At 40.8% G+C, this 144,179-nt stretch overlaps 1 protein-coding gene across 1 annotated transcript; it reads left to right on the top strand.

Annotated features, from left to right (window-relative positions):
• Positions 1 to 18,995: 18,995 nt before the first annotated feature.
• On the top strand, positions 18,996 to 19,644 carry LOC111914684 (uncharacterized). The gene is made up of 2 exons (XM_023910387.1): positions 18,996 to 19,281; positions 19,376 to 19,644. The coding sequence occupies exons 1-2, from the start codon at positions 18,996 to 18,998 to the stop codon at positions 19,642 to 19,644; spliced, it is 555 nt and encodes a 184-aa protein (XP_023766155.1).
• The last annotated feature ends 124,535 nt before the right edge of the window (positions 19,645 to 144,179 follow it).

Below are 144,179 nucleotides of genomic sequence, written 5' to 3' on the forward strand. Positions count from 1 at the left end.
AAATGTCTTTACAAAATTCCCAATCTTAGTTACTTTAGGCAAAAGTGAATTGATGCAATTCCATGAAATTACACTTTGTGCCCTTGCGAAGACGTTAGTGGAGCGCGTGTGGTTAACCAGAACACTAAATGGTTCTAAGAAAAGGTAGCAAAGGGTGACTCATTGTTTGTCATAGTTCGGTGGAGCGTGTGTGGTTAACCGGCACATCGAATAGGTGACTGTAACATTGGGGGCACCATGTAAGTTTGCATGGTTATTCACACCCTGTTTTGTGATCCTCGGCATCCCAGTCACAAATCGAGGGGCATATCGAGATTTAAACATGCCATTGAAAATTTCAATGAATCTCAAAAGATCTAGGAATTTTAAATAGATTTAAAACTTAAATTTCTTTTTCGTTTTTCATGGTGGAAATTAGTGAATCGTCATTCACTTACCTTGAAATGTTCTGCAATTTGGGTTACGGCATCCCTCTCCCAAATTGTAGAGTATTGTGTTGGGTCCTAGCCTTAATATCTCATTTGGGTGATTTATTAAGGATTCAATCAATCAACTAACTTGAATTTTTATCCCGTTTTGTAGATGTCAAAGTATGACAACTATGGTCTTCCCAAATCTCGTGGAACAAGTTTTTCACATGAAGATGATATTCCACGATTCGATCAGGGAACCAGAGATCATGCTTCACTTCCTCCACCTCCTCCTATTATTCTCCCTAACCCACAAGTTCAAAAGATTGAAAAGTTCAAACTCACTCAAGTCCTTTTGGTAAGTAAACATGAAGAAGGAAAGTCAGTGTGTGCACACGTCCTAGAGATGAAGTCACAAATTGATAGGTTAAGAATGTTGGGATCTGTTGTCTGTGAGGAGCTGGCTGTTGACTGGGTCCTTCAGTCACTTCCTGACTCATATTGTGAGTTCGTAAGAGAGTACTATATGATGAACCACGACGTAACCCTCATCGATCTCACCTATATGCTTATTGCTGCTGAATCAGCAATGATTTGGAACACTGAAAAAGCAAAGTTGATTGGTGAATCTGCCTTCCAGACCTCTATGGATATAGGCAATGGCAACGAAAGGCATGCCATGATCGAAAAGTTTGATCATAAGAGAAAGGCAAAGTCAGAAGTAGTTCTGTGTGCTGTTCCAAAAGAGTTAATTTGCTTTTATTGCCAAGAGAAGGGGCATTGGAGACGAAGCTTCCGTATTTACCTAAGAGATCTAAGAGATGGGAGAGTCAAAACGTATGGCTCTACTTTAGGTAAAATCCATTAACAAACTCTTTTAAGTTCCTATTCTAGATTCTTAATACATAATGTGATAAAATTACATTTCGATGTTTTGTAGGATCAAAGAAAAGAGAGGAACCTTAAGGGAAGAAGTGAGTGGAATCTAATCATGAAGAAATGGATTTCGATCGCATTACTTGAAGATTAGAATCTTGAGCTACTACTTGGAGTTAGAATAAGATTGCTAAGAAATATGTATTAACATAGTTTTTCAATTAAATTGCATTGTAAGGACAAAATTTTCCGCAATAAAATAAATTTTGATTTTATATTATTTATTTATCCTTGCAATGGCGTGTATGAAAAATTGATGTTTGTAAGTTTCTATTATTAGCAATAATGGATTTGATTCTTAATTTTATTATTTGTGGAAAGGTCAAGAATTTACCAAATAGGGAAAGTTTCTCATCCCCCAAGTTTCAATTGGATAGAAACTTGGAATCATACAACTTGATTGCATGATGAATGAGAAATTTCATATTTGGAAATTTAGACAAATTCTTTGATAAAGTGTCAATTGTAGGACTAGGAGATCGAGTACACAAAGTTGTGTGTTGATCAAATCCACCACAAGAGTAACAAAGATATTCGTCATGATTTACTAAGGTTAAGTAAATATGATTATACTTATGAGATTAAGTGTAATTTTGAATTGATTGAAAAAGTTTCAATCAATAGCAGAATGCATAAAAAGAATCAAGTAGGCAGAAAGATAAAAGTTTCTCTATTCTAAGAAGAAGGGAGAGTACCTTTTATTATGTTTTATGATAGGACTTAATGATGAAGAACCATATCTCAATTAATCCTCTAAGTGAGTCTTAGTGTAATTGTATGTCTAAGAAGAGGAATCAAGAATTGAAGAAATAGTTAAATCAAGAAGCCAATCATACTTCATTCCAAAACAAGTCTTAGAGTTAAGATTGTAACATTGAGTGACAAGTCTTAAGAAGGTTTATAACATTCATCAAATGTGGAAAGTTGTGATGTCTTGGATAAGACAAAGACCAACTAGGACCAATTTTGTGAAGTGTTTTGTCTTGATAAAAGCTACACTAACTCTTGAATATTTGTTTTTCGAGAAATGTTTATTAACAAGAGAATCTTATATGTCAAGGAGTCAGTGGGAGTCTTAATAGTCTTGAAAGGTTTCAAGAACAAATCAAGAATAAACCTTATCAATCATCACTAGCACACGACTTGAGGTTTACAACCTTTCGTGTTGACACTATTTTGTTTTCTGTGCCTTTCCAATTGAGTTTTCTGTATAAGTGAGTTCTACGAGTTCTCAATGGATTGTATAGGGGCAAGACACCTTGTTCAATGGCAAGAAATTAAGAAGAACAAGTTCTATCCATAAGAGTTTGGATTTGTCACTAACATTATCTTGAGATTATGGTTATGATGAATTCACATGGATGGGAATGTATACACCACTAAGAGAGACTTTGAAGATAGCATTATGTGATTTGGGTTTCTCAAATTCAACTATGATTACGGCATACCTCTTCATAGTTCGAATTGTGGGGAATGGCAAATGGGTCTGAACATTTTAGACTTGTTGATATGAATCCTAGAATCGTTTAGACATATACATATGAACTTAAGAAATTGTTTTCTAGAAGTTCAGCTGATTTCTGAATACATGTCGAAGCTAGTGGGAGCATAAGTGTTATACTGGTAAAGAAATAATCATCATGTAAGTGGGAGCATGATTATTATCCTAAGTATTGCAAGTTAGCAATATTAATTATAGAAAAGAAGAGTTATACTTTGCAAAGTTGTAAGAGTTGAAAAGTTGTTTTTCTATAATTAAGGGAGAGAATATTGTACTTCGTTCAAAATCTAAAGCTTAGATTGAGAAATTTTAATAAATTTAGTCAAAGGATACATAGTGTCTTCTTAAATTTCGATAATGATTATGGTATCCCTCTTCATAGTTCGAATTGTAAGAACGTGACACATAAAATATTATGGCAGAAGATTGATAGAGTATCGTATCTTTATGTAAGACATTCTGCATCGTGTCCCATACGCTTCAGGTAAAGGATCGATCGCAAGTGCTATAATATTTGACCATTATAAATTTTTTCCAAATGTCTAGTGCATTAAGAGGGAAAAAGGACAAGAATCGGTTTTGACTAAGATAATTAAACAACTGTCAAAGAACGATCCAAAAGTTTGTTGAGGATTGGTCGCTTGTGAGTAGTTGGAAGTATGGTATTGAATGGACCATATCAACATTATTATGAATAGATAAGATTCTATTAAGAATTAGTTGTCATATGGTAAATATGGAAATGTTTCCATAATTGGGAGTTGGAAGTTAAGAATTTATGTCTAGATTAGAAAATTTTATGCAAAAGGATGTTCAAAGGAATGTACTTTGAGTGAGAGACATCACATCTATAGAATTGTTCTGTAACAATTTTTGATAGAGTACCTTGTGATTTCGTTGGCAGATTCTTTGTGATTTTTGTGTCGTGACTTCACAAGAGGATCATTGCATAAAATATTAGAATTTGACATATTCTAAAAGGTGGCAAGAATTTGGTATTCTTACACTAATTATAAGGATTGGGGATTGTGAAATGAGTTGCATTTGAAAAGTTTCAATTGATCTATTTCAGAAAGTATGGACCATAGGAAACCAAAGTGTGCATGCTTGGAGCATGGGACAATTGTGGTTATGATTCGAGTTATAAAGTTGAAACATTAAACAATGGATAATGAGTAATCGATATGGTGATAAATAAAAGGTGTTTTATTTATACTCAAAGGTTAGGGACCATATAGGATTAGTATTATTCTTGTGTTTCACTTTGCATGTTTTGACTTCCTGAATAATTAATTATTTCATAATAATCAAATTATTCGAATGGTCCACAATCATTCATATGTTGGAAGTAGGTATGAACGAAGACTGTCATGAATTGGTTTGTAGATTATCTAAAGTGTATTAGACATAGCAAAGGTTTGCTGCAACATTCATGAGTGCTTATGAATATGATTTTGAGCATTGGATTAAACCCACGCTCACTTGGATCACTTCATGGATTTTATCACGAGTGATTGGTGAGACGATAATATCTTGTATTGTTGAAACCGAGATGTGTGAGTTGTATCTTGCGAATCGGTTACACATTGATAATATGTAAACGCACCAGTAACTTGGTGTTATAAAACTTATTGTTGTGTCTGATTTGGTGAGTGAGTGCAAGCAAACATTGAGTAGAAGTTTATCCGTTCCTTTTACCCAAATTGGAATAAAAGCGATATCTATGGGCCCCTCGATGATTTAGTGAGGAAAAACGTAAATGGTCGACCGGGATAGGGCTAATTTGATTTGTTTAATTAATCAGTCGTTGTATATCGGAAATCGGGAAACAACACATAGACTGAGAGAATGATTTCAATCCATGTATCACATCTATACGATATCTAGAATGGAGGAATATATGATCCCTTATCTAAAGGACATGTTACGATTAAGATCAGAGTTCGACAGTGACTTTGAGAGCCACGATTGCTAATCGAGTTGTACATACATTTGTGGTTACTAGACTTATACAAGTGGGAGACTGTTGGATTAGTGTCTAAGCCCGTAACCATATTTGGTAAGTACTTGACCCGATTGTGCATGGTCCTTTTGGGTTGCCTTCACCATAGCAACTCGACTAGAGAAAGGTTATTATGATTTACTAATATGTTATAAGAATAATATATTAAAGGAGAAACCATTTTTGTTTAATTAATATTGGTCAATAATTAATTAAGAATTAATTTTGTGATCAAGTGTAATTAATTAAACTAGAGGGGTAGAATTGTAATTATGTGATAGTTACAAAATATGGTAATGGTTATCCTAAATATGGGTTGAACGAATTCAAGGAGATAAGGATCCTTGAAATCGTCCAAAGGATAAAGGATAAGGGTTTTCAAGGCTTATCTTATTGTTACTTGGTGGGCAAGCAACTAGATAAGGATAAAGACTGAAACCCTAATCCCTACACCTATATAAAAACCCCTTGGCTAATGAAATTTGTCAATGCCTTGTCTAGGTTCCTAGGGATGAATTTCACACCTCTTCCCTCTCTCTATTACCTCTCCATTTGCTCTTGGTGTTTGTGAGCCATTAGAGGTACTACACTTGTGGTACTTGCTTTCAAAGACAAGAAGATTCAAGATTTAAGTTGTTATTACAATATAACAACAAGAGGTATGTATTTCATCTTTCCTTGTGGATTTCGGAATTCCTTGAAGCCTTTTAGGGTTCTTCAAGTGTTCATAATGTTGTGTATCTAATAGTGAAAACATAGATCCAATCTAGGGTTGCATGCACACATAGGATTGCTTCTACAAAACCCATCAGGATGTTGCTATGTTATGTGATCTGCTAGATCGGTTGATTAGTTCTGAATTGCTATATGATTATATGTTTATGTGCACATGGTTGTTGGACTTGGGTTGGGTTGAGGCGGGTCCTGCTTTGTGCTGTAAGCCAACATACCCAGGGCGGACCGGTTAGACCGAAGGCCCGATGAGCGGTCCGGATAGGCTGAAGACCCCAAGAGGGTGGACCAGACGTGCCGAGGCTTGGAGAGTCGACCAAACAGACTGAAGGCCCGGTGCGGGTGGACCAGTCATACGGTAGACTCAGAGAGTGGACCAAGTGGACTGAAGGCCCGGTGCGGGCAGACCAGTCATACTATAGACTCGGAGAGAGAGAGAGAGTGGACTGGGTGGACTGAAGGCCGATGCAGGCGGACCAGTCACACTATAGACTCGATATGCATGGTTGTTCTATTTAAGATATGATATGTCTATGGTATTGTGGTTGGTATTTTGGGGGTAACTCACTAAGCTTTCGGGCTTACAGTTTCAGTGTATTGTTTCAGGTACTTCAGGAGATCGTGGCAAGGCGAAGGCGTGATCGCACCTCTCCTCAGTTTTATGTTGATGTTTCTGGGATACTCTGGTAATAAATGAAGCGAAAAACTTTTTGTAATAACTTAATGTCTATGGATTGTTTTTGAAAAGTTCAAATTGGTTGTAAATTTTCACGGTGTTACAAGTTGGTATCAGAGCCTTGGTTTGAGTGAATTGGAGGAACATTCGTGTGAATCCAGTCTCAAATCAAATAGAGATTTTCAAAAATAGTTTTCAAAAGGTTTTCAAAAATAAGTAGAGGAGGATGCGAAGGTATGATCAGCCACAACCAATAAGTAGACCCCAAAATACCATACATGTTATTTGACTATGTGATATGTTAGAACATCATGCTATTACTAGGCTAAGGATCTTCAGGAATTGCCTGATAGAATTGTTTGATTATATGATGTCTGCTAGCCTAGGGTTCCCTGATATGTGAGGTAGTTAGCAGTTCCTCTAGAGGTGAGGATTTAGTGTTGCCATGTATATGTTTGTCGCTAGGGTGTTGTGGTGATACTTGATATAAATATGGGTAGGTGTGGAAGGTAGTACGGCCCGTACTACTGAAAGCACAGGACCCATACGCATATCAGGGAAGTCACAACCCCTAGGGTCGGGTTGGGAGTTAGTTCCTGGGTTATTGGGGAAGCATCTGATTTTCTGGTGGTGTATTTCCAGTATGGTGGCTACGAGGCATGCCGGGGGTGGATCCAGGTCAGGATCGGGATCAGGAGAGGGCGGTCAGGGTGGATCAGTGCCACCCGAGGTCATTGGTCAGATGAGTACGGATGAGTTGGATGCCAGGATTCGTGAGATCCTGCATGATGAGATTGCTGCTATGTTCAGGGCGGAGATGTCGGAGATGTTTGGGTCGATCAAGACCGCCATGGTTGAGTATTTTGATGAGCGCTATGCAGCTCTTGCAGAGACGGCTGCTGTAGCTGTAGCAGCGGACGTGGAGGAGCCGGGCGAGGTTTTCAGTATCGGGACTTCGATAATACGAAGCCCCTACTTTCGATGGAGTTTAGGATCCGATCGTTGCTATGAGATGGTTATCAGACGTGGAGGGTTGTTTCTTCACGTGTTCATGCCATGCAGATCAGAGGGTGAGGTGTGCTCTGAACCTTTTGAGGCTCGGGGCGAACGATTGGTGGAGGTTGACCACGGGATCTTATTCAGATGCACAGCGGGCTGCGATTTCTTGGGATCAGTTTTGGGAAAGGTTTGGTACCCGTTATGTTTCGCGAGTTGAGAGAGAGAGAAACGTTGGCTCAGGAGTTCTTGGAGATGAAGCAGGATTCAGAGTCGGTGATAGAGATCACCAGGATGTTCACGGAGAGGGAGATGTTTTGCCCTGAGTTTGCTTCAGAGCAGGCTCAGACGTCCCGATATCTGAGTATGCTCAACATGGATATCAGGCAGTTCGTGTCTACGCAGAGGTGCGAGACCTTGTTGGAGTTGCAAGAGGCCACTCGGCAGCGTGAGTTGGAGATTGAGGTACAGTTGCATGAGTAGAGGCAGGCAAGACCGTTGATTCCAGGTTGGGAGGTCAGAGCAGTCGCACTTGTGAGAAGTGCGGGAAGGGTCATACCGGAGTTTGTAGGTCCGGTGGTGCGTGCCGCAAGTGTGGGAGAGAGGGGTATTATGCGAGGGATTGCTTTCAGTTAGCCCTGGTTCAGGATATGAGTATTTGTTATCAGTGCTATCAGGTTGGTCACATGAGGGCCAACTGTCCACAACTTATTTCCAGGCCAGTGCAGGTTCCAACACCGGCCACTTTGAGGACTACTGGCGGGGGCCAAGGTGGAGCGGAGCCTCCGAGGGCTTAGGGGAACGCTTTTCAGCTCAAAACATAGGAGGTCAGAGTAGAGCCGGATGCGGTTGCAGGTATGTTTTCGTTTTTTTGTTGTCTGGTTATCTTGTTATTTTGTGGTGTTGTATTTTATTTGCCGTTCTGTGTGTTTCATGGGTTCCTTGAAAGTGATAGTAGTTAGGAGTTGTAAATGGTTAGCATCTAAGGGATTGATGGTCAAAATTTGGTTGTATGGTCTTGTTGCCGGATATAACAATTGCGATTTGAGAAGTGTTCAGCGGAGAGTTGAACTCCCTTAGAGTTCGAGATGTACGATGCCGGAGGAGTGATTTTGTGGAGGTTGCTCATTTTAAAGGGAATCAATTCCTGGATAAGGAGAATATGTTTAGTAGGGTTGATTAAGTGATGTCGGTTGGGTCACCGGTGGTTAGAAGTCAGTGATATAAATGGGGGAGAATTGGAAAAATTCTCAGGAGGGTCGATAAGCGTTAGAGTTTGATTAGATGTCTGGGATCCAGCAGTGTTTCAGTCAGCCAAGAGTGTGGGCTGGTATAAGTAAGTGACAGACCGATGAGGCGGAGTACAGACCAAGGATTTCAGAAAGGGTGATTGGTTGTTGTGAGGCCTAGGATTAGGCTGGGATCTGAGTATATGGAATAGAGTTAGAGTTCGGAACCCCTAAAGGGCTAGAATAGTATGTATGGGAGAGATTCATAGGAGGAATAATTCGGGATGATGTATGATAGTTTGAGCGGTCCGGGAGACTGAAGGCCGGTGGGCGTACCAGTCAGGCCGAAGGCTCGGAGAACGGTCCAGACAGGCTGAAGGCCCTGGAGGGCGGTCCAGACATGCTGAAGGTTCTGAGAGTGGTCCAGATTGGCTAAAGGCCTGGCAAGGCGGTCCAGTCATGCTGAAGACTCTGTAAGTGTTGATAGATCTATATGCAGAAAGTGATTTGAGTATGCTGCTATGCAGTAGCAAGCAGTGGGTCTAGCCCCAGGTATTGATCATGTTAGTGGAAGGCAGTGCATGGACCCGAGAGTCCTTGCGAGAAGATTCAGAGCATATGCGATGCATGGAGTAGCGGTTACTCTACAAGGGATAGTGTAGAGTGGGGTGCGAGCACCGTGGCACTTGTCTGAAGTGGCAAGGTTGGCAAGTAGATTTCCTTGGATAAGGAAAGAGAAAGGTATATAAATCCGGGAGGGAGTGTTGGTTCACGGAAGTGAAAGAAGTAGTGAGAATGGATGATTAAGAGTATTTCAATTTTGGTTGTTGAGCACTGTGATTGTGCCAGTGGTATGGAAGCACATCCGGATTGGGTGTCTGTTGAGGTTGCGGAAGAATTTCCGGTGGCATAGAACCAGAGGAGTTCAAAAGTGATGCAAGGATGGAGACTTGGATTTCCAATATGGTTTGATCAGGAGGTTATGTATGTAGCGGTAATTCATCCTGGGGATGTCTGGATGTATCGCCAGTGTGCTGGGTTTTTCCAGCCCGATGAAGTTGGAGCAGGTTCAGCATGTGTATGTGATTGCAGAGGAGAGCTCATGGGAGTTTCTAAGGAGTTGAAGGATGTATCATCCTGTCAGCACGGAAAGAAAAGAGTTGGATTCGAAGAGGAAGCGGGATAAGTCCCAGCAGTGAATTCGATAAGTTATGGCAAGTGAGGAAAGGGATAGCAGTTGGTACCGGTCCAGGACCCCGGTGGTTCAGGGTGATATCTAGTTGATAAGAGACAAGTGATTGTGTCATTTGGAATGATGGAAGTATCAACGGGTGATCATTGGTTGATAAGTATGGTTATCAGAGAAAGAAGCCGGTGGTGGGCTTGAAGCAGTTTTCATGACTCTATAAGGAAAGAGTTGGTTTTTTTTAGGAATCCGATAGCAGTGTTGAAGAGACCAGAGTCAGTCTGAGATTAGTGGCTGCGTTGCGAGAGTGTTATACGGAAGGGTGTGTTGCAGCAGGCTTCAAGGACGAAGCCTAATTTAAGTGGGGGAGAATTGTAACATCCCAAGTTCCAAAGCAAGAGATCGGGGGTGTGAAGTGTAAATGGAGGTTTGGACTCGGCGAGTTGGAAAGGTAACTCGGCGAGTCGAGTCGCGTGTGGATTGCGTGAATAAGTGACCCGACTCGGCGAGTCGGAGGCTAGACTCGGCGAGTCGGTGCTGGAATAAGTAACCCTAATTTTTAGGGTTTGCACCCTATATAAGGAACCTTAAGCCCCACCCCAGCCTCTTTAGCACTCCCTTTGATGTCCAGAAGCTTTCTCCATCGATTTCAAACCCTAATTTGAGAGTGAGAAGGATTTAAGTGTGTTTTAGAGCTTGGAGAAGAAGGATACTTGAAGCAAGAGTAGGTGGGATCATAGAGGAGCGAAGTGGATCTGATTTGTTTGCTTGTTGGCATCAGATTGAAGGTAAAAAGTTGTTGCCTTGACTTTGTTGTGCTTAGATTGTTCATGGATGAAGTTTTAGGGCCAAATTGTCATATATGAGTCTCTTTTCGAGTATTGGGTTCAGATCTGAGGTTGCTACTACAGATCTAGACTGGTCTTGACTCATGAATCTGGAAAGTGATAGCTTGGGGCTTGATTGAGAGTGTCCATGCCTTAAACCTTCATTTTAGCTTGATTAGAGCTTGTTGAGCCTTGCATGCACGTAAAGTTGGAAACTTTACATGTGAATATGGCCCCTAGGAGTCCAGATCTATGTATTGGAAGAATTGGAATGGCCTGTGATCGTCTTAATGAAGATGTCACGTGTGGACTCGGCGAGTTGGAAGAACAACTCGGCGAGTCTGTTGAAGATTGCCTTGCACTTGGCGAGTCTAGTCGAGGAACCATAACCTTTTCTAGTTAATCCGGGAATCGGTGAGTTGAGGGTCGACTCGGTGAGTTGAGCAGGATGGGACTCGGAGATTGTTGAACTCGACGAGTCTTCGGGCGACTCGGCGAGTTGAGTCGTGATACGGGAGTTTTTGAGTATGGGAACTCGACGAGTCGACAGGTTGACTCGGCTAATGGGGTCAACTAGGAAGGTTGACTTTGACTAAGGACTTTCACTTGGACCAAGGGTTGACCAGTTTGACTTCCAAGGCTATTTTGGTAATTATTGGTATTTATTGGATTTGGTTAATTGGTAGTGTTCAGTGGTGGAGTTCGTGTCGGCGGTCAGAGCAGCATGATTTTATCTCTTCAGTCAGCTACAGCAGGTGAGTTATCCTCACTATATCGACAGGGTCTAAGGCACCAAGGCTGGCCCTTTATCGGATGGGAATCCCAGTAGTTGTTTGTTATGTTATTGCTTTGCTATGTCTGCATCCTGGTAATTAGGATGGTATATGTTAGGGACCTGGTTAAGGTCGGTATCTTGGTAATTAGGATGGTATATGTTAGGGACCTAGTTAAGGTCGGTATCCTGGTAGTTAGGATGGTATATGTTTGTGACCGGTTAGGTCGGTATCCTGGTTAGGATGTTGCTATGTTATGTGATCTGCTAGATCTGTTGATTAGTTGTGAATTGCTATATGATTATTTGTTTATGTGCACATGGTTGTTGGACTGGGGTTGGGTTGAGGCGGTCCTACTTTTTGCTGTAGGCCAACATACCCAGGACGGACCAGTTAGACTGAAGGCCCGACGAGCGGTCCGGATAGGCTGAATGCCCCAAGAGGGCGGATCAGACGTGCCGAGGCTTGGAGAGTCGACCAGACAGACTGAAGACCCGGTGCGGGCGGACCAGTCATACGGTAGACTTAGAGAGTGGACCAAGTGGACTGAAGGCCCGGTGCGGGCAGACCAGTCATACTATAGACTCGGAGAGAGAGAGAGAGAGTGGACAGGGTGGACTGAAGGCCATTGCAGGCGGACCAGTCCCACTATAGACTCGATATGCATGGTTGTTCTGTTTATGATATGATATGAGTATGGTATTGTGGTTGGTATTTTGGGGGTAACTCACTAAGCTTTCGGGCTTATAGTTTCAGTGTATTGTTTCAGGTACTTCAGGAGACCGTGGCAAGGCGAAGGGGTGATCGTACCACTCCTCAGATTTATGTTGATGTTTCTGTGATACTCTAATAATAAACGAACCGAAAACCTTTTTGTAATAACTTAATGTCTATGGATTGTTTTTGAAAAGTTTAAATTGGTTGTGAATTTTCACGGTGTTACAAGAAGTATGGTGATGGAGAGATATGCTTGAAGCCTTTTGGTCTAGTATTCTCTTGAAAAGTCACGAAGGAAAGGCAAAGAGGTTTTTATTTCAAGCTTCAGAGATCGAACGCTACACAACTTCTCAATATACAAATTTCATAGTTCGTATGAATAGTTGTACGAAGAATAATGAAGGAGATAAGACTGAGTTAAGGAAGGTGTTAACTTGGTACATAGAGATTCAAAGGATGATGCACTTCGCTGCTCAGATTCTCACGAATTGAGTAGTTCGACTCATTTACAAAGGGGGAGATTGTAAGGGTCGAAATATTGTAAAGAGTCGAAGTGTATGTTTCATATTTCGTATGTATTTACTAAGGCACTTGTTTGATCGAAACTTAATGTTTAGTCCTTAGTATTTTTTGTACTTTCAGTATCCTATAAATAGCGTCTGAACTTGAGTGTAGGTAAGAGTGTTGGAACCTGAAAGTGAACCTCTAGCAATCCTTGATACACATTCCGAACTGTATTTGGTTCCGAAGAGATAGGTGCTCAGGAAGCTATCCGAAGCTGAAGAAAAGCGGAAATGAAGAAAGGAGCAAGGAACACATTCTGGAGTGACTCTCACGTCCGAAATGCTTGCTGATCTGGAAGAATACAGTTTTGTCTTTAGGCATTTATTGTATTTGTATTGATCTAAGAAATAGTTCTATTGTCCGGTCCTATGTATGTTACTTGGTTAATTCGTTGTAATACTATCTCCTATATATATGATCATTCAATACAAGCAATCTACAGATCTTTCTCTTACTTTTGGCATTTACTCTTATCACATTAAAAACATTCTTCCTTTTCATTTATTTACGTTACCTTGATCATTTTCTACTTATTCTCAACTAATGTCTTGATCATTTGTTGAACTGATTATCTAAGACTTGACTGGTCTTTCCAGTCTCGACTTGAACATCTATTATCAAGCAGGCATTGATCTCAAGCATTCACTCAAGGTTTGAGTTTTCAAACCTTGTCCCTGCGCAAAGATCTTGTTCTCTCAATTGGTATCAGAGCTTGAGTGGTCGTCCTTTGAATCCATAAGATCAGATTATAGTTGGTTTAAACTTACCTTGGTATTTCAACCATTTCTGTGTTAAAGATAAAAGTTCTTGTATATACCACTTAAGCTTGAACATATCTTGACTTCAATGGCTGCTTCAAATCCTCAACAAATGATTTCAATGAAAATCGCAAATAGGGTGGGTGGCCCTACACGTGCCCTATTATTAGTTTTGGAAGAATATGATAACTGGAAAGTTAGAATGGAAATATTTCTTTTGGCCAAAGATAAAGGTGAAGCGATCTGGAGATCTATGAAAGAAGGTCCTTATGTTCCTGTTAGAACCGTTGTAAGAGATGAGGTTTCTCAGCTTATGGGTCAAGATGAAGCTTGTCCAGCCCTTTTAACTGCGGATGATGTTGAAAAGCTACATGCTGATCAAGTTGCCTTCTCATAAATGGTGTTTGGTGTTCCTCCATCACTCTTTGAGCACATCAAGCTATGCAAATTAGACAAGGAAATTTGGGACACTCTTCAGGATCTGATTGAAGGTTCTGAAAATATGAAGGACAAACGCCTCACCTCGGTTGTAAATGACTTTAACACACTCACTACCACTCTAGGTGAATCCGTAGCCTTAGCCTCCAATCGATATCAAATCGTTGTCAACAACATGACAACTCATGGGATTGTTCGAACTCCTCTCGAGTACAATCTCAAGTTCATTAACAGTTTTGGTAAAGGATGGGGAAATGTTAGTCTTGTTTTCAAAGCAATGGCTCCTTAAAAAAATTAAATCTCTATCAACTTTTTGATGAGCTTCAAGGACATGAATCAAACGTTGCTCAAACCATAAGAGAACTTTCTGGAGGACCACTTGCTCTAGTCAGTTCTTTTGAATCAAGCATTCCGAACCCACCTGCTCCGGAACCTTACAAACCCACTGTTCCTTTGACTCAGTCATCCTTAACTTCCTTATTGACACACATCTAGCCTGACGATGATTCCGAAACTTCGGATTTTGAACTTCGTTTCCAAAAAGAATTTGCCTTACTTTCAATGAAATACAAACTTCCTTTCAACCCTTCCTACAAACCATACCAAAACAGATTCAACGCTCCTCACCATAACCATCCTCAATTATATTCTTCTTCGGAACCAAAACATACCTCCGAAAACCCTCATGCATACAAGCCTAACCTTACTAAACCAAAATCAGCCCCAGAATCTTCTCAAAATTCCAACTCAGAAAAACCAAAGATCTTGTCTCATAAGTGTGGTCATGCAAACCATTTTGCCAAAGATTGTCTAACTGATGCTCCACAAAAACCAAAAGTCAAAGACTCTGCTTATTATGTCAAGAAAGCACAAGAAATGGCAGAAAGTGAGAAGGCATTTGTCGCTACAGTTTCAAGAGATATCGAAGGATACTGGCCGTCCGGAGATGATGAAGATTTGGTGTCTGAAAGAAATATATGTTTGATGGCAAGACAAACGGTTGAATGTGATCAAGGTTATTGGTCTTCTGGGTACGAAGATGAAGATGACGTTGATGAACCTCACTACTGCTACATGGCCACTAACGATCCACCTGGTCGAAGCATTGTTCAGCAGGTGAAATCCATGATCTCTGATAATAATTTTGATTTAACTTTATGTGAACCTTATCGACTCAGATCCAAACAGATATGAACACTATCTATAAAGCCTATGAATCTGCCATAGAAGTCAGTGAGAAGAAAGACTGTGAACTAAGTCGTCTTAGATTACATTTTGAGGATAAGAAATTGAAAATCGATTCTCTACAAAATGAACTTGTAATGTCAAAAGATGAATGTATCATTTTGAAAGATAAATGTGAAATCACTTATTCTGAACGAAATATTTTGATTTCTGATAACAAACGTCTCAATGCCAAAATAGATGCTTTGCATAACTCTGTAGACATGCTTGAGGCTGACATTCGGACGACTCACAACTTTCGTCATCCATGGTCTAAAGCTCCTGGTCTCGGAGGAGAGTTTCTGAAACCAATTATTAGTCCCCTGAAGGGATTGCAAAATTTTTCATTCATGGGAGAGGTTCTGAACATTAAAAATTTGGACACTCCTGTTTCTCCATTGTCACCCCTTCAGGAGGATAAAAGATCTTTTGAGTCCCTAATTCTTGAGTTCTAACCAATAGTTTTCAAATGTCCTGATTCCATGCCTCTTCCGCCTCTGATAAACCAGGACCTGAATCGGACAACGGAATATCATTATAGTCTTCCAAATTATGTAGACTATGTTCCTAAAATCAATCACATAAATAATTGTATGATTGAGGAAATTATTCCGAAAACAACTGAAGTCAATGTCTTGGAATGTGTATGGGCATCTTTAGATGATAAAGTTGAAATCTCAAGCAATGTGTCATCTGATTCATGTGAATCAGACTCTGTAGTTCTTTCACAGACTAAATTGATTCCCATCACTCTTAAGTTTGCAAATCCATCCAAAGGACAAACTTCTGGATCCTCTCCTCATCTTAAGAAAAAACCAATGTTGAAGAAAAAAGATTTTATAGATCCTAAGGTTGAAGCTAGATATGCTCTCAAAAAGGAAGTTAAGACTAGACAAGATTCCAGGTTCCTTGCTAATTCTAAATCAAATTCATTCCTGAATCCTTGTGTCTTCACTCATAATGAAAACTCTTTTGTTCCTACTAGGATCCTGAAAAGACCTTCTGAACCTATTACTCATTCGGAATCTAAGGATGTTCTTAGCTCAATCCCACCTCAAGATCATGTCAATGTCAATGTCAAAACCATCTGAAATACTTCGTTGGCATCTCAAAATATTTCATCTGTCTTTATTGCAAAATCTGATGGCACAATTTTTAAACCAAGAATTTCAAAGAACAATGTGTCATCAAACATATCCACAAGTTCACAAATCGCAGTTTCAAAATCTTCAAACAAAAATCTTGTGTGGAAAATCAAAACATCTGTTAACAAAACAACTGTCCCTTTTGATACCAAAGTTTCAAAGAAGTCTGTTCCTAACCCACAAGTAGTTGAATATGACTACTGGATAGATGAAAAGACATTAGCATTCTGTCTTTTTCCAAAGCACTCAAGAAATCTTACCAAGAAAAACATATTTGTTCCAATGTCATAATCAAAGTCCAAAGTCCATGCCTATGTCCCAAAGTCTAACTCGGAGCCTAAAAGCTCCATTGCTCACTAATTTTGCAGGCACTTTGTGCATCAGAGCAAGAAAGAATATGGTATATTAATAGTGCTTGCTCCATGCACATGACGGGGCGGAAGGATTTTCTGTGTGATTTAAAGCTTTCTCAAAATGCTGACTATGTGACGTATGTCAACAACTCCAATTCTCAAATTCGTGGTTATGGAACTCTCAACAATGGAAACTTCTCTATTTCACATTTCGCTTATGTAGCTGACTTGAAACATAATCTGATAAGTGTTGCTCAGCTCACTGACTCAAGTCTGCGTATGGAATTTTGCAAAAAATATATCTATGTGATGACTGAAGACCGAAAAGAATGTTTCATAAAATCTCTTTGCAACAAAAACATGTTTCCACTTGACGTTAATATGATTATTGGCAAACCGCAACACTGCCTTCTTTCCAAAGTTGTTCCTGACGTCAGTTGGTTATGGCATTGAAGGCTCGCTCATCTGAACTTTCGGTACATGAATGATCTTGTATCAGGTGAAATGGTAAGAGGTTTACCTCTTCCCAAGTTCGAAAATGATCATTTATGTGTTGCATGTGAGTGTGGTAAGCAATCAAAGAAGGGTCATCCTGTCGTCATCGAAAAATCCATTTCGGATCCATTGGAACTTCTGCACATTGATCTTTGTGGACCATCCACTGTAGAAAGTCTTCATCATAAGAAATACATTCTTGAGATTGTTGATGACTTTACAAGGTTCACATGGGTCTTCTTCCTAAGGCTGAAATCTGAAACAGCCACTGAACTCATCAATTTTATCAAAGGAATAGAAGTCCTTATCAAATTCCGGGTCAGAAGAATCCGAAGTGATAATGGTTCGGAATTTGTTAACTCCACCATTGAGAAGTTTCTCACAGAAAAAGGAATCAATCACAACATCATAGCTCCTTACACTCCACAACAAAATGGTGTAGTGGAAAGACACAATAGAACACTTGTTGAAGCTGCTCAATCAATGCTGAACTATGCAAACCTACCACTCTATCTTTGGGCTGAATCTGTATCCACTCTATCTATGCAATGAATGGTCAAAAGGCCAGAATCTCGTTCCTACGTGTCTTTGGATGTAGATGCTTCATCAAAAACAATCGTGATCAGCTTACAAAGTTCCAACCCAACGTTGATGAAGCTATCTTTCTTGGGTACTCTTCCAAAGCCAAGGCTTATAGAGTTCTCAATCGAAGAACTCGTGTTCTAGAAGAAAGCTTTGATGTTACCTTTGATGACAACTTTGTTTGGAATTCTGGCCCTTCTCACATCACAAATCACATGATGGAGTCTGATGCACCTCCTCCAGGATGTATGAACCCTCAAACCATTCTCGAGGTTGACTTTGAAACCCTCTTTGGTCCTTCCGAAACCGCTCTTGATTCCAAATCTCGTTCAAAAACATCTCTGATTCAAATTCCTCCTTCGGAAGCCTCAGTTTCTCACAACCTCTCCGATCCGCTTCCGAGCCTGTCTCTATTTGATTTTGAACTATTTCAACCTTCTCAGGTTGAGGGGGAGGATAATGCCAATACCTCTATTGAATCAAATATCGATGGCTTCCAAGATGCAGCTGCTGAGTTCGATGACTCCAATCCAATCAACATTGATGACAACGCAAATTTCTTTCAGTTCCCTTCTGATGATTATGTTAATCTCTCTGGTTCAGAAGTTCAGGGGGAGCATCATCCTCAAATTCAAATCATTCAGGGGGAGCAACTCAATCCTATTGTTGATATTGGATCGACCGCTGCTCAAGAACTTCCCAAATTGCATGTTTGGACCAAGGATCATCCTCCAAACCAAGTGATTGGAAATCTCAATGCTGGTGTACAAACTCGCTCTGCTTCAAGTATCCAAAACAAATGTCATTTCTCAGCCTTCATTTCTATGATCGAACCCAAATCCATTAAGGAAGTATTGGAGCATGCTGACTAGATTACAGCCATGCAAGAAGAACTGGCTGAATTTGACTGAAACGAAGTATGGACTCTTGTTGCTCCTCCCCCAAACCACCCTATATTCGGCACAACATGGGTATTTCGCAACAAGCTTGATGATGCTGGCATCATAATCCGAAATAAAGCAAGATTGGTAGCCAAAGGCTTTACCCAGATTGAAGGACTAGACTATGATGAGACCTTTGCTCCGGTTGCACAACCTGAAGCTATCAGAATTTTCCTTTCCTATGTTGCTCACAAAAGATTCAAAGTTTACCAAATGGATGTAAAAAGCATCTTCCTCAATGGTGAACTTGACACGGAAGTATATTTTTAACAGCCTCTCGGTTTTATCAGTCTCTCATTTCCTAACTATTGCTACAAGCTCCGAAAGGCTGTCTATGGCCTCAAGCAAGCTCCTTGCGCATGGTACGAGACCCTCACCAACTTTCGTAAGCGTTATGGCTTTCAAAGAGGAATTCTAGATCCGACTCTATTCAGAAGATCAAATGGAAGACATCTCATGTTGGTTCAAATTTATGTGGACGACATCATTTTTGGGTCTACGGACTCATCCATGGTTGAAGATTATGCTAACTTAATGATCAAACGATTCCAAATGAGCATGAACAAAGAATTAAGCTTCTTTCTAGGCCTTCAAGTTAAACAAACTAACAAAGGCATTTTCATTTACCAAGAGAAGTATATTTCTGAGCTTCTCAAGAAATACTCTATGGACACGTGTTCCTCAGCCAAGGTACCCATGGGCTTCGGTCACAAAATCTTTGCCGACCTTTCGGGTGTTTCTGTAGATGAAAAGAAGTATCGTGGACTAATTGGATGCTTACTTTATCTCACTGCAAGTCGACCGAACATTATGTTCTCAACATGCTTATGTGCCAGATTTCAAGTCAATCCAAAAATGTCTCATCTTTTGGCTGTGAAACAAATATTCAGATATCTCAAAGGTACAAAGAATCTCGGAATTTGGTTTCCTGCAAATGAAAGTTTCCTTCTGCAAGCCTACTCGGATTCAAACTATGGTGGTCTTCAACTCGATAGGAAAATTACATCAGGAGGATGTAGGTGGTCGTTTAGTCAGCTGGTCATCCAAGAAAGAGAACTACATTGCTCTCTCTACAGCTGAAGCCGCATACATTGTTGCTGCCAGCTGTACTTCTCAAGTTCTTTGGATGAAATCTCAACTCTTGGATTATGGTTACTGATTTCAACGCATTCCGATCTTTTTTTATTCTCAAAGTGCCATTGCAATCTCTCACAACCCAATTTAGCCCTCCATGACGAAGCACATTGACATCCGGTACCATTTTATTAAAGATCATGTTCTAAATGGCAATATCGAACTTATTTTTGTTCCATCTGACGACGAAATTGCTGATGTCTTTACTAAGGCATTAGACGAAACCAAATTTAATGGTTTTCTGAACAAAATGGGTATGATGATGCCTGATCCACAATTCTTTTAGGAAACATGTTCTCTTTGATAGAAATATTCAGAAGAAAAAATATGCTCCGAACTCAATTTTTTTTTCGAAACAATTTCCCTCTGACTACACAGGATCATTTTTTTTCGATGAAGGGAACTTGATAGTCCCTTGAGTTTTTAAGATGTACAGATCATTCCCTTCATCGCGACTATCAAGTTCGACCATCATCCAGATCATCATTTCGGAACTCACTCAATAAAGGAATTCCGGAAAATCCTCTCCGGAAATTCAAATAAGCTACGAAATTTCAAATTTGCTCCGGATATTCAAACCTTGCTCCAGATTTTCAAAACTTGATCCAGAATTTCAAATTTGCTCTGCAATTTCAAATCCTCTCCGGATTTTCAAACTTGCTCCGGAATAGTTTGCACTCTAGAATTGCCTCAAAAGAATAAATTCAGAACTTGCCCTTGTACCTATCGGATAATAGTTATCCCTGATTCATTCATCCCAAAAACCAAAAGGTTTTCTGATGAACCATCAGCAAAGTCTAATTTTCGGAATCCTTATCCTTTTCACCTTGATCCTCAATCCATAACTGTACTATTCCGAAAAGCAAACATCGTATTGTCGGTAGCTATTCCCATTTTCCACTTCGAACCACTCAACCTTTTATCTTCCTGTCACCTCAACCCCCCAAAAAGGCATAAACTCATTTAATGCGACCCGTTTACACTCGGATCCTCATCATTACCTTTTCAACCCGTCCCATCTTCCCTAACCTATAAATATCCTTTCAAATCCCCTCTTTACCTCTTTACGCTCTCTCAACTGCAAATCTCCCAAAAACCCTCACTGTTCTTCGTGTTCATCAAGCATTCATCGCTCTTCAACAATGGAGTCTTCACAAAGCCCAACCCAAACTACTTCCACTCCCAGAAAATCGATTGCAAGGAAGAAGTCATCAAAAGGATCTAAGGGTTCATCCTCTTCTGCAGATCAAGAACCCTTCCTAAGAGAAACAACCAAACTGTTCTCCCTAAAATCGTTTGACTATGATGAATCAATCAGGGTAATGGTCAAGTTCATTGCTAATCACCCCATCTCCATCCCACTTACCAAAATCCTTGATCCACCACTACCACTTCATCACCTCCATCGTGCATTCACAAGTATCAAATATGAAGATAGAGTTCTGGAAACCACCATCATTGGAGATCGCACCATTCCAATCTACTAATCGACCTTTTTCAAGGCGATTGGTGTCAAACCTAATCCCAAAGGTTTCAAAATAGTTGAACCGACGACTGAAGAGTTCCAGACATTTCTGAGATACATTGGCTACACACAAGACTACAGGGCAAAGGACTTCAAGAAAAGCGCTATTTATGGGCTCTGGACTACTATTATGTATCTCATCATCCGTGGATTATCTGGCAAGCACGGAGGAACTGACACCTTGAGAAAGGACAGGCTAAACGTTGTCTTTAGCATCTACACCGGACGTGATAACGGCGTCGATCTTCCTGAAGTGTTATGGCAAGACTTCTGCAAGTTGGCCATCAAGAGTAAACCAATCGAAATTTCGAACCCTAGATTTTGGGCCCTGACGATCGAAAAAATCTTCAAGGAACTAAATGTCGCCATTCCGGTGAGCACCATTCCTACGAAGGTATGTATTTGTTTCAAACTCATTAAGGCTTACAGAATTCCAGACCAATCTTCCTCTGGTCCGGTCAGACGACTTTCGTACCACATGTTGGCCATCATCCCTTTCAACTCTCCTAACTTGAAACAACATTTAGAGACCTCGGTTGTGTTCAACCCAACACAACCTGCCCCGGTCTCTGTTAAACCCACTTCGAAAGAGGCCAACCCTAACATGTCCGGACCAAAACTCAAAAAATCAGCCAAGAGAAAGGCATCTCCCAAAAAGCCCAAAACCAAAAAGAAAACCAAAGTCAGTGCCTCCTCTCAACAGGAAGGCACTCATGACATTCCGACTGATTTTGGCTGTCCACACACCCCTCCTGCCCACTCATCTGAGGTACCCCTCAATCTTTCAACATCACAAGCTAACTAGCAAACACAATCATCAATACAACGGTGTGAGAGAACTCACCTTGAGTGAATATTAAGGATGGCTAACAATCAAATAATACTACCAAGCTTGAGCAAACTTCAAAACCTCACCTAAGAAGGACTAAAGGTTAGAAAGGAAAAGTAATGAAGCTATGAGTTGAGAAAAGAGTAATCACAGCAAGGTCTCTGAAACAGACCTGCTGTTCAAAACGGATTTACTCCAAAATCTAAAACATAAACATAGCTTTAACTAAATTTTATAGGAAACTATGATTGCTCTGGATTCCACAACTATAAAGAACTCATTCAAACTCCAAAATATGAATTAAATATGAATTTTACAAAATGGTGTATCACTTCTGTCTCCAACAATACAGTCGAGTGATGTTGGCCAATTCTACCCAACTTGTGAGTAGAATTCGTCCAAAAGAAAATTAATAGAAGTAAAGGACATACAAGTGAAAGTCTCAGAGTTGGAATTGAATGAAAAGCATCTCTCAAGCTCCAGATATAAAATTCACATTGTGGACAATCACAGCACTAGCAAAAGCTGGTGACTGCCCACACACCTGGAGTGTGGATCCATTCTAACCAATTTATAATTGGAAATAACACCCCATATTCTCCAGATCTTAAATTAATAATATAAGGAATATATAGAAACTTGGAATCACTGTGGATCCTTTTCCAAGCCTTAGAAATGATGAAAACAAAATGACATATCAGAACAGACCCGGATCAGACCTAACAGCAAAGATGCCATTCTTTGACATAGATAAATCCCTTATCAGTGAGGTTGGCCTTCTTAAGAATGTTAGCCAACTCAATGTTTGAACTTTTGGAACTTGTTTGGGGTCCGTTTGAGTTCTATAGCTCAAGATATGATTTTTACAAAATGACTACAGATCTGATGGAAAACAGAATCGTAGCCACCCGTGATTCCTTTTTGGCTTATCCATCCTTCTCCTTTTGAAACACATTTTAAGATGTGTTCATCATCCCAATTCAGTCCCCATGATAATGGTGGTACTAAAAAGGGTTAGGGATCATTAGGATTTCATTTAGCCACAAGGATGTAATAATAATCAACATGAAAATAAACATAAGCACATAAAATCATCATTCACCCTTTTAGGGTTTCCATGATCTTTTGCCACATGTAATCCCCTAGATCCATGATCCACCATATATGGGGTGAAGATAGGATCTTGAGATGATGTATACCATACAATTACAAATAAAATAAGAAGGAGAAGAGGTGAATATGAAATCATAAAACTAGAACAAGGTTATGAATCAAGTTGTAAGAAAGGATAAGGAGGTTCATACCAATACGAATCAAGGCTGGAAATGAACAAGAATTAAGCTCCAAACAGCCCCTTGGCTGCTCTTGATCCCAAAGAGAGAGAGCGGGACGATTTTTGAGAGAGAGGGAGGGTTTAGAGTGTTTTCCATGTGTGTGTTCCAAATGATTCAATTTACACATTAAGTACTATTAACTAGATGGACTTTGCAAATAGGCCCATAGCCCATGGCCTTCAATAAAAGGAGTTTACAAGATGATCAAAAGAGTCCAATAACATAAGAAATCAGACATTGGTTAAATAAATTAACCCAAGGTTACAAGGATAATTAAATTAAAATAATCAAACGTACTGAGAAAACCCGGGGCGTTACAACTCTCCCCCACTAAGAATGGACTTCGTCCTCGAAGTCAACACCTAGAAACAGATCCGGATAATGAGCCCGCATCTCGCATTCTGGTTCCCAAGTCCATTATGAACCCTTCCTATGTTGCCACTGCACCTTAACCAGGTTTATAGTGTTCTTGCGGAGAGATTTCGTCTTTCGTTCTAAAATAGCGATTGGTTTCTCAACATAATTGAGATGCTCGTCAATTTGTATGTCCTCCAGTGGTATCACGGCGGTCTCATCAACAACGCATTTTCGTAACTGAGACACGTGGAATGTATTATGAATTAGACTAAGCTCGTCAGGAAGCTCTAAACGGTAAGCCACCTTCCCCACACGAGCTATGACCTTGTAGGGTCCAATGAATCGGGGTCCGAGCTTTCCCCGCTTCCGAAATCGAATCACACCTTTCCAGGGGGAGACTTTAAGCAACACATAATCTCCCACCTGGAACTCAAGATTGGAGCATCTTTTGTCGGCATAACTTTTCTGACGACTGCTCGCTGTGACCAAATGATCCCGAATCACTTGGATTTTCTCCGTAGTCTGTAGCACGATATCGGTACTCCCAAGTACCCTCTGCCCAACCTCACCCCAACAAACGGGCGTCCTGCACTTCCTCCCGTGCAAGGCTTCATACGGAGGCATTTTAATGCTCGAGTGATAGCTGTTGTTATAAGAAAACTCAGCTAGATGTAGATGGTCATCCCAACTACCCCAAAATCAATCGCACACGCCCTAAGCATGTCCTCCAAGGTCTGAATCGTCCGCTCACTCTGCCCGTCTGTCTGCGGATGGAAGGCGGTACTAAAATGTAATCGTGTGCCCAATTCCTCTTGAAACTTCCTCCAGAACCGAGAGGTAAATTGGGTGTCTCGATCGGAGACGATAGAAACGGGCACCCCATGTAATGAGACAATCTCCCGAACAAAGATCTCGGCTAATTTCTCCACCGATGAGCTCTCCTTTATAGCCAGAAAGTGAGCACTCTTAGTCAAACGATCAACAATCACCCATATCATATCTGATCCTCGGGCAGTTCTAGGAAGTTTTGTAATAAAGTCCATGGTTAGATGCTCCCATTTCCATTCAGGAATCTCCAATGGTTGCAACTTCCCATGCGGTTTCTGGTGTTCCACCTTGACCTTCCGACATGTCATACATTCTTCCACAAATTGAGCCACATCATTCTTCATTCCATGCCACCAGTAAGCCTCATGAAGGTCCCGATACATTTTAGTAGCACCAGGATGGATAGAAAATTTTGACTTATGAGACTCATCCATTAGGGTTTTCCGATTTCCCCCGGTATATGGAACCCAAACCCTACCGTAGCGAGTCAGCAAACCCCACCCGTCTCGTTCCATCTTAGGCAACCCTTTCCCAATCTTCTCACGCCTGATGTTTTCCTCCAATATTGCCGTCTTTTGGGCGTCCCGGATTAGATCTAACAAAGACGACACCATCGTGATCCGGAGACACTTAGCTCGAATCGGTTCGGCAGATTGTTTACGACTGAGAGCATCAACTATCACATTAGCTTTACCGGGGTGGTAGTGAATTTCACAATCATAATCTTTTACCACATCCAACCGTCGGATCTGCCTCATATTCAAATCCCACTGCTCGAACAAATATTTTAGACTATTATGGTCAGTGTATATGATAAATTTCACTCCATAGAGATAGTGTCTCCAAATCTTAAGAGCGAAAACAACAGCCCCAAGCTCCAAATCATGAGTGGGGTAGTTTCGTTCGTGGGGTTTCAGTTGTCGGGAGGCATAGGCTATCACCCTATCTCGTTGCATTAACATGGCACCAAGAACTTGAAGCGATGCATCACAGTAAACCACCATATCCTCAACCCCATCAGGTAAGGCCAAAATCGGAGCTTCACACAATCGTTTCCTTAACTCATCAAACGCCAGTTGCTGCTCTGGGCCCCAAACAAAATTCATTGATTTCTTAGTCAATCGGGTGAGTGGTAAGGCGATTTTAGAGAAATTTTCAATGAACCTCCGGTAATAACCGGCTAAACCCAAGAAACTGCAAATTTCAGAAGGTGTTTTCGGAATCTTCCATTGTTTAACCGCATCAACCTTTGCTTGATCGACCTTGATACCTTGTTTGTTTACCACATTCCCCAAGAATTGAACTTCTTCCAACCAAAATTCACATTTTGAAAATTTAGCATAAAGCCTTTCTCTTGCCAGAGTTTCCAGAATCTCCCGAAGGTGTTGCTGATGCTCCTCTTTGCTCTTAGAATAGACTAAGATATCATCTATGAACACTATGACGGAACGGTCAAGCATTAGGCTACACACCCGGTTCATGAGATCCATGAACGCTGCGGGTGCATTGGTGATCCCAAAAGGCATCACCACGAATTCAAAGTGCCCATATCGAGTACGGCATGCTGTTTTCTCAATGTCTTCTTCACGAACATGCATCTGATGGTAACCGGAACGTAAATCAATCTTGGAAAACCAAGATGCTCCCTGAAGCTGATCGAAAAGATCGTCAATACGTGGCAACGGGTACCTATTCTTTATCGTGCGCTTGTTTAGCTCCCTATAATCAACACACATTCGCTGGGATCCATCTTTCTTCTTCACAAAGAGAATAGGAGCACCCCAAGGCAAGCAGCTTGGCCGTATAAACCCTTTATCACTTAGTTCTTGAAGTTGATCTTGGAGCTCTTTCATTTCAGGTGGTGCCAAGCGGTAAGGAAATTTCGCTACCGGAGTCGCACCTGGCACCAAATCAATGCGAAACTCCACTTGCCGAACAGGTGGCAAGCCAGGGAGTTCCTCCGGAAAGACATCGCTGAAGTCGGAAACGATAGGAACGTCGTCTAGTGCTATAGCAGAAGAGCAAGAAGCCATAGCCAGGCGGGGAATGTCCCCCTGAATAATAAGTTCTCCACCTCTAGGGTTTCGAACACGAACTTGCTTCTTACGACAGTGGATTTCCGCATCGAACGCATCAAGCCAATCCATGCCTATGATAACGCAGAGCTCTCGCATCGCAATAGGAATAAGATCAATAGGGAATTCAACTCCAAAAAACTCGAGAGTCCAACCCCGATAGACATCGGTGACATAAATAGTGCGGTTGTCGGCAACTTCGACAACCATTGGGCGAGCCAAGTTTCCGATACTACACCCCAGACGATTAATAAACGTGCGAGATACAAAAGAATGGGTAGCACCGCTATCAAACATAACAACAGCAGGCTCGGAATCTAGCAAATAAGTGCATGATTTACCACATACGATCATTTAAACAATTCTAACTACCATTTATTAAATAATGGTAGGAGAGAAAAGAAAAAAAAGAAATTTACCTACCACTGTCGCGGTAATCACCGGCTCATCCGCAGTCATCTGGTGAGCACGACCTCGTGTCACCATAGTGGGTCCCTTAGAAGATGATGCAATTGCAGGATTTGTACCCCCGTTTCCTTTACCAGCCTTCAACTTCGGGCATTCGGGCTTCTTGTGTCCCGTCTCGTTGCAGTGATAGCAGACGGGAGCAGCAGAAGTAATCTGAGGAACTGCACTCGCAGGGGGAGCCCTAAAATTCTTCCAATGATGCCCTGGCTTTTACAGTTGTAGCATATCAACGGATTTTTCTCGCCCTGGCCTGAAGACGGCCTGTACTCATACCTTGACTTACCACCCTGCTTTTGCTTTTTCTGGGCATCTCCGGATGTCTTGGAGGAGGTGTCATTGGCCTTCCTCTTGGTTTGGGTCTGCAACTCGATTTCCCTCCTCCTCGCTGCATCCATGATCGTGGATAAAGTCGGGAACTCCTGCATGCTAACGAATTCCCGAATCTCGGTATGTAGAATGGTAGTGTATTGGCTGACCAACCAGGCCTCGTTCCCAGCAAATGAGGGACAAAAAGATAGCATCTCCAAGAACTTGGCGTTCAAGTCGCTAATAGACTCGGTAGTTTGCTGTAAGGCCATGAACTCTTGCTGCATCCGCTGCTGCTCCACCTTGGGCACATATTATGCCTCAAACCTCTCCACAAATTAGGCCCAAGACATGGCCCTCACTTCTTCCTCGTTTAATAGAGCGGTGATGGTGTTCCACCATGTCTTTCCCCTTTTTCGCAGCTGATTCATGGCGATCACAACTTTGTACTGGTCCGGACACCCAACAGTCATGAAGGCGCCCTCAACATCTGACACCCAATGCTTAGCAGCAACTGGGTCGGATTCACCGTTCCAAAGAGGAGGGCTACACTTGCTGAACTTCTCAAAGTAGTATGCTGAATCTCGAACGGGCGGACCCGATAACGCTCCCCCGGGAATAGCTGCGAGGCGCTCATCCAGAAGAGCTTTGACCTGGTTGATTATGTCATTGGTCACGCCCGGGATTAGTTCATTGAAAGCGTTATTGAATTCCTCAGCGACAATATTCCTAACTTGCTCCATTTGGAGCTGATTAAGGCGAGCAGGCGGAGCCATCTGTATCCGTAGAAGGAGGAAAATATTTAGAAATAATTCAGCCTAGATATTTCTAGGAAGACGAAACACTCAGCTTGCCGAAAATTTGTCAACCTTGCCCCGACCCGAAACCGGCACCGATGTTTCAAATAGTAGGGGCCCTTCTAGTATCTTCCACACAAGTTCCAATTTCGCAATCGCGTCTAGTTTCAAAATTTCCAGCTCTCTCACATGTTAACATTAAATAAGTGTCTAATCTAGCATTTTAAGATTAGTAGAATCCAATTCATAGTCAACAATTTAACATAAACATTTAACATAAGAAATAAGGCTTACTTGGCTGGCTGACTGGCACACCGCGACATCTTTCACTACTAGTCTTCAGAAAGTTTGAAAAATCTTTTAAAAAGAGAATAAAGTATTATAGAGCCTCAAATTTGAGTCTAGAACATCCACAAGAATGCCTAGTTCCCTCAAACTGTGGCTCTGATACCAACTTGTGACACCCAATTTTTTTTTGCAAAAATTTTAAACTTTTAAAACCCATCTTAAATTAAATTAAAACAACTGAAATAGTCATAACATAATCCATCAACTTAATAATCATATAAAATAAGTGCGGAAGTAATAATAATAATAAGGTCCCAACAAAATAACTAGTAGCGATGTCCCGATGCTCCATGTCAAGCATTAGCCTCTTTAATCTTAACACCTGAAAAGTTATAAGGGAAAAAGGTAAGCACGAAGCTTAGTGAATTCAAACACAGACATTGTACTAACATTCATATTTACTAGCCCTAATCCATTTTCCAGTTATAATGAGAAAGGCAAAGAACGAATCAATGTCTATATTACGAGAAGGACTTGTAGGTTTGAACCGCACCGGGAAGATCCCGTATCATTTGGCCCTAATCACCGGACCTCACGAAGAGTATTACGTTGGTGATCTTACCTACCCACCGCACCGGTAAATCCGTATCCTTTGGTGGTGTGCCCATATCCATAATTAGTTACATACAGTGCACATGTACGAATTAAAACAATACTTATATAGCATGCTTTTATAATAAATTCAAATAATCACACACGAGCTAACTAGCAAACAAATTCATCAATACAACGGTTTGAGAGAACTCACCTTGAGTGAGTATTAAGGATGGCTAACAATCAAATAATGCTACCAAGCTTGAGAAAACTTCAAAACCTCACCTAAGAAGGACTAAAGGTTAGAAAGGAAAAGTAATGAAACTATGAGTTGAGAAAAGAGTAATCACAACAAGGTCTCTGAAACAGACCTGCTGTTCAAAACGGATTTACTCCAAAATCTAAAACATAAACATAGCTTTAACTAAATTTTATAGGAAACTATGATTGATCTGGATTCCACAACTATAAAGAACTCATTCAAACTCAAAAATATGAATTAAATATTAATTTTACAAAATGGTGTATCACTTCTGTCTCCAACAATACAGTCAAGTGATGTTGGCCAATTCTACCGAACTTGTGAGTAAAATTCGTCCAAAAGAAAATTAATAGAAGTAAAGGACATACAAGTGAAAGTCTCAGAGTTGGAATTGAATTAAAATCATCTCTCAAACTCCAGATATAAAATTCACATTGTGGACAATCACAGCACTAGCAAAAGCTGGTGACTGCCCACTGACCTAGAGTGTGGATCCATTCTAACCAATTTATAATTGGAAATAACACCCCATATTCTCCAGATCTTAAATTCATAATATAAGGAACATATAGAAACTTGGAATCACTCTGGATCCTTTTCCAAGACTTAGAAATGATGAAAACAAAATGACATATCAGAACAGACCCGGATCAGACCTAACAGCAAAGCTGCCATTCTTTCACATAGTTAAAGCCCTTATCAGTGAGGTTGGCCTTCTTAAGAATGTTAGCCAACTCGATTTTTGAACTTTTGGAACTGGTTTGGGGTCCGTTTGAGTTCTAGAGATCCAGATATGATTTTTACAAAATGACTACAGATCTGATGGAAAACAGAATCGTAGCCACCCGTGATTCCTTTTTGGCTTATCCATCCTTCTCCTTTTGAAACACATTTTAAGATGTGTTCATCATCCCAATTCAGTCCCCATGATAATGGTGGTACTAAAAAGGGTTAAGGATCATTATGATTTCATTTAGCCACAAGGATGTAATAATAATCAACATGAAAATAAACATAAACACATAAAATCATCATTCTCCCTTTTAAGGTTTCCATGATCTTTTGCCACATGTAATCCCCTAGATCCATCATCCACCATATATGGGGTGAAGATAGGATCTTGAGATGATGTATAACATACAATTACAAATAAAATAAGAAGGAGAAGAGGTGAAGATGAAATCATAAAACTAGAACAAGGTTATGAATCAAGTTGTAAGAAAGGATAAGGAGGTTCATACCAATACGAATCAAGGTTGGAAATGAACAAGAATTAAGCTCCACACAGCCCCTTGGCTGCTCTTGATCCCAAAGAGAGAGAGAGGGACGATTTTTGAGAGAGAGAGAGGGTTTAGAGTGTTTTCCTTGTGTGTGTTCGAAATGATTCAATTTACACATTAAGTACTATTAACTAGATGGAGTTTGCAAATGGGCCCATAGCCCATGGACTTCAATAAAAGGAGTTTACAAGATGATCAAAAGAGTCCAATAACATAAGAAATCAGACATTGGTTAAATAAATTAACCCAAGGTTACAAGGATAATTAAATTAAAATAACCAAACGTATCGAGAAAACCCGGGGCGTTACAAATACAAAAAATATCCCTGCCCAAATAGCACACTTCCTAAAATCCAGCTAACACTTCCTGTATCCCAACAACATCAATGACTTCAAACGCTTAAAAAAAGCGTTATCACACTAAGATGTCGGAGTCCAACGAACGGATAGTCTAACCAAACCTCAGCGACAACTCTCTTCCCTCGGCAATCTCTATGGCTCTTCCAAACATAAAAACAAAGGCTACTGAAAACTAGTCATAACTCCCTTGTTCAAGTCGTTGAACCAACCCTGAAGATGACAAGAGTAGATGCACTCACTGATGCTCCTTGATCGTCAGACAGTCGACCTCCTTGTCGTCTACCCGAACACAATGAAAATATAACAGGCTTGCTCCCTATGGGCAATCTCTGAAGACCTGGCGAAACCTACTACACCTATAGCAACCCAGATCACTGAACATATTCCGAACACGACTCGAAGCAATCATGGTACACGCGGAATCCTCTCCGTGAGATACATCCGTCTAAAGATCTCTCAAAGATTCCTTGACATGTAGAATGACATCTGACAACCCTTGCTAACCCAGACAATAGCAGAAAACCGACCCGAGATCCAACTTATCAGAATTCCCAAGCGATACAAATACCCAATATCCACCGGAATGGCCGAAGATAGTATACCTTTAAACATCTGAAGGAATCCTGACCACCTCCTCCTATGATACCTCGACCACCCTGAGAATATGATGTAACACCTCATTCTAATCCCAATGACAATCCAAACCCTTGGAATGAAACTTCATCCCACAGTCCTTCCGCTAACTGTCTGACCACCGGAGCCGGGGCCAAACCCTGGTCCCATCCTAATATACTCATCCTCACTTTGCAAATTATTCCCACGATCAAGGCATAACCAAGAATTATCCTTCCCATAAGCTTCTCAGATTCTCCAAGACTCTCACTGATTCGAGTATGGATCCTATGCTTTCAGTACTATGGGCCCAATACTACCTTCCACACCTATCCATACTTTCCTCATCAATCCTCCTGAATCCTCTAAGTCACTTACTTCACCGGTATACTAAATGTTTGCTAAACAACAAGACGATCTCTACTGTGGCACCTCCTAGGCTCCCCCTGGGTTCCCAACTTCACCGAATCGCCCCACTAAACTCACTGGAACATATCCTAGGCTTTCCTAGGTTCCCAACCTCACCCTGCCCTCATCTCCTAAAAGATTCTCATTAATGTCAACTAGCTATCTCATGAATATAGCCACATGTAGTAGAGATAAGATAATCCTTCAAGTAAAAGACTCTTCCATAGAACAGTTAGACTCAAACAAGAGTTGTGCGGTAGGGTCAAGTCCATCACTCTGAGATTATCTAGTTTGTGCTAGATATGACTTATCATATTCACTTAATAGCTAACTCTCATTAATAAAATTCGTACAAAGCACAAAGCAAGTAGCATTCAAGTAATCGGTAAATCTAACCAGCATACACTAGAAAAATCAATCTATCCACACATACATCCCACAAGCAGGTAACACCTGTCACTAACCTCATCCTAGGCTTACCCTATGGTAATCTCCGACCCACAAACTATCGTAGAACATTCAGCCCATATACCATAACCCATGCTATCCACATCTACCTCATTGTCGATTGCCTTATTCATGCAAATTATGCATAGAACAGGATCTGATAGACTATCAAATAATAGACCCTACCCTAGGACCATAACCAGACAAGGAACAAGAAATAAGGACAAGTCAATCATTTTAAGGCTATAAGATCCTAACCATATGGAATTTTCAAAACATACACATTGCAGTTACAAATACCAATTATCATTCTCATTCCAGCATGACATCCAATATCCTCATGACTACAAGAACCACATATCAGGCCAACATATTGTTGAGTACTCAACACTAGCATGCAAGTTTACCAGCTCATACAACATATATAGGCATCTCCCCTAGCCCTAACAAGCATACGATTCACAGATTCATAATAAAATCATAACAAATAGCAAATGTGGGTATTCTGGGGAAACTTACTTGAGCTCGGTTGATTGCATGCACCACACCCTTTATTTTCTTAGAAATTCTTTACTTAAAACATTTTTCTTTTGAAATCTTTACTAACCCTTAGTCTGAGTTCAGACACACTCAAAAGTATGTCCGAATCCCTCAAACAAAGGCTCTGATACCAACTTGTAACATCCCATAAATCAAGGGTAAAAATTTCATTTTTAATATAACTAAAACATTGATCCATTTAATTCCAACATTTCCAATCATAGTCAAGCAAATCATTTATTAGAGTTTATCCCAAAATCATTCCATATGGAAATCATAGGTGTGTGCACTGCAATCAATAGGAGCTCTTCATTTCCAAATGAATGGTACCTGAAACAAAAACTGTAAACCATAAGCACAAAGCTTAGTGAGTCCCCCAGAGCATAACCCACACACAATCCACATAACACAAATCACATATCATATTAGCTATACAAGCTATCTCTACCACATATCATATATCAATTAGCTATAAAGCCATCTCTACCACACACCACATATCAACTAGCTAAAAAAGCTACCTCTACCACATAATACAGATCAATTAGCTATAAAAGCTATCTCTACCATTAGCCACAGAAGCTATCTTTACCCTTAACCCCCAAAGGCTATCTCTATTGTTAGCGCCAAAGGCTATCTCTAACGTTAACCCCAAAGGCTATCTCTGCCGTTAACCCCAAAGGCTATCTCTACCATTAGCCACAAAGCTATCTCTACCATTAGCTGTAAAAGCTATCTCTACCACGTATCACTGCATAAATATGCCACACACCTCTACATGACAAGTATACCAACTATCATAAAATGGGTCGGCCTTGGTGCCTTAGACCCATTGGTATGGTGAGAAGACTCACCTCGCACTATAAAAGCTTCCCGCATGAATTTCTTAGCTGCTGCCCTGTCAGTTTTTCGAGCTGCCACTACCAAACAATATACCGAATCAACAATTGGGTCCTATACTATAATCCTTAATCCATACATGGGGTAAAATGACCACCCTACCCCTGGCCCAGAATGATCCAAACTTAGGCCCAAACACAAAACGAAGGCCCAATAATAGGTAGGCTATCCAATCCCACTAGTGGCCCACTAATGGCCCAATTTGCCAAATTGGGTCCAACCTCTATAATGGGCCTTTCCTTAAGCCCAAACATATTCCTGGACCAAAACATCAGAATACTGATGGTCCACTAAGGCCCAAAGGCCCACAGTCCACTGTCTGGCCCAACCTGAGGACCAAAACACTCCAAGCCCCTAACTGATGAGTATGCGGGGCGTACTTCCTTGTACGCTAAGCATATTGGCTGAAGGTGGTGTATGTTGCGCGTACCTACGTGTACGCCCAACATACTCCTCTGTTAAGCCACTTTTCTATTAAGTGCTTAATACTCTACTCCAGAAGCTACAATTACAGATCCAAGTCTTCTTTAGTGTCTAAAACCATAAAGTTTCTTACTTGATGGCTTTGCATGACCCACATAAGATCAAACTCCAAAAATGACAATCTTCTTCCATGTAAATGGTCTTAACTCATGCATGAACCCATTAAGACCTCCAAGATGGCAACTTTCTACCTTAGGGACTCATTTAACACTGAGAGTGGCAACTCTAAGTCTTAGAAATTGGATTGACCCCCAAAGCTTCCACCTTTGTACCAAAATGGTCCAAAAACTCACTCTAAGAGATCTAAGAAGATAAATGATAAATATCAAAGCTTTATACCTTCATCAAGCTGAGAATAAGTCCCAAATGCTAGATCCACATGCTCATCCTTGATTCCCATCTTTGCAACAAGTTCCATCTTCTTGAAATACACCAAAAACAACCCAAAATGCACCCACAAAGCTCACAACACTCTCGGATGAAGCTACCACTAAAAATTAGGGTTTAAGGCTCTGAGAATGAAAGGGAGGTGCACCCCCTCGGATTTAAGGTGCTTTAAATAGTGAGTCAACCCTAAAAATTAGGGTTTATGGCCTATGAGCAAACGCTGGGTGTACGCCTCCAACACCCGCGACTCCTCATCCCCTCTACACTAGGAGTACTCCAGCTTACGCTGGGCATACTCTTGTGCTGGCCACTTTCCTTGTCACTTTTCTCCACTAAGGACCAATAATGCCAATACCCCCAAATTACTATAACTTCCTCATTCCAAGTCCTTTTCCTACGAACTTCATATCCACCCAAAGGTGGTGAGAAACCCTACGCTCCCAGCTCCACACCCGAGCTCTACAATCTTCCGCATAAGACCCAAGACCCATAAAAGACCGAATAATCAGATTACACTTATACCTCGACCCCCAAAGACACAATCAAACACTTTCAAAATTGGGTGTTACGTCCCAAGGGAAAACAATCAAGACTCTCAGGCTGGTCAAAAGCCTGAAACCACACCCTCTGGACCGCCGACCAAGTACAGTGTATGGCTAAAGGAGAAAAATCTTACCTTTGGATTTTATGATCAGAAAAGGGCATATCAAGTCCAACCTCGTAATCCTCCAAAATCTCGTAATCATCTGAAACCTTGTAACTTTCAGAAACCTCATAACTCTCAAAAGTCCTCAAAACACCAAGGTCTAGGTCTTAAAGCTGATACAAAACCAGTCCCCGCAACCCCTATTCATGCATCTAGGAAGAATTCACTTGTAACCCCAGGCTCCAAACTTATTTGGGTGCCCAAACTAACTGTGTAAATTTCAGGCTTTATGCAAGGAAGAACAAGAAGAAGTGTGGCTGATCGATAGTGCCTGCTCCTTGCACATGACCGGAAGGTTAGAATACCTTCGGGATTTCAGGTCTCTCTGTAATGGAGGACATGTCACCTTTAGTAACAACGCAAATGGTATCATCCGAGGTTACGATGTATTAACAAAAAGGAACTTCTCAATACAAAAGGTTGCTTACATAGAACGCCTCAAGCACAATCTCAGCAATGTAGGTCAACTATGCAAAGCAGGTCATCGGGTTGAGTTTAATAATGAATACTGCTACATCATGACAAGTGACAAAAGCACTTATTTGATCAAATCTATAATGCCCATGTTTCTGGGCTTGCCATTTTTAACAATGTAATAGTCTAGGTTAACCTCTATAACCCAATTTGAAATAATAAGAATGTATTATTTGTTAATTATGTGTTTATTTTCTTAATTATTATAATTTAATGAATTAAGAATAAAATAAGCGTCAAAATTAAAGTGTGAGTTATGCCCGATATTGATGCACGAAGTTGTAGTGGCCGAAATGAGGTTTCTGAAGTTTCAACTTGGTATGAGGAAGTTATTATTTTCTGAAGTTTCGACTTGGTAGTATGCAACCCAAATACACGATTTGAGATCGAGCGGTTTTTAGCCGAAACAATCTAAACGAGAATCGAAGATCTCGTTGTTAGTAGCGAAACGATGTAAAGTTAGGCGAGAACGGACGTCAGACGAAGAAGTTATGAATTTATAACGAAGTTTTTCTGTCCCAGCCTTCTAAAAATAAATAATAAAAATAAAATTCAAAATCAACCGATGGAGTCTAAATGAAAGTTGTAGAGTATGGTCTGACCTACGCGTGGATATAAAGAACGTCGAAAACGGAGCTCGTATGCGAAATTTACGCAATTTAGAAATTTGACGAGTGAAATTACGCCGAGCGTAATTTGAGTACGCCCAGCGTAGTCAGAGGGGTGCAACTTGTCTGACCAATACTCAAGTGCCAATAAATGACGCATGAAGTGACGTCGAAGTACGCCCAACGTAACCAAATTACGCCCAACGTACTTGGAGATTACGCCCAGCGTAATTAGAAATTACGCCCAACGTAATCCCAGACCCAGCAGCCTATAAATAGAAACCGATATCAACCATTTTCTCTTGTTCAAACTCTTTCATCTCTCTAGTTTTTGCCTCGTTTTGTGTGCCAATCATATCCCGAAGCCCCGGTATCATTCCCAAGCCCCGAAGCAAGTTCCGAAGTCCCGAGGATCCCGAGAAGTGAGATTTCCGAGCCGAAGCCCTGCTCGTGAGGAGCCCGGTTTTTGTGAAGATCTTCCAGATCTACGGAGAAACACTACTTCTGCAAGTCTTAGTGTTGCCTGACCATCTTCTGATCAAGTGAGTGTATAGTCCCTTTCAATACACGATATTATACAAGTAATCGTTGCATATATTTAAGAATATGGGTTGTGTGAGGGTATTATTATTACCTTCTAACACATAGACTTATATGAATCTCGTTGAAATTTCTTCTTATGTGTAGACATATTACTTGCTATTTGGATGGAGTATTGAAAGAGCATGCTATACAGTTTTTCTTTTAAAAATTATGTATAAAACATGTATATTTTTATCTACTAATATGTTGGGTAGAACATGGGTAGACAGTTGGTGTGTAATAAAATAAATTGATGAGAGGCCTCGTTGTTGGGGTTATTCTAGTCATTCAGCAGAGTATGGATGACGACCACAGACTATTCTAGACAGTCTTGTGGAACGCTAGCAGGCTCATAACCTGTAGGTGTTGTGAACGATGTGTTCACCGGTGTACTCTATCCCCCAGATGGTTGCCTTTAGGACACTTATTATAGACGAAGCCCCTCTGCAGTAATGTCCGTCCCGATGAAAAATCCTAAATTAAGTTCCTTATAATAGATGTTGTTTTAGGGACGTAAAGTGAGGATAACAGGAATGGGTAATCGGGTTATTGTTGATTGTTGAAATTAATAAAATTATTTATTGTGGGTTGAAAACCCTATATGCTCACCAGGCTCCCAAGCCTGACCCACTCAGTTTATTTATATTACAGGAAGTGGTGCAAGGGCATAAGATGGATGAATCATCAAGTTGTTTTGTTTACAAGTCTGTATATGTATATATTTGTTGAATGACTTGTAATGTTATCGTTTATGCTTTATGATCTGTATCGGAACATGACATCCCGATTTTTGATTATGAAATGAAATCATATTTCTTTATGAAATGTTTTGATAAAAATCTATTTTATCATGTTTTGTTTTTGGGAACAAATTCCGCATCTCTTTTAAAAATCAAAAGGATTTACTCTAAAAATGTTTAAAAAGCATAAATGAAACCGGTCTTTTCTGGCCGATATTTTGTGCATGTCACAGTTGGTATCAGAGCATTAGTTTAAGCGAACTAAGAATTTGTAGGATTTCTAGACTTAAACTTAGAATGCTAAGTGAAGGTTGTTAGATGTGTGTCTGTTATATTTCAGACACGAGCACTAGTTTATTTTCGGAATGTTGTCTAAAATGCTTTTTTGTGCTAAATATTATATGTTGCCATATATGATATTAATTGTTCGGATCTATGGTCTGTTGCCGACCGGATCTGGAAACCTTATGTGTGTAGGATTCTAAGTGTATGGTTACGATATTAGAACTAACATGTAAACGTTTCAGAGTGATAAGGATGATTTGAATATCTACCGTGAATGAGGATCTAATTTCGCCTTATTCGGCGTATAGATCAAAAATGGTGAGAACAAGAAGCGGAGTTGGAAACGCGGATGAAAACAGAAATCAACCACCAGTGATTGAGCAAATACCAGTCGTAGCAGTAGCACCTGGGCCAATAACAATGGCTGGTGTACAAATGATGATTCAAACGATGTTGGATCGTCAGATGGAAGAAACAAGACGTCTGCTTAGGCAGAATCGTGAAGAACCGTCAATTCAAGTGGAAGAGCACGAGGAGAATGGAGGGTAGTCTGAAGGAGGAAACTTTAGTGGGATCGTTGGTCAAGACGAGCAACCGGTGGTTAGACACAACAACTAGTATGGAGGAAATGATGGTCGTGGGTGCAAGTACAAGGATTTCATGGCATCCAAACCACCATGTCTATCCGGAAGCCCGACGCCGGTGCAAGTTATGGACTGGATCTCCGAAATGGAGACCATGTTTGAAAGTTGTGAATGCAGAAACAGGCAGAAGACCGCTCTTGCGATCCCTCTGCTAAAATCTGGCGTGTTTAGTTGGTGGAAGTTGTTAGCTGACTCTATGCCCAAGGGAGAAGCAAGCAAAATGTCTTGGGAAGACTTTGTGGAACAACTAAAACTGCAATACTTCTCCGAGCAGGACCTTCTGGAAATCAGTAATGAGTTTCAGAATTTAAAGAAGGGGAAATTGAGCATTACTGAACACGCTGCTAGTTTCACAAAAAAGATGAAGTTTATCCCATATTTGGTACCAACAGAACTCCCTAAGGTCAACAAGTTTGCCCATGGACTACCAGCGGACTATGGTCCAATGGTTAAGCAAGCAACCACATTGAAAGCCGCCATCTGGGCTGCTAGAAATGTTGAGACCCAGATCAGGTAGAAAGGTCTGGAAAGGTCAGAGGTGGGTGAAAAGAGGAAAATCGATGGATCTTCAGGGTCCAGCAAGAAAACTAAATTCTCGAAATCTGGTTCGAGAGGAAGTGGAGGAAAGGTAGAGGAAAAATGGTGCGACAAGTGCAAAAAGAAGCATCATGGGAAGTGTAGTGGGGAGGCCACATGCTTCAAATGTGGAAAGCCAGGGCATTATGCCAACGATTGCACCCTCACCAAGAATTTTTGTTATGGTTGTGGTGAGGAAGGGCACATCTCAAGAGATTGTCCGAAGAAGAAGGAGGTAGCAAAACCCAACATTCCACTAAGGCCGAAGGCGAGAGCATTCCAGATGACACTGGAAGCTGCCAAAGATGAAGCTGATGTCGCTTCAGGTACCTTTCACGTAAACAAATTGCCTGCCCAAATTTTATTTGATTATGGAGCCAACTACTCCTTTATTTCGCATTAATTTGTTAGAAAGCTAGCTTTGCCTGTTGATAGACTAGATAATGCTTTATTAGTCGAAGTTGCTAGTGGCAAGTTTGTACCTGTTAGCCATCGTATGAAAAATATCTTAATTGACTTGAATGGGAATAAGTTCCACGAGGAATTATTGCCTATAGAACTTAATGGTTTCGACATCGTGTTGGGAATGGATTGGCTTAGCGCCAATGACGCCGAGATATTGTGCAGAATGAAGATAGTCAAGGTAAACCCACCAGGGAAAGAGACATTTATGGTGTATGGGGACAAACGCAGAGTATGTTCTGGGATCATTTCCCTAATGAAATCCAGAAAGTGTTTGACCAAGGGGTGTACATCATATTTGGCATTCGTGATCGATGCTAAGAAGGAAAAGAAGGTGATGCAGAATATTCCTGTCATATGTGATTATCCGGAAGTATTTCCCGAAGATCTTCCTGGATTACCGCTCGATCGGCAAGTAGAATTTCGTATCGACTTGTTGCCCGGAACGACGCCTATAGCAAAAGCACCTTATCGACTAGCACCGACGGAGATGAAGGAGCTGATGATGCAACTTCAGGAGTTATTGGACAAAGGTTTCATTAGACCTAGTTCATCGCCCTAGGGAGCTCCGGTGTTATTCGTGAAGAAGAAAAATGGAAGTATGAGGATGTGCATCGATTACAAAGAACTGAACAAGGCAACAATAAAGAATAGATATATGTTGCCGAGGATTGATGACCTGTTCGATCAACTACAAGGTTCAAGTTATTTTTCAAACATCGACCAGAGGTCAGGATATCATCAGCTGAAAGTAAAAGAGCAGGATATAGAGAAGACTGCATGCAGAACACGATATGGACACTATGAGTTTTTGGTTATGTCGTTTGGACTAACCAATGCTCTAGCAGCATTCATGGATTTAATGAACAGGGTTTGTAATCCGTTCCTAGATAACTATGTGATAGTGTTCATAGATGACATTCTGATTTACTCAAAGAGCCAAGAGGAGCATGGCAGACACTTGTGAGAAGTGTTATAAGTCTTGAAGAAGGAGATGATGTATGCTAAGTTCTCCAAATGTGATTGTTGGATTCGAGAAGTCCAATTCTTGGGTCACGTGGTCAACCAAGAAGGGATAATGGTTGATCCAGCAAAGATTGAAGCTGTAATGAAGTGGGAACAACCAAAAGGTCCCACGGAGATCCGAAGCTTTTTAGGATCAGCCAGATATTACCGAAGGTTTATCCAAGGCTTTTCTTCGATCGCTAGTCCATTGACAACTTTGACCCACAAAGGACCTACTTATGCTTGGATTGATAAGCATAAATAAGCATTCGAGAAACTAAAGAAGAAGCTATGCGAGGCACTGATTCTTTCTCTACCCGATGGGGTTGAAGACTTCGCTGTTTATAGCGATGCGTCTGGTGTTGGATTGGGTTGTGTTTTGACCCAAAGAGATAAGGTGATCGCATATGCATCTCGACAGCTAAAAGAGCATGAAAAGAACTACCCGACTCATGATTTGGAGTTGGCAGCGGTAGTTTTCGCTCTAAAAATCTGGAGGCATTACCTCTATGGCACAAAATGCAAACTTTTTACTGATCATAAGAGTATCCAATATCTCTTTAATAAAAAAGAATTGAATATGAGGCAACGATGCTGGCTAGAGTTACTTAAGGACTACGACTGTGAGATACTTTATTACCCCGGTAAAGCTAATGTTGCTGATGCTCTCAGTCGGAAAGTCAATCTTGAAATAAAAAGGCCAGGAGCGTTGAGAATTGAAGTTGTCTCGACCATTGTGGAAAGTATAAAGAAAGCTCAAGAGGAAGCTTCTGAGAAGAATGACCGAAAGGAGGAACGTTTGGGCAAAACGTTGGTGTTCGGTATAAACAGTCATGGACTGAAGGTGTTCCAAGATCGGATTTGGATACCTAATTCAGGAGGAATAAGAGATCTTCTGATGGAAGAAGCTCACAAAACCATGTGCTATATTCATCCTGGTAGCACAAAGATGTATAGGGACCTGAAACCCTATTACTGGTGGCCGACGATGAAGCTCGACATTGCGAAGTATGTGGCGGAGTGTGTGACTTGTGCGAGAGTTAAGACACAACATCAAAGACCGTACGGGAGTTTAGAACCTTTACCTGTACCTATGGTAAGTGGGAAGACATTGCTATGGATTTTGTCACTAAACTTCCCAGAACAAAGAATGGTCACGACATGATTTGGGTGGTCGTTGATCGATTCACTAAGAGTGCGCATTTCATAGCAGCCAATGAGAAATGGTCTATGGAAAAGCTTTTGAATTCTTATGTGAAGAAAATTGTGAGGCTTCACGGTGTTCCGCTAATGATTGTGTCGGATCGTGATAGCCGTTTCACCTCAAGGTTTTGGAAAAGTCTACAAGAGGAATTGGGTACCAAGTTGTGTTTAAGTACAGCTTACCATCCGTAGACTGATGGTCAGAGCGAACGGACGATACAAACACTTGAAGATATGCTAAGAGCATGTACCTTAGAATTCTAAGGTAACTGGGATGAACATTTACCATTGGTAGAATTTTCCTACAATAATAGTTTTCACTCGAGCATTAAGATGGCACCTTATCAAGCTTTGTACAGGCAGAAGTGTCGTACGCCGTCTTGTTGGCTTGAGGCTGGGGAAAAGCAGTTTATGGGACCAGAGATAGTACATCAAACTGCTGAAAAGTTGAAAATAATTATGGAGAGAATGTTAGCCGCTCAGGACCGTCAAAAGAGCTATGCTGACAAAAAGCGAAGACCGATGACTTTTGAAGTTGGAGATTCGGTTTTGCTTAAAGTCTCGCCGTGGAAAGGACTTATAAGATTTGGTAAAAGGGGAAAGTTAAGTCCAAGGTTTATTGGACCTTTTAAAGTTCTTCAGAGAATTGGGAACCAAGCTTACAAGCTCGAAGTCCAAAAGAACTGAATGGAATTCATAACACTTTTCATGTGTGTTACTTGAGGAAGTTCACGGGAGATGTTCCTGACATGATTCCACTTTCAGAGTTAAGAATTGATGAGAACAAAAGGTTGATTGAAGAACCAGAGGCAATCGTTCACCGAAATACTAAAAAGTTGCGATGCAAGATGGTTGAGTTAGTGCTTGTCCGATGGAAACACACGAGTGAGCCAAATCTCACCTGGGAGACAGAGAGTGACATGATGAGTCGCTATCCGCATCTGTTTGCTGATGTGTGATTTCGGGGACGGAATCATCCGAAGGTGGGGAGAATTGTAACGCCCGTGTTTCTGGGCTTTCCATTTTTAACAATGTAATAGTCTAGGTTAACCTCTATAACCCAATTTGAAATAATAAGAATGTATTATTTGTGAATTATGTGAATTATGTGTTTATTTTCTTAATTATTATAATTTAATGAATTAAGAATAAAATAAGTGTCAAAAATAAAGTGTGAGTTATGCCCGATATTGATGCACGAAGTTGTAGTGGCCGAAACGAGGTTTCCGATTATATATAGAACGCCCAAATCTGACTTCGTATAAGGAAGTTATGATTTTCTGAAGTTTCGGCTTGGCAGTATGCAACCCGAATACTGGATTTGAGATCGAGCGGTTTTTCGCCAAAACAATCTAAACGAGAATCGAAGATCTCGTTGTTAGTAGCGAAACGATGAAAAGTTAGGCGAGAACGGACGTCGGACAAAGAAGTTATGAATTTATAACGAAGTTTTTCTGTCCCGGCCTTCTAAAAATAAATAATAAAAATAAAAGTCAAAATCAGCCGATGGAGTCTAAATGAAAGTTGTAGAGTATGGTCTGACCTACGCGTGGATATAAAGAACGTCGAAAACGGAGCTCGTATGCGAAAGTTAAGCAATTTAGAAGTTTGACGAGTCAAATGACACCCAGTGTAATTTGAGTACGCCCAGCATACTCAGAGGGGTGCAACTTGTCTGACCAGTACTTGAGTGCCATCAAATGACGCATGTAGTGACGTCGAAGTACGCCCAACGTAACCAAATTACGTTCAACGTACTTGGAGATTACGCCCAACGTACTTGGAGATTACGCCCAACGTACTGAGTACGCCCAGTGTAATCCCAGACCCAACAGCTTATAAATAGAAACCGAGATCAGCCATTTTCTCTTGTTCAAACTCTTTCTTCTCTCTAGTTTTAGCCTCGTTTTGCGTGCCAATCATATCCCGAAGCCCCGGTATCATTTCTGAGCCCCGAAGCAAGTTCCGAAGTCCCGAGGATCCCGAGAAGTGAGATTTCCAAGCCAAAGCCCTGCCCGCGAGGAGCCCGATTTTTGTGAAGATCTTCCAGATCTACGGAGAAACACTACTTCAGCAAGCCGTAGTGCTGGCCGACCATTTTCCGATCAAGTGAGTGTATAGTCCCTTTCAATACACGATATTATACAAGTAATCGTTGAATGTATTTAAGAATACGGGTTGTGTGAGGGTATTATTATTACCTTCTAACACATAGACTTATATGAATCTCCTTGAAATTTCTTGTTATGTGTATACATATTACTTGCTATTTGGATGGAGTATTGAAAGAGCATGCTATACAGTTTTTCTTTTAAAAATTATGTATAAAACATGTATATTTTTATCTACTAATATGTTGGGTAGATCATGAGTAGACAGTTGGTGTGTAATAAAATAAATTGATGAGAGGCCTCATTGTTGGGGTTATTCTAGTCATTCAGCAGAGTATGGATGACGACCACAGACTATTCTAGACAGTCCTGTGGAACGCTAGCAGGCTCATAACTTGTAGGTGTTGTGAACGATGTGTTCACCGGTGTACTCTATCCCCCAGATGGTTGCCTTTAGGACACTTATTATAGAGGAAGCCCCTCTGCACTAATGTCCGTCCCGATGAAAAATCCTAAATTAAGTTCCTTATAATACATGTTGTTTTAGGGACGTAAAGTGAGGATAACGGGAATGGGTAATCGGGTTATTGTTGATTGTTGAAAGTAATATAATTAATTATTGTGGGTTGAAAACCCTATATGCTCACCAGGCCCCCAAGCCTGACCCACTCAGTTTATTCGTATTACAGGAAGTGGCGCAAGGGCATAAGATGGATGAATCATCAAGTTGTTTTGTTTACAAGTTTGTATATGTATATATTTGTTGAATGGCTTGTAATGTTATCGTTTATGCTTTATGATCTGTATCGGAACATGACATCCCGATTTTTTATTATGAAATGAAATCATATTTCTTTATGAAATGTTTTGATAAAAATCTATTTTATCATGTATTGTTTTTGGGAACAAATTCCGCATCTCTTTTAAAAATCAAAAGGATTTACTCTGAAAATGTTGAAAAAGCATAAATGAAAATGGTCTTTTCTGGCCGAGATTTTGGGGATGTCACAAAATCCAAGTCCGAAGGGACCATGTACCCCTTGGATGTCTCATTGATCACTGGGAAACCGCAGTTATGTTTTCTGTCCAAAGCAATATCCGAAGTTAACTGGTGATGGCATCGCAATCTAGCTTATCTGAACTTTCGGTATATCAACAACCTTGTCACAGAAGAACTCGTCCGAGGTCTTCCTATTCTGAAGTACAGTAATGATACCCTCTGCCCTGCTTGTGAGTATGGAAAATAATCAAAGGGGAGTCACCCATTGGTTATTGATTCATCAATTTTTGATCCCCTAGAACTGCTACATATTGATCTCTTTAGTCCATCTACCGTAGCCAGTCTCCATCACAAGAAGCACATACTGGTTATAGTTGATGATTTTACTCGCTTCACATGGGTCTTCTTCCTGAGACTCAAATCAGAAACACCACAGGTTCTGATAAACTTCATAAAAGAAATTGAACTCCAAATCAAGCTACCAGTTCGTAGAATCTGAAGTGACAACGGAACCGAGTGCACTAATCATCTCTTGAATAGTTTCTTTGTTTCCAAAGGTAACAGTCACAACTTCTCTGCTCCCTACACACCGTAACAAAATGGAGTAGTAGAGTGAAGAAATCATACTCTGGTAGAAGCATCCAAGTCCATGTTAAACTTTTGCAAACCTTCCTCTATACTTCTGGGCCGAAGCAGTGGCGACGGCATGGTTTGTTCAAAACCGAAGCATCGTCTGCAAGCGTCTCAACAAAACACCCTATGAGGGACTCAACAATCGAAAACCGAATGTCCGATTCTTTCACATATCCGGGTATAGATGTTTTGTGATCAACAACAAGGATCACCTCAACAAATCCGCACTGAAGTCAGATGAAGGCATTTTCTTGGCTACTCAACAAAGAAGGTGGTCGGCATAGTTCTCATCAGACGCACGAGGATAATAGTTGAAAGTTTCGATGTCAAATTCGACGACTATTACGTCTGCAACAATGCTTCTTCAAGTGAATCGAAAGAAATCTTGGAATGTGATATCCCAGCCTCTTCAGGTCCTCTCATCATAGTTGAAGTCAACTATGACGAACTTTTCGACCCCTTAGAGACTATTCAACGGTCAGAAATTCTTGTGTCTCCGGAAGCTCAACAACAATAGGTCGAAGTATCTGGGCCCTCAATATCTGATCAGTTGTCGCATGGAGCTTCCACGTAGCTGGTTGAGGGGGAAAACACGACTCTGGTTCATACGACAACCATCAAGGTTCCAATACATGAAGACGTAGCTCTGGATTCCACCCTTAGAGTCTCAACTCCATCAAATTCTTTCTCAGACTATGATGAAGAAGAAAATATTGACACAAGAACTGATCCAAGGGTTATCACGCATTATTTATTCCAGGGGGAACCATCTTCAGTTCAAGAGGAACTCCCATCCGCAATCCAGGGGGAACCTCATTTTGTTTTTAACCCTTTAACCAAAGTCCAAGACACTTCTGCAGGCTGCTCACAATTCGAGGGTGAATTGCCTTCTCCAACCGCAGAATCCTATTCCGTTGTTCACATTCCTTCCACCGCAGCTGCTGATCATCAATTACGTCGCCTACATGTCTGGACAAAAGAACACCCTCCGGGTCAAATCATCGGAAACCTATCTGCAGGCGTACAAACTAGATCTTCTCATGATCTTACAGACCACTGCCACTATGTAGCCTTTATGTCCGCAGTCGATCCCCGATCCATCAAGGAAGCTCTTCTGGAGTCTGACTGGATCCTTGCCATGCAAGAAGAGTTAGCAGAATTTGAAAGACACAAAGTGTGGAAACTCATTCTGCAGCCAAAGGGTCATACTATTGTTGGAACAAGATGGGTGTACAAAAACAAACTCGATGAATCTGGTGCGGTTGTGCGAAACAATGCAAGATTAGTTGCCAAGGGGTATAGTCAACTAGAAGATGTTGACTGTGATGAAACTTATGCCCCTGTAGCCAGGATGGAAGCAATACGCATCTTCTTAGAGTATACGGCACACAAAAATATCAAAGTACACCAAATGGATGTGTAAAAAGTTCCTTCCTGAATGGTGAATTGAAAGAGGAGGTTTACTGAGGGCATGGTACGAGACTCTCTCTGAGTTTCTTGTCATGTCTGGATATAGAAGAGGTGTGATTGACCCCACATTATTCCGAAAGGCAAATGGTAATCACCTTATGCTTGTTCAAATGTATGTGGATGATATCATATTCGGATCAACAGATCAAGGGATGGTGGATGAATTTGCAATGCTCATGACCAACAATTTTGAAATAATCATGAATAGAGAGATTAACTTCTTTCTAGGACTCTAATTGAAACAAGTCCCTCAAGGGATATTCATTCATCAAGAAAAATATACCTCTGAAGTACTAAAGAAATACGTAATAGATAATTGTTCCTCAGCCATGGATATAAGATTTCTGCTGATCCTTCTGAAGAATCAGTGGACCACAAAACTTATATAGGAATTATTGGTTCTTTGATGTACCTAACTGAAAGCAGACCATATATTGTCTTCACAACAGGCTTATGTGCCAGGTACCAAGCCAAGCCCAAAGTATCGCACTTAGCCTCAGTTAAACATATCTTCAGATACTTGAAAGGAAGCAAAGCTCTCGGCCTATTGTATCCTGCAGGGAACGACTTCAACCTTCAAGCTTTCAAAGATGTGAATCATGTCGGATGTAGATTGGATAGAAAAAGTACCTCTATTGGATGTCAATTTCTTGAGGAACACTGGTTAGCTACTCTTCACGGAAACAAAATTGCATTTCTTTGTCTACCGCAGAAGCCAAGTATGTGGCCGCAAACAGTTGTTGTTCTCAAGTCCTATGGATGAAAACCCAATTGATGGACTACAGATACAGGATACTGCGGATATCTATTTACTGTGACTCAGAAAGTGATATAGCAATTTCTCACAATCCTATTTACCATTTAAAGACGAATTACATTGAACTTCGGTACCATTTCATCAAGGACCACATTCTCCAAGGTAACATTGAACTATTTTTGTTCCAACTCATAAAGAGATAGCTGATGTGATCACAAAGGTACTCAATGCAACTAAACTGAATAGTTTTCTAGAAATGTTAGGGATGATGAATGCAGACCTGCATTTCTTTTTGAATTGATAGCTATGGCAGTCGCAGTTTCAAGAATATGCTTTTTTTTTTCTTTTCAAACAAAATTCATGAAGCATTCTCTTCACTACGGTTATAGAAAAATATATCATTCATATGTTCTTATGGTATATCTATTATACCGCAATTACATATGATCCATATATTCTTCAGGTCATTACTTTCTTTTACATATGACCCATGTTTTCAGTTCTTACTACCATCCATGTCAACTGCAGTCTCATTTCACATTCGTTCACCGCAATGGATACTTCATCCGCAATGGCGAATTTACCCGCAATCATATTAAATGATAACTTCAATTCTCACAACCTTGTGTGCTATTTAATGATCCTCATTAAATAAAAATTCTTTCATATTAAATTCAAACATTCGTTTTGAAGGATACAACGTTTCAGTTCTCTTGTAAAGCTCTTTTTGTGTCAGACCTATTTTAGGTTAAATGAAAAATAAATATGTTTCTCATAAAAGAAATCTTTTTCCTTAAACTATCAAATCCCTTTATCCTAAGATGTCTAATCCGTTCCATATTCCACCTTTACTCAACGTATTAATGCCCATCACCACACGTTCTCCAAATGTGGGACAATGGCTTTGAATTTTCATCACGTTCTCCAAATGTGTGATAGTAAGGGCTGAGATAGAAACAAGGAGCTTGTAGAATGTGTGAGACCTCTCGAGGATATGTATGACTCTGACGATTATGGGTGACACGTAACGGAGCAGGAGGTTCAGGGTCTGGTTCAGGATCAGGTTCAGGTTCGGGTGCAGGTTCCGAGCTAGCTGATGATGGACTACGCGAGTTAATTGCGTCTAACATCACTAGAGTCATCCTTGAGGCGACCCCGATGATTTTCGGGACAATTAAGGAAGGTATCATCGAACTGATAGATGAGCGCCTCAGGGCGTTCAGGAGTGACATGGCATCTGCCCAGATAGGGATACAAACACTCTCCTTCAAGGATTTAAGGTGATGTGGTGCGCCAAACTTTCACAGGGTGAAGGAACCCATTGTGGCCAGGAGGTGGATCGTAGACATGGAGTCTTCTCAGTTGACGAGCTTCCGCCCTAAGGGGTCGAAGGTCTGGTATGTTGTAGGATGTTTGAGGGACCGAGCTCGAGAGTTGTGGGAGGTGGTCAGTGATTCTTTGGGAGCCCCAGACATTGAGGCTATGACCTGGTCAGACTTTATGAGCAGGTTTAGGGCTGAGTTTGCGCTGGCTATGGAGCTTCAGCAACTGGCTAGGGAGTTTCTGGATATGAGCCAGACGTCTGAGTCGGTGGCAGAGATTACCGCCAAGTTCAGGGAGAGGGCCTTACTAGTGCCTCAATATGCAGGGGATGAGGAGATGAGGAGGACTCGATACCACGACATGTTGAGGGCTGACATCCGAAAACATGTCAGCTACTCGGCATGCCCGACTTTGGAGGACTTGATAGCCAGGGCGAAGGAGATGGAGATTGACATAGAATAGCTCAAGAAGAGGAAAGCAGAGGTTGGGATGGTGACTGGGGTTACGGGGAAGAAACCCAAGGGATCCGACGCTAGGTCGAAGGGCCAGTAGGGCCGGAGTCGTTGTTGGAAACACGACAAGACACATGAGGGAGTTTGCAGACTAGGGTTATCGGGCTGCTATAGGTGTGGAAAGCTTGGGCATTTTGGTAGTGATTGTACTGCCCCTGAACCCCACTCTTTAGACGTCAGACGTGATTTGCTTCCATTACAATCAGAAGGGCCATAAAAAGGCCAACTGCCCGAGGTTAACATCAGGAGCTCCATTGGCGACACCCGCTCCAGCGACCTTATGGATCACGGATGGCCGAAAGGGCATGACAGATGCTCCGGTGGTGAGGACCCGAGCCTTCCAGCTGACCGTCGAGGAGGCGCTTGCCACGCCGGATGTTGTGACAAGTATGTTTTCTTCTCCCTAACTCTTATTACATGTCATTTATGATATTTATGTCCAATGCTTATGTGTTCTGTTTAGGTTCATTTCATGTGAACGACATTTAAATACAGGTGTTATTTGACTCGGGGGCTACCCGATCATTTGTCTCTCTTGCTCTTAGCAAGAGGTTTTCTGAGTCGTTAGGCATATTGTATTGTGCTTTAGAGGTTGAGATAGCTAACGACCGATCTGTCAGGGCATCAGAGGTTTTCAGAGATTGCGTTTTGAGGTTGTATGATGAGCGTTATCACGTGGATTTGGTTCCCATACCGTTGTGTGGGAACAAGTTTATGATCGGCATGGATTGGCTAAACCCTAATAGGACAGTGATCGATTATGCACAACAGTTGGTGCGTGTCAGGACCTCAAGCGGGGGAGAGCTAGTGATTCAGGGTGAGAGACCGCAACATGGACCTTCAACATGATTGAGGGTATGTCGCCTACATTATGGATACCCAAGAGGTAGGTAAGTCGACTATGAGTGATGTGCCAGTGGTGCGAGAGTACCCGAACATATTTCCAGAGGAGTTTACTGGGATACCTCCGGAGAGTCAAGTGGATTTCAGGATTGACCTAGTCCCTGGTGTGGATTCGATAGCCAAGGCACCATATCGGTTGGCTCCTCCCGAGATGCAGGAGTTGTCTACACAACTACAGTAGCTTTTAGATAAGGGATTCATTAAGCCGAGCAGTTCTCCTTTGGGAGCCCCAATCCGGTTTGTAAAGAAGCAGGACGGGTCGTACCGGATGTGTATAGATTATTGGGAGTTGAACAAGATAACGGTGAAGAATCGTTACCCACTCCCAAGGATTGACGATCTCTTCAACCAGCTACAGGGGGCATCTTGGTTTTCCAAGATAGATTTATGTTCAGGCTACCACCCGATGCGAATAAGAGATGAGGATGTACAAATGATTTTTTTCCGAACTCGCTATGGACACTACGAGTTCGTGGTGATGCCCTTTGGGCTCACCAATGCCCTTTCCGCGTTCATGGACCTCATGAACCACATATGCAGACCGATGCTAGATCGGTCTGTGATAGTCTTTATAGACGATATCTTGGTTTACACCAAGACACAGGAGCAACATGAAGAGCGCTTGAAGGAGGTGTTTGATACCCTGAGGAGGGAGAGCTTGTACACCAAGTTCTCTAAGTGTGAGTTCTGGTTATGCAAGATGCAGTTCTTCGGGCACCTTGTCAACTAGAGCGGGATTTTGGTTGACCCGACCAAAGTGGAGGTTGTGATGAGATAGGAGGTTCCGAAGTATCCATCTGAGATTCAGAGTTTCCTTAGGTTAGTAGGCTATTACCGAAGATTCATATAGAACTTCTCCAAGATAGCAATACCTTTGACCCGGCTGACGAAGAAAGTTGTGGTATTTCGCAGGGGGCCTGAGCAGCAGGCGAAATTCAAGACATTGGGGCAGAGGTTGTGCGAGGCACCGATATTAGGCATGCCGGAGGGCGTAGAGGACTTCGTAGTGTACTGCGATGCATCCATTTCGGTTTTAAGCACAATGTTGATGCAAATAGGGCACGCCATCACTTACGCCTGGAGGCAGTTGAAGCCTCACGAGGCAAACTACCCGACACACGATCTGCGTTTGGGGGCGGTTGTTTTTGCCCTCAAGATTTGACAACATTACTTCTATGGGGTCCGTTGTACCATTTACATGGACCACAAGAGTTTAAGGTACCTCTTGGATCAGCCAGACCTGAACATGAGGCAACATCGGTGGCTAGATATGGTGAAGGATTACAACTGCGATATCCTCTACCACCCGATGAAGGCCAATGTTGTGGTCGGTATGCTTAGCAGCAAGGCATCCCCGATCAGAGATATTTGATTGAGGATGATGGTGGTGACTCCACTTTTGGAGCGGATTCGAGAGGCACAGGTTGAGACTATGAAGGAGGAGCTCCGAAAGTGTGAGCGGATCATAGGCCAGGTGGCCTTGTTTGACTATGACAACCATGGGTTGCTGAACCTACATGGGAGGGTCTAGGTTCTATACTGGGGTGGAGTACGAGATATTCTGATGGATGAGGCTCACAAGTCCATATTTTCCATCTTTCCTAGGGCGACAAAGATGTACAAAGATCTTCACCCTGATTACTTATGGCCCTGCATGAAGTGGGATGTAGTCTGGTATGTCAAGAGATGCCTGGCCTGCAGGAAGGCAAGGCAGAGCACCAGAGGCCTCATGGCAAGACGCATCCATTGGATATCCCTATGTGGAAGTGGGAGGATATTACTATGCATTTCAGCACCAAACTTCCCAGGATCGCATGGGGAGTGGATTCAATTTGGGTCATCATGGATCCGTTGACCAAGAGTTCCCATTTCATTCCAATCTAGGAGAGAATTTCGGCCGAGAAGTTGGCCGACATCTACATCAGAGACGTAGTAGCTCGACAAGGAGTGCCAATTTCTGTGATTTCTGACACAGATGTTCGGTGCACTTCCAAATTCTGGAAGAATTTTCACGACGAGTTGGGTACTCGTCTGCACTTTATCACGACTTTTCATTCGCAGACGGATGGTCAGAGCAAACGGACCATCCAAAATCTGGAGGATATGCTACAGGCATGCATCCTAGACTTCGATGGTAGCTGGGATACCTACCTTCCCATGGCAGAGTTTTCCTACAATAATATCTACCACACGAGTATCGACCGTCCTCCCTTCAATATGTTATATAGTAGGAAGTGCAGAACCCTAATATACTAGGCTGAGGTTGGATAGAGGGTCATGGGGAGTGCCGAAGAGGTACTCAAGACGATGGAGAAGATCCAACAGGTCCAGAGCAGGCTTCAGACTGCTCAGAGTCGGCAGAACAGCTACGCCGATAGATGCCGATCAGACCGGGAGTTCCAGGTCGGGGATATGGTTCTCCAGAAGGTGTCACCTTGGATAGGTGTTATCCAGTTCAGGAAGCGGGTCAAGTTGGGCCCCAGGTTCATTGGTCCATTCAGGGTTGTAGCCTGGGTGGGCAAGGTTGTGTATAGGCTGGGTCTGTCAGCCGAGCTTATTCAGATCCATAGTACCTTTCATGTCTCCCAGTTGTGGAAGTGCGTGGTAGAAATGAAGTTTTGGACACGGGACTTGAAGTCTACTCAATGATTCAAGAAGCCTCAACTTGACGAGTAGGGTTGCTAGAGTGAAACCCTAATTTTTAGGGTTGGCACCCTATTTAAGCACCTTAGCGTTTCATTGTGGCCTCCCGCATCGCCTCCCTTAGTCTAGCAAAACCCTAATTCGTGACCTTTAGCCTTTTGAGTGTGTGTGAGTGAAACAAGAGTGATTCTTTGGTATTTACTTGAAGGAGTAGAAGCTAGAATTGCTTGGTTTAAGGAAGAAGCCTTGGATCTATATATTTCGTTGTCAAAGCAGCATTATTGAGGTATAAAGTCTATACCTTGACTATTCATTTACCAGATCTCTTCATGATGTAGTTTAGGGCTTTAAGGAGCCTATTTTGGGACCATTCATGGATGCAAGCATGTTTTGGAGTCATAACTTCAGATCTAGAGCCTTTAATGGACTCCATGGCATAAAGGTGCCAACTTTATGGCCATGGGAGTCCCATGCAACTTGTGAACCAATTTTTAGGGCTTTTAGACCTAAAATACCCATGCATGGATGTAAAGTTAGAAACTTTATGTGATATATCATCCCTAGGGAACCGGATCTATGATTTGGATGCAGTAAGCCAAATATAAAGTGACTTAATGGATATAGGCTATGAGGGGTGGGGGGACTCGATGAGTTTTTCATATGACTCAGCAATTTGGGTCGTGGTCCCCCAACCTTTTCTGTTAGCGAGTAAACTCGTTAAGTCTAGGAGATGACTGAGCGAGTTGGCAATGGTTTTGGGTTATGAAGATTGAGGAACTTGAAGAGTTCAAGGAGGGACTCGGCTATGTTATGAAGATTGAGTGAACTCGTTAAGTCCCGACTTTGTTATGAAGATTGAGGAACTTGACGAGTTCAAAGAGGAACTCAGCGAGTTGTAAGCGAAATGTCCATAATCTGTATGAAGGAGAACTCGACGAGTTCAAGGAGGAGCTCAACGATTTGTGAGTAAAACATCTCGGCTATGTTATGAGGAAGAATTCGACAAGTTCATGAAAGAACTCGATGATTAGGATCAAGATTTCAGGGTTTTATGGATTATGGAACTCGACGAATTAATGGACTAACTCGACGAGTTGAGTCAACCAGGCTGTTCACTTTGACCAAGATGTTGACTTTGACATTGACCATTGACTAGAGTTGACCCTTAAATTGGGTTATGAGTATGAAAGGGTAATTAAAGGAGTTTGTTATGTGTAGGAGTTTGAGAGTAGTTGATCATAGCACCGAGGATAGTTTAGCTACTAAGTGACATTGAGCTGAGTTACCTTCTAATAGAAGTGGGTCGAAGGCACCAATATCGAACCTCTAGTAAGAGCTATAGTAATGTTAATATTTGTTATGCTTTATGTGCTAGTATGCTATGATGGTATGTGATAGTGGTAAGAGGGGTAGGTTAGACCCCAATACCGTTCGATAGGGCTGAAGGGGTATGCCACCACCCAAATAAGCTAGGCAGTATATGGCTTATATGTTTATGCACTAGGATGCTATATGGTAGAAGTACGGGGTGGAGTTTGTTGGATTAGTGTCTAAGTCCATAACTATTTTGTTATGTACTTGACCTGATGGTGCATGGTCCTTTTGGGTCGCCTTCACCAAAGCAACTTGATAGGATGAATTATGGAGAGAAAGAATTAAATATGATTTATTAATATATTATGAGAATAATATATTAAAGGAGAAATCATATTGTTTAATTAATATTAGTCAATAATTAATTGGTAATTAGTTTTGTGACTAAAAGAGATTAATTAAACTTAAGGGACTGGAATTGTAATTATAAGATAATTGCAATTTGGGCCATGGATTGCCTTATATTAAGGAGTAGACGAATTCTATGGGGAAACTCATTGGGAAATCGTCCAAGGCCTTAAGGAAAGGAATCCATGGGTTGTTTAGGGCTTAAGCATCCAATTTAGGGTTTCCTTGTTAGATAACCCTAATAGCCTCCTATATATATATATATATATATATATATATATATATATATATATATATATATATATATATATATATATATATATATATATATATATATATATATAGATCCCTTATGACCAAAAAAACGTGGCTAAGCATCCTTCTAGGGTTTCACACGTTTTAGGGCAGCCTCCTTCCTCTCTCCTCTTCATCCTCTTGCTCTTGGTGTTTGTGAACCATTAGAGGAGTGACATTTGTGACTCTAAGCTTTCTAAAGTCAATACAAGAAGGATTTGAGATTGTTATTGCTACAAAACAATCAAGGTATGATCTAAACCCATTCTTATGTTAATATTATTACTTGTATGCTAGAATTAGGGTTTATAGTCTTGGATAACTTGCATGTACAATAGAGAAACCTAGATCCAAGCATTAGGGTTTGTATGAGCACATAGGATGTTCTTAGGACCAAAACCCATCAGTGGTTTCAGAGCCTAGATTGGTTTCTATTGTATTGATGCCTTGTATGTTGAAAAAAATTTGTTTTTTGTGGTTCTGCTTGCTGAACTCGCCGAGTCCATAGATGAGCTCGCCGAGTCCATGCTGACTCGACGAGTCCATGCCTGACTCGACGAGTCGGCTGGTTAGAATGAGGGAAAACTGGGATTTCTTGTTGTTTTTGCTTGAGGATACTTTCCTAATCATATTAGATCAATATAAATCCGATTTTTTGATATATATGAGTATATTCTTGATCTAATTGAAGATATTTATCAATTAATAAAATATTTGTTTCCTTATGTGATAATTGATTAATTATTTTGATTAAGTTGGTAAATTGTTTTGCAAGAAATCATTAAATAAATCAAATATGGATAATTATGTGATTAAATGTTAATTTAGATTCTTTGTTATTTGATCCTTGTGTTATGAAATGTTTCATATTTTCCCCTTTAAGTTTTATAGTTTAAATTTGACCTCAAAATTTTGTTGTTTTGAAATTTAAATAGTTGAAACCTAATGTTTTGAAAAAGGATTCAAAACTTGCCCTCAAGTTTTGGAATTTAAATTTTGATTAATAGTTTAATTTTGATGTATATTTAAATTCTAAACCCTAATGTTTTGAAATGTTTCAAAACTTGCCCTCAAGTTTTGCGATTTAAAAGTTGATTAAAGGTTTAATTTAGGAATGTTAAATTCTAAAACCCTAGTATTGTTTTTGAAAAGTTCAAATCACACCCTTATGGTTTTATTAATTAATTAAGGTGTATAATTAAAAGAGGTTTAATAAATCCATAAAGTTTTTGGTTTAAAATTTAATTGAATTAAAAGTATAATTGTTAAATTTGACCACCTAATATTTTAAAAGTGTAAAATACACCCTATACTATATATAACATTAAAAGTCTAACATTATATATATGTATGAGTAAAAGTCAGTCTTACCGTTAGTAGGCCTCATTCACGAAACTGGTCTATAAGGGGTGTTTAAGGAAATTGCCTATAAAATGGCGATTGAATGGGTATCCACTCTTACCCACCGCACTCTTGACTAGTGAAGGGTCGTTAGCCGAACGGGTAGGATAGGACAGAACCTTCCATTATAAGTATAATGAAATACAAAAGTAACTAAATGTTTTACAAATTCCTAATCTTAGTTACTTAGGCTAAAGTGAATGGATGCAATTCCATGAAATTACACTTTGTGCCCTGACGAAGACATTAGTGGAGCGTGTGTGGTTTACCGGCACACTAAATGGTTCTAAGAAAAGGTAGCAAAGGGTGACTCAATGTTTTTCATAGTTCGGTGGAGCGTATGTGGTTTACCGGCACATCGAATAGGTGACTGTAACATGTGAGGGCACCATGTAAGTTTGCATGGTTATTCACACCCGCTTTGTGATCCTCGGCATCCCAGTCACAAACAAGAGGGGCATATCGAGATTTAAACATGCCATTGAATTGTTCAATGAATCTCATAGGATCTAGGAGTTTTCATAGATTTAAAACTTAAATTTCTTTTTCGTTTTTCATGGTGAAAATTAGTGAATCGTCATTCACTTACCTTCAAATGTTCTGCAATTTGGGTTATGGCATCCCTCTCCCGAGTTGTAGAATATTGTGTTGGGTCCTAGCCTTAGTATCTCATTTGGGTGATTTACTAAGGACTCAATCAATCAACTAACTTGAATTCGTTTTCTCCCGTTTTGTAGATGTCAAAATTCGACAACTATGTTCTTCCCAAATCCTGTGGAACAAGCTTTCCACATGAAGATGATATTCCACAATTCGATCGAGGAACAAGAAATCATGCTTCACTTCCTCCACCTCCTCCAATTATTCTCCCTAACCCACAAGTTCAAAGGCTTGAAAAGTTCAAGATCACTCAATCCCTTTTGGAAAGTAAACATAAAGAAGGAAAGTCGGTGTGTGCACACGTCCTAGGGATGAAGTCACACATTGATAGGTTAAGAATGTTAGTATCCGTTGTCTGTGAGGAAATGGTTGTTGATTGGGTTCTTCAGTAAATTCCTAACTCATATAGTGAGTTCATAAGAGAGTACTATATGATGAACCGCAACGTGACCCTTATAGATCTCACCTATATGCTTATTGCTGCTGAATCAGCAATGGTTTGGCGCAATAGAAAAGCAAAGTTGATTGGTGAATCTGCCTTCAAGACCTCTATGGATATTGACAATGGCAACGAAAGACATGCTATGATCGAAAAGTTTGATCATAAGAGAAAGGCAATGTCTGAAGTAGTTCAATGTCATGTTCCAAAAGAGTCAATTTGCTTTTATTGCCAAGAGAAAGGGCAGTGGAGACGAAGCTGCCCCAATTTACCTAAGAGATCTAAGAGATGGGAGAGTTGAAACGTATGGCTCTAATATCGGTAAAATCCATTAACTAACTCTTTTAAGCTTCTATTCTAGATTCTTAATACATAATGTGATAAGATTACAATTGATGTTTTGTAGGATCAAAGAAAAGAAAGGAAGCTTAAGGGAAGAAGTGAGCAGAATCTAACCTTGAAGGAATGGATTTCAATCGCATTTCTCGAAGATTAGATTCTTGAGCTACTACTTAGAGTTAGAATTAGATTGCTAAGAAAGATGTATTAGCATAGTTTTTTGAATGAATTGCATTGTAAGGACAAATTTTTTCCGCAATAAAATAAATTTTGATTTTATATTATTTATTTATCATTGCAATGGCGTATATGAAAAATTGATGTTTGAATGTTTCTATTATTAGCAATAATGGATTAGGTTCTTATTATGTTATTTGTGGAAATGTCGAAGAATTTACCGAATAAGGAAAGTTTCTCATCACCCAAGTTTCAATTGGACAGAAACTTGGAATCATGCAACTTGGTTGTACGATGAATGAGAAATTTCATATTTGGAAATTAGACTAATTCATTGACAATGTGTCAAGTGAAGGACTAGGAGATCGAATATAAAAAGCTGCGTGTTGATCAAGTCCACCATAAGAGTAATAATGATATTCGTCATGATTTACTAAAGGTTTAGTAAATATTATTATACTTACAAGATTAAGTGTAATTATGAATTTATTGAAAAAGTTTAAATCAGTAGCAGAACGAATAAGAAGAATCAAGTAGGCAGAAAGATAAAAGTTTCTCCATTCTAAGAAGAAGGGAGAGTACCTTTTATGCTTTATGATAGGTCTTAATGATTAAGACCATATCACAATTGATCTTCTGAGTGAGTCTTAGTACAATTGTATGTCTAAGAAGAGGAATCAAGAATTAAAGAAATGGTTAAATCAAGAGGTCAATCATACTTCGTTCCAAAACAAGTCTTAGAGTTAAGATTGCGACATTGAGTGATAAGTATTAAGAAGGTTTATAGCATTCATCAAATGTGGAAAAGTTGTGATGTCTTGGATAAGACAAAGACCAATTAGGACCAATTTATGAGGTGTTTTGATAAAAACTACACTAACTCTCGAATATTTGGTTGTCAAGAAATGTTTATTGACAAGAGAATCTTATATGTCAAGGAGTCAGTGGGAGTCTTTATGGTCTTGAAAGGTTTCAAGAACAAATCAAAATAGACCTTATCGATCATCACTAGCACACGAGTTGAGGTTTACAACCTATCGTGTTGACACTATTTTGTTTCTGTGTCGTTCCAATTAAGTTAATTATGCATGTGAGTTCTATGAGTTCTCATTTGAATGCAGAAAAGGCAAGGACCTTGATCAATGAAAAGTACATTGATAAGAAAAGGTGAGCTGCTTAACTACTTGGAAGACATGGTGGGCAGCTATGCTACCATAAGGCAAGAAATCTAGATTAAGAAAGTTTGGTCCATATAAGTTTGAATTTGTCGTAAACTTTGGTTTTGACAAATTCACATGGATAGGAACACATACACCATTAAAATCTAAGTGTCATAAGATTCCCTCCTTCATGAAAATGACTGTGAGGAAATACTTTCACTAAAAACGATTTTTAGAAGATAGTAATTGTGAAATTGTATTCTCGAATTCGATTATGGTTACGGTATCCCTCTCCATAATTTGAATTGTGAGATTTGACAATTAGTCTTAATTTTTTAGACACACATATGAGCTATCTAAGGAAAAGGTGTATAAATTCAAGAAGCCTCGATAAAATATTATCAAAGCACCAAGTATTAGAAACATGAACTTAAGAAATTCAATAAGTATTGTTTTTCTGAAAGTTAGGTTGTTTCTGAATACATGTCAAAGCTAGTGGGAGCATAAGTATTATGTTTATAATAATCATCATGATAGTGGGAGCATAAATGTGATGATTGTATGATTATTCAGGAAAGTATTGCAATTTGGCAATATTAATTATAGAAAACAAGAGTCATTCTTTGCAAAGTTGTAAGGATGGAATAGTTGTTTTGCTATAATTAAGGGAGAGAATATTATGCTTAATTTCAAATATAAAGGCTTAGGTTGTGGAATGTTAATAAATTTAGTCAAAGGTAGATAGTGTGTTCTTAAAATTTCGATTATGATTATAGCATTCCTCTTCACAATTCGAATCTTGAGAACATAGCAAATGAAATATTATGCCGGAAGATTGATAAAGTATCAAATCTTTATGTAAGACATTATGCATTGTGTCCCATACGCTTCGGGTATAGGATCGATTGCAAATGCTATAGTATTTGACCATTCTAAAATTTTCCAAATGTCTAGCGCATTTAGAGGGAAAAAGGACAAGAATCGGTTTTGACTAAGATAATTAAACAACTATCAAAGGACAATCCAAAGTTCGTTAAGGATTGGTCGCTTGTGAGTAGTTGGAAGTATAGTATTGGAAAATATGGAAATGCTTCCATATTGGATGGACCATATCGACATTATTATGAATAGATAAGATTCTATTAAGAATGAGTTGTCATATGGAAAATATGGAAACGTTTCCATATTAGGAATTGAATATTGAAAATCTATGACTAGATTAGAAACTTTTATGCAAAAGGATGTTCAAAGGAATGTACTTTGAATGAGAGACATCATATCTAAGGAATTGTATTGTAACAATCTCCAATAGAGGACTTTTGTAATATCATTGGCAATAGTCTTTGTGACTTTGGTGCAGTGACATTACAAAAGGATCATTGCATAAAATGTTAGAATCTAACATATTCTATAAGTGGCAGGAATTCGATATTCTTTCACTCGTGAAAAAGGATTTGGAGTTGTGAAATATGATTGGAAATGTGTTCAATATGATCTATTTCACAAAGTAAGAACCATAGGTAAACATTGTGTGCATGCTAGGAGGATGGGACAAGTGTAATAATTCAAGTAAGAAGTTGATTACCCGAAACGACAAATAATGAGTATTCGATATGGTGATAAATAAAAGGTGTTTTATTTATGCTCAAAGGTTTGAGGCCATATGAGATTAGTATTATTCTTGTGTTTCACTTTGTATGTTTTGACTTCCTGAATAATTTAGTTAGTTGAGAACAGTCAAATTATTCGAACAGGCCACAGTCGTTCATATGTTGGAAGTAGGTATGAATAAAGATTGTCGTGAATTGATGTGTGGATTGTCTAAAAGAGTATTAGACATAAGAAAATGTTTGCTGCAATGTTCATGAGTGCTTATGAATATGATTTGAGCATTGGATTAAACCCACGCTCACTTGGATCACTCCATGAATTGTATCACGAGTGATTGGTGAGACGATAACATCTTATATTCTTGAAACCGAGATGTGTGAGTTGTATCTTTCAAATATAGTGCACATTGATAATATGTAAACGCACTAGTAACTTGGTGTCATAAAACATATTGTTGTGCGTAATTCGGTGAGTGAGTGCAAGAAAGCATTGTATCAAAGTTTATCCATTCCTTTTATCCAAAGTAGGATAAAAACGATATCTTTGGGCCCTTCGATGATTTAGTGATGACAAACGTAAATGCTCGGCCGGGCTAGGGCTAATTTGATTTGTTCAATTAGTCAGTCGTCATAAATCGGAAGTCGAGAAATAGTACAAAGAGAATGATTTGAAATCATGTCTCATACAATATCTAGAATGGAGGAATATATGATCCCTTATCTAAAGGACACGCGTATCTGATAGGATCAGAGTTGACAACGGCTTTGGAAAGCTACGATTGCAGATCAGGATCTGAAGTCATACGCATAATAGTTATTAGACTTATCCAAGTGGGAGACTGTTGGATTAGTGTCTAAGTCCATAACTATTTTGGTATGTACTTGACCCGATGGTGCATGGTCCTTTTGGGTTGCCTTCACCAAAGCAACTTGATAGGATGAATTATGGAGAGAAAGGATTAAATATGATTTATTAATATATTATGAGAATAATATATTAAAGGAGAAATCATATTGTTTAATTAATATTAGTCAATAATTAATTCGTAATTAGTTTTGTGACTAAAAGAGATTAATTAAACTTAAGGGATTGGAATTGTAATTATAAGATAATTGCAATTTGGGCCATGGATTGCCTTATATTAAGGAGTGGACGAATTCTATGGGGAAACCCATGGGGAAATCGTCCAAGGCCTTAAGGAAAGGAATCAATGGGTTGCTTAGGGCTTAAGCATCCAATTTAGGGTTTCCTTGTTAGATAACCCTAATAGCCTCCTATATATAGATCCCTTATGACCAAAAAACGTGGCTAAGCATCCTTCTAGGGTTTCATACGTTTTAGGGCAGCCTCCTTCCTCTCTTCTCTTCATCCTCTTGCTCTTGGTGTTTGTGAACCATTAGAGGAGTGACATTTGTGACTCTAAACTTTCTAAAGTCAATACAAGGAGGATTTGAGATTTTTATTGCTACATAACAATCAAGGTATGATCTAAACCGATTCTTATGTTAATATGATTACTTGTATGCTAGAATTAGGGTTTATAGTCTTGGCTAACTTGCATGTACAATAGAGAAACCTAGATCCAAGCATTAGGGTTTGTATGAGTACATAGGATGTTCTTAGGACCAAAACCCATCAAAATTGTCCCTGGTACTAGTCGAAAGGACTGAAGGGGTAGGTGATGGGTTTTATACAAACAATCTTATGTGTGCATGCAACCCCAGAGTTGGATCTATGTTTTCACTATTAGTTATACAACTTTATGAACACAAAAAGAAACCTAGCATGCTACTATTATTTTCGAAATTCATATATAAAAATAGAATACATACCTTTTGTTGTTATATAGCAATAACAACTAGTTCCTTGAATTTCCTTAGCTCTTGAAAGCAAGTACCACAAGTGTAGTACCTCTAATGGCTCACAAACACACTTGGTGAAAGGATGAATATGGGAGAGAGGAGAGAAGGGCATCTTGCCCTAGATTTCGTCCCTTTTAGGGTTTCCCAAGGCTTGGACGAAATCTTAGTGCCTTAGGGTGCTATTTATACTTAAGGCTAACTAGGGTTTCAAGGTGTAAACCCTAATCCCTTAGCTTAGGGCCTAAGCAAGTCCATGGACTCCTTTCCATAAGCCCTTGGACGAAAACTATTAGATCCTTCTAGGAATTTCATTCAAGCCTTAATAAAGGTGATCCAATGGCCCAAAGCCTCAACTATTGAATAATTACAAAATAGCCCCTGCACTTTCAGTTAGTTCCTTTAATCCCAAAATTAATGCTAAATTAATTTCTGATTAAATACTAATTAATAATATGATTCTAAAATAATATATTATTCATATAATATATTAAGAAATCATATTTATACCCTAATTTATTATTTTTAACAATAAACCAACCTCTCTCCTCAACAATCATCCTGTCTAGTCACCAGTGTGAAGACAACCCAAAATGACCATGCATAATCGGGTCAAGTACATACCAAAATAGTTATGGACGTAGACACTAATCCAACAGTCTCCCACTTAGATAAGTCTAATAACTATTATGCGTATAACCTTAGATCCTGATTAGCAATCGTAGCTTTCAAAAGCCGCTGTCAACTCTGATCTTATCAGAAACGTGTCGTTTAGATAAGGGATGATATATTCCTCCATTCTTGATATCGTACAGACCTGAGACATGGATTTTGATCATTCTCTCAGTCTATGTTCTGTTTCCCAATTTCCAATTTATGATGACTGACAACAGACTACAATTGAACACGTCAAATTAGTCTCGGCTTGGCCAAGCGCTTAGGCTGTCATCACAAAATCATCGAGGGCCCCACAAATATCGCTTTCATCCTACTCTGGATAAAAGGAACAGATAAACTTTGATTCAATGCTTGCTTGCACTCACTTACTGAATCACACACAACAATATGTTTTATGACACCAAGTTAATGGTGTGTTTACATATTGTCAATGTGTAACCGACTCGCAAGATGCAACTCACACATCTCGGTTTCAAGAATATAAGATATTATTGTCGCACCAATCACTCGTGATAGACTCCATGAAGTGATCCAAGTGAGCGTGGGTTTAATCCAATGCTCAAATCATATTCATAAGAACTCATGAACGTTGCAGCAAACATTTGCTTATGTCTAATACACTTTAGACAATCCACACACCAATTCACGACAGTCTTCATTCATACCTACTTCCAACATATGAATGACTGTGGTCCGTTCGAATAATTTGATTGTTCTGAACCAATTTAATTATCCAGAAAGTCAAAACATGCAAAGTGAAACACAAGAATAATACTAATCCCATATGGCCCCAAACTCTGGGTATAAATAAAACATTTTATTTAATCACCATATTGATTACTCATTATTTGTTGTTTCGGGTAATCAACTTCTTACTTGAATTATTACTACACTTGTCCCATGCTCTCAGCATGCACACAATGTTTACCTACGGTCCTTACTTTGTAAAATAGATCAAATGAACACATTTCCAATCATACTCATTTCACAACTCCAAATCCTTATCATAAGTATAAGAATATCAAATTCTTGTTACTTATGCTAGATTCTAACATTTTATGCAATGATTCTTTCGTAAAGTCATAGCTCAAAATTATCAAGACTTGGCCAATCTCTATCAGAAACAATTCTATAGATATGATGTCTCTGACTCAAAGTACATTCCTTTGAACATCCCTCTTGCATAAAAGTTTCTAATCTAGACATAGATTCTCAATATCCAACTGCCAATATGGAAACATTTCCATATTTGCAATAGGAGAATTCATTCTTAATAGAATCTTATCTATTCGTAATAATGTCATCTAATACCATACTTCCAACTACTCACAAGCGACAAATCCTCAGCGAGCTTTGGATCGTCCTTTGATAGTTGTTTAATTATTTTAGTCAAAAACCGATTCTTGTCCTTTTTCCTTCTTAATGCACCAGACATTTTGAAAATTTTAGAATGGTCAAATAATAGCACTTGCAATCGATCCTATACCTGAATTGTATGGAACACGATGCATAATGTCTTACATAAAGATACGATACTCTATCGATCTTCTGCCATAATATTTTATGTGCCACGTTCTCATAATTCGAACTATGAAGAGGAATACCGTAGTCATAATCGAAATATAAGAACACACTATGTATCCTTTGACTAAATTTATTAAAATTTCTCAATCTAAGCTTTAGATTTTGAAACGAAGTAGAATATTCTCTCCCTTAATTATAGCAAAACAACTTTTCAACCCTTACGACTTTGCAAAGTATAACTCTTGTTTTCTATAATTAATATTGCTAACTTGCAATACTTGCCTTAATAATCATAGAAGAACAACATTTATGCTCCCACTATCATGAAGATTATTATCATATAAGCATAACACTTATGCTCCCACTAGCTTTGACATGTATTTAGAAAACAGCTTAACTTCCAAAAAACAATGCCTATTGAATTTCTTAGGTTCATATTTCTAATGCCTAATGCTTTGATAATCCTTTATCTAAGCTTCTTAAACTTATACACCTTTGCCTTAGATAGCTCCTATGTGTGTCTAAACAATTCAGACTAATTGCCAAATCTCACAATTCAAATTATGGAAAGGGATACCGTAACCACAATCAAATTCGAGAATACAATTTCACAATCACTATCTTCTTAAAATCTCTTTTAGTGAAAGCATTTCCTCATAGTTATTTTCAGGAAGGAGGGAATCTTAAGACACTTAGATTTTAATGGTGTATGTGTTCCTATCCATGCGAATTTGTCAAAACCAAAGTTTGCAACAAATCCAAACTCATATGGACCGAACTTTCTCAATCTTGATTTCTTGCCTTATGGTAACACGAGTTCCTACCATGTCTTCCAAGTAGTTAAGCAGCTCAACCTTTCCTATCAATGTACTTTTCATTGATCAAGGTGCTTGCCTTTTATGCATTCAAATTAGAACTCATAGAAGTCACATGCATAAATAACTCAATTGGAATGGCACAGAAACATAATAATGTCAACACGATAGGTTGTAAACCTCAAGTCGTGTGCTAGTGATGATCGATAAGGTTTATTCTTGATTAGTTCTTGAAACTTTTCAAGACTATTAAGACTCCCACTAACTCCTTGACATATAAGATTCTTTTGTCAATAAACATTCCTCGACAAACAAATATTCAAGAGTTAGTGTAGCTTTTATCAAGACAAAACACTTCACAAAATTGGTCCTAGTTGGTCTTTGTCTTATCCAAGACATCAAAACTTTCCAATTTCAAATGTGAAAGAATAAGAAAACCATTTTCAAATTCCACATTGATGAATGTTAAAAACCTTCTTAAGACTTGTCACTCAATGTCACAATCTTAACTCTAAGACTTGTTTTTGGAACGAAGTATGATTGACTTCTTGATTTAACCATTTCTTCAATTCTTGATTCCTCTTCTTAGACATACAATTGTACTAAGACTCATTTAGATGATCAATTGAGATGTGGTTCTTAATCATTAAGACCTATCATAAAACATAATAAAAGGTACTCTCCCTTCTTCTTAGAATAGATAAACTTTTATCTTTCTGCCTACTTGATTCTTCTTATCCGTTCTGCTATTGATTGAAACTCTTTCAATCAACTTAGAATTACACTTAATCTTATAAGTATAAACATATTTACTAAACCTTTAATAAATCATGACGAATATCTTTGTCACTCTTATGGTGGACTTGATCAACACACAACTTTGTGTACTCAATCTCCTAGTCCTTCACTTGACATTTTGTCAACGAATTAGTCTAATTTCCAAATATAAAATTTCTCATTCATCATGCAACCAAGTTGCATGATTCCAAGTCTCTGTCCAATTGAAACTTGGGTGATGAGAAACTCTCCCTATTTGGTAAATTCTTGACATTTCCACAAATAACATAATCCATTATTGCTAATAACTGAAACATTCAAACATTAATTTTTCATACACGCCATTGCAAGGATAAATAAATAATATAAAACCAAATTTTTTTTTTATTGCGGAAAAATTTGTCCTTACAATGCAATTCAATTGAAAAACTATGTTAATACATATTTCATAGCAATCTATTCTAATTCCAAGTAGTAGCTCAAAATTCTAATCTTCAAGCAATGCGATCAAAATCCATTTCTTCATGATTAGATTCAGCTCACTTCTTCCCTTAAGCTTCCTCTCTTTTCTTCGATCCTATAAAACATCAAAATGTAATATTATTACATCATGTATTAAGAATCTAGAATAGGAACTTAAAAGAGTTAGTTAATGGATTTACCTGAAGTAGAGCCATGCATCTTGACTCTCCATTCTCTTAGATTTCTCAGGTAGTTAGGGCAGCTTCGTCTCCAATGCCCCTTCTCTTGGCAATAAAAGCAAATGGACTCCTTTGGCACAGCACATCGGACAATTATAGACTTAGTTATTTCTAGACTTCCGATGTTGCCAGTGCCCATTGCAGTTTGGGAGTTTGACTCACCAGAAAAATTTGCTTGACCAGCATGCCAAATCATTGCTGATTCAACAGCTATAAGCAAATTGTTGAGATCAATGAGGGTCACGTTGTGATGCATCATATAGTACTCTCTAATGAAGTCACTATATGATTCAGGAAGTGACTGAAGAACCCAATCAACAACCAACTTGCCTGAAATCTCGACGCCCAACATCCTTAATTGAAAATCGGGAAACAAAACATAGACTGAGAGAATGCTCAAAATCCATGTCTCAAGTCTATACGATATCAAGAATGGAGGAATATATATCCTTTATCTAAAGGACACGCTTCTGATAAGATCAAAGTCGACAGCGGCTTTTGAAAGCTATGATTGCTAATCAGGATCTGAGGTTATACGCAGAATAGTTATTAGACTTATCTAAGTGGGAGACTGTTGGATTAGTGTCTAAGTCCATAACTATTTTGGTATGTACTTGATCCAATTGTGCATGGTCCTTTTGGGTTGCCTTCACACTGGTGACTAGACAGGATCATTGTTGAGGAGAGAGGCTGGTTTATTGTTAAGAATAATAAATTAGGGTATAAATATGATTTGTTAATATATTATATGAATAATATATTAATTTGGAATCATATTATTAATTAGTATTTAATCAGAAATTAATTTGGAATTAATTTTGGGATTAAAGGAACTGACTGAAAGTGCAGGGGCTATTTTGTAATTATTCAATAGTTGAGGCTTTCGGCCATTGGATCACCTTTATTAAGGCTTGAACGAAAATCCTAGAAGGATCTAAGAGTTTTCGTCCAAGGGATTAAGGAAAGGAGTCCATGGACTTGCTTAGGCCCTAAGCTAAGGGATTAGGGTTTACACCTTGAAATCCTAGTTAGCCTTAAGTATAAATAGCACCCTAAGGCACTAAGATTTCGTCCAAGCCTTGGGAAACCCTAAAAGGGACGAAATCCAGGGCAAGATACCCTTCTCTCCTCTCTCCCATATTCATCCTTTCACCTAGTGTGTTTGTGAGCCATTAGAGGTACTACACTTGTGGTACTTGCTTTCAAGAGCTAAGGAAATTCAAGGAACTAGTTGTTATTGCTATATAACAACAAAAGGTATGTATTCGATTTTTATATATGAATTTCAAAAATAATAGTAGCATGCCAGGTTTCTTTTTATCTTCATAAAGTTGTATAACTAATAGTGAAAACATAGATCCAACTCTAGGGTTGCATGCACACATAGGATTGTTTGTATAAATCCATCTGACATTAGAATAATGCGAACTCACCAAACCGCAACTACACACTTTCTTACCTGACTTTTTTTCCCGGATTTGCCCATGCAGCAACTATATCCGTCTTTTCAATCTTCCGCTATGGTTGTTATCAGTGGAAGTTATCTTTCTAAAATTATACAAACATGAGATTACAATGTTCAATCAATTCTTTGTAATACTGTTAACAAATAGTATATAAAAATTAAAAAAAAATTAAAAAGGTGAAAAAGAAAAGAAAAAAGAAAATGTGAAGAGTTAAAAGAGGCATAAATTCGACCTTGGCTGCTAACATATGCATAGTATGTTGATTTAAAATCGATCTAAAACAATATAATAAACTACGAAAAAGAAAATATAGGCTTCAGTGTGTAACATCCCAAAACTTGAAATGAATTTTAACTTTTTAATTAGCTTAAATCATCCATTTAATATCTTTTATTCAAAATAAATTTTAAAACCAAAACCCAAGATCAATCCAATTACCAGAACCATTATCAGTTGTAATTCTAAAATTTATGAAAACACATTCATTCCAACCTCAAAAATCAAATATCTCGCCTCAAGCCAATGTGTACGATCATGCCTGACCATTCTGTATACCTGAAACAGTATTTTGAAGAGAAAATGGGTAAGCACAAAACTTAGAGAATTCCAAACATACACAATATCATTTCATATAAACCTTTCCCCAATCCATGGATGCAAACGGTATCAAACACATAATCGCACATGCTTGTCAAAGAACACATCAGTAACACACATACTCCTACTAGGATACATTGGCTAGACCGAATCCCCTTGCTCAGTACATCGAGCCCTTGGTACACATTGGCTAAGCCAGATCCCTTGTATCCGTACCCATTGGGAGTTGACAACTAGGATTAGCGTTTACACACCATAACAACCCCAAACGCCCCCTATGCTTCCAGTAACATGGAATACCACCACCCACTGCCAACACCAATGGTGGTGGTGGTGGTGATGGCAGTTTTTGAACAACATAAAAGAAGGAAAGGATGAAATCTAGTATTACCTCTTACTTGTTCTAGTTTCTTCCCTTCAAATACTCTTCATTCCTCCTCCACATGCCCCTAGCACCACCTTTCTTTTTCTTCCCACTAACAATGGCTGCCTCCCTTCTTCCCTCACTTTTCTTTTCTCGGGTTCACAGAAAACACACTCACGTTTTTTTTCACAATGGCTTAGGGTTGGATTTTTTTTGTTATATATATATATATATATATATATATATATATATATATATATATATATATATATATATATATATATATATATATAAGTTTTAGTTTGGGAGTAATTGGCCCCAAGGAAAGAGCCCAAAAAATCTCGTCAAAACCATTCTTCAAAATCAAAATTTCCGTTTTGACCCTTTGCTTTCCCATATCGAAATTGTCGTCAAAAACATTCAGTCCCTTTGCTAAAAATAAATTACAAAACCCTCTAATTCGTAAATCGTAATTTATAATTCATTTTTAATTATTATATAATCACTTAAAGTCATATAATGCCTTTTTAATTATATTTATACTTATATTCTTTTATCAGATAGCTATAATGGAAAACAAGGTGTTACAGCTCTCCCCCACTTGAATCAGATTTCATCTTCGAAGTCACTGCTAACAAACTTCTCTGTAGCATGCGTTTGCAACTCCACTTTCATCTCTCAATTCCCCGAGATATTTCTAATGTCATCATTGATCTTTTACTAACTCAATTCCTTGGACGCAATGTCTTCATCTCTCCATCAAGGGTAGAAACCAACTTCTCTACATGATTAAGTTGCTCGCCAGACTGAAACACATCGTTCACCTTAATTACAATAGCCATGCTTCCTGTAACACTCATGTTTCGAGGATAACCATTGATATGATGATGTAATAGTTAGGGTCAACATATGTAACTCATTTGAAGTAATAAAAAGGAATTATTTGAGTATTACGTGAATTATATGAATTTATGTGCTTTATACTTGTGTTCAATGATATAATAAATTAGGAAGGAAAATAAGTGTCAAAACTAAAATTTTAGATAAAACCGATATCTTTGAAGAAAGTTGTAGAGGTTGTGACATGGATTCTAGAGACATAAAGAACTCCGAAATCCGAGTTGTAACGAAGAAGTTATGACCTGTCGAAGATAACATGCTTTTTAACCTTAGCAATCTAAACGAAAGTCATAGTATACGTTAAACCGAGAGCGTGCATAAAAAGAACGTCCAAATCTAACTTCGTATGAGGAACTTATGAAATTTCTAAGATTTGGCATAGTAGTGTACAGCCCGGAGTTTGAATTTTAGATGGAGCGATCTTTAGCCAACACAACTTAAATGAGAATTTAATATCTCATTAATAGGAGTTTAGCGATAAAAAGACGGTAAAAAATGGATTCCATACGTAGAAGTTATGAATTCTACATGGTCGTTAAACAGTGTAATCTTCTCATACTGCTAAATTTAAAATCGGTCAAGAATTAGCCAATGGAGTCAAAAGGAGAGTTATAGTTCTTGTCATTACCTATGCGTGGATATAAAGAACTTCAAAAATGGAGCTCGTATGCGAAAGGTATGGCGTTTGTAGTCGGAAGGGTGCTGCAGCGAAGTGGGTGATATGGCGCAATCTGAGCCATTGCTTTCTCCCCACCAGATGACGAAACGTGGCACCAAATCAACGAGTTGGACCAGAAACTCGACGAGTTGGGGGCCATAAAATCGAAGAGTTCACCCCTTTTCCAGCCAATAAATACCAACCGAGAGTTCCTTCATTTTTCATACTAAAATCCACTTATTCTTCTCTCTACTCACTCTCTAAACCCTCCCAAATACCAATGGTGTGTGACTATCCGAAAGTCTTTCCCGAAGATCTTCCTAGATTGCCCCCTGATAGACAAGTAGAGTTTCGAATAGACTTGTTGCTAGGATCAACGCCAATAGCAAAAGCACCATACCGATTAGCACCGACGAGGATGAAGGAGCTTATGATGCAACTTCAGGAGTTGTTGGACAACAGTTTTATTAGACCTAGTTCATCACCCTGGGGAGCTTTGGTGTTATTAGTAAAGAAGAAGGATGGAAGCACGAGGGTGTGCATAGACTACAGAGAGCTGAACAACGTAACAGTGAAGAACAAATATCCATTGCCAAGGATTAATGACTTATTCGATCAACTGCAAGGTTCGAGCTATTTCTCAAAGATCGATCTCAGGTCAGGATATCGTCAGCTGAAGGTGAGAGAGTAGGATATTGAGAAAACCGCATTCAAAATGAGATACGGAGACTATGAGTTCTTGGTTATGTCATTTATACTAACCAATGCTCCAGCAACATTCATGGATTTGATGAACAGGGTCTGTAAACCATTCATCGATAAATCTGTGATAGTGTTCATAGATGACATTTTGGTTTATTCGAAGATCCAGCAGGAGCATGGAAAGCACTTGCGAGAAGTGTTAGAAGTTCTAAAGAAGGAGAAAGATGTATGCAAAGTTTTCCAAATGTGATTTTTGGATTCGAGAAGTCCAATTCTTGGGTCACATGGTTAACCAAGAAGGAATAATGGTGGACCCAGCAAAGATTGAAGTTGTGCTGATGTGGGAACGACCAAAGAGTCGCATAGAGATTTGAAGCTTTCTAGGATTAGCTGGATATTACCGAAGGTTTATCCAAGTATTTTCTTCGATAGTTGCTCCATTGACAGCTTTGAAGCATAAAGGAGCTATTTATACTTGGGGTGAGAAGCATGCGGAAGCATTCAAGAAGCTAAAGAAGAAGCTATGTGAAGCACCGATTCTTTGTCTACCCGACGGAGTTGAAGAATTCGCAGTTTATACTGATACATCTGTAGTTGGGTTAGGTTGTGTTCTTACCGAAAGAGAAAAGGTGATAGCATATGAATCTCGACAATTGAAGGAGCATGAAAAGAACTACCTAATTCATGATTTGGAGTTGGCAGAGGTAGTATTTGCCCTAAAGATATGGAGGCATTATCTTTACGGCACAAAGTACAAACTTTTCACTGATCATAAGAGTCTTCAGTATCTCTTTAATCAAAAGGAATTAAACATGAGACAACGATGCTGTCTAGAGTTACTCAAGGACTACGACTGTGAAATACTTCACCACCCTGGTAAAGCAAATGTTGTCGCTAATGATCTAAGTTGAAATGTAAACCTTGAAAGGAAAAGGCCAAGAGCGTTAAGAATTGAAGTTGTCTAAACGATTGTGGAAGAATTAAGAAAGATTAGGAAGAAGCTTCAGAGAAAAATGACCGAAAGGAAGAACGCTTGGGCAAACGTTAGTGTTCGGTACAAACAGTCATGGATTGAAGGTATTCCAAGATACAATTTGGGTACCTAAGATAGGAGGAGTAAGAAATCTTCTGAAGGAAGAAGCTCATAAGACCATGTACTCGATTCATCCCGGCAATACAAAAATGTATAGGGATCTAAAACCCTACTACTGGAAGCCGACGATGAAGCTCGATGTTGCAAAGTATGTGGCTGAGTGTGTAACCTGTGCGAGAGTTAAGGAACAACATTAGAAACCATATGGGAGTTTAGAACCTTTACATGTACCCATGGGTAAATGGGAAGACATCACCACGGATTTTGTCACTAAACTGCCCAGAACGAAGGACGGTCACAACATGATTTGGGTGGTCGTTGATCGGTTCATTAAGAGTGCACACTTCATAGCAGCCAATGAAAGATGGTCTACGGATAAGCATGCAAATGCTTACGTGAAGGAAGTAGTAAGACTTCATAGTGTTACTTTAACGATTGTATCATATCGTGATAGTCATTTCACGTCAACTTTTTTGGAGGAGTCTACAAGAGGAATTAGGTACGAAGTTGTGTTTAAGTACAACCTACCATCTACAGACCGATGGTCAGAGCGAATGGACGATTCAAACACTAGAGGATATGCTAAGAGTGTGTACCCTGGAATTCCAAGGTAACTGGGATAAGCTCTTACCTCTGGTAGAAGTTTCCTACAACAATAGTTACCATTCGAGCATCAAGATGGAACCTTACCAAGATTTTTATGGAAAAAAGCGTAGTACGCCGTCATGTTGGATTGAAGCTGGAGAAAAGCAGTTCATGGGCCCCGAGATAGTCCATCAGACTGCTAAACAGCTAAAAGTGATTAGGGAAAGGATGTTAGCAGCTCATGATCGTCAAAAGATCTATGCCGATAAGAAAAGACGACCGATGACATTAGATGTTGGAGATTCAGTTTTGCTTAAAGTCTCACCATGGAAGGGACTAATACGATTTGGGAAAAGATGGAAGTTTAGTCCATGGTTTATTGGACAATTCAAAGTTCTTCAGAGGATTAGGAACCAAGCTTACAAGCTAGAACTACCAGAAGAACTATATGTTATTCATAACACTTTCCATGTGTGTTATTTGAGGAAGTCCACGGGAGAAGTTCCCAGTTTAATTCCAATTTCTGAGTTAAGGATGGATGAAAATAAGAGGCTAATCGAAGAGCCGTAGGCGATTGCTGACCGTAAGAAAAAGAAGTTGCGACGCAAGATGATCGACTTAGTGCTTGTGCGATGGAAACATACGAATGGGCCAAACCTCACCTAGGAAATGGAGAGTGACATGATGAGTCGCTATCTGCATCTGTTTGTTGATGCATGATTCCGAGACAAAATCATTCTAAGGGGGAGAGAATTGTAACGCCCGTGTTTCAAGGCCAAGCATTGATACGATGATGTAGCAATTATGGTCAACAAATGTAACTCATTTTGAAGTAATAAAAAGGAATTATTTGAGTATTACGTGAATTATATGAATTTATGTGCTTTATACTTTTTTATAATGATATATTAAATTAAGAATGAAAATAAGCGTCAAGAATAAAATGGTATATAAACCTAATATATATGAAGAAAGTCGTAGTAGTCATGACAAGGATTTCAGAGATATAAAGAACGCCGAAATCTGAGTTCTAATGAAGACGTTATGAGCTGTCAAAGTTTCGCGACAAAACAGGCATGACACTGTGTGATGTAAAAAGTGAGTTTACGATAAAGTGATTTTTAACGAATACGTTAAAAGGAGAGCGTGCATAAAAGAATGTCCAAATCTGAGTTCGTATGAGGAAGTTATGAAATTTCTAAGATTTGGCATAGTAGTGTACAGCCCGGAGTTAGAATTTTAGATCGAGAAATCTTTAGCCAACACAACCTAAATAAGAACTGAATATCTCCTTAATATGAGTTTAGCGATAAAAAGACAGTCGAAAACGGAGTCCATATGTAGAAGTTATGAATTCTACACGGTTGTTAAACAGTGTAATCTTCTCATAATGTCAAATTTAAAATTGGTCAAGAATTAGCCAACGGAGTCAAAAGGTGAGTTATAGACCTTTTCAATACCTACGCGTGGATATAAAGACTGTCAAAAACAAAGCTCATATGCGAAATTTACGGGGTTTAGATGTCGGAAGGGTGCTGCAGCGAAGTGGGTGACGTGGCACAATCTAAGCCATTGTTTTCTCCCCACCAAATGACGAAACGTTGCACCAACTCGACGAGTTGGACCAGAAACTTGACGATTTGGGGGCCAGAAACTCGATGAGTTGGGCCAGAAACACGACAAGTTCACCCCTTTTCCAGCCTATAAATACCACCCAAGAGTTCCTTTACTTTTCACACAAAAATCCACTTCTTCTTCTCTCTACTCACTCTCTAAACCCTCCCAAACACCCCCAAAAGCCTAGGAAGCTTCCTTAGCACTAGAAGAAATCCCTGGAGCACCAGAAGGCTCCAACAAAAATAAGTTTTTCGGTTCGGAACTTTGCCTCTACCAAGCCCGGTTTACAAGCAAACCTCCTGGTTTCGTCGAAGCGAAGCGTTGTTCAAGTTGGAATCACCACCATATTAAGTGAGTGAATAGTTACTTTCGTCTTACACACACAGATATATATATATATATATATATATATATATATATATATATATATATATATATATATATATATGAAGTGTTTTATATAAATTATATGTTACATGTGCATATTATCTGTTTACTTGAGATCTGTGCTAGATGAAAGATTAAAACTTTGTTCTTCAGATCTAAATTGTATTTGTATTTTATATATTGAGATCAATACTGGATGAAAGATTAAAACTTTGTTTTTCAGATCTAAACTGTATATGTATTTTATACCTTGAGATCTATACTGGATGAAAGATTTAAACTTTGTTTTTCAGATCTAGACTGAATATATCTACAAATATGTTGGGTAAAACATCGGTAGATGAAATAGTTGATGTGTGATGAAATCAAATGATGAGAGGCCTCGATGTTTACGATGATCCAATCAGCTAGCTTAGTATAGATGACAACCACGTACTTTTCTAAACAGTCTAGTGGAACACTAGCAGTCTCACAACCTGTAGGTGTTTATTTGAACTACGTGTTCACCAGATGTACTCCATCCCCCTCATGGTTGCCTTATTTGACAGAAATTGTCGAGGTATCCCCTGAGCAGTGTTGTTGCCCTAATGAAAATCCTTAGGATAGGTCCCTTATAATAGATGGCTTAGGGACGTAAAGTGAGGATAACGGAAACAACTAATCAGGTTGAATGATTTGATGAAAATAATAATAAACTTATTTATTGTGTGTTGAAAACCTTATGTGCTCACCAGGCTCCCCAGCCTGACCAACTCAGTTTCTTGTAATACAGGTAGTGACACAAGAGCATAGATGTGATGATCTGATGAGAGATTATGGATTATAGGCCAGTATAAATAAATAGAAATGTTGTAAGGCCTATGTTGTTTTTGGTTTATGCTTTTGATCTGTATTGACGATGACATCCCGAGTTTTGTAATGTAATGAAAACACATTTCTTCATAAATGTTTTGATAAATTTTTATCTATATTGTTTTTGGGAACAAATTCCACAACTTTAAAAAGTTACTTTGATTTTATTATAAAGCATAAACAAAATTGGTCTTTTCTAGCCGTGAAATATGGGATGTCACACTTCCTACCACTCGTTAACCAATCTTTCCCAACACCTAGGTGTCATATACTTCTTGCCACACAAAAATTCGAATGGTGGTAAACCGAATACAAGAGTGAACATTGTTATTATTGAAAAAAACTCTGGTAATGGTACATACCAGTCTTAACTACACATAAAGTTGAACCATGCGTTTACTCCGACCGTCTGTTCTCGGGTGGAACATCATGCTAAACCACAATCGACCATCCATTTCTTCTTGGAACCTTTCCCAAAACCTATACATAAACCGAATGTCGCTAACAGAGACATAAGAAAATAGCACCGCATGCCTGGCTACAACCTCCCTGATGAATGTGTCTTCTTGTTACATCAAGTGTAGGAACACAAACCTGACCATATTATGTCAAATAACCTCGAATGTACCGATTAAAAGTCGGAGTCTTGCCTTAAACTCTCTTGCATTTGGCATTCTCATCCAGAAACAAAACTCCTTGAACCTTTTCCATCAACTTCAACAGAGGAGTAAACGATATCATTCGTTGGTATAATTCCTAATGCAGTTCAATTGTCGGCTTTCGACTATAAATGTCACCATCAACAAATACATTCACTTTATCAGGGTGCTAAATTATCTCGCCATCAAAACTGTAAATCATGCCTAGCATCGTAGCCCAACTCCTTACAGAACTCCCATAAATCTGAAATTTACAATATGAAATTCCCGTTACGACTCTCTAAGGATGACGATCAGTTACTACTTTATCAGGCACAAAACTGACCATTCCTTTAACAAGGAACTCCACCACTCCCAAATGAAGCAATGTCTTGACCAACATCTCCCCAACATCTCGACAGAGACAATTATTCCGACACCTATCCATATAAATCCTAGTACTCAAGCTATCTTTCTGATATGCCCAACTCACACTCGTACATTCTTTCTCTTCGTACCCCAGGTATCGTACCTCACATCAAACCATACACCATTGTACCCTCATCAATCAATTACTGGACAATCAAACTAACTCGTCTAAACACGCCTACAATACCTACCAATTGTAATCTCATAAACTACCATAAGGGGTCTATAGACATGTGACTATTTTCTCATAGACTTGTAGGTTTCTAGTTACCATTCCCTCAACTCACACCAACTCGTCGGTCTTGATATAATTCCGAATGGACCTGTCTGGCTCACGACCGACACCTCAATGGGCATTTAGGAATAAAATCATCATTACATTGATATGAAGGAACCTAACCATCATCCCACATCCCATAATAGTAGCAGCTAAGAACAAATGAAATATCGAACCATAGGGACCTAGATGTATCTGGTCTTCAGACCATGCCTCAAATCTTCAAGCCTTCATCAAACAAGAACAGGCAAGAGGACCCTCACCGTGATCCTAAACCATAGCGTATCGTAATACCCACTGTTATAAAAATCCCGACTAGGTCCCGATTAATCTCCGATTAATCCCTAGGCGCTACTCGACCGATTAGAGGGCGCCAAGCGATTAATCCCTGCATAAATAATGAGTGAAACATTATAAAACGATAAAATTTTAACATTTTGAAGAAGTTTTATCTCAATGGAAATTATTTGAGGCATGATTAGTGTTGTATTAATCATATTAACCTATTTTGTTATCATATTAGTGGTATTTACGAACTTTGATATGATATTAGTCATATTTTTTTTTTCAAATTCAACAAATTAGCAATTAATCGTACACGATTAATCTCCGCCTAGCCGATTAATCCCTTGACCCCAGGCCACCGACTAGCTAACGTCAGGCGTTTTTTGCAACCTTGGTAATACCTAATATGTGAATCGATTTTGATGACTCAAAACACCTAACAAACACTCACTCGAACAAGTTGCATTCGCTAAAGACGAGCGAACCCGCAACATTCTTAAATACATAGCAGGCATAAATTATACACTATTCTTGAATCGAATCATCCATCTCTAAGAGTTTCATGATCTTTCTCTTCTCTACATGCTTCACATAAAAAGACTAGAGTTTTCAAAAATCTTCAGAAATTGTCTTAAGTCTTTCCTACTATGTTGAGGTCTACACAGTCCCTAGACTATCCATAGGATGGATAACTCTCCCCCACTTGGAATCCAATGAACATTTGATACTGCCCTTGACTAATAAAACCCCTAATTATCTTTAATGGACCATACGATTCATATTCTAAGTGACTTTGTATAATATGTAACTAGGTAAAACTCATTTTTCACGAAAAGATCTCAGAGTTTCTTAAAGCGAACCCCTGCAAACTCCTATATGACCAACTGTTGGGTTTTGAGCAATCTAACACTTCCTAAGTGTGAATGCAACCCTAATAAACCTTGGATCTATGTTTGTCTAAATACATGCAAAATAATAATTTTCCAAGGTTTATAACCTATCTAACATGGCATGGGGAACATTTCAACATAAAAGAGTTAGAATAGATTACTTACCTTTTTGATGAGTTTGGTTCTTAAGGAGTTTGAGGGCCAAGCACCAATAGTGTGAATGCCTCAAATGGAATCACAAAACACCACAAACTCTTGGAAAACTTTGAGAGAGTATATACACTTGTATATTTCGGCCACACACAAGCTCACACACACTAGTTCACTAGTTGCCATTTCATGCACCATAAGCATGCTTATATAGTGTACATGGTTAGGGTGAAACCCTAATAACCCATGACTTTTCCTTTCCAAGGATCCATGGGTTAAAAGCTCCATGGATCATCCATGGACTTCCATCCAAGCCTAGCCCATTAACAAATGAGTGTTGGCCCACACCATATAAAACCAATAGCCCATAATCTAATTAGTCTTCCTTTTAATCTCTAAATTAATTCATAATTAATTTAAGACTAATACTAACTAAATAACATAACTTCATATTAATATATTATAACTTATAATATATTAATAAACATATGTGTATAACTCTCATAAAATTATCCATAAATAGTTTGGATGAGATGCAACCCAAATGGACCATGCCGGTCGGGTCAAGTATATACCAAATAAGTTATGGACTTAGACACCTTATCCAACAGACTCCCACTTGGATAAGTCTAATAACTCTATTTGCCTATATAACTTCAGGAACCAACCAGTAATCGTAGCTCTCGAAAACTCCGTTGAACTATGAAGCGCCATTTTAAGACAAGTGATCATATAATCCTCTGTTCTCTTCATATCAGCCGGACAAACACATGGAACTATGTCTTGCTTATTGTCTAGCAGTTGTTTCTCGATTTCCGATTTGTTTGACTAAGAACTTCACTGAACACATCAGTTTAGTTCTGACCGGGCCCGGTACATTGGTCAACACAAAATCATCGAGGGGCCCAGATATCGCTTCTATTTCTAGAAGGAACAGATAAACTTCGACTCATATGCTCGTTCTACTACTTGTTGAATTGTACACACAGACACGCTTTATAACATCGAGTTACTGATGCGTTTTCGTGCAATCAATGCACAACCAACTCATAGATAACAACTCATATCTCTAGGTTTGAAGACTTATATGATATTATCGTCTCACGATCACTCGAGATAAATCCCATGAAGTGATACAAGTGAGCGTGGGTTTATACGAATACTCATAACTTATGAGTACTCATGAATGTTGCAGCCACCATTGCCATGTCTAAACACCTTTAGCCATCTACAAACCCAATTCATGACAATCTTGATTCATACCTACTTCCGACGTATGATCGATTGTGGAGGTTTGAATAAATTAATTATTCTGGAAGTCAAAACATGCAAAACTGAAACAATAGTAAATAATTGACAATGATAGTAACACTTTACTCATAAATAAATCACAAATTTTATTCATCATCAAACGTCAATTACATTTTACAAGTTTCAGGAAAACTATCTAATCTGTAAAACTAATATCATCCCTCAGCCCGATGCGCCTCGCATGCTGAAAATGCTTAACCCTCGTCAGTCCCTTCGTAAGGGGATCTGCAGGATTCTCATTCGACGATATCCTCCTTTCCACGAGGAGTCCTTCTTCTATCTTGTGTCTTATGAAGTGATATTTTCTATCAATGTGTGGGGATCTGCCATGATCTCTTGGTTCCTTGGCTAAGGCAACCACACTATTGTTGTCACAGAAAATCTCCATAGGTTCTTTAATAGCTGGTACAACTCCAAGGTCTCCGATGAAGTTCTTTAGCCATATCGCCTCCTTTGCTGCTTCACTCGCTGCTATATACTCTAATTCACAAGTCGAATCAGCCACCGTCTCCTGCTTGGAACTATTCCAAGAAATTGCCCCTCCATTTAAGGTAAAGATCTAGCCCGACTGAGAGCGGAAGTTATCCCTATCAGTCTGAAAACCAGCATCACTATACCCTAACACTCTTAAGTCATCACTCCCACCAAGGGTAAGGATCCAATCCTTAGTCCTCCGCAGATACTTGAGAATGTTCTTTACCGCGGTCCAATGAGCCTTGCCAGGGTTCCCCTGATACCTGCTGACCATGGTCAAAGCAAATGCCACATCAGGGCGGGTACAAGTCATAGCATACATGATCGAGCCAACAATGGAAGCATACGGTAATTGGATCATCTTAGCTATCCCTACCTCTGTACTCGGACTCTGAGTCTTACTCAGTTTGACATTGCTTTGGATCGGTAAATCTCCTTTCTTGGAGTTCTGCATGTTGAACCTTTTCAACACCTTATCCAAGTAGGTACTCTGACTAAGTCCAATTAGTCTTTTACTCCTTTCTCTTAATATCCTTATCCCTAGGATATAGGCAGCCTCCCCTAGGTCCTTCATAGCAAACCACTTCCCAAGCCAGGACTTAACCTCCTACAAGGTTGGGATGTCATTTCCTATAAGTAGTATGTCATCCACATACAGTACCAAGAAGCTAACTATACTCCCACTGGCTCTGACATACACGCAAGACTCATCTTCACTTCTCGAGAAACCAAACTCTTTGACCTTCTCATCAAAACAAAGATTCCAGCTACGAGATGGTTGTTTTAATCCATAAATGGATTTCTCAAGCTTGCATACTCTATTAGGGTACTCTGCACTGACAAAACCCTCTAGTTGATTCATGTACACATCCTCAGCCAACTTTCCATTAAGGAAAGCGGTGTTGACATCCATTTGCCATATTTCATAATCATGAAATGCAGCAATGGCTAGCATAACCCTAATAGACTTAATCTTTGCTACCGGCGAGAAGGTTTCATCATAATCAATACCTTGAGTTTGAGTAAAACCCTTCGCAACCAGTCGAGCCTTATAAGTATGCACTTTTCCTTCCATGTCGGTCTTTTTCTTGAAGATCCATTTGCGCCCAACTGTTTTACGGCTTGGTACATGGTCAACCAAGTTCCACACTTGATTGTCATACATGGACTGTATCTCGCTGTCCATAGCCTCCTTCCATTTAGCAGACTTCGGGCCTGCCATGGCTTCCTCAACACTGCTAGGTTCATCCAAATTTACCAGTGTACTATCACTGATAAACGTATCACCTTCCGTAGTAATATGAAAACCATAATAAAACGAAGGTGTGTTCCTAACCCGTGTGGAACGCCTTGGAGGTACAGACAAGTCAGCTTGCTCAACAGGAGTTTCCTCCTCAGGTTGATTGCTAGTGTTTGAGGTTCCTTCACCAATTGCTTCTTGAATTTCTTCAAGATCAATTTGCCTCCCACTGTCTCCTTGGCTTATAAATTCTCTCTCACGAAAGACCCCTCTTCTTGCTACAATGACCACATTCTCACTGGGTCTGTAGAAGAGGTAACCGAAGGATTTCTGTGGGTAGCCGATTAAAATACACCTTTCACTTCGGGGTTCGAGCTTATCATGAGTCTCACGCCTTACGAAAGCCTCACAACCCCAAATCTTGATGTGGTTCAAATTGGGAACCTTCCCAGTCCACATCTCATGAGGTGTTTTGGTAACCTTCTTTGTAGGGACTAGATTAAGGATATGGGCGGCAGTCTCTAAGGCATACCCCCAAAAAGAGATTGGTAGCGAAGCTCGACTCATCATAGAGCGAACCATGTGCAACAAGGTTCGATTACGCCTCTCAGCTACACCATTCAGCTGTGGTGTCCTGGGAGGAGTCAATTGTGAGACAATCCCACACTCCTTAAGATAGTCAAGGAACTCGGTACTAAGATACTCACCACCTCGATCGGATCGAAGCATCTTAATGTTCCTGCCCAATTGATTTTCTACTTCCTGTTTGAATTCCTTAAACCTTTCAAAGGTTTCTGACTTATGTTTGATTAAGTAGACATACCCATATCTACTAAAATCATCAATAAAAGTCACATAATACCGATTAGCATCCCTTGTGGCGGTTTTGAATGGCCCACATACATCAGTATGTATTAGGTCCAGCAAACCCTCACTCCTTTCACAAGTTCCAGTGAAGGGAGATTTTGTCATCTTTCCAAGTAGACAAGATTCACAACTATCATCCGATTTAAGGTCGAATGATTCCAAAACTCCGCTCTTTTGGAGTTGGCCTATGTGTTTCTTGTTTACATGTCCAAGACGACAATACCATAATGATGCTTTATCTAGGCTAGTAGAAGAATCAATATACAACACATTATTTCCTAAGTTGTCTACAATCGACACAGTTTCATACACACCATCACAAGGTAACGCTTTAAAATAAAACACATTTTTATAGAAAGCATTAATACCACCACATTCATTATCAAATGAAAAGGTAAAACCTTGTTTGTACAAAGCATGAAAAGAAATAATATTCCTCGCCATCTCAGACGAGTACACACATTTATTCAAATCTAATTTTAACCCATTATTAAGCAACAAAGTATAAACTCCAATCTTGGAAACAGGTGAAGCCTTCCTATTCCCCATGATCAAGTTTATCTTCCCGTGCTCCACATCCTCACCTCTTCTTAGGCCCTGCATATCTTAACATATGTGAATACCACATCCTGTATCAAGCACCCAAGAGTTAGAATATAATGAGTAATTAGACAATATAGTGTAAATACCTGCATGGGTTGGTTTCACTTTCCCATCCTTTAGATCCTGCAAGTACTTAGGGCAGTTTCGCTTCCAGTGTGCCTTTTCATGGCAATAAAAGCATTCAGCATCCTTGGGAATGGCAGAAGGAGTGATAGAACCGCTCTTGGTCTTCGATGAGGAGCCTTCAAGAGACTTTCCCTTGGTACCCTTCGAAGGGTGCTTCCTCTTTTTCCCTTTGCCTTGCCCGATAGCCAAAACAGGGGTAGATGTTGGAGTAGGAGTAGGAGAGGTAACAACTGCCTTGCCCTTAAGACCGGTTTCCGCGGTCTTCAATAGTCCTTGAAGCTTGCTGAGGGTAACTTCCTCCTTGTTCATATGATATGTCATACGAAAATGGTCATATCAAGAAGGTAAGGAGTGCAAAATGATGTCAATTTCCAACTCCTCAGGGATGTTCACATTCAGCTTCAGCAAACGGTCCACATACCTTTGCATCTTTTGCATGTGAGCCGTGACGGAATCACCGTCCTTCATGCGGGTAGTTATTATGGAGGAGATTATTTCATACCGTTCCTGACGAGCACTCTGATGGTACCTTTGCATCAGGTCTTGGTGCATCTCAAAAGGGTAGTAATCTTCATATGACTTTTGGAGCTCGGCTGTCATCGTGGCCATCATGATACATGCCACCTTAGTAGCATCTCTCTCATGTGTCCTGAATTCAGCGATCTCCTCAGGAGTAGCAGTAGACTCATCAAGTTCTTTTAACTCCTTATCGAGGACATATTCCTTGTCCTCATAACGAGTAACCATCCTGATGTTCCTAATCCAATCCATGAAGTTGGAACCATCAAAGATGACCCTCCCACAAAGATTCATGAGAGAGAAAGAACCAGTTGGGTTAGAGCCTGAAGCATTAGTGTTGGAAGACATCTGAAGGAAGAAAGCAAGTTTAGATTAGATATATAGGATCCTTAATAAGACACCCAAATGTAATATTAAGGCTAGGACCCAATCACAATATATTATACTTAGAAGAGGGATGCCGTAATCTAAGTAATAATATATTTGAAAGGTAGGTGAATGACGATTCACCAATTTCCACCATGAAAAACAAAATGAATTATTAGGTTTTAATTGGATTTGAAATTCCTAGATTCTTTTGAGATTCATTGAACTTTTCAATGGCATGTTTCAATCTCGATTGTGCCCTTCATGTTTTGTGACTGGGATGCCGGGGATCACAAAACAAGGTGTGAATAACCATGCTAATTCACTTGGTACCCTTAATATTATCACCTAATCAATGTGCTGGTAAACCACACACGCTCCATTGATCCATGACAAACATTAAGTCACCCTTCGTGATCCTTACTAGTCCAAGTTAGTGTGTCGGTTAACCACACACGCTCCACCAACGGCTTGGTAAGGTACAAAGTGTGAATTCCATGGACTAGCACCATGTTCACATGTTTCCTAAAATAACTAATATTGGGAATTAAAAACGTTGAGTTACTTTATAATAATCATTATACTTTTAATGAGGATTTAAAGTCATTGTCCTACCCGTTCGGCTAACGACCCTCCACCAGTCAAGCGAGCGGTGGGTGAGAGTGGACACCCATTAAGTCACCATTTTATAGGCAACAACCTTATACCCACCTTCTAGACCGGCTTCGTGAATGAGGCCTACTAATGGTAGAACGACTTATTCTTATACATATATATATATAATAATTAACCATTAATGTTATAAATAGTATAAGGGTTGAATTTTAACTATTAAAACTCTAAGGGTTGGAATTAAAGTTTATTAAAGTGTGTGAAACTTTACAAATTCCAAAACTTGAGGACAAGTTTTGTAACTATCCAAAACTTTTCATTTCATAACTTATGAATTAAATGTTCATAAAAATGAAGACTCTTCATTTTCATGTAACTTATGTGTTTAAATGTGTGTGTTAAAGAAAGTGACCTTTGGATATCCATAACTTGAGGACAAATTATGGACTCCAAAAACACATAAATGATCAAGAATTAATTCTAAACAATTCAGCAAATAATTCCTATCATCTTCTAAATTCATAAGAACATGAACATGATCATCAAAATTTCAAGAATTATATGAACACATAAAAATCATGGAATTTTGATATATGCTATTGTAAATGGATTAGAACAACCATTACACCAACTAAAACAAGTTTTAAAACACCAAAACAGTTTAGGGTAATGTTTCTAGTCCATTTCCAGCAGCAAAAGTCGAAAATCTGCACTCTGTCGTTCCTAGTCGTCGAGTGCATGAACCTACTCGGCGAGTCGGTTGAAGATACACATGGACTCGGCGAGTCCCCCCATGGACTCGGCGAGTTCATCAAGCAGACAGCAAGTTTTTCGACTTTTTCAACTATTTTGCATCAAGTATCAAACAAGCAAGCCTAGGCTCTGATACCACTGTTGGGTTTTGAGCAATCTAACACTTCCTAAGTGTGCATGCAACCCTAATAAAACTTGGATCTATGTTTGTCTAAATACATGCAAAATAATAATTTTCCAAGGTTTATAACCTATCTAACATGGCATGGGGAACATTTCGACATAAAAGAGTTAGAAGAGATTACTTACCTTTTTGATGAGTTTGGTTCTTAAGGAGTTTGAGGGCCAAGCACCAATAGTGTGAATGCCTCAAATGGAATCACAAAACACCACAAACTCTTGGAAAACTTTGAGAGAGTATATACATTTGTATATTTCGGCCACACACAAGCTCACACACACTAGTTCACTAGTTGCCATTTCATGCACCATAAGCATGCTTATATAGTGTACATGGTTAGGGTGAAACCCTAATAACCCATGACTTTTCCTTTCCAAGGATCCATGGGTTAAAAGCTCCATGGATCATCCATGGACTTCCATCCAAGCCTAGCCCATTAACAAATGAGTGTTGGCCCACACCATATAAAACCAATAGCCCATAATCTAATTAGTCTTCCTTTTAATCTCTAAATTAATTCATAATTAATTTAAGACTAATACTAATTAAATAACATAACTTCATATTAATATATTATAACTTATAATATATTAATAAACATATGTGTATAACTCTCATAAAATTATCCATAAATAGTTTGGATGAGATGCAACCCAAATGGACCATGCCGGTCGGGTTAAGTATATACCAAATAAGTTATGGACTTAGACACCTTATCCAACACCAACACATCCTCACATGTCTTCTTTTCTACACTATCATACATATCCATCACAAGTGCTAAATATCTAAGACCATTGATCTACTGGTACCTTTGTGTCCTTCTAACTGACCATAATGTCGTTCCCTGTCTAAAGCACCACCTTATACCAATAGTTCTCACTTGAATGGGTTTGAACTCATACCTGTTTGCGACGACAAAATACACATAAACCATCTCCTTGAATTCCATCTCCACTGTCATAGATAGTCCCAACATTGCTATCGAAGCTAAGTCGGTCAGCTATCTCTCACTTCTGAAAGTGGTCTAAAAATCCCACCACAACATCATCTTCCTGCTAATGGAGAACGATTCTAGGAGCAACTCGTTCTCGATTCAGATTTGGTTTAAATACTCATATATAATACAAATTAAATATATAGTCGAATAACAAGTTCTAAGGCTATGCAAAACCTACTCATGTAGTTTCCCAAACATGGTCACACTATGAATGATACACAGCTGGCTATACATACCCAAACGTATGTAATTAGAACATAATAACAACAATAACATGAAGAAAACATACTTGCAACGTGTCGAGGCCCTAATGTGATCATGTTGATGACAACGATGACATTATTCTACTTCCAGGGTATAGTCTTGGAGAACATGGCCCTTCCATCTGCACCTGCCGCATTTAAGCTTGCATCGCACATGCTCGTGCGTCTCTCCACCCTTAACATAAATGTGATGGTCCTTCTGACCTCCAATACTTGGCACAACGACGTCAAACTTCTTGGTAATAGTTAGTAGAGTCGAGCCCTACACTCACTTACTCCTTCTTAACTATGACTCTAAACTAAGCTACTTCTCCTGATATGCCTCCATAATGTTAGTAGCAGTCTGAACCATTACAACCCACTCCTCGAACCAGATGACCAACCTATGAGTGATTTCTCTAAAAAATATCATATAACTCTTTTAGTAAGGTCTTACGAGACCTTAGCAGCAATCCAATCACACATGACCGCGTTGTCCAAGCCAATCTTAGAGCTCTCTGTTGTAAATTGTGTAATCGACATTCTGTTTAATCCAATCACTCATGGAGTTGCCACTAGTCCCGGTGTGTCTTCTCGTGAATGCACAGCTGTACACAACATAAAACCAGATAGTCATTCGAATAAAAGATTACGCACAAGAATGGTTGGACTCAAATAAGAGTTGCACACCATGTTAAATCGGACATTCTAAGTCTATTTAGTTCCTATTAGATACAACCTTAATCATTCACTTAACAACCTATCAATACTAGCACAAATTCTGGATAACACATTTCCATTTTACAGTTAATGTTTCTGTATTTTGAGAAAGGCTACACATTTCCATTTTACAGTTGATGTTTCTCTTTTAAAATTGGATCTTTGAGTTGCTGTTTTGCTTCCTAAAATATTAAGGTATTGAGTTCAAGCATTAATTAATGAAAATAAATTGTTGAACATGAATTCAATCCTATTCTTTAATTTTCTTCCTGATGTTTGTCAGGGAAAAAGATTGAATTTTGATGCTTGCTGTATGATTTTTAACACCCATCAAAACAGCTTAAGTCAATCAAGTTTTTCTAATTTAGTGTTTAAATTCCAATGATTATAGGATGGAATGGAATGTTGAAATATTAGGGTTGGATCTAGGGACAAATATGGCAGAAAGAAAATTAGGGATCTTTTATTTATGTAATATTTAATATCACAATTTTTTTGAGCTTTTATGATTCTAATTTAATTATATATAGATTTATGCAAAAATAACTTAAACGCAATTTTTTTTATAATCGTATTTTGATTTGATGAGCTTTGGTTTAGGTTTCTATTTTGTATATAACAGAGTATAATTAAATACAAGAAATACAATTTGCTTCATTTCATTACTCATATATGAAAGTTATAATATGTAGTCGCTCAAAAGAAAAATGGATTTGAATATGTTGTCAACAAAGTTGAGTTATATTATTTTAAGATAAATTTGCCAAACTAACATCTATCACTAACTGATTAGTTAGGAAACAATTAAAAACATATTCTCACCAATATGATATAAAATTAACTGTAGTTGTGGAAAACATGTTCGATCCATAGGGAGACGCACTACTAATCTAATTAAAACATATTTTTTATTAGATGAACATAAGGATACAAAGGTAAATTTGTTATTCCGTTCTCTCCCTAAATAAATATTCTTTGTGGATGTAGGCTATTTTGGATTTAACTTTTGCGAAAACATGAATAAAAAATACCAAGCCTTAATTTTTTGTAAGGATACAAGAGGTGTTGGTGGTGCAATACGTTTATTTATTATGACATTGTACTTTGGATAACCCACCTAAATATAACTTTTTACCTTCATTTTATAAATACCTAAATTACCATACCTAGTATTTTATATATAAAACTCTTATTGGTATTTGATTTCTATTCTATATGAATATGAAATATATGGTAAGAAAACGTTAATGTGTATTTATGTTACTTCTTTGCAGCGGATTTTTTAGTTGATTATGTCCTTTTGTTGATTAACTGGTGATGAAGTGTTGTAATGAACTTGAAAAGTGTTAGATTGACAAAAAAGACGTTGCATTTAATTAGTTAAAGTGTTGACATACATTGAGAATAAAATGAGAAACTATTGCACTTGATGTAGATGGTGTTGGACTTATGTAAAAAGTGTTGGATTTATAAGTGTTACACCTATAAATTATTTGCAACAATTTTAAAATGTATTGCCTAATCTGGAAACAATATTGCATTAAGCCATAGGCAAGAAGACATAAAGACATCTCTTTTGTTTGTCTTTTTTATTTGAATGACGAAGATAACATTAAAAACACACTAACAATGTTAGAAATTGCATAGCAGGGTTTTGAAGCCAAGTACCTGAGTTCATCGTATATTTCTACCTCTTATAACAAACCCCCCAAGAAAGGATCCAAAAAAATATTATTGAAAATATCCAAAAACTTGATCATTGTGAAAACTCCACAACACTCGTAATCACAACCCCATCAAAAGATTTTTGTTATTGCACGCCCAACAAAGGAACATATTATCCCAACAAATGAGAGAATCGACATACAACAAATAGTAGGGTTTTGAAGCCAAGTACCTGAGTTCATCTTATATTTCTACATCTTACAAACCCCCAAAAAAGAATCCAAAACAATATTATTGAAAATATCCAAAAACTTGATCATTGCGAAAAGTACACAACACTCTTAATCACCACCACATTAAAAGATATATGTTGCACGTCCAACAATGGGACATATCAGCCCAACAAATGAGAGAATCGACATACAACACATGCAAAAGATCTACCAACCACCACCTACTAATGGCGATCCAAATGCTGAAAATATCTTCACACTTCGAAAAAACTCCACGGTCTCCACATCCGTAAGACAAGTAAGAAAAACGATGGAATCCAAAGAGATTCCCCCGACGAGCAAGATTAAACCTAGTATGAAAGCGCGACAACCTAATTCCCCATAAAAGAAAATTGAACTTGATATGAATCGAATTATTCCGTTGAGTTGAAATACCTGTCGAAAGTAACAAACGATCATCAGAAACTACGTAGTAGAGGATGGGAAGAACTCATCATAAGATTCCAACAGACATCCCAATCTATTTGGGCGATCAAAAAGGATAAACCATCTATCGAAAGCAACCTATCTTGGTAAAGCGTTAGATGAAGCTCGCACGTAAACATTGACCGTTAGCTTAGTTGATTACGTTGTTATGACGATTAATTGGATATCTAAGGTTTGAATCTTGCATGATACGAATGTAATTTTTTAGCTATATTCAATTATCTGTTGTAAAATACATTGATTTAAAGGTATTCTCTTTTACAACATACTATAAAAAGTATGAATCCTATGATCGACAACATACCCAAATTTAGCATGGACTTGATTAGGATAAGAGTCCAATTTAATTTAATGTCTCTTTTATTTTTTATTTTGTGCTTTTCTTTTACCATTCCTTGAAATATTATTTAGGCATTGTTTGTATTTTGGTAAAAATTCTTTTTGATTTCTTATGTAGTTGGAAAGACATTTGAGAAAAAAACCGTTTGATTTTTTGAAATAGAAAATTAGACATTTGAGGGAAAAACCTGTTTGTTTTTCTAAAGACAAATGAAATACAAAATCTTTTTCACTTTTTTTTTTTCAAAAAACAAAAAAGTAACTTTTGATTTTGGATGATATTTTTTAAGTTCTAACTTTGTGATATTTTTTCCCACCACCAATGTTGTCATCAGCGTTGCCACCACAATCGTTACCATCTTCACCACGGCCGCCACCATTGTTTTCACCGCTATCACTGCCATTACTACCACTTCCACCACCATTTTGCCACCCTCGCCTGCCCTATCTCCGCCACCACCACCACCACCACTTTCGCCACCTGTAACATCTGAACTTTCAGTTATATTATTGTTTGTTTAATTTTAGACATTTATAGAGTAACTCGACGAGTTGTGAGTCCAACTCGTCGTGTAGAGTCGAGTTGTCCGCTTAGGATTAATGAATGGACTCGATAAGTCAGAGAGCCAACTCACCGAGTAAGTGCTGAGCAGAGAAACCCTAATTTCCCAGGGTTAGGTCCTATATATGGGAACTTATGCCCCCATTTCATCTTCACCAACTGCCTAACCCTTCTGTGTGAAACCCTAAGCGAGTGTAGTGAGCTAAGAGAGTCTCCAAGCTAGCCTTGAAGGATTTTAGTGCATCTTTGAGGAGGAAGAGGAGTTTATTCAGCAAGGAACAAGAAGGAGCTGTTGGGGTTCAGGCCATTTTTGTCCGGAGCTTCAAGAGGAAGGTAAAAAGCTTAAACATTTCCCTTTATTCAGTTAGGTCTAATGAGTTCAGAAGTTAGGGTTTTCATCACATATTATTTGGGACTTCGAGAATACTAAGTTATCTAGAGGTTTAAAGCTCGGATCTGAACCTTGTGAGGTCCCTAGAGCCCAAAAGTCCCAACTTTATTCATCTATATGAGGAGTATGGAGTTTCACACCTTGTGAGAGCATGTTCTGGTATTTTGGAGAAAAACTACCATACATGGACGTAAAGATCGAAGCTTTACGTGACAACTGAGTCTTGAGATGTTAGATCTAGTGTTTGGAGTGGTAGATCTGCTTTGAATCGTCCATGGCCTGATTCGATGAGTCGGTGAGGGTTTGTCCCGATGAGCTTGATCGTGCAATAACTCGGCAAGTTGGGGGTCAACTCGACAAGTTGAACTGGAATTTCTTGAGACATCTGAGGAAACGAGGGGACTCGACGAGTCATAAGAGTGCACTCGACGAGTCGGGTCGAACATGGACTGTTGACTCGAGTTTGACTTCTGTTGACTTTAGGGTTTGGTCAACATGAGTAATGGAGACCATGGAGGGGTAAAATGGTCTTTTACCCAATTCAAGAGTTAGAGAGAAAAGAATAACATTTGGTTACTTAGAGTCGAGAATCGAGTATTAATTAGAAATATTGACCCTATGTGTTAGACGATGCCTAGTACGAGATTCGAGTTCGAGGATAATTGCTTGCGGGCTTGCAAGGTGAGCCGTCTCACTATACTTTACCATGAGTCGTATCTACGTGTAACCTGAGGATCTTATGTGCTTATATTGAGTGTTGTGATATCCTGCATTACGTCTATGTGATTTATGCTATGTATTATTCTATGCCTATTGAGTTAGGACCGGAGGGTCCTACTGAGACACAGTGACCGGAGGGTCTTACTGTGTTATAGCCTTGAGTGGCTAATGAGTTGTGTGTGATATTTTGGGGAACTCACTAAGGTTCGTGCTTACCGTGTTATGTGATATCTGTTTCAGGTTATCTCGGGATCGCGGGAAGGCACCGAATTGATTGTACGCACAAGAGAAAGAGTTATGTTTTGAGGGACCTGTATTATTAATCGAACAATTATGGAGTTGCGTTTTGTAAATTAAATCAATGAGATCTCTGTGTAATGTTGTACGAGAATTATGTGATTTTAAAATGAACAATTTGTTTGAAAATTTAGGATTCTATGTCAAACATGTCAGAAATCGAGGAACAAATGTTGGACGATAAGCATTGTCAGCATGATATCTAGAACAGAGGATTATACGATCCCTTATCTGAAGGACAAATTGCTTATCAGAGTTAAAAACGAAGTATAAGAGCTGCGATTGCTAATCGAATTCTGAAGTCATATATGAGATATAGTTACTAGACTTATCGAAGTGGGAGACTGTTGGATTAGTGTCTAAGCCCGTAACTATATTTATTATGTACTTGACCTAGTTGTGCATGGTCCTTTTGGGCTGCCTTCACCAAAGCAACTTGACAAGGTAATTTAAGGAGAAAGAGAGGGAGAGAGAGAGAGAGAGAATATTATGGTTTATTAATATATTATATGAATAATATATTAAAGGAGAAATCATATTTATTTAATTAGTATTGGTCATAAATTAATTAGGAATTAATTTGGTGACTAAAAGAGATTAATTAAATAAAGGGGCATAAACTGTCAAATGTATGATAGTTGAGTTTTGGGCTGGGAAACCTAATGGGCTAAAGGAGGAACGAAATTATGATGGGGATCCATCGTATTTTCGTCCAAGGCCTTATTCCAGAAGGTTCCTTGGGCTGCTTGGTGGCAAAGCTGTCCATTAGGGTTTAGAATGAAACCGTAGCAGCCTGCAGTATAAATATGACCCCTAGGCTATGAAAATCGGCTACAATTGATTACAAGAGAACCCTAGGGCCGATTTTAGCATCTTTGACCCTCTCTCATATTTCCTTCTTGCTTGTGGGGTTTGTGAACCATTAGAGGGGTTATAATTGTGACTCTAAGCTCAAGATCAAGAAGACTACAAGGATTTTAAGCCATTTGAAAGAGGTAAACACTTAGATATGTTCTTATGATGTTGTTTTCGAATTTTATATGATAGATCTAGGGTTGCAAGTCTTGGATTCAAAGCATGTACAATAAAGAAACCTAGATCCAAGCATTAGGGTTTGTATGAGCACATAGGATTGTTCTTATGCATAAAACCCATCAGTGGTATCAGAGCCTTGATTGGTTTTAGTTGTGTGTGATGCTTTAACTATTTTCTTGTTTAAAATCGTTTTTCCTTGCCTCTGCCCGACTCAACTCGGTGAGTCAGTATCTGGACTCGGCGAGTTGGCCCTACTCAGCGAGTCCAGGTTTGACTCGGTGAGTCCGTGCGTTAGGCAGAGGATATTTCGAGATTTTGTTGCTGTTTTGTCATGGGATTAATGCCTAAATCGTTTTTTGAAGATAAAATCTGAATTTTATTGTATTTGAATGATTATCCCTTCCAAAACAATAGATAATTTCAAATCTTTTGAATATTAGTTGTTTATATGATAAATATGGATTATTTAAATTATTTTGTAATTATCTTGTGACTAAAATTTGGATTAGGTCAAATATAGATAATTATAAAATTAATTGTTTATTTTGTATTATTTGTTATTTGATCCCTTTGTGTTTTGAAAAGTTCAAAACTTGTCCTCAAGTTTTGAAATTTAAATTTTGTGATTAAAAGTTTAATTTTTGAATAATTTAAATTTCAAACCCTTAGAATTTTACAAGTTTAAAATTCAACCCTATACTAATATCTTATTACAAGCTTAATATATATATATATATATATATATATATATATATATATATATATATATATATATATATATATATATATATATATATATATATATATAGGCCTCATTCACGAAGCCAGTCTATAAGGCGGGTATAAGGTTGATGCTTATAAAATGGCGCTTAATGGGTATACACTCACATCCACCGCTTGCTTGACTAGTGGAGGGTCGTTAGCCGAACGGGTAGGATATGGCAATCCTCTCCTCATTAAAAGTTTAATGTAAGAGACAAAGTAACTACAATGTTTTACAAATTCCTAATCCTAGTTACTTTAGGGTAAAATGTGAAAATGATGCTAACCCATGGAATTACACTTTGTACCCTTGTCAAACATTGGTGGAGCGCATGTGGTTAACCGACACACTAATTTAGGGATGACATTGGTAGCAAAGGGTGACTCGATGTTTGTCATAGATCAATGGAGCGTGTGTGGCTTATAAGCACATTGATTAGGTGATAGAGACATTGAGTGCATCATGTTGATTCGCATGGTTATTCATAACTTTTTTGCAATCCTCGGTATCCCAGTCGCAAATTTGAAGTCCATATCGAGATTTAAACATGCCATTGAAAAGTTCAATGAATCTCAAAGATTTAGGAGTTTTCAAATACATTTAAAACCTAAATCTCTTTTTCATTTTTCATGGTGAGAATTAGTGAGTCGTCATTCACTTACCTTCAAATTATTTTCTTTTAGAGTACGACATCCCTTTTCTTAGTTGTAAATAATGTTGTTGGGTCCTATCCCTAATTTCTCATTTGGGTGTTTAGTTAGGGACTCATTTCTAATCAAACTTCGTTCCTTTCTTTTTCAGATGTCTGCAAATAACAACAACAACGCTTCTGGGTCATTCTCGTTGATGAACCTATGTCAAAAGGTGACGCTTGATGGGTCAAACTTCAACGAGTGGATAAGGTACATTCGCAAGATCACACGCTACGGGGACAAAGAATATGTCCTCGATGAAAAGCTTGAAAAGATCATCCCAGATGTAACACCGTAAAATTTAAAACAATTTTTCACATTTTCAATACACATTTTCCAAACACATTTATTAATAAATCTCATTGTATCATATCTTTGTTTCACAAAACATTTCTCAAGATCAAAATACACAAAATCCCATGTGTGTGTACGAATCATGTCGACGCCTTCCCGCGATCATCACTCGTACCTGAAACACATAACACATAACACCGTAAGCATAAAGCTTAGTGAGTTCCCCAAAATATCACTCTAACACATATATTAGCCAGTCAAGGCTATAACTCTGCTAACCCTCTAGTCAGTGTGTCTCAGTGGGACCCTCTAGTCCCAACTCTATGTGGGTTCTCTAGCCCTAACTCTATGGACCCACTCGTCCTATCTCTGGAAACTCTGAATCATGCATATCACATATCACAATAACACACATAAATAGCATACAAATATACTAGCACATAACTCAGTAGTATACTAGCACATAACTCTGTTACCACTCTAGGTAAGTATAGTGAGAAGACTCACCTCAGATGTCTCGGTAAATCAATGAATCGGTAGAAATACGGTCTAGCGTCCACCTAATCACATAAAGTAAGATACTCTCATAAATATAACTCTCGAGACTAGACTTAACCCTCTCTTGACACAAAGACTCCATTGTTGACCAACCCCCTAAGTCAACAAAGTCAACGGTCAGACTTTGACCCGACTCGCCGAGTGCACTTAGGTGACTCGGCGAGTCTACACGTATCCATTAAACCTTTAATCCCGCATGACACGTCGAGTCTTTTCCTTGCTCGACGGGTTACACCTGGCATGAATCACGGGTCCACCCCGACTCAACTCGCCAAGTCCCAATATGAACTTGGCGAGTTCTGCCTTGAACTCCAGTCCTCTAATTCCTTCTGACTCACTGAGTCATTCTCCCAACTCGGCAAGTACTCACTGAGTAAACTATGGGGAAACCCTAACCCTACTCGTCGAGTCTGCTCTTGGTACTCGGCGAGTTCATGCCATGCTCGAGCTCAAATGAGCTCCTGAGGTCAGATCCGTTCCTCTAACTCATAGATATGGCCTCCTTAAGCAATATAAACACGTAAAGTTTGGATCCTGATGCCCATGCAAAGACCCAATGGCTCTATTTGATGAAATGGCCTCAGTATGCCACCCTAAGCTCATAACTCTCAGTGACACCCATAAAGATCAAGAAGTTAAGGTCTCTGGACCTCTTTGGATCTAGATTGGAAGCCTCAACACAAGAAGGGACCAATTGCTTCACACATCACACTCAGAAAGGGGCTAGAAAACCCTAACTCTCAAAGCTTACACGAAAACTGAAAGGGGATCGAATATTTACCCCAAGATGAAGTCCCTAAGCTTTGAAATCCACAGATTAGCGCCCTCTTCAGTTTCCTCTTGCCTTGGTCACCTTCTTCTTGCAAAATCACCCACACAAGGATCAAAAATGGCTTCCTTTCTCTCTCAAAACGTTTACACACTCTGGGGTTTCTCTCTATCAACTCGTAGCCGCAAATGAAGGCCATAAGGGCCTTTAAATACGCCTCAAACCTTGGGAATTAGGGTTTCATTAAACAGCATGGACTCGTCGAGTCCGGTCATTATCCCGGATGGAAAATCGCGACACTACTCAGCAAGTCTAAGAATCAACTCGCCGAGTCCCTCTCAAAATCTCGAAAAAAATGAATGAATAATAATGTACCAGGAAATCCGGATGTTACAAGTCTCCCCCACTAGAATCATACTTCGCCCTCGAAGTCCCTTTCTACAAATAACTCTGGATGCTGCTCGCACATCTCCAACTCCGGCTCCGAGGTCATCTCAGAACCCTTCCGATGTTGCCACTGGACCTGAACCAATTGCACCTCCTTGTTTCTCAAAGTCTTCATCCCTCTATCCCGAATCGCGATCGACCTCTCAGAATAGTTCAAGCTTGCATCCACCTAAATGTCCTCTAATGGAACCACTGCCGACTCATCAGCGATGCAATTTCTCAGCTGAGACACGTGGAAGGTATCATGAATTTGACTCAACTCCGTAGGTAGCTCCAAACGGTATGCTACCATGCCCAACCTGGCAGTCACCCTGAAAGGACCAATATACCGAGGCCCCAACTAGCATCTCTTCCTGAATCGGATCACTCCTTTCCAAGGAGATACCTTCAGGAGTACAAAGTCACCAACTTGGAACTCGAGCTCCGAGCGACGCCTGTCTGCGTAGCTCTTCTGACGACTCTGAGCCGTCAGTAACCTCTGTCGGACCTGCTGAATCTGCTCAGTCGTCTGAAGTACTATCTCTATACTACCCATCACACGCTGACCGACCTCACCCTAGCAAATGGGAGTCCGACACCTCCTCCCATACAACAGCTCAAAGGGTGGCATACCAATGCTCGAATGATGGTTGTTGTAATAGGAAAACTCAGCCAAAGGAAAAAATGTGTCCGAACTCCCTCCGAAGTCCAGTACACATTCCCGAAGCATGTCCCCGAGCGTCTGAATCATCCGCTCGCTCTGCCCATCGGTCTGTGGGTGGTATGCAGTGCTAAAACGCAGCCTCATACCCAAATCCTCAAGAAACATCTTCCAGCACCTGGAAGTGAAACGCACATCTCGATCTGAGACAATCGAGATCGGCACCCCATGCCGTGATACCACCTCTTTCACGTACAACTCTGCCAACCTCTCAGTGGAAGAGCTATCACTGATAGCAAGGAAATAAGCGCTCTTCGTCAACCTGTCCACAATCACTTAAATTGCATTGACGCCCTTAGCCGTCCTCAGCAATTTGGTGATAAAAAATCCATCGTAATATGTTCCCACTCCCACTCGGGAACCTCCAACGGCTGCAACTTACCATGCGGTCTCTGGTGCTCGACCTTAACCCTACGATAGGTCAAACGCCTCTCAACAAACCATGCATCATCCCACTTCATACAGGGCCACCAATACTTTTTCTTCAGGTCCAAATACATCTTAGTGGCCCTGGGATGGATCGAAAACTTCTATCTGTGCGCCTCCTCCATCAAGATGGTGTGCGTTCTGCCCACAAACGGCACCCAAATCCGTCCTTGAAAGGTCATAAGCCCTCGGCTATCGGTGACGAACTCCGATACCTGCCCAATAACCCGCTCCCTCTTACGGTTCTCTGGTCTCATGGCGTCAAATACTGGGGTCATCACTGTCAGCCTCATACAAACATCTTGTATCGGGGCGCCCTCCGCCCTACGACTCAAGGCATCGGCTACAACGTTATCCTTTCCCGGGTGGTACAGGATCTCAAAATCGTAATCCTTCACGACATCCAACCATCTCCTCTGGCGCATATTCAGGTTGGGCTGATCCATCAAATACTTCAGGCTCTTGTGGTCCGTGTATATGGTACACCGAACCCCGTACAGATAGTGACGCCAGATCTTGAGGGCGAACACCACTGCCCCCAACTCCAGATCGTGGGTGGGATACCTCATCTCATGAGGCTTCAGCTGCCTCGATGCGTATGCTATCACATGCCCCCTTTGCATAAGCACCGCTCCTTACCCCGATATCGACGCGTCACAATACACTACGAAGTCCTCCATCCCCTCCAGAAGGGCTATCACCAGGGCTTTGCATAGTCTCTGGCGAAGTGTCTCGAAGGAGGCCTACTGCTCTAGGACCCATGAAAAAGCAACACCCTTCCGGGTCAACTTGGTGAGTGGCACGACGATCTTGGAGAAATCCCTAATGAATCTCCTATAATAGCCAGCCAATCCTAGGAAACTCCTGATCTCGGTGGGGGATCTCGGCACCTCCCAACTCATCACTGCCTCGATCTTAGCCGGATCGACCAAAATCCCATTTTGGTTAACGAGGTGCCCAAGAAACTGGACCTCCCGTAACTAGAAATCACACTTGGAGAATTTGGCGTAAAGCCTCTCCGACCTCAGAACTCCAAGGATCTCCCTCAAGTGCTCCTCATGTTGCTCTATGGATTTCGAATACACCAATATATCATCGATGAACATAATCACCGAGTGGTCCAACATCGGCATGCACACTCTGTTCATGAGATCCATGAATGCTGCTGGTGCATTGGTGAGCCCGAAAGGCATCACCACAAACTCGTAATGCCCGTAACGAGTCTTGAATGTTGTCTTTTGGATATCCTCATCTCGCACCCTCATCTGATGATATCCATACCTCAACTCAATCTTGGAGAACCAAGATGCTCCCTACAATTGATCGAACAAATTGTCGATCCTCGGCAACGGGTAACGGTTCTTGACCATCAACTTGTTCAACTCCCAGTAATCAATGCACATCCGGTGTGAGCCATCCTTTTTCTTGACAAAGAGGATAGGCGCTCCCCACGGCGAACTGCTCGGCCGAATAAACCCCTTCCCCTGCAGCTCCTGAAGCTGCGAGGATAAGTCCTGCATCTTTGGAGGTGCAAGGTGATAGGGCACCTTGGCGATAGGTGCTGCCCCCTGAACCAAATCGATATAAAACTCTACCTGCCTCTCAGGAGGCACGCCTGGCAACTCCTCTGGGAAAACATCCGGGAACTCTCGCACTATCAGAACCTCATCAATTGTCCTCGGCCTCCCTGAATCAACCCTTGTATCCATCACATACGCCACAAACCCACTACAGCCCTATTGTAGACTCTGTCTCGCTCTAGCGGCCGAACAAAATGCTGAAATAGATCATGTACCCTCGTCGTACACCGTAAGAACTCCCCCACCGGGGTCTCGTATGGTCACCAGCCGTCTCTCACAGTCGATAACCACTCCAAATTTGCTCAACCAGTCCATGCCCACAATGACACAGACATCTCCCATCGCAATAGGAACTAAATCAATCAGAAACTCAACGCTGAAAATCTCGAGTACACACCCTCGGATCACCTCGGTGCCATACACCACCCTCTCGTCAGCTATGGAAACTCTCAGAGGTCGACTCAATGCCTCCCGACTAATATTGATGTGCTGACTAAAAGCCAAAGATACAAAAGATCGACTCGCAACCGAGTCAAATAACACCAAGGCAGGTACATAACTCACAAGAAAAGTACCTACGTATAACATAATATAAACACAATATCTCAAACATCAAAATAAATACATGAAAGAATACATACCAGCCACGACATAGAGCGCTACGCGGACCTCCTCCACGGTCAACTGAAAGACTCTCCTTCGTGCCTTCGGTGCCTCGGCATTCACTGGCCGGCTCTCAGTAGCTCTGATAGCAGCAGGGGCAGATCCCTGAGGTGCTCCCTAAGCTGTCCCTCGTAACTGTGGACACTCTGCCTTCCGGTGTCCGGTCTGGTTGCAGTAAAAGCATACTGCAAACCCGTTGGGGCAATCCTTGGCCATATGCCCCTCCTTGCTACATTTATAGCAAGACCCCACCCTAAACATCCCATCATGGCTCTTGCCGCACTTGCCACAAGTGCGGCCCTTCTGACTCCCGGATCACAAATCAGCGGGCTTGGCTCGCTTGGCTGCCGGCTGAGACTGCGCCGGCCGCGGATCCTTCCCTTGAGACTCAACCTCCTCCCTAGCCTGGGTCTCTAGCTCTATCTCCCTCTTCCATGCATTTTCCTGAAGCTCAACAAATGTCCAGTACATCGACTTCGCCACGAACTCCCGTATATCCCTCCTCAAAATGTTGAGATATCGGCTCATACGTGCCTGCTCGGAGGACACGTGCTCTGGGCAGAACATCGCCCACTCATGGAACATCCTCATAATCACTGTGACAGACTTAGTACCCTGCTTGAGGGTCAGAAACTCCTGGGCCAAACGCTCCATCTCCACCTAGGGAACGTACTCATCTCGGAACATAGCAATGAACCTCTCCCAAGTCATTACAGCAAGCTCAGCAAGCGAATAATGCGCCGTCACAAACTTCCACCACTCCTTTGCTCCCAAGCCAAGCTGGTTCAACGCGAACCGGACTCTCAAATGCTCTGGAGATGAGCAAGCGAAGAAACACCCCTCGATGTCTGAAAGCCACCTCATCGCTGCAATCGGGTCCTGGGTCCCATCAAACTCCGGTGGTTTTGTGTTGCTGAACTCCCGGAACAACAACGCATCACCACCCCGCAGTCTAGCCGTAGCTATAGCTGCAGTGGCCGCAGCAACAACAGCATCAGAAAGAGCAGCGTATCTCTCGTCAAATGTCTCTATCAAGGTGGTCTTGATAGACCCGAACATCTCTGGAATCTCAGCATGGATGGCAGCAGCCACCTCATCATGGATCATCTGGCGGAGCTCCTCGTCGCTCACACCCCCTCCACTAGTCCCTGGTCTGTGGCGTGTCCCCACCATGATACCTCTCTGAAATACAACATAAGATATCAGAGACTCGCTCGGGTGTACACACACTCGATATCCCAATCCTACTTGATCTCTGGTACCCTAAGGATTCTTACTAGGGTTGCACACTGAGTAGGTGCCTTAGGTAGTATGGGCCCAATACTAGCGACCACACTGCATCAACATTCATCCCAAGTCCTCCTCCTAGAGTCCCAAATTCCAAGCACTCTACTCTCTTAAATCATATGCTACTCACTAGCTGATCTCTCACACACTCAATCATCCCTAACAACAAAGCTCCTAGACTAAGGCATCATATATCAGGCCACTCTAGTCCTAATAAGGATACCTAGTCTACTCTAGCATGCATAATATAGCTCATCACATAACATAACATAATATATCTCGTAACACTTATTATAAGGGTATTTTGGGAAATCACCGTTCAGGCGTTGGCTGATCGTACACACGGCTTTGCTCTGTTTGTCTTAAAACTCTTTTAAAAAAATTGTTTTGTTATCATAATTTTTCTCAAATCCTCAGTTTGAGATCAGATACGCTCGAAGATGCATTCGAATCCCTCAAACCAAGGCTCTGATACCAACTTGTAACACCGTAAAATTTAAAACTATTTTTCACATTTTCAATACACATTTTCCAAATACATTTATTAATACAATCTCATTGTATCATATCTTTGTTTCACAAAACATTTCCTAAGATCAAAATACACAAAATCCCGTGTGTGTGTGTGTGTACGAATAATGCCGACACCTTCCCGTGATCATCACTGGTACCTGACACACATAACACATAACACCGTAAGCATAAAGCTTAGTGAGTTCCCCAAAATACCACTCTAACACATATATTAGCCAGTCAAGGCTATAACTCTGCTAACCCTCTAGTCAGTGTGTCTCAGTGGGACCCTCTAGTCCCAACTCTATGTAGGCTCTCTAGCCCTAACTCTATGGACCCACTAGTCCTATCTCTAGAAACTCTGAATCATGCATATCACGTATCATAATAACACACATAAATAGCATACAAATACACTAGCACATAACTCAGTAGTATACTAGCACATAACTCTGTTACCACTCTAGGTAAGTATAGTGAGAAGACTCACCTCAGATGTCTCGGTAAATCACTGACTCAGTAGAAATACGGTCTAGCGTCCACCTAATCACATAAAGTAAGATACACTCATAAATATAACTCTCGAGACTAGACTCAACCCTCTCTTGACACAAAGACTCCATTGTTGACCAACCCCCTAAGTCAACAAAGTCAACGGTCAGACTTTGACCAGACTCGCCGAGTGCACTTAGGTGACTCGGCGAGTCTACACGTGTACACTAAACCTTTAATCCTGCATGACACGTCGAGTCTTTTCCTTGCTCGACGGGTTACACCTGGCATGAATCACGGGTCCACCCCGACTCAACTCGCCAAGTCCCAATATGAACTTAGCAAGTTCCGCCTTGAACTCCAGTCCTCTAATTCCTTCTGACTCACTGAGTCATTCTCCCAACTCGGCAAGTACTCACTGAGTAAACTATGGGGAAACCCTAACCCTACTCGTCGAGTCTGCTCTTGGTACTCGGCGAGTTCATGCCATGCTCGAGCTCAAATGAGCTCCTGAGGTCAGATCCGTTCCTCTAACTCATAGATATGGCCTCCTTAAGCAATATAAACACGTAAAGTTTGGATCTTGATGCCCATGTAAAGACCCAATGGCTCTATTTGATGAAATGGCCTCAATATGCCACCCTAAGCTCATAACTCTCAGCGACACCGATAAAGATCAAGAAGTTAAGGTCTCTGGACCTCTTTGGATGTAGATTCGAAGCCTCGACACAAGAAGGGACCAATTGCTTCACACATCACACTCAGAAAGGGGGCTAGAAACCCTAACTCTCAAAGCTTACACCAAAACTGAAAGGGGATCAAATATTTACCTCAAGATGAAGTCCCTAAGCTTTGAAATCCACAGATTAGCACCCTCTTCAGTTTCCTCTTGCCTTGGTCACCTTCTTCTTGCAAAATCACCCATACAAGGATCAAAATTGGCTTCCTTTCTCTCTCAAAACGTTTACACACTCTGGGGTTTCTCTCTATCAAATCGTAGCCGCAAGTGAAGGCCATAAGGGCCTTTAAATATGCCTCAAACCTTGGGAATTAGGGTTTCATTAAACAGCATGGACTCGCCGAGTCCGGTCATTAACCCAGATGGAAAATCGCGACACTACTCAGCGAGTGTAAGCATCAACTCGCCGAGTCCCTCCCAAAATCTCAAAAAAATGAATGAATAATAATGTACCTGGAAATCCAGATTTTACACCAGATGTTGCTACTCCTGAAGAGTTGGCCACCTTTGAGGCCCACGATCATGATGCTACGAAAGTTCATTGCATCATGCTGGCCACCATGACCCTCAAACTCCAAAAGTCCTATGAGGACATGTATCCGTATGAAATGCATCGGGATTTTCTGGACAGGCACCACCAGAGCGCGAGGAAAGAGCATTATGAGATCATGACTAACATGATCACCACTAAGATGGGGAGTGGAGAATCCCTAACCTCTCATTTACAGAAAATGCAGAGGTATGTTGATCGTCTTCTCAAACTTAATGTTAAGTTTGATGAGGATTTGGCTATCGACATAATCCTCCTCTGCTTTCCCTCCTGCCACAACCTGTTCAGAATGACCTGCCACATGAACAAGGAGGAGGTCTCCTTGAGCAAGCTCCAAGGACTGTTGAGAGAAACCTCAAAGACAAATCTGTTGCACCATCCCTTACCGTGGCTGCTCTGTGATGGCAATTGGCCAAGGAAAAGGTAAGAGCCACCAAAAGGGGAAGTCCCGTGATGGTTCATCCTCTAGTGGGACCAAAGAAGGCCCCACTAAACCCTCCTCCGATCCTAAGGAAGCATAGTGCTTCTATTTCCACGAAAAGGGCCACTGGAAACGAAGCTGCCCTAAGTATCTGCAAGATATAAAGGATGGAAAGATTAAGCCCACCTTTGCAGGTACGTATTCTATTAAATCTAACAACTCATCATCTGCTACTTCATGGGTTCTTGATACAGGGTGTGGATTCCACATTTGTTCTGATTTGCAGGGCCTAAAAAGAAGTAGGGAAGTGGAACATGGATAGATGAACTTGCTTATGGGAAATAGAAGATCGTCACCTGTGACCAATGTTGGAGTTTATTCTTTAGTGTTGAGTAATGGGTTAGGGCTAGATTTAAATAATTGCTATTATTCGCTAGATATGGCAAGAAACATTATTTCATTTCATGGATTGTTTTGACAAGGTTTCAGATATTCTTTTGATAATAGTAATGGTTCTATTAATGTTTATTTGAATGGTGTCTTTTATTTCAATGCATTACCTTGTAATGGGATTTATGAATCTGTGAAGGTTGTTGATAATTTAGGAAAGGATGTTTTGAATATTGATTCGTCTACTATCCTAGACAAAGCATGCTTGTGGCATAGTCACCTTGGCCATGTCAACAAGAAACTCATAGCCCAACTCCAAAAGGATGGAGTGTTGGATTCATTCGACCTTAGGGACGATGACATGTGTGAATCTTGTTCGCTTGGGAAGATGACCAAGTCACCCTTTACTGGCACTTGTGAAAGGGTGAGGGTCTGTTGGATCTTATACACAACGATGTGTGTGGGCCCTTTAGATCCACCAAGATGGATGCATGCCGCTTCTACGTGACTTTTACGGATGACTATAGCAGATATCGATATATCTATGTAATCAAGAAAAGTCGGAAAACTTTGAAAAGTTCATAGAGTTTAGGAATGAAGTGGAGAATCAGTTGGGAAGGAAAATCAAGAGGCTTCGGTCAGACCAAGGAGGAGAGTACCTAAGTCTTGAGTTTCACGACTATCTAAAAGAATGCAGAATTGTTTCGCAATTGACGCCTCCGAGAATGCCACAATTGAATGGTGTGGCTGAGAGACGTAATCGGACCTTGCTGGACATGGTTCGTTCTATGATGAGTCAGACTTCGTTACCAATAGCTTTCTAGGGGTATGCCTTAGAGACTGCCGCCCATATCCTTAACTTAGTTCCCACCAAGAAGGTTGCCAAGACTCCTCACGTGATGTGGATAAGGAAAACTCCCTCGTTGGCACATATTAAGGTTTGGGGTTGCGAGGCTTTCGTAAGACGAGAGACTCATGACAAGCTCGAACCTTGTAGTGAGAAGTGTTATTTCATCGGCTACCCATAGAAGTCTTTTGGCTATCGTTTCTATAGACCGAGTGACAATTTTGTCTTCATTCCTAGAAGAGGAGTTTTCCAAGAAAGGGAATTGATAAGCTAAGAAGACAGTGGGAGGCAAATTGGACTTGAAGAGATTCAAGTACAAAGCGATGAAGGAACCTCTAACACTGGCACTCAACCCGAGGAGGAAACTCCTATTGAGCCCGTTGACGAGTCCTTACCTCTCAGACGTACTAGTAGGGTTATTGTTCAACCCCAGTTTTATGGTTTTCATATTACTAGTGAAGGGGATACGTTTATTAGTGATGAAACACTAATGAATTTGGACGAACCTAGTAGCTACAAGGAAGCCATGGCAGGCCCGGAGTCTACTAAATGGAAAGAGGCAATGGACAGCGAGATTTAGTCCATGTACGACAACCATGTTTGGAATTTGGTTGATAATGTATCGGGTCGTAAGACAGTCGGGTGCAAGTGGATCTTCAAAAAGAAGACGGACATGGATGGGAAAATTCATACTTATAAAGTGCGATTGGTTGCGAAGGGCTTTACTCAAACTCCCGGAGTTGACTATGATGAGACATTCTCGCCAGTTGCGAAGATAAAGTCTATTAGGGTAATCCTCGCAATAGCTGCGTTTCATGATAATGAAATATGGTAGATGGACGTAAAAACCGCTTTCCTTAATGGAAAGTTGGCTGAGGATGTTTACATGAATCAGCCAGAAGGTTTTGTCGATGCGAAGCATCCAAATAGAGTGTTCAAGCTTAATAAATCCATTTATGGATTGAAACAAGCGTCTCGCAGATGGAATCTTTGTTTTGACGAGAAAGTTAAACATTTTGGCTTTCTGCGAAGCGAAGATGAATCTTGAGTATATGTCAAAGCCAGTGGGAGTATAGTGAGCTTCCTTGTATTGTATGTCGATGACATACTACTCATAGGAAACAACATCCCAACCTTGCAGGAGGTCAAGTCCTGGCTTGGGAAATGTTTCGCTATGAAGGACCTCGAAGAAACAGGGAAAAAAGACTGATAGGACTCAGTCAGGATACATGCCTGGATAAGGTACTAAAGCGTTTTAGTATGGAAAATTTCAAGAATGGGGACTTGCTAATCCAAAGCAATACCAAGTTGAGTAAGACTCAGAGCCCCGAGTATAGAGGCAGAGATAGCTGATATGAGCCGAGTAACTTACGCTTCCGCAGTAGGCTCTATCATCTACGCTATGACTTGTACTCGCTCTGATGTGGCCTTCGCTTTGACCATGGTCAGCATATATCAAGGGAACCCTAGTAGAGCTCATTGTATTGCAGTTAAGAATATTCTTAAGTACCGACGAAAGACCAAAGAATGCTTTCTAGTCCTCGGTGGAGTGATGACTTAAGGCTACGAGGGTATATTGATGCTAGTTTTCAGACGGATCGGGTTGGGCTGGGTCTTTACCCTAAATGGAGGAGAAGTGACTTGGAAAAGTTCCAGGTAGGAAACCATAGTTGATTCAACATGCGAATCAGAGTACATTGTGGCAAGCGAAGCCTCAAAGGAGGCTATATGGTTGAAGAACTTCATTGGAGACCTTGGAGTTATGCCATCCATAAAGGAGCCATTGGAAATTTTTTGTGATAATGAAGGAGCGGTTGTCTTAACCAAGGAACCAAGAGATCATGGTAGATATCGACATATCGACATAAAATACCATTTTATCATACATCGGGTAGAAGAGGGACTTCTCGCTGTGAAGAGCGTATCATCAGAAGAAAACCCAGCAGGTCCTCTTACGAAGGGACTAAGTAGGGTCAAACACTTGTATCACGCTAGGAGCATTGGGCTGAAGGATGATATAAGTTTAAATTAGATAGGAAATGTGTAATAGATAATTTGTACTTGAAATTTTATGAATAAATAAAGTTCTGTTATTTATATGTAAAGCTACTATCTTGTGTTGGTTATTTATCTATTGTTTCAATTTTGCGTGTTTTGGCTTCCTAAATGATAAGATTATTCGAACAGTCCGTAGTCGTTCATATTTTGGAAGTAGATGTGAATCAAGACTGTCATGAATTGTTTGTAGATTGTCTAAAAGGTTTTGGGCATAGAAAAGGTTAGCTGCAAAGTTCATGAGTGCTTATGAATATGATTTGAGCATTGGAATAAACCCACGTTTGCTAGTATCTCTTCGTGGTGTTTTACCTTAAGTGATCGCGAAGCGATAATATCATATAGTCTAAAAACTTAGAGATATGGTTGTTGTTTGCTGGTTGGTTATGCATTGATGATGTGTAAACGCATTAGTAACTTGATGTTATAAAACACATTGTTGTGCATGATTTCATTAGTAAATAATAGATGCATATGAGTCGAAGTTCATATGTTCCTTTTATTATATGAGAATAAAGGCGATATCTTGGCCACTTGATGATTTGGTTTGACTTATGTGTCGGGCCCGGTAAGAATGAAGTTGATGTGTTTAACTAAATTCTATGTCAAACAAGTCAGAAATCGAGGAACAAATGTTGGACGATAAGAATTGTCAGCATGATATCTAGAACAGAGGATTATACGATCCCTTATCTGAAGGACAAATTGCTTATCAGAGTTAACAACGAAGTATATGAGATACGATTGCTAATCGGATTCTGAAGTCATATATGAGATATAGTTACTAGACTTATCCAAGTGGGAGATTGTTGGATTAGTGTCTAAGCCCGTAACTATATTCGGTATGTACTTGACCCGGTTGTGCATGGTCCTTTTGGGTTGCCTTCAGCAAAGCAACTTGACAAGGTAATTTAAGGAGAGAGAGAGAGAGAGAGAGAGAGAGAGAGAGAGAGAGAGAATATTATGGTTTATTAATATATTATAAGAATAATATATTAAAGGAGAAATCATATTTATTTAATTAGTATTGGTCATAAATTAATTAGGAATTAATTTGGTGACTAAAACAGATTAATTAAATAAAGGGGCATAAACTGTCAAATGTATGATAGTTGAGTTTTGGGCTGGGAAACCTAATGGGCTAAAGGAGGAACAAAATTATGATAGGTATCCATCATATTTTCATCCAAGGCCTTATTCTAGAAGGTTCCTTGGGCTACTTGCTGGCTAAGCTGTCCATTAGGGTTTAGAATGAAACCCTAGCAGCCTGTAGTATAAATATGCCCCTAGGCTATGAAAATCGGCTACACTTGATTCCAAGAGAACCGTAGGGCCGATTTTAGAATCTCTCACCCTCTCTCATATTGCCTTCTTGCTTGTGGGGTTTGTGAACCATTAAAGGAGTTACAATTGTGACTCTAAGCTCAAGATCAAGAAGACTACAAGGATATCAAGCCATTTGAAAGAGGTAAACACTTAGATCTGTTCTTATGATGTTGATTTCGAATTTTATATGATAGATCTAGGGCTGCAAGTGTTGGATTCAAAGCATGTACAATAGAGAAACCTAGATCTAAGCATTAGGGTTTGTATGAGCACATAGGATTCTTCTTATGCATAAAACCCATCAGTATGGGCCCATCCTACTGAAAGCAGAGGAGCCGTAATCGAAACAGGGAGAGTTCAAGAGGTTCTAAGTAGCATATTGAGAGGTGAGAACACGGTTCGGGTACCATGATTTATAGTAGATTGAGAGGACATAACATGGTTCGGGTACCATGATTCATAGCAGATCGAGAGTGGGTCACATGGTTCGGGTACCATGATTTATAGCAGATTGAGAGGATATAACATGGTTTGAGTACCATGACTCATGGCGATTAGTGCTTCTGGTTTTACCAGTTATCCCGTTGTGATTGATTAGACTAGGATCAGATGTGATAGAGTGTGGGGCCATAGGGCCATGTTGAACGAGTTTCAATGGATCATACCTTGAGAGGGAAATCAAGTTAGTTTCCGAGAGATTTTTTGTGAGATGCCAGTTGGAGTCGCAAGACTCATGGATGAGTAGAGATGGTGCTTTACGGAGGATTACAGTCTGAGTTTAGCAATCAGCTGATAGTGGATATGTCACTTTCTGTGAATAGAGTTGTGTTATTTCCGTTTGTTGTGAGAAATAGAAAAGATATTGAGCTTCCGGTTTCTGAGCTTGGAAGTAAACCCTGTGGGGTAGCATTGGTTGCGATCTTTTACCAGAGTATCTAGGAAGTATGTCTTCCGCAAGGTAATATTATAGCATGAGAGGGTCATTATTAGCGACTGAGATGGTCAAGGAAAAGGATATACTCTATTTGAGTATAATACGACATATGTTAGCAGCAGTGTTGGGTGATCAAGAAGAGTATGTTGGGGCGGTGGGTCTCATTGTCTGTGATGGATATCGACTGTGGGGGTGAGGTCTCTGATCTCATGATAATTCTCATGATGGGACGTTGGTTGGGGAGTCGAATATGAGGAGTGTGATAGTTCATTATTTTCAGACTGAGATTCATGGCTACTACGGGACAGTTGAGATGTCCGGTAGTGTGTCAGTGTGAGATTTTAGATCACACGTTGGGAAGTTTTTCTAGGATTTTATCTGAGATTCGGGATGTTTGGAGTTTCTTGGTCTCTATTGGGAAGATCATCAAGTGTTATGTGGTACTTTCCAAGAGTAAGTGTGATGTAACTAGTGGAACAGTCTGTGGAATAGATTGTTAGTGTGCCAAATGGTGATGGTTCGAGTCCTGAGTGGGGGAGAACCGACTATTTTTTTGAGAGTATCATAGATTTGTTCAATAGCGGTTAGAGGACTGAATATAGTGACCTACGGTACGGATACATGAGACCAGGGTTATTGGTGGTCGAGGCCAGGTGCAGAGTGAGATAATGCATGTTGTACCTGTTCAGGAAAGTATGAGTGTCTCCACGGCAGGTGGCCGTTGGTCGGAGACCTTGTGGTGGTTAGGAATTCTTCGAGGTTATAATGGTAAATTCAAGGTGGGTGGCTTGTGAGGATAGTTTCGGCGGTTGAGAATTTCTGGTTCAATGTATGGGTTGTTATATGCACTATAGGAAGGGTAGAAGTGATTAGGCAACCAACTTCAGGGTCAGTATGTGTATTCTTTCATGGGTTTTGAGCAATAGAGGAGGGATTTTCGGATGGTCGTCAACGTGTTCTGAGTCATTGACGATTCCTTCGTGTTTCAATTAAGAGTTGGAATATTCTAAAGTTACGATTTGTGTGATAAGAAGATCAGTTATGAGATTCTAAAAGGATGCATTGTTGTATCTAAGTATGATGTCGTAAGTAGGAGATTAGTGGTTGAGGCAAGACATCTTGAGGTTCTGTGATGGTGTACCGAGGTATCCGAGTAGAATGCCCTGAATTTCGGATTATTTTGAGACGTGAGTTATGAGTTGGAAAGTGAAGTATCAAGTAACTATGGTTCCAGTGGGAGCCATCCCGTAATTGTCATCAAACGGGAGTATCCAAGAATATGAATGGCAGCGAGAAAAGTGTTGGTCACAACAGTTTTCATCAGGAGTGGTGATGCTTAACCTGGATGGGTGTGTGTACCTATCTATGTTGAGCCATGGTGTATTCGATAGTGAACTCAGTGGGGTGATGACTCAAGGAGGAGATTATCGGGGATAAGAGGGTAAGTGGATCTGGGTAGGAGTAATCACTTCAGATTATCAAGGTAAAACCATGGAGTGAGACCATGGCGAGTCAGTGAGAGAGAGTGTTATGATACTACAGGGAGCTGTAGTGTTCACCAGTCTGCAAGAGAGTGTTGTGATACTTTGGGGAGCCGTAGTATTTACCAGTCAGCGAGAGAGTGATGTGATACTACGGGGAGCCATGGTATTCATGAGTTAGTGAGAGGTTGTCGTAGGCCTACGGGGAGCCGTATTATTCGCTAGTCAGAGCATGACACAGAAGAGTTTTTAGGCTTGGGTAGCCTTATTCTTTGAGTTTCGGGAACCTGGTGGTCAGACTAGGGGCGAGAATGGGGTCTCTATATTTGTCGGGAATCCTTATATTTTGAGTTAAGTTGTGGTTATCGTAATCGAAAAGAATTGGAGAAGTGATGTAGACGTGGGTTGCGGTTCATGGGTCATGAGTTGAGTGCTTCATTGGGACGAGTGGTTCCAATTCTGTGTTGGACCAGACTCTCGAGTTTGAGTTTGGCTTTGGCGGTGTATTGAGTAGGCGAATGAGATTCTGGATTCAGAGATGGGTTTCTTTTTTAGGGCTATTGTATGTCATCTGATGTGTTATACCTGAGTGGGTCAGTTTGTTTGTATGGGAAGGACCACGAGACGCATGGAACTAATGAGTAGTAGGCGATAGAGGTCGAGGGTGAGTCAATTTCAGTTGGGATTGAAGTATTCGTTTGGGGTAAAGCGAACTTCGTGACTTGTGTGTCACAATAGACCGAGATAGTTGTTGTGAGAAGGAAGTTAGTGAGACGTTTTGGGGCATGCTATGGGCAACCTTTGGAGTTTCAACTGTGGGTTGGGGAGTGGACCTGGTGCTCAGTGTTGAAAGGGATATCTGAGAGGGATATGGGGCTTATGATTGTAAGATGTCAAAGGATACTTCATAGCAAGCATGATCATTTTCTTGTGTCTGAGGACAGGGTGTTGAGAGTTCTTTGTTCAGATGGGTTTCGATTACAGTACAATGGATGGGTCTTTGGTGTAATGTAACAGCCCGGATTTCCAGGTATTTTATTGTTTTGTATTTTTGGTGTTTTGAGAGGGGACTCGGCGAGTTGGAGCTCAGACTCGCCGAGTAGGGTCGCGATTCTGGACGCGGCATTCGTCTGGACTCGGCGAGTCCAGGATATGGACTCGGCGAGTCCACGCTGTTTAATGAAACCCTAATTTCTCGGGTTTGGGTGATTGTGGATAGGTTGACGAAGAGCGCTCACTTTCTTGCCATCAGTGAGAGTTCTTCAGCGGAGAAGTTGGCGGAGTTATATGTGAGAGAAGTGGTATCTCGGCATGGGGTGCCGATCTCGATTGTTTCAGACCGTGATATGCGCTTCACTTCCAGATTCTGGAAGAAATTTCATGAGGAGTTGGGTACTACATTGCATTTTAGTACCGCATATCATCCCCAGACAGACGGTCAGAGTGAGCGGACGATTCAGACGCTTGAGGACATTCTTCGAGCATGTGTGTTGGATTTCGGGGGTAACTGGGATGCGTATTTACCCTTGGCAGAGTTTTCCTACAACAACAGCCATCATTCGAGCATTGGTATGCCACCCTTTGAGCTGTTGTATGGTAGGAGGTGTCGGACCCCCATTTGCTGGGGAGAGGTTGGGCAGAGAGTGATGGGCAGTACAGAGATCGTGCTTCAGATGACAGAGCAAATTCAGCAGGTCAGACAGAGGTTATTGACCGCCCAGAGCCGACAGAAGAGTTACGCAGACAGACGCCGATCCGAGCTTGAGTTTCAGGTCGGCGACTTCGTTCTCCTGAAGGTCTCTCCTTGGAAAGGAGTGATTCGATTCAGGAAGAGGGGCAAGTTGGGGCCCCGGTATATTGGCCCATTTCGCGTGATTGCAAGGGTAGGCCGGGTAGCCTATCGTTTGGAATTGCCAGCAGAGTTGGGGCAAATCCACGACACTTTTCATGTGTCGCAATTAAGGAAATGTATTGCCGATGAGTCAGCAGTAGTTCCATTAGAGGATATTCAGGTGGATGCGAGCCTGAATTATGCCGAGAGACCAGTAGCCATCAGAGATCGGAAGATCAAGGTACTGAGGAACAAGGATGTACCTCTGGTGTTGGTTCAGTGGCAACACCGGAAGGGATCAGAGATGACCTGGGAGCCGGAGCGCGAGATGCGGGAACAGCATCCGGAGCTATTTTCAGAGCGAGACTTCGAGGGCGAAGTCTAGTTCTAGTGGGGGAGAGTTGTAACAGCCCGGATTTCCAGGTATTTTATTGTTTTGTATTTTTGGTGTTTTGAGAGGGGACTCGGCGAGTTGGAGCTCAGACTCGCCGAGTAGGGTCGCGATTCTGGACGCGGCATTCGTCTGGACTCGGCGAGTCCAGGATATGGACTCGGCGAGTCCATGCTGTTTAATGAAACCCTAATTTCTCGGGTTTGGGACCTATTTAAAGGGCCTTATGGCCGTCATTTGCACCCAACAGTCCATAGAGAGAAACCCTAGAGTGCTTTAGCGATTTGAGAGAGAAAGGAAGCATTTCTTGACATTTGTGTGTTGTTTAGCAAAGAAGAGGGAGGCTCTAGCCAAGAGGAGGCAAAGGGGACTGCTATTCGGTGGATTTGAAGCTTAGCCCTTCAATCTAAAGGTATGATTTCGGCTCATCTCCTGTTTTGTGAAGTATATTTGATTTTAGGGTTTCTTGTGACCTTGTTGAGTTGATTGGACGGCCAAATAGCCCCTTGTTAGTGATGAGACTTTGGATCTGGATCCATAGAGGTCCAGAGAGCCTCATTCATCAAGCTTTATATAGAACAATGGAGGTTATGACCTTGAGTAGTGAGATTTGTTGATGATTCTTCATATGTGGTCATATAGAGGTTGTTTATGCACAAAGTCTGGAGCTTTACGTGGTGAATCATTCTAGGAAGGCCAGATCTATGAATTGTTGGAATAGATCTGACCTTAGAAGCAAGTTTGAGTGATTGCATGGCATGGACTCGCCGAGTCCGATGAGCAGACTCGGCGAGTAGCTTGAAGATTGCCTTGGACCAACCAGTGAGTGGTCCAGTCGAGTCATGGATTGACCCAGTGAGTCAGGGCAAGTTAGAGAGGGTTGTCAAGTGGTCTGAGTCGAGCTGGGACTCGCCGAGTCGTTCTTGAGACTCGGCGAGTTGAGTCGGGGTGGCCCCGCAATTCTTCCAGGTGGAACTCGTCGAGTCAGGAGGAGTACTCGACGTGTGAGAAGGGAATCCTAGAGAGTTGGTGAAAACGTCTAGACTCGCCGAGTTGCCCTCGTGCACTCGCCGAGTCCGGTCAAAGTTGACCGTTGACCGTTGACCAGAGTTGACCTGTGTTGACTTCTTAGGCATAGTCAAACTTAGAGATAAAAAGTGTTAATTAGAGACATATGATGTTATAGGAGGATTATAGCTCGGAGGATCGGGCACGAGGGATTCAGGATTTGTGAGTCATCGAGATCCGCGAGGTGAGTCTTCTCACTATACTTTACCTTGAGTAGGTAATCAGAGTTATGTGTTAGTGTATGTATGTTATGTGTTGTACTGCATTATTCTATGTGATTTATGCTGTGCATGATTACAGAGTTGGAACCGGAAGGTTTCTAGAGTTAGAACCTGAGGGTTCACAGAGTTGGGTGCACGGACCCATAGAGTGGTAGCCTCGAGTGGCTAATATGTGTTTATGTGGTATTTTGGGGAACTCACTAAGCTTCGTGCTTACAGTGTTAGTGTTGTTGTTTCAGGTACTAGCGATGACCGTGGGAAGGCGCCGGCTTGATCTGTACACACGCAGGAGACTTTGATATATTTACATTGATCTTGGGATTTTGTGTAATGTGAATTGAGATTTAAATCTAATGTTTTACTGAAAAAAAAGATTAATGAGAAATGTTTTATAAATTGTGAGAATTATTTTAAGATTTTCGGTGTTACAAGTTGGTATCAGAGCCTTGGTTTAAGGGATTCGAGTACACCTTCGGGCGTATTTGAACTCAAACTGAGGATTTAAAATGTATTTTCAAAAAAAAAAAAAAAAGAGTAAAAGATTTTTGAAAAACGCAGAGCAAGAGATGTGTGTACGATCAGTCAGCGCCCGGACGATGATTTCCCAAAATACCTTTATATATTATGTGATATTGATATGATGTATCCGCATGCTAGAGTAGGCTAGGTATTGCTATTAGGACTAGGGTGGCCTGATTTGTAATGCCTTAGCGTAGGGAGATGTGAGCTGCTATGAGATGCTTGAGAGTGAGTAGGTAGCAGCGAGGGGCTTATGAGAGATCTATTAGAGAGTGGTTTATGCATGATAGAGTACTTGAGACCTGGGATCCAAAGAGAAGGACTTGGAGTGTATTCCGGTGCGGTGCGGACAGTAGTATTGGGCCCGTACTACTGGAAGCACCGGGGCGGTGTGCAGCGCAAGTCAGATTCTTTGGAATGCCAAGAATCAAGGAGGAAAGAGTTGAAGAGTGTGAGCATACTCGTGTGGATTCTAATTTATCGTATGTTGTATTTCAGAGGTAGATCATGGTGAGGACACGTTTGATGCCCGAGAGCAGTGGTACCAGTGAGGAGGAGATCCGCCGGATCATTGAGGAGGAGGTGGTTGCGGCCATCAGGGCAGAGATTCCGGAGATGTTTGGGTCTATAAAGACCACATTGATTGAGACGTTTGATGAGCGTTATGCCGCTCTTTCTGAGGCTGCTGCTGCAGCGGCTACCGCAGCGATTGCTGCTGCGAGGCCGCAGGGTGGGGATGCGTTGCTGTTCCGTGAGTTCAGCAACACAAAACCACCAGAGTTTGATGGTACTCAGGATCCGGTGGCAGCTATGAGGTGGATATCTGATATTGAGGGGTGTTTCTTCACTTGCTCGTCTCCTGAGCATCTGAAGGTCCGGTTCGCGCTGAACCAACTTCGCTTGGGAGCGAAGGACTGGTGGAAGTTCGTGACGGCGCATTATACGCCTGCTGAGCTTTCTGCGGTGACCTGGGAGAGGTTCACCACCATGTTTCGGGATGAGTACGTTCCCCAGGTGGAGAGGGAGCGTTTAGCACAGGAGTTTCTGACCCTCAAGCAGGGTACTGAGTCTGTTACAGCGATCACGAGGATGTTCCACGAGAGGGCGATGTTTTGCCCTGAGCACGTGTCCACTGAGCAGGCACGTATGAGCCGCTACTTGAGCATCTTGAGGCGGGATATTCGGGAGTTCGCTGCGAACTCCTCGTACCGGACATTTTCCGAGCTTCAGGTAAATGCCCGGAAGAGGGAGATTGAGCTTGAGACTCAGGCCAGGGAGGAGGCGGAGTCTTAGGGGAGGGATCGGCGACCGGCACTGTCGCAGCCGGCCGCCAAGCGGGCCAAGCCTGCTGATCCCAGACCAGGGAGCCAGAAGGGCCGCACTTGCGGAAAGTGCAGCAAGGGTCATGACGGAGTTTGCCGAGCGGGGTCTTGCTACAAATGTGGCAAGGAGGGGCACATGGCCAAGTACTGCCCCAAAGGGTTTGCAGTGTGCTTTCACTGCAACCAGACCGGACACCGGAAGGCCGAGTGTCCGCAGTTGCGCGGAGCATCTCAGGGGTCTGCTCCTGCCGCCATCAGAGCTACAGAGAGTCGGCCTGTGAAGGCCGAGGCGCCGAGAGCTCGAGGGAGAGCCTTCCAGTTGACTGCGGAGGAGGTCCGCGCTGCGCCCGATGTTGTGGCTGGTATGTTTCCTTTCGTGTATATATTTTTGATATATGATGTTATGCTTATATTATGTTATGCGTAGGTACCTTTCTTGTGAACTCCGTACCTGCTTTAGTGTTATTTGACTCGGGTGCGAGTCGGTCTTTTGTATCTTTGGCCTTTGGTCAGCATATCAGTGTTAGTCGTGAGGCATTGAATCGGCCTCTGAGAGTTTCCATAGCTGACGATAGAGTGATTTGTGCCACAGAGGTTTTCCGGGGATGTGTGTTAGAGATTTTCGGGGTTGAGTTTCCGATTGATCTGATTCCTATTGCGATGGGTGATGTTTGTGTCATTGTGGGCATGGACTGGTTGAGCCGATTCGGCGCGGTTATCGACTGTGAGCGTCAGCTGGTGACTATACGAGATCCTAGTGGGGGAGTTCTTTCGGTGTACGGCGAGGGTACACGTTCGGGATCAGCCTTTTGTTCGGCCGCTAGGGCGAGGCAGTGTCTACAGCAGGGCTGTAAGGGTTTTGTGGCGTATGTGATGGATACGCGAGCGACTTCCGAGAGACCGAGTTCAGTTGGGGAGGTACCAGTGGTGCGTGAGTTTCCAGATGTCTTTCCTGAGGAGCTGCCGGGAGTACCTCCTGTGAGGCAAGTGGAGTTTGGTATTGATTTGGTTCCGGGGGCTGCGCCTATAGCTAAGGTGCCTTATCGTCTTGCACCTCCAGAGATGCAAGAGTTATCCTCGCAGCTTCAGGAGTTGCTGGGGAAGGGATTCATTCGGCCGAGCAGCTCGCCGTGGGGAGCACCTATTCTGTTCGTCAAGAAGAAGGATGGTTCACACCGGATGTGTATTGATTACCGGGAGTTGAACAAGCTGACGGTCAAGAACCGTTACCCGTTGCCGAGGATCGACGATTTATTTGATCAGTTGCAGGGAGCCTCTTGGTTTTCCAAGATCGACTTGAGGTCGGGATATCATCAGGTGAGAGTGCGGGATGAGGAGGTCCAGAAGACAGCATTCAGGACGCGATATGGGCATTATGAGTTTGTGGTGATGCCTTTTGGGCTCACCAATGCCCCGGCGGTGTTCATGGATCTCATGAACAGGGTATGCAGGCCGATGTTGGATCGGTCGGTGATTGTATTTATCGATGATATTCTGGTGTATTCGAGATCTAGAGAGCAGCATGAGGAGCATTTGAGGGAGGTCCTTGGGGTATTGAGATCGGAGAAGCTTTATGCAAAGTTCTCCAAGTGTGATTTCTGGTTACGGGAGGTCCAGTTTCTAGGACATCTCGTTAGCCAGGAAGGGATTCTGGTCGATCCGGCCAAGGTTGAGGCGGTGATGAGCTGGGAGGTGCCAAAGTCACCCTCTGAGATCAGGAGCTTCCTTGGACTAGCAGGGTATTATCGGAGATTTATCAAGGATTTCTCCAAGATCGCAGTGCCGCTCACCAGATTGACCCGGAAGGGTGTTGCATTCTCATGGGGTCCCGAGCAGCAGACCTCCTTTGAGACACTTCGCCAGAGGTTGTGCGAAGCCCCGATATTAGCTTTCCCGGAAGGGATGGAGGATTTTGTAGTATATTGTGATGCATCGATTTTGGGGTTGGGTGCGGTGTTGATGCAGAGGGGTCATGTGATAGCATATGCATCGAGGCAGCTGAAGCCTCATGAGACGAGATATCCCACGCATGATCTAGAGTTGGGGGCAGTAGTGTTCGCCCTCAAGATTTGGCGCCACTACTTATATGGGGTTCGATGTACGATATACACGGACCATAAGAGCTTGAAGTACTTGATGGATCAGCCCAATCTAAATATGCGTCAGAGGAGGTGGTTAGATGTGGTCAAGGATTATGATTGTGAGATCCTATACCACCCGGGCAAGGCCAACGTGGTGGCCGATGCGTTGAGCCGCAGGGCGGAGAGCACTCCATTGCGAGATGTATGTTTGAGATTGACCATGATAGCTCCGATATTGGATGCCATTCGTGGGGCACAGGCCGAGGCTGTGCAGCTAGAGATGTAGAAGAGGGAACGGGTCGTTGGTTTGGTTTCAGAATTCGTTATGGATGGGCGAGGGCTTATGACTTTTCAGGGTCGGATTTGGGTACCGTTTGTGGGTGGTACGCGCACTTCTTTGATGGAGGAGGCTCATCGGTCAAAATTTTCGATCCATCCGGGGGCCACGAAGATGTATTTGGATTTGAGGAAAGAGTATTGGTGGCCCTGTATGAAGAGAGACGCCGCATGGTTCGTTGAGAGGTGCTTGACCTGCCGTAGGGTTAAGGCCGAGCACCAGAGGCCGCATGGCAAGTTACAGCCATTGGAGGTTCCCGAATGGAAGTGGGAACAGATCACTATGGATTTCATCACCAAATTGCCGAGGACGGCCAGAGGAGTTGATGCAATTTGGGTGATTGTGGATAGGTTGACGAAGAGCGCTCACTTTCTTGCCATCAGTGAGAGTTCTTCAGCGGAGAAGTTGGCGGAGTTATATGTGAGAGAAGTGGTATCTCGGCATGGGGTGCCGATCTCGATTGTTTCAGACCGTGATGTGCGCTTCACTTCCAGATTCTGGAAGAAATTTCATGAGGAGTTGGGTACTACATTGCATTTTAGTACCGCATATCATCCCCAGACAGACGGTCAGAGTGAGCGGACGATTCAGACGCTTGAGGACATGCTTCGAGCATGTGTGTTGGATTTCGGGGGTAACTGGGATGCGTATTTACCCTTGGCAGAGTTTTCCTACAACAACAGCCATCATTCGAGCATTGGTATGCCACCCTTTGAGCTGTTGTATGGTAGGAGGTGTCGGACCCCCATTTGCTGGGGAGAGGTTGGGCAGAGTGTGATGCGCAGTACAGAGATCGTGCTTCAGACGATAGAGCAGATTCAGCAGGTCAGACAGAGGTTATTGACCGCCCAGAGCCGACAGAAGAGTTACGCAGACAGACGCCGATCCGAGCTTGAGTTTCAGGTCGGCGACTTCGTTCTCCTGAAGGTCTCTCCTTGGAAAGGAGTGATTCGATTCAGGAAGAGGGGCAAGTTGGGGCCCCGGTATATTGGGCCATTTCGCGTGATTGCAAGGGTAGGCCGGGTAGCCTATCGTTTGGAATTGCTAGCAGAGTTGGGGCAAATCCACGACACTTTTCATGTGTCGCAATTGAGGAAATGTATTGTCGATGAGTCAGCAGTAGTTCCATTAGAGGATATTCAGGTGGATGCGAGCCTGAATTATGCCGAGAGACCAGTAGCCATCAGAGATCGGAAGATCAAGGTACTGAGGAACAAGGAGGTACCTCTGGTGTTGGTTCAGTGGCAACACCGGAAGGGATCAGAGATGACCTGGGAGCCGGAGCGCGAGATGCGGGAATAGCATCCGGAGCTATTTTCAGAGCGAGACTTCGAGGGAGAAGTCTAGTTCTTGTGGGGTAGAGTTGTAACAGCCCGGATTTCCAGGTATTTTATTGTTTTGTATTTTTGGTGTTTTGAGAGGGGACTCGGCGAGTTGGAGCTCAGACTCGCCGAGTAGGGTCGCGATTCTGGACGCGGCATTCGTCTGGACTCGGCGAGTCCAGGATATGGACTCGGCGAGTCCATGCTGTTTAATGAAACCCTAATTTCTCGGGTTTGGGACCTATTTAAAGGGCCTTATGGCCGTCATTTGCACCCAGCAGTCCATAGAGAGAAACCCTAGAGTGCTTTAGCTATTTGAGAGAGAAAGGAAGCATTTCTTGACATTTGTGTGTTGTTTAGCAAAGAAGAGGGAGGCTCTAGCCAAGAGGAGGCAAAGGGGACTGCTATTCGGTGGATTTGAAGCTTAGCCCTTCAATCTAAAGGTATGATTTCGGCTCATCTCCTGTTTTGTGAAGTATATTTGATTTTAGGGTTTCTTGTGACCTTGTTGAGTTGATTGGACGGCCAAATAGCCCCTTGTTAGTGATGAGACTTCGGATCTGGATCCATAGAGGTCCAGAGAGCCTCATTCATCAAGCTTTATATAGAACAATGGAGGTTATGACCTTGAGTAGTGAGATTTGTTGATGATTCTTCATATGTGGTCATATAGAGGTTGTTTATGCACAAAGTCTGGAGCTTTACGTGGTGAATCATTCTAGGAAGGCCAGATATATGAATTGTTGGAATAGATCTGACCTTAGAAGCAAGGTTGAGTGATTGCATGGCATGGACTTGCCGAGTCCGATGAGCAGACTCGGCGAGTAGCTTGAAGATTGCCTTGGACCGACCAGTGAGTGGTCCAGTCGAGTCATGGATTGACCCAGTGAGTCAGGGCGAGTTAGAGAGGGTTGTCAAGTGGTCTGAGTCGAGCTGGGACTCGCCGAGTCGTTCTTAAGACTCGGCGAGTTGAGTCGGGGTGGCCCCGCGATTCTTCCAGGTGGAACTCGTCGAGTCAGGAGGAGTACTCGACGTGTGAGAAGGGAATCCTAGAGAGTTGGTGAAAACATCTAGACTCGCCGAGTTGCCCTCGTGCACTCGCCGAGTCCGGTCAATGTTGACCGTTGACCGTTGACCAGAGTTGACCTGTGTTGACTTCTTAGGGATAGTCAAACTTAGAGATAAAAAGTGTTAATTAGAGACATATGATGTTATAGGAGGATTATAGCTCGGAGGATCGGGCACGAGGGATTCAGGATTTGTGAGTCATCGAGATCCGCGAGGTGAGTCTTCTCACTATACTTTACCTTGAGTAGGTAATCAGAGTTATGTGTTAGTGTATGTATGTTATGTGTTGTACTGCATTATTCTATGTGATTTATGCTGTGCATGATTACAGAGTTGGAACCGGAAGGTTTCTAGAGTTAGAACCTGAGGGTTCACAGAGTTGGGTGCACGGACCCATAGAGTGGTAGCCTCGAGTGGCTAATATGTGTTTATGTGGTATTTTGGGGAACTCACTAAGCTTCGTGCTTACAGTGTTAGTGTTGTTGTTTCAGGTACTAGCGATGACCGTGGGAAGGCGCCGGCTTGATCTGTACACACGCAGGGGACTTTGATATATTTACATTGATCTTGGGATTTTGTGTAATGTGAATTGAGATTTAAATCTGATGTTTTACTGAAAAAAAAAATTAATGAGAAATGTTTTATAAATTGTGAGAAATTATTTTAAGATTTTCGGTGTTACATGTAATTTGATCCTTTTGTTCCATAGAGTATGATATGCATCATTTAGTATTGTTGGGATTATAGTGTTGTGTCATGGGCTCGGTCCTTAGCCCGGTTTTGTTTGCCGGTTTGGGCCTGTCCAACCGTGCATCTTTTGTTCTAGGGTTTAGTATTTAAGCTGCATGCATGCAGTCTTTGAAATTAACGTTTTCATTATTTTTCTCATTGAGTTTTTGCAAACCCTATCTCGCCTCTACAGTGGAAGTTCTTCATCGAGCTCTGCTGAGACGTGACTATATTTGAATCATAAGCACAATGTTGTTTCTATTTTGTGCTCATAATATTATTGTGTTTGTTTTGTTTGATCTTCATCTTTTATTCTCATCAATTGGTATCAGAGAAAGAGACTATGTAATTCATACACATCTCTTCTGTCAAAGAAGTTATTAGGGTTTTATTCCACATTGATTGATATTAATTGAGCCGTCATTATATATTGACGTATCTCATTAATCGCCGATCCTACTCTAATTGATAAAATTACAAGTCTGGTCTTTAAACAGGTAATCGATCAAACGCTATCACAACGTCCATGGATGATTCTCAAACCAATCCAATCAACATCTCTAACAACATTGGTTCAACAACAAGAATACCAATCTTGTATACTCAAGATTATGAAGTTTGGACGCATCACTTTGAAGATTATGTGATTGGTTTGGAAGATAATGGGTACTTGATCTGGGAAGCGATCACTGTTGGCCCATTCGCTCACTCAAGCACCTCAAAGATTGTAAAAACTCAGAAGGAGTACAATCAGCTTGTTAATGATGTAAAAGATATTCCTCAAGATGAGAAGGAAAAGTTTTAATGCAATATCAAGGCATTGAGGATGATTAGGTTTGCCTTGTAGTCAGATACATTCCGTTTGGTGAGTTTATGTGCTACTGCTAAAGAGATATGGGACAGGCTAAAAGAATTGCATACCACTGATGAAGATCTGGAACATTCGATTCAAACTCTTTTGCTTTCTAAATTTGGTGATTTCAAACAAAAGTCCGAAGAGAAACTAGTTCAGGTTTTTGATCGCTTTAATCATCTCTTAAGCAAGATGATAAAGCATGGGATCAAAAGGAAGGTTATTGAACAGAAGGTTACATTCATGAGCGGTCTAAGACTTGAATGGATGGCTGTCGTATCCACTGTTAAAGCACATGAACAGTTTAAATCGTATTCTCTAGCGAAACTGGTGGGAATTTTGAAATCCAATGAAAGTGCACTATCTAAGGAAACGAATATAGTTTCTAGTTTGGGTTCACTAGCCCTTGTTTCTAAAGGGAAAAGTTTCATTGAAGAAGAAGAGGAATTAGATCTTGCTGACTACGATCTAAACAGTGAAGAGTATGCCCTGATGGTGTCTAGTCCTAGAAAGTTCATTAAAAGAAAGTTCCCATCCAACAAGAACCGAAACTGGCAAGGAAGTTATAGTGCTGAAAAAGTTAAGGAGGAACCGAAGATGGGGTCGAAGTCAGAAGAGTCCAAGAAAGAAGTGAAAATTGGTGGAGGCTCAGGATTTGATTGCCATTACTGTGGAGGCAAGAATCACGTCGCCAAAGACTGTATGCTGAAAAAGAGGGCAGAAAAGACAGATGAGGATGATGAGGAAGTGAGCCTCCTGAGAAGACTGGAGGAAATCAGGAAAAGAAAGTCAATTGCTAACAATAAAACTATGAATGCTTTGATTGTATAGGATACAGGAAACTATGATGAATTCGGTGGCGTGGAAGTATGGTCCACGAATTCAAAGGATGAAGAAGTAAGAAAACCCACTCATGGCAAGGCGATGTTGGTGAAAGAAGAACCTGCTGCAGGAAGGTGTTTGATGGTGACCGAAGGTGTATCTCAGATGAGAGGTTATACAACAGATGGTGGGATAGAAGGCGAGAAGGAGCGAGAGGACATGTGTTTGCTGCGAAACCTATCATTGCACAGATCAACGAATGTGATGAGTTGATCAAGAAGGTACAAAATATTCTTGCTTCTCTAAATATACCTGTTACTAACTATGAAAAGGAATTGAATAGCTTAAAATCTAAATTTTCAAGTATAAGTAGCAGTCTCACCCAAACCCGTGTCACAAACTCTAATCTGACTGATCAAATTAGCAGGATATCGTCGAAGAGTGAGAAAAGGAGGATGTGGATTGAGCAGAAGGAGAAAGAGTTGATTAGGTCTAAGGATGAATCAATTTATTTGCAAAGAGACAATCTTAAACTTTTAAAACAACGAAATGTGTTTTTGTTTGATTTCTAAAAGACTTTATTTTCATATCACTCAGTTGCATCTCAATTGTGAAATACGAAAGAAGATACATCGCATGATTTTACCCTTCCTTGAGTTAAAGGAAGATGAAATCGATGCTGAAGCTTACAACTGTGAAAGCATTGTATCTTCTGATGAGGTCTCATTTGCATAAAAAAATTAGACTTGACAAAATTGAGTCCTACATAAAGTCCAAAGACCATAAGGACATGCTTAAAAATATGTTAGATGAGAATGATAGATTGAAGTTAAGAACCGAAACCATAAAAAAAATTGACTCATTGAATGCCAAATTAAGTTCAGAAAATAAAATTGATGTTGAAAATGCATCTGAACTTAATGAGGATGATGATTTGAGTGAAATCGCTGTAGAGGATTTGGTGGACTATTCAGAATTTGTCAAAAGCGAACTTGAAACACGTAAAAATCTGATTTCTGAAAATTTTGTTGAGTTCGCTCGCTCATCAGCTGACAAGACCAAAATTTTCAAAGCAAAAGTTGTTGTGTATCAAAAGGTACAAACTACTCCAAATCAGGTCTACACAATTCTAGGAGTCACTCCACAACAAACCGCAGAGCTGACAGCTATTGTTGAAGAAGATAATGCAGCTGGATGTGATGAGTTCTTCTGATCAGCACCAATAGACAACGCTGATGAAACGAAAGGTCTATCACAGAAGACCTCATGGAGAGTGAAAGGTAGATATGTGCCAGAACCACTAAATGAGCCTACAAAATATGATGTGCCAAGCACAAGTTGAACCAACACATCATTGGGCGAATCGGTGCAAAATACTAGTGAAACATCATCAACAAAGAGCGACAGCTATGCTCGTTCTTCAAAGAAAAAGGCTAACATCCACAAAAATCCAAAACAGGTGGCAAATCGAAAACACCAACGAAATCTGAGATACAAGAAAGAAAAAGTTTGGAGATCACAAAATCCTCACTATGTGAGGAACGAGAGGAAGAATAAGGCACAAGAGGAATCAAGGAACCGAAAGGATAGTTTCGGTCCCTCAAATGAAAGGAACCGAAAGGGTAGTTTTGGTCGCACGACTGAAAGGAACCGAAAGGGTAGTTTCAGTCCCACGAATGAAAACCGAACGGGTAGTTTCGGTCCCACGAATGATAGGAACCGAAAGGAGAGTTTCGGTCTTCTGAACAATGTCAACCGAAAGAACGATTTTGGGCCTCAGCCCGATATCAACCGAAAGAGTAGTGTCGGTCCTCAACCCAATATCATCCGAAAGAGCGGTTTCGGTCCACAACCCTACAAGCTTAATCAGATGAACAGAAGATCCAATGTCACTTCTAAACCCAAATCTTCTAATTCTAATTCTCATTCTTCAAAAGATTTAAAGGGAAAAGGAAGGCTATATCCAGAAGATGATAGACGTCCAAAAGAGATACAAAAGAATCCTAACGTCAAAATCTCAAAACCTACATTTAATGAACCTAAATCAACCAAAATTAAAGTTTTCACTATAAAAAGAAAAGATGAAACAACTTTAATTAAACGTACTTATTTGGTTGATATCTCTCTTACTATTCCTTGACCTGTAAAAGGCTGACAAGGAGCCAAGAAACTTTGGGTTCCTAAATCTGCTTAATATTTTGCAGGTTATTCATGACGAGCAGTTTAACGAAGAATGGTATATTGATAGTGGTTGCTCACGTCACATGACAGGAATGAAGGAAGAACTGAGGGAGTTTCGGTCTCTCAAGGATGGTGGTATTGTAAAGTACGGCAACAACTCATATGGGACTATCAAAGGCTATGGAATGATTGTGAATGGTGATTTCTTGATAAGAAAAGTCGCATATGTTGAAGGGCTCCAACACAACCTTATCAGTGTATCATAGCTGGTAGTTGGAACAAGATTAAAGGTATCGTTTGATGATGAAGGCTCAGAAATAGTCGAGAAGAAGTCCAATAACATTCTGCTAAAATCGAAGCGAAAGGGGGAAATGTACCCATTAAACCTCAACTCAATTCAAGGTAAACCAACAGTTTGCTTATTCACGAAGGCTCACTCAGATGAAAGCTGGTTATGGCATCGAAGACTCTCTCATCTTAATTTCAAGGATATCAACAAGCTGGATTTAGGAGAGCATGTTCGAGGTCTTCTAGTTCTCAAATTCGACAAAGAACGTCTATGCGCAGCCTGTGAAATGGGAAAGCAGAGTAGACAAAGTCATCCCTCAATTATCAATACATAAGTAATAGAACCATTGGAGCTATTGCACATCGATCTGTATGGTCCCTCTACTATTGAAAGCCTTGGATGAAACAAGTACATTTTGGTCATAGTGGACGATTTCTCTCGATTCACATGGGTGTTATTCTTGAAGCGAAAATTTGAGGCTACTCCAAAGCTCAAGCTCTTCATAAAACAGGTAGAAATTCAACTAAGGAAAGTTGTTCGTAATGTAAGAAGCGACAACGGCTTGGAATTCAAGAATAATGATTTTGAAGATTTTCTTGCTGAGAAGGGAACGACTCACAATTTCTCAGCCCCTTATACTCCACAGCAGAATGGTATCGTTGAAAGGCGAAACTGATCTCTGTGTGAAGCAGCTCGAATGATGTTATGCTTCGCATCCTTGCCTTTATATTTCTAGGCTAATGCAATTGCTGCTGCTTGTTATACTCAGAACAGATCATATCTAAACAAGCAATTCTCTATCACTCCTTACGAGATCTTGAACAATCGCAAACTGAATGTGAAATTCTTCCGTGTGTTCGGTTCAAGATTCTTCATCTTCAACTCTAAAGAGAATCGAAACAAGTTTGATGTTGAGGCTGATGAAGGAGTATTCTTAGGTTACTCACTGAATTCTAAGGCTTATAGAGTTCTAAACAAGCACTCTAAGAAAATTGAAGAAACATACTATGTCACTTTTGACGATAGCTATGTTAAGAAGATGAAGACAGCCGAAGGTGCAATGTAGGAAATCTTTCCAAAGACTAGTCAGGTTACAGCCACTATTTCAGATCTTTTCGAGCAATATATTCTTCTTTTTGAGGAGCCTCAAACGGCAATTGATTATGAATCAACGGCGAAAGACAACAAGGTTGATAGTCTAAAGCAAATCATTGATGCTATTGCTCAAAAGATGGCTGCTGATCAACCTAAAGCAACCGAGAGGCCAGACGTAAGTGAACCTTCGAATGACCGTCCTAATGTCTAGGGGGAGGGTCCGGCTCTATAACATGATCAAGGCTTTTCATTCCAGGGGGAGACTTATCATCACAATCTTCAAGCTCTACTGAAAGTCCAAACGAAGGAGAAGATACTAATCCAGATTCTAAACAGGGGTCTTCCTTCGAGGGGGAGAACACCCATGTCAATGATGATGATACTCTATCAGAATTGGAAGAATAAATCAATGCATAATTGGATCCCTCTTGTGATCCAAATTACCCACCGCTCATTAAATGGACCAAAGATCATCCACAGAGTCAAATTATTGGAGAATCTTCAGAAAAAGTGTTAACTCGATCTCAGATCAAAATGAAACAAGCTGCACTCTTTTCTCAAGTAGAGTTTTGCATATTCAACTCCTTTGTTTCCAAAGTTGAATCGAAGACTGTTAATTCAGCACTTGATCATTCTGACTGGGTTCAAGCCATGCAAGATGAGTTGAATGAGTTTGAAAGAAACAAAGTATGGCGTCTTATTTCAATTCCAAAGGATGATTTGGTTGTCGGTCTCAAATGGGTATTCAGAAACAAGATGGATAAGGAGGGAAATGTGATTCGTAACAAAGCTCGGTTGGTGGTGAAAGGCTACTATCAGGAAGAAGGTATCAATTATGAAGAGACCTTCTCTCCTGTTGCAAGATTAGAGTATGTTCGTATCTTTCTTGCCTATGCTTCACACAAAAACTTTGAAGTCTATCAGATGGACGTCAAGTGTGCCTTTCTCAACGGTGAACTTGAAGAAACTATGTATGTTGAGCAACCACCAGGCTTCGTGAACGAGAAGTATCCAGTTCACTGCCACATACTTGACAAAGTGGTGTATGGCCTAAAGCAAGCTCCCAGAGCATGGTATGAAACTCTAACTCGATTCTTAAAAATGTCTAAATTCAAACTGTTGGATAAGATGTCTAAGTCCATAACTATTTCTGGTAAATACTTGACCCGACCCGACATGGTCCATTTGGGTTGCATGGCACCATGCAATTGAATAAACTAAATGAGAGAAATAACACATATGTTTTATTAATATATTATAAGTTCTAATATATTAATAATATTGTTTAATTAGTTTTGATCAAGAATTAATTTAGAATTAATTCAGTGATCAAAAGATAACTAATTAGATATATGGGTAGATTATGTAAATCTTCCATATCTTATATAGTGGGCTAAGAGGCTCCATGGATTGTCAAGTTGGGTTTCACCCATAGGATGCTCCATGGAGTTAACCCATGGATCAAGAAATGAAGAGTCATGGAACATTAGGGTTTACCTAATGTCACACATTATATAAGCAATGTAACTCTCCCCAAAATCGGCTATACTAATAAGAAAGAGGGCTTGGCCGATTTTGCATGTGTTAGAGTATTCCCTCAAGTTTATTCTTTGCATTTGGTGTTGTGTGAAGCATTTGAGGCATCACACTTGAGGTGCTAGGCTCACAAGGTTTCAAGGAACACTTACAACAAAAAGGTATGTAGTTCTATCTACTATTCAAGTTAATATTGTTCCCTAGGTATGCTAGATAGGATCATAGCCTTGGAAATCAACTTTTCATGATAATTAGACAAACATAGATCCAAGGTTATTAGGGTTGCATGTACACTTAGGAAGTGTTAGAATGCTCAAAACCCATCAATGGTATCAGAGCCTAGGCTTGTTTCTTTGTTATTTGTGCTAAATAGTTGAAAAAAGTCGATTTTGTGCATTCTGCATGATGAACTCGCCGAGTCCATAGGGGGACTCGCCGAGTTCATGTGAATCTTCAACCTACTCACCTATTAGGTGTTGGATAAGGTGTCTAAATCCATAACTTATTTGGTACATACTTGACCCGACCCAGCATGGTCCATTTGGGTTGCACTTCACCCAAACGATTTATGGATAATTTTATGAGATTGTATACTTACGGTTTATTAATATATTATAAGTTATAATATATTAATATGAAGTCATGTTATTTAATTAGTTTTAGTCTTAAATTAATTATGAATTAATTTAGAGATTAAAAAGAAGACTGATTAAATTATGGGCTATTATATTTTATATAGTGTGGGCTAATACTCATTTGTTAATGGGCTAAGCTAATATGAAAGTCCATGGATGATCCATGGAGCTTTTAACCCATGGATCCTTGGAAAGGAAAAGACATGGGTTATTAGGGTTTCACCCTAACCATGCACACTATATAAAGAAGCATATGATGCAAGAAATGTGACACTAGGAGTGTGAGACTTAGTGGTGGCCGATTCCACAAGAAAGTATACTACTCTCTCAAAGTTTTCCAAGTGTTTGTGGTGATTTGTGATTCCATTTGAGGCATTCACACTATTGGTGCTTGGCTCTCAAACTCCAAACAATCAACCATCATCAAAAGGTATGTATTTCTACTAGTACTTTTATGATTCATAATCCTTATGCTATGCTAGTTAGGAAGAAACCTTAGAAGTTATTATTTGCATGCATTTGAGAAGAAAACATAGATCCAAGGTTTATTAGGGTTGCATGCACACTTAGGAAGTGGTATCAGAGCCTAGGCTTGTTTTCTTGAATACTTGATGCAGATTGCTGAAAATCGAAGTTTATGTGTTGTCTGCACAGCAGACTCGCCGAGTCCATGAAGGGACTTGATGAGTCCAAGACAAAATTCATCCAAATCGGCGAGTTGGTTCATGCACTCGACGAGTTGGAACCCCAGACAGCATATCTTTGAGTTTTGGTGCTGGAATTGATCTAGAATCATTACCTTAAACTGTTTTGGACTCATAAAACCTGTTTTTGATGTGGTAATGATGATGGTGGACCAATTTCAAAGTTATAATCAAAATTTCAAGTTTATATGTGCTCATATGATTCTTGAAATTGTTGATGTGGATGTTCATGTTCATATGAGTTTTGTTAGATCATAGGAATTGTTTGTTAGTTAATTCTTGATCTTAATGTGTTTTAATGGAATTCATAATTTGTCCTCAAGTTATGGAATTCCAAAAGTTTTTTTTCCTTTTAAATGTTTTTTAAGAAGCCATAAGTTACACTTTAGAAGAGTTTTTCTAATAAATGCTTTTATGGACTTCATAACTTGTCCTCAAGTTATGGATTTCCAAGAGACTCTTCATTAAAAGTATTAAACACTTAATTAAAACTCATAAGTTATGAATATCCAAAAGTTTATGAATTGTTCAAAACTTGCCCTCAAGTTTTGGAATTTGTAAAGTCTCACACAAACTTTAATTCCATACCCTAGAAGTTTTAAAAGTTAAAATTCTACCCTTATACTATTATAAGATTAATGGTTAATTATTATATATATGTATAAGAACAAGTCGTTTTACCGTTAGTAGGCCACATTCACGAAGCCGGTCTATAAGGTGGGTATAAGGTTGTTGCCTATAAAATGGCAACTTAATGGGTGTCCACTCTCACCCACCGCTTGCTTGACTGGTGGAGGGTCGTTAGCCGAACGGGTAGGACAATGACTTTAAATTCTCATTAAAAGTATAATGATTATTATAAAGTAACTAAATGTTTTATTTAATTCCCAATCTTAGTAACTTTAGGAAAAATGTGAATTTGGTGCTAGCCCATGGAATTCACACTTTGTACCTTACCAAGTCGTTGGTGGAGCGTGTGTGGTTAACTGGCACACTAACTTGGACTAGTAAGGACCACGAAGGGTGACTTAATGTTGGTCATAGATCAATGGAGCATGTGTGGTTAACCGGTACATTGATTAGGTGATAATATTAAGGGTACCAAGTGAATTGGTATGGTTATTCACACCTTGTTTTGTGATCCTCGGCATCCCAGTCATAAAATTTGAGAGGGCACACTCGAGATTGAAACATGCCATTGAAAGGTTCAATGAATCTCAAAAGATCTAGGAATTTCAAATCCAATTAAAACCTAATAAATTATTTCGTTTTTCATGGTGGAAATTGGTGAATCGTCATTCGCCTACCTTCAAATATTTTATAGCTTGGATTACGGCATCCCTCTTCCAAATTATAAAATATTGTGTTGGGTCCAAGCCTTAATATTTCATATTGGGTGTTATATTAAGGACTTTGAATCAACTAACTTGATTTTCTCCCATTATAGATGTTTGTTTCAGACAACTATGATCTTCCCAAATCTCCTGAAGATGGTGTCCCTCAACATCATGCTTCACTTCCTCCACCTCCTCCAATTATTCTCCCTTACCCACAAGTTCTTGGAAAGTTTAAAGTCACTCAATCCCTATTGGCAAGCATAGTCTATGTGTGCTCACATCTTGGAGATAAAGTCACATATTCACAAGCCGGGAGAGTTGGGTGTCAAAGTCTCGTGAAAGTTGGATGTTCAATCACTTTCTTAGTAACATAGTGAGTCTCTTTGGGACTACTATGAGGCAGACTATGACATGACCCTTAATGATGTTATCTTTTTGCTTGGTGTTGTGGAATCAGCAATGATTCGGAACACCAGTAAAGCAAATTTGATTAAAAGAACAACTTCCTAAGTCTACATGGACATTAACAATGGTAGCATTGGATATCTAGAAAAGGATTTCTCTTCCCAATGGAAAGGGATCGGCTATAGTCAACTCGGTTGACCAAATAGTAAAGAGAAAGGAAAATTCCGAGATAGTCTCATGTGCCATTACCAAAGGGTCCATGTGTTTTGTTGCCAAAGGAAGGGGCATTGGTTTCGAAGCTGCCCTATTCACCTGAAAGGTCATAAGGTTGATCAAGTCAAGAGGTTTGACTCTACTTCGGTTAAAGTCCACTGTCTAACTCTATTAAGTTCCTATTTGGAGATTCTTATTACATAATGTGAATCGGTCACATGCTGATGTTTTTAAGAATCAAAGAAAAGATAGGAAGCTTAAAGTAAGTATATGTTGATTCTGATTGCAAAGGTGGGTTTCGATCGTATGGTTCGGCAATCAGAATTTTGATCTGTTGCTTAAGAGTTATAAAATATTGCTTATGAATAGATAACAACAAGGTTTTCATGTGGATTGTAAGGATAAGTTTTTCCGCAAAGTTTTAAAATAAAAGAAAAAAAAGGTTTTAATTTTATTTATTTTAAAAATATCCTTGCAATGGCATCTGTGGAAAATTGTTGCTTATATGTTTCCAGTAATAGCAATATTGGAAAGTGGATTTGATTCTTTCATTTGTGGTAGTGTCTGAATTTACCAAATGAAGAAAGTTTTTCATCACCCAAGTTTCAATTGGACAGAAACTTGGAATCATACAAGTTGTATTGTATGATGAATGAGAATTTTCATCTTTGAAAATTAAGACTAATTCTTTGATCACATGTATATGTGAGTCAATTGAAGGACTAAGGAATTAGGTACACTGGGTGTGCGTTGGTCAAGGTCCACCACAAAGATTGATTTGTCATGATTTACAAAAGATTAGTAAATATGATTATACTTATAAGGTTAAGTATAATTCTGTAACATTGGAAAGGTTACAATGTATGACAAAACAAATGAGAAGAATCAAATTAGGCAGAAAGATAAAAGTTTCTCAAATCTGAAAGGATGGGAGAGTACTTTAGTATCATATTTCATGATCATCTTAATGATTATGAAACCATATCACAAATTCATACTCTAAGGACGTCTTAGTGCATTGTTATGGCTAAGAAGAGAGGTCATGAATTGTTGGACTGGTTAAAATCAAGAAGATGAGTCATACTTCGTTCCAAAACAATTCTTAGAGTCATACTCCAAGATTGTAACATTGAGTGACATAAAGTAAGGTTTAAAACACTTATCAAATGTAGTGTAGAATGTTTCTACCCTTGTACATTTGAGATTGGTAAGTTGTGATGTCTTGGATGAGACAAAGACCAACTAAGACCAATTGTGTGAAGTGTTAGTCTTGATAAGAATCCGCACTATCCCTTGAATATTTGTTTTGTCAAGGAATGGTTCTTGACTGGGGAAACTTATATGTCAAGGGGACAGTGGGAGCCTTAAAGATCCTAAAAGAGTTTCAAGATTTAATCAAGAGTAAAACCTGTAATTTATCAGTAGCACACAACTTAAGGTTTGCAACCTATCGTGTTGACATAATTCTTGTTTCTGTACCTACTTCAAATAAGTTGAATTTGCATGTGAGTTATCAGAGTTCAACTTGGAAGCATTGGTGGGCCTTGTGCTACCAAGGTGACAAGAAACTAAGATTGAACAAGTTTAATCCATGTAAGGCTGAATTTGTCATTAACCTTATCTTGTGATTATGGTTTTGACAAATTCACATGGATAGGAACTCATACACTATAAAATCTAAGTGTCATAAGGTTTCTCTCCGATTCATGAAAATGATGGTGAGGAAACGCTTTCACTAAGTAGATTTTACGTAGATATCAATTGTGTTATTTGCATTTTCAAAAGTCGTTAGTGGAGCGTGTGTGGTTAACCGGCACACTAACATGGACTTGTGAGAAATGGAAAAGGTCTAAGAAATTGAGACTATGATTACGACATCTGTAACACCGTGATTTCCAAAAAACAAAATTTTCATTTAATTAATCAATTTAATATTAAAAACACTTGTTTAAAATCTTATTCACATTCGAATTACAAAACATAGTTTCATTTTCATTATAACAGAAGACCAGGATCCTCCAAAACACAACTCTTTCTTCGGTGTGTACAATCGAACCGTTGCCATCCCGCGTTACTGTAAGAACCTGAAACAGCATAACATAAACAACGTAAGCACGAAGCTTAGTGAGTTCCCCAATATACCTTACGCACATACGCCTTCCGGCCCGGACCTTTCGGTCCACATAACATTGCCTTCCGGCCCGGATCTTTCGATCCACATAACATTGCCTTCCGGCCCGACCTTCCGGTCCATGTGTCTCTGGGGACTTCCGTCCCTGCTGGGTAAACCTTCCGGCCTTACCCACGCCGACCTTCCGGTCCATCACACATCGTATCGCCTTCCGGCCCATAAACATATATAACACATAATACAAATACTCTAACACATAAAGCACATATATCATATATCATACCTGACCTTTCTGTCACATAATACCTTGCCTTCCGGCCCATATATAAGCATGCATATCACGCGTAGCAACTAACTTTCCATTCATAGCATATAAACATAACACACAACATACTTGACCTTCCGGTCACGCAATCAAACCCTTCCGGGTGAGGTATAGTGAGAAGACTCACCTCGCGGTCACTGGGAGATAGCAACTCCCGAAATCCCTTGCACTTGATCCTCCGAGCTCCAAGCTCCCTGTCTCATCATATATCCCTTTTTAGCACTTCTATCTTCCACGCTAACTGACCCTGAGAAATCACACCATTCAACTCTGGTCAACAGTCCATTGTCAGCTCGACTGGACTCGGCGAGTTCCCTGGCGACTCGGCGAGTCTGGTCGTCCTTCAATCCTCTGAGATTCCCCTTCTACTCGTCGAGTATCCTCCTTGACTCGACGAGTCACTCCTGGAGGAATCGCGGGGCCACCCCGACTCCACTCGCCGAGTCTGAAGAACAACTCGGCGAGTCCCAGTGAATCTTCAAGCTACTCGCCGAGTCCGATCATCCGACTCGGCGAGTCCACGCCATGCAGTCGATCAAACTGCTTCCTGAGATACATATTTTCCCGAAATACACACTCATGGGACTTCTGGACCTCTAATCATCCTATTACTAGGGTATAAACCTTTGTATAACAACATAGTAATCCATCAAATCACCAAAAGGGTTTCACAAACCCTAATCCCGTAACACATCAACATAGCAGAGGATAATTCGAGTTCTTACCTGAATAATGTATCCTCTGTGTCCCCAAACTTCAGAGCTCAATCCCCTTGATCTTCCTTTGGCCAAAATCCTTCCTCTTCTTGCACTACAATCTCCTCCAAGTCACTAATGGCCTTCAAGCTTGCTCTAGATGCCACAATCGTTTAGGGTTCTCCACAATCGGCCAAAAGACGAACAATGACGACAATACAACCCTTATATACGACCCAATACGAAACGGTTAGGGTTTCTGCTGAACAGCGTCGACTCGCCGAGTCCATATCTGGACTCGTCGAGTCACGTCGCGAACCCGCGACCAAGTCTGCGACCCTACTCGGCGAGTCTGGCCCCGACTCGCCGAGTCTCCCCTTTAAAACACCCCCAAAATGCAATTTAACAATACTTTGAGATTTTGGGCTGTTCAATTCTCCCCCACTAGAATTAGACTTCGCCCTCGAAGTCTCACTCTGAAAATAGTTCTGGATGCTGCTCCCGCATCACACGCTTCGGCTTCCCTAGGCACTACCGATCTCTTCCGAGGCCGCTACTGAACCAATACCAGAGGTACCTCCTTGTTCCTCGGAACCTTGATCTTCCGATCTCCGACGGCCGCTGGTCTCTCGACGTAACACCGGCTCGCATCCACCTAATCGTTCTCTAGCAGAACCACTGCTGACTCATCCGCTATACACCTCTTCAACTGCGACACATACCAGTGTCATGGATCCGTCCCAATTCCGTTGACAGCTCCAAACGATAGGCCACCCTTCCTACCTTCGCACCTTCACGAAAAGACCCAACATACCGGGGCCCCCATTTACCCCTCTTCCTAAATCGAAGCACCCCGTCAGAAATACGAAGTCGCTGACCTGAATCACATACTCGTAACGGCGTTTGCCTGCATAACTTTCCTGTTAACTCTAGACGATCACTAACTCTCTTTAACCTGCTGAGTCTGCTTTGCCAACTAAAGTACGAACTCTGAATTGCTCATCATTTTCTGTAATCGGAAATTACCCAAGATGCAACTCGGCTCTAAATCTCGACGATCACTCGACCCATAAGGGTTAGGAAACCATGAACCACCGGATCCCCGATCCAAAGCCCACTTTGTCCATCCCAGACCAACTGAGAGATCCATTCTCACTCCCAGAGTAACTCTCACAAATTCTCCCCTTGCCATCATATACACATGCTGAACTAGCCCCAACACTCGTAGGTTGGAAGACCCGATACACTGATGATATCCTCGAACATCTCCCAAGATGAACCACTACATCCACCCTACACTCTGATCAGATTCACACTGAGAACTTAAAATTTTCTCTCTCCATGCATCCCTTCTAAGCCTCAACAGACATCCCAACCGGATGAGTTCCTACCCCACTGCCGCGAACACGATGCCCAAAACCATACTCGAAATACTCTGCCCTGCAGCTTTCACTTTCGTGAACCTGCACCCCCTTCGGAGTTACATACCCTCCTCTTTTCCTTTTCCACGGAACTCTCTTGAACATAATGCCACTCCAACCGGTGCCACGGTGCTCGCCCCAAGCGACACCACCCTTTTTGCGTAACTGTTATTCACATACTCTGGTTCTCATTGCAGGGGCCTTCAATCTCATGCACTCTCTTCACTCATCAAAATCACTGCCTCAGCTAAACAAGATCACTAACCCGGGGCCAGACCTTCCAATGCAATCACACTGCAACATACACGATTCGCAAATCTCGAGCTAATCCAGCAATACCAACAGAGTCTCCAGTATGACTGGACCGACTCTCATAACACATACTAGCCACTCGAGGCTATATCTCTGTGGGTCCGTACACCCAAACTCTGCGAACCCTCAGGTTCTAACTCTGGGAACCTTCCGGTTCCAGCTCTAGAAACATGCACCACATAATCCCGTGGGATTAATGCAGTACAACCATCACGTGCCTCAAACGTACCAATACTCTGATCGCAAAATTCCGATTACTTACTCGAGCTTGATCCCGACCTCCTCTCAGGCCTCCACAATCAAATGCCCTAGGTCTGTATCTCGCCCCACATACCCAACATTCGCTCTCGTCGGCCTATACTCTGCGCTGACAACCACTGCTGAATCCCAACAGCTAAGCACCCTCACATACTCATCGATCTCCCGGAGAATTTTACAATTCTCCCCCACTAAAGCACTGACTAGCTGCCACCGATCGTCATTAACGACCTTACAGAGCAATCCTGTACAAAGAGAATACTTACACCCTGACTGCTTCCCACCAGCACAAGCAACCCTCAGCAAAACACACCTCCTCCCTGATCAACCCACTCACAAGAATCTAGTCCTTCAATCATCCATTCCACGACTGAAGATGCTACCCGACAATCAACCCAGTGCCGCATCTCCACTATCAACCCCCCACGAACGATGACCAACGGAATTCCCAAGCAATAACCCGCAACCAAACCCACAACCTGCCAAAGGTTGAATATCGCATCGAACACCGCACGAGGCTACCGGTACCAAAACACCAAACTATAATCATACTAAACCCTCAGGGAACAACGAATGCCAAGCGAAAACCTGAAGCACCAATCCATAACCATGCCAAACCCGCAAAACAACGAATACCGCATCGAAATCCACACTACCAGCACAAACAATACGCCACAATCAACGCAATCTACTCAAGACATCAAGAGAGCATCATACCCGCAGTTGCCTCCGACACTGCTCTGTCTCCCTCTGCCGCAATCCGATAAGCACAACCCTGAGCCCTTGGACTCTACTCCATCCTGTCCTCCTCCCGAACTCCTCAAGGTGGCCGGTGCTAGAGCCTACACCGATCCTGCAAAAAGCTGTGGACAGTTGACCCTCAAATGTCCAACCTGCCGACAATGACGACAAATCCTCAATCCCGAATCGGCACTGACTGCCGACAATCCCGCGCATAGTGCCCCTCTTTTCCGCACTTGCAGCATGCACCACCGGACCAGCAATTCCGGTGTGACTCCTCCCACACTTTCCACAAGTGTGGCCGCTCCGATTCCCCCATTCCAACGTCTATGGTCCTGAATCGTTTCGGCGCCGACTGCGACTGCATCAGGGCCTGCCTCAGCTCACGCGACTGCAACTCAACCTCTAAATCACGTCACATGGCGGCCTTCTGCAATTCTAACAGGGTCTCGCACCTCCGCGCGGACACGAACTGTCTGATACCCCCCTTGAGCATACTCGGATATCAGGGCATCTGAGCCTGCTCCGAAGCGAACTCAGGGCGAAACATCGCCCTCCCAATAAACACCCTGGTGATCTCAGTCACCGACTCCAAATCCTGCTTCAGCTCAAGGAATTCCCGAGCCAATCTCTCCTTTTCATCTCGCAGAACATAGCGAATACTGAACATCTTTATGAATTGATCCCATAAAACCGCAGCCCCCTGCGCATCGGAAAATGACATCGTGGTCAAGCTCCACCAATCCTTCGCCCCGAGCCTCAACAGGTTCAGAGCACACCCCCACCCTCTGATCAGCAGGGCATAACTCGTGGAGAAACACCCCTCCATGTCTGATAACCATCTCATAGTAACAATCGAGTCCTGAACTCCATCGAATGTGGAAGGCTTCGCATAATAGAAGTCCCGATACTGAAAATCCCGACTAGCCCCTTTCTTTGCCGTTGCTCAGCCACTGTAACCGCCGCGGCAGCCGTCCCTGCGAAAGCCGCATATCGCTCATCAAACTACTTCAATCATAGTGGTCCTGATCGACCCAAACAATTCTGGCAACTCAGCCCGCAACAATGCAGCAACCTCATCGCGCCGGATCTCGCGAATCCTCGCATCCCGCTCGCTCGTGCTCGTCCGATCAATAACCGGATAACAAGATAGCCACAAGCATCATCCACTACGAACCATGGTACTCATCCCATGACATCCCTCTTCAACATGCTTCAGTGTATGGTACCTGAACCATAGCACCACTCCTCAATCTGCTCCATTGTATAGCACTCGAACCACAACATCTCTCTCAATCTGCTCCGATGTATGGTGCCCGGACCATAACATCACTCTGTATCCGCTCCGATGTATGGTATCCGATCCATACATCACCCCTCAACCTGTTCCTTAGGACCTTTGGGATGCCCCCTGTATCAAGTATGGGTCCTCTGCTTTCAGTAGTACGGGCCCATACTACCTGCCACATCTACCCATACTTTCCACACGGACCATCCCAGAGTTCCTAAGCAGCTGATAAACCTGCTCTTTCACCCATCTCATCGCGCGTGCTCGCTTTCCAGCGAAATCTTCTACTCTACCCGCGCACTCATCTGGCTAGGTTTACTCCCTAGTCCCTTCCGCCGTCCTCCCACTTCTTTGCTATCAGCTGCTGAAGAGTTCCTAATGATGCCAGCCCTCTACCTCCTGAGTATCGTCATACTCACTTGGTAGCTGACTCCCATCATCAATAACTCCACAAAGCACAAAGCAAGCAGCATTCGAGCATTGAAGCACACATAGGACTCCCCATCGGCGGTAGCTCCACCTTCTCGGCTCATCCTCGGAAGTACCTCTGTACCCCGTAGCTTTACCCCTTGTGCGTTCTAACTAGATACTCTCACTCATCACATACACACAAAAACATAACGCACATATAACAGCAAACCCTAGACTAAGGCATCACAAATCAGGCCACTCTACTCCTAAGATGTGAAATACCTAGCTTGTCTCTAGCATGCAGTAATGTCTCATAACGCATAATAGATATTTCATAATACAAAAGTAAGGGTATTTTGGGAAATCACCGTTTGGCTCTGGCTGATTGTACACACTGCTCTTTCTTGCTTTCTCTTTGAACTCTTATTCACTTTTAGGAAACCATTTATTTGGAAAACTTTTTCTTACTTCCTCAGTTTGAGTCCAGATTTACCCGTAGGCGCGTCCGAATCCCTCAAACCAAGGCTCTGATACCAATTTGTAACACCGTGATTTCCAAAAAACAAAATTTTCATTTAATTAATCAATTTAATATTAAAAACACTTGTTTAAAATCTTATTCACATTCGAATTACAAAACATAGTTTCATTTTCATTATAACAGAAGACCAGGATCCTCCAAAACACAACTCTTTCTTCGGTGTGTACAATCGAACCGTTGCCATCCCGCGTTACTGTAAGAACCTGAAACAGCATAACATAAACAACGTAAGCACGAAGCTTAGTGAGTTCCCCAATATACCTTACGCACATACGCCTTCCGGCCCGGACCTTTCGGTCCACATAACATTGCCTTCCGGCCCGGATCTTTCGATCCACATAACATTGCCTTCCGGCCCGACCTTCCGGTCCATGTGTCTCTGGGGACTTCCGTCCCTGCTGGGTAAACCTTCCGGCCTTACCCACGCCGACCTTCCGGTCCATCACACATCGTATCGCCTTCCGGCCCATAAACATATATAACACATAATACAAATACTCTAACACATAAAGCACATATATCATATATCATACCTGACCTTTCTGTCACATAATACCTTGCCTTCCGGCCCATATATAAGCATGCATATCACGCGTAGCAACTAACTTTCCATTCATAGCATATAAACATAACACACAACATACTTGACCTTCCGGTCACGCAATCAAACCCTTCCGGGTGAGGTATAGTGAGAAGACTCACCTCGCGGTCACTGGGAGATAGCAACTCCCGAAATCCCTTGCACTTGATCCTCCGAGCTCCAAGCTCCCTGTCTCATCATATATCCCTTTTTAGCACTTCTATCTTCCACGCTAACTGACCCTGAGAAATCACACCATTCAACTCTGGTCAACAGTCCATTGTCAGCTCGACTGGACTCGGCGAGTTCCCTGGCGACTCGGTGAGTCTGGTCGTCCTTCAATCCTCTGAGATTCCCCTTCTACTCGTCGAGTATCCTCCTTGACTCGACGAGTCACTCCTGGAGGAATCGCGGGGCCACCCCGACTCCACTCGCCGAGTCTGAAGAACAACTCGGCGAGTCCCAGTGAATCTTCAAGCTACTCGCCGAGTCCGATCATCCGACTCGGCGAGTCCACGCCATGCAGTCGATCAAACTGCTTCCTGAGATACATATTTTCCCGAAATACACACTCATGGGACTTCTGGACCTCTAATCATCCTATTACTAGGGTATAAACCTTTGTATAACAACATAGTAATCCATCAAATCACCAAAAGGGTTTCACAAACCCTAATCCCGTAACACATCAGCATAGCAGAGGATAATTCGAGTTCTTACCTGAATAATGTATCCTCTGTGTCCCCAAACTTCAGAGCTCAATCCCCTTGATCTTCCTTTGGCCAAAATCCTTCCTCTTCTTGCACTACAATCTCCTCCAAGTCACTAATGGCCTTCAAGCTTGCTCTAGATGCCACAATCGTTTAGGGTTCTCCACAATCGGCCAAAAGACGAACAATGACGACAATACAACCCTTATATACGACCCAATACGAAACGGTTAGGGTTTCTGCTGAACAGCGTCGACTCGCCGAGTCCATATCTGGACTCGTCGAGTCACGTCGCGAACCCGCGACCAAGTCTGCGACCCTACTCGGCGAGTCTGGCCCCGACTCGCCGAGTCTCCCCTTTAAAACACCCCCAAAATGCAATTTAACAATACTTTGAGATTTTGGGCTGTTACAACATCCCTTTTCATAGTTCTTGAAATTGCTTAGACACACATGTGAGCTATCTAAGAATGGGTGTATGAATCTAAGTTTCAGAAGTCCAACAGATTTCTAGAAATATGTCAGAGCTAGTGGGAGCATAAGTGTTTTGCTAATAATCATCATGTTAGTGGGAGCATGATAATTATGATTAGTGTTGCAAGTTAGAAATGTTAATTATAGAAAACAAAGTTTCAAATCATGAAGTTGCAGGGGTTGAAAAAGTCGTTTTGCTATAATTAAGGGAGAGGAAATTATACTTCATTTCAATTCTAGAAGCTTAGATTGAGATTTTAATCATCTTTAGTCAAGGACATATATATGAATTTTATGTCTGAATGGTTCGACTTAAGGAAATTCTTTATATATTGCGTTCTCAAAATTCGATTATGATTACGGCATCCCTCTTCATAGTTAAATTTTGAAAACATGGGAAATAAAAAAATATTGTAGCAAAAGACTGGTCTAGTATCATGTCTTTATGTGAGACATCATGAATCGTGTCCCATATGCTTCGGATATAGGATCGATTTCATGTGCTATAATATTCATCCTTTCTAAATTTTCCAAATGCTCAGGGCATTTAGAAGGGAAAAGTCTAGAAATGGATATGACTAAAGTGATTAAGCAATTGTCGAGGACAAATCTGAGGTTTGCCAAAGATTGGTTGCTCAGGGAAAATTGGAAGTATGATGTAAGTTGTCGGAAAGGACCGTATTGACATGTTCTGAAAAGAAGTAACTCTTGTTCGGAAGTGATAGTCAAAATGGGACTATGGAAATGTCACCATAGGTGGAAGTTATTCAATCTATGTAAGATTAGAAAACCTTAATGCAAGAAGGATGTTCAAAGCAATGTACTTTGAATATGAGACTTCCGTTCCATAGAAGTTGACCTTCTTTGGAATACTCTGTGATGACTGGTGACAAGGTTTTGGTGACTTTGTGCATAATCATTACAAGAGGAACATTGCATAAAAGTTTAAAATCTAACAGTTTTTTTAGTAAATGATAGGAATCGGGGATTCTCACATTTACAATAAGGATTTGGGATTGTGAAATGAGTATCATTGGAATCATGTCAATTGATCTACATCACAATGTAAGGATCATAGACAAACATAGTGTGCATACTTGGAGTATGGCATAACTATTGTTTAGAAAAACAAAGTGTACATGCTAGGAGCATGGGACGACTGTTGTTTTATTCAAGTCTTAAGTTGATTGTTTGAAACTTTATACAATGAATAATGTGTAACCAATATGGTGATAAATAAAAGGTGGTTCTATTTATATTCAAAAGGGTTCTGAGACCATA

This window comes from Lactuca sativa, chromosome 7, assembly GCF_002870075.4.
Source record: "Lactuca sativa cultivar Salinas chromosome 7, Lsat_Salinas_v11, whole genome shotgun sequence".
Lineage (NCBI taxonomy): Eukaryota > Viridiplantae > Streptophyta > Magnoliopsida > Asterales > Asteraceae > Lactuca > Lactuca sativa.

Excerpts from the sequence above, each read along its gene's own strand:
- LOC111914684 (XM_023910387.1), top strand. The coding sequence starts at position 18,996 with ATGGTTGAAGATTATGCTAACTTAATGATCAAACGATTCCAAATGAGC. Across the intron at positions 19,282-19,375 it reads CTTACTTTATCTCACTGCAA|ATATCTCAAAGGTACAAAGA; the intron begins GTCGACCGAACA and ends ACAAATATTCAG.